This window comes from Pholcus phalangioides, unplaced genomic scaffold, assembly GCF_987345545.1.
Source record: "Pholcus phalangioides strain wild (caught in Gottingen) unplaced genomic scaffold, Ppha-v1.0 ptg000015l_1, whole genome shotgun sequence".
NCBI lineage: Eukaryota > Metazoa > Arthropoda > Arachnida > Araneae > Pholcidae > Pholcus > Pholcus phalangioides.
Window position 1 is genome coordinate 106,398,571 of NW_028301608.1, and position 138,489 is coordinate 106,537,059.

The 138,489-nt window shown below is 35.0% G+C and overlaps 5 protein-coding genes and 1 non-coding gene across 6 annotated transcripts in view; 5 read left to right on the forward strand and 1 right to left on the reverse strand.

Annotated features, from left to right (window-relative positions):
* The first annotated feature begins 60,500 nt into the window (after nt 1–60,500).
* LOC149077294 (ras-related protein Rap-2b-like) lies at nt 60,501–63,096 on the forward strand. Its single transcript, XM_089242779.1, has 2 exons — nt 60,501–60,656; nt 62,179–63,096. The coding sequence occupies exon 2, from the start codon at nt 62,354–62,356 to the stop codon at nt 63,041–63,043; it is 690 nt and encodes a 229-aa protein (XP_089098905.1). The 5' UTR covers nt 60,501–60,656; nt 62,179–62,353; the 3' UTR covers nt 63,044–63,096.
* A 7,933-nt stretch (nt 63,097–71,029) lies between these two features.
* On the reverse strand, nt 71,030–76,580 carry LOC149077295 (uncharacterized). Its single transcript, XM_089242780.1, has 6 exons — nt 76,209–76,580; nt 75,027–75,085; nt 73,909–74,013; nt 73,652–73,684; nt 71,470–71,508; nt 71,030–71,308 (listed from the first exon to the last, which is right to left on the reverse strand). The coding sequence occupies exons 1-6, from the start codon at nt 76,333–76,335 to the stop codon at nt 71,246–71,248; spliced, it is 426 nt and encodes a 141-aa protein (XP_089098906.1). The 5' UTR covers nt 76,336–76,580; the 3' UTR covers nt 71,030–71,245.
* A 942-nt stretch (nt 76,581–77,522) lies between these two features.
* On the forward strand, nt 77,523–77,596 carry TRNAN-GUU (transfer RNA asparagine (anticodon GUU)). The gene has a single exon. It is a non-coding gene; the product is annotated as a tRNA-Asn (tRNA).
* A 7,363-nt stretch (nt 77,597–84,959) lies between these two features.
* LOC149077297 (uncharacterized) lies at nt 84,960–92,069 on the forward strand. The gene is made up of 6 exons (XM_089242781.1): nt 84,960–85,126; nt 87,286–87,344; nt 88,659–88,763; nt 88,921–88,950; nt 89,877–89,915; nt 91,880–92,069. Exons 1-6 carry the CDS (start codon nt 84,991–84,993, stop codon nt 91,925–91,927), a joined length of 417 nt encoding a protein of 138 aa, XP_089098907.1. The 5' UTR covers nt 84,960–84,990; the 3' UTR covers nt 91,928–92,069.
* A 13,790-nt stretch (nt 92,070–105,859) lies between these two features.
* LOC149077298 (uncharacterized) lies at nt 105,860–120,903 on the forward strand. Its single transcript, XM_089242783.1, has 7 exons — nt 105,860–105,940; nt 114,157–114,252; nt 115,822–115,880; nt 119,132–119,221; nt 119,350–119,382; nt 120,484–120,522; nt 120,657–120,903. The coding sequence occupies exons 1-7, from the start codon at nt 105,880–105,882 to the stop codon at nt 120,744–120,746; spliced, it is 468 nt and encodes a 155-aa protein (XP_089098909.1). The 5' UTR covers nt 105,860–105,879; the 3' UTR covers nt 120,747–120,903.
* An 8,150-nt stretch (nt 120,904–129,053) lies between these two features.
* LOC149077299 (uncharacterized) overlaps nt 129,054–138,489 on the forward strand; it is a 12,884-nt gene continuing 3,448 nt past the window's right edge. Inside the window, exons 1-5 of the mRNA XM_089242784.1 lie at nt 129,054–129,157; nt 134,164–134,259; nt 135,300–135,358; nt 137,303–137,380; nt 137,510–137,542. Of these exons, the coding sequence (XP_089098910.1) occupies nt 129,097–129,157; nt 134,164–134,259; nt 135,300–135,358; nt 137,303–137,380; nt 137,510–137,542 (327 nt within the window). The 5' untranslated portion in view covers nt 129,054–129,096. The remainder of the gene's footprint in view (nt 129,158–134,163; nt 134,260–135,299; nt 135,359–137,302; nt 137,381–137,509; nt 137,543–138,489) is intronic.

The following is a 138,489-nucleotide window of genomic DNA, read 5'->3' on the forward strand; positions in this document are numbered from 1 at the left end:
CAGAAATACCCAATTTGTAACATGGAGAAATGTCCCAAACTGATTACACATCACTAATATGAGTAAGATAATGTCTTGACAAATTTTCTTCAACATCAAAAGCTTCTCCACATTGCAGACATTTGTGTGGTCTTTCTCCAACATGAATCAGTAGATGCTTAGTCATATTTGATTTGTAATATGAGCTATATGGACAAAATTTGCAGTAATACCATGAACGACTCAATGTCTTGCTCTTTTCATGTAGTGAATTTTTTGGCATCTGCAGAACACGTTCCTCAACAGAGCAATTAGAATGGTCTGTGAATGAAAAAAATGTCATCAGGAAAATATTACATATAAGTTGGGGTAAGTTTCTCCTCGAAAACATTATACAGTACATGCTTTGTATTCACACAAGAAAGGGATATTTGTTGAATAATATAGCATTTAGAGTGGTTAGGGAGACAATAAAACTTTTGCTATTTCATAAACTAAGATGCACATAAACAAAAAAAAATACTACACATAATTACATTCAAATTTCTGTGCTTTGCATGTTTATCTTTCAAGGCTAATGTTTTTTTCATTCTATTTTTGTGAAAAACAACCAAAAATACAAAATTTCTTCCTATCTAGCACACACCTTATTCTTCAGCTCAAGAAACTTACAGGCTTTTAAATATTGCTAATTCTAAAATCCACACAAAAAAGTTCGATTCTGAAGTAAAAAATAGTTGGATTCGAGTAAGCACAATGATTTTATTTGCTATGTTTATCATCAATGCTTCTACTTTTAACAAACTGCATAGAATACCAGCAACAGGTGTAAATTCTCTGTTCCAGAGAGCAACAGATTCATAGAAGTTTTGTAGGCCTATTAAAACTAGCATGAATTATATATCACATGGTTATGTTATATATGTATTACTGTTATCACATATTTAGCATTTATCAGAGCAGCACATTCCAAATGTATTTTCAATAGTAATTATGGATTTTGATTTTTAAACTACCCAGAGTCCTGGGTAGTTTACTTTCCAATCACTTTCCAATGAACTATGACGTACAGATCTACACTAATTTCAAAATAAAAAACCAAAGTGATCATACAGGTTTTCTTGATGATGTAAAGTAAGAGGAAGAAGAAAACTACAAAGATTGGCAAAAAAAAAAAAAAAAATTGGCAAGTGAAATCTTGTGAATTACTAATTACAGAGGAACTGCAGTATACAAGGGTTTTGACATTTGAGCAAAATTTGACCCAATAAACAAGCGATGATTAACATTATGAGCAAATATTTTGAGCTTTGTTTATGTCTCCACAAATGAACCGATGTTTTTTTGCTTTTGCAAACACACACATACTATGGGATTGAGTGTAATCCTCAGCAAACAGAAGAAACCTTACCTTCTGAGAGTTTAAAAAAACCATTTCTACATCAGGCACTGTCTCAAGATCATTGATAAAACTCTTGGGATTGGGTCACTAAAAAACTGGGTTGGTGAAAAAACCAAAAAAAACATGTTTTTTTGAGTGAAACCAAAAAAAACCTGGTTTAAATAGTATCAACATTAAAAACAATAAAATTTCTGAAAAATCATTCAAACTTCTAATAATTAATTAACACTATTTATTCCCATATTAATTAATGAATAAATATTTCTTACATTTTAACAAAAACCAACTTTTGCAATTTAACTATTTTTTGCTTAATGGATTACTGTGTGTTTGAAAATTCTTTTAATGTTATTATTAATCATATAATATATATAAAGGTTTTTTCTCCAGTTACTTTCAGTATACTTAATTAGGAAGATATTTTGCAAAAACTAATAGAAATTAGGTGAATACAATGTATTTAATGAAGCATAAATAATGCAGATTAATTAGCAATGATTTATGATACACAGGGTGATTATAACTAAGGTTCTGATTTCAAAACACTGTAAAAAAAGAACGATTGTGAGAATGACTTGAAAATCGACGTGAATATTACTGAAAAAATGCTATTTTATTTGGTAAAGGGGAAAAATATTCAAAAATATACAATTAATGACATCATCCAACATGTGGGAAATTTGCTCACAGAATGGAAATGATAGCCAGTCATGGCAAAATGATAACTTAATTATAGCATTTCACGATTTCATAATTTGTGGAAACATCACAAAAAACGAAGTAATTGAACAAATAATTACAACTTACTTAAGAAATGTTAAATATGTTGCCCACCGTGTTCTGGCTATGAGGTTAAAAGTACAAAAATTATTGTTCAACAACAGATCAGAGTATGCCATGGTCATGATGTGGATCCGTTTGCAATTCAGCTTTATTAAACCAAACGCGCCCCCATGTTAATATTCCTGAGGAACTTCTAACATATTGGGGATGTGCTGGAGATGGCAATTCACCAGTTTGCAATCTGACCACTGTTTATAACATTTTGAGATACCCCCCACAGCCAGAAGTTGCAAGGGTTAAGATGCATCCTGTCAAAATGGGTCTTCAGCAGCTGCTTTGCTGGTATTGCAATGTGTATCTTGATAGGAGTTCTATCCACACACTAATGCTGTGGAAGTGCCGAAATAATGTGGTTGCACAGAATATATTATACTGCTGGCCAAGTACAGCATCATCTACTTGCACATTTTTCACTTTTTTTTTTCCTTTAGCGAAAGAAACTTCCATTACTTCAGGAATATCTGTGCAAATTTTCAAGTCATTCTGACCAGTACTTATAGTATAGTTTATATATCAAAACTTAAATTAAATAATATATCAAAACTTAAATTAAATAATATATCAAAACTTAAATTAAATAATATATCAAAACTTAAATTAAATAATATATCAAAACTTAAATTATAATCACCCTGTATATAGCTGATTATTTTTCATAAATCTGTTACTACTATACAGTAGAACCTTGAGTAACTGGGCTTAACAGTGTGATAGTATAAAAAAACAACAACTATTGAATATTAAGACTGGGAGATATACAGTAGGAGATGTGCTACTTCTTATGGAAAATGAAAATGTATGTGAGGTAATGTAACTACTAGTACACTAATCTTTGTCCTTTAAGGACAGCTGGTGTCTTTATTGGATTATAGGACCACCTGCCCCTAGCATGATGGTATCACTACTGTTGCTGCTGCTTTGTGAAGGGGGGGGGGGGAAACCTTGTGAGATAATACACCACTACATTTAGATGTATGATACAATCCTTATTCATGAATTTGCTAAAGATAGAGCATCAGAATGTAGCCAAAGGTTAGAAAATGTTGTAAGAATGAGAAATTTTGGCTTTGGTATATAACTTTAAATAACTAAAGATGCTTCATATGAAAAAAAATATTTTTATATTCTGGAATATATATATAAAATATATATATATATTCTGGCCACTTTTATGAGACTTTTTGAAAAAAAAACCACTTGGTTAAAACCAAGGTTTAAACCAAACAACCCTGCTAAGAGAACCAAATTCTGCTTGGAGAAAACCGTGGACTGATTGCAATATTGAAAGTGGCTTTAGCTCAAGAATAGAAGCTAATATTTGTCAAAAAGATTGTGTCATCAAAAACTAATGGAGGAACACAGCCAGAGTTGACAACAGATGAACTGATGTATCTGTATTGTGTGCAACAAATCTCGCCTGAGAAGGATGAAGAGAAAACTGAGGAGAAATCTGTTTAAATGATATTACAGAAATATGGAGTCAAACAAAATTTTGTAGAAAAGGGTAACTCAAATAAAGCTATAGCAGTGCGAACAACGAATCTATCCAAAGACAACACAATTTCCAATTTCTGCAAAATCCTGAAAAAGAGACAAGAGAGAAAAGACATCATAAAAATGGTTCCATTTTTGAAGTCACACAAAATGAAAATGATAACAATCCTAAGTGATCCTAAACAATAGCCCTACTCTCTCATCATTTAGAGTAGACAAAAATTTGTAAAATTATTATATGTTTATATATATATTATGGCATTCTTATATTTATTATACTATTATTTAATTGTGTCATTTATTAAATGCTGTTTTTATTTAGTCATTTTACATGAATAAATAATTGTGAAACAAATCATGAGAGTTTACTTCCTACGGGGGAAGTTTGATACAATATATACAAGTGATTCCGATTAGAAGCATGTTCACAGAACAAATTAAGCTATTAAACAGAAGTTCCATCATATCAAAAATAATAAGGCATTACTAAACATAGAATTGAGAAAAAGATAATGAATTAATGATTGTGAAAAAGTTCATGAAATAATGACAAAGAAAAATTGTTCAACAGATAGTTATCGAAAATCATAGATATATACAATGGAACACCTGTAATAAAGATAGTCCAGGGACCAGAGAAATCTATGGTAATAAAGGAGTCATCATAATAGATAAAATATATTAACACCACGTAAAGTGCATCAGACTAGAGAATAGTATCAATATATGGGATATTATCAAATATAGATGGCATCAGATTTTTGCTATTACATTTTGCATCTGTCAAACTTTTTTATTTATATTTTCCCATGTACAAAAAAAATTCATTGCTGTGCTGGACTTCAACATTTTATTGCCTGAAGAAATGCAAAATAATAATGATGATTGCTGCCTCTGACAATATGTGTGTATGATAAAGCACATAATGTTTATTGATTATCAATGGTATAAATTTTTTAATCCGATAAAGATATTCAATAGTAAACGTATCATATATCAATGTGAAAAAAACTTTTTTTACATAAAAAATTAAGACTAGGAAGCAATGTTTTGCACATTTCAAACACATATTTCAAAATATTTTCCAACGATGAGCCATTCCTTGAAGAAAAGGGCAAGTTTCAATACCTCGAAAAATGACTTTTGTAATGTTTATTCAATAATGATTTCAGTGTAAACCCTTTCCCACACTGCGAACATACGTGAGGTTGTTTTCCGGAATGGGTTTGTTCATGATATTTCACACTATATCTTTTATATGAGCTATATAAACAAAACTTGCAGAAATACAACAAACCACTTTTATGACTCTTCTTTCTTGGTCTTGATGGCTTTTTTTTCTTTAGTGGAACATTTTCACAAATAAAGGAGTTTGGATATCCTACAAGGAAAGAAATACCATATTAGAACAGACATTGAATTTATCTTATCATGAAAAGCTTTTGTTTACAGACAAAACATTTGAAATATATTAACTTTACAAACAATGAAGCATGATTACATTTTTTACAGAAAAGCAGGCTAATACAGGATTAAGCTGATTATATATTTTGAATGATGTTGGAATATATCGGGCATGTGCAGTTTCTTTGAACCTTCCTCGTAGCTCCAATTCCACATAAACAAGATTAAAACCGTTTTTCATTTCAAAAATATTGTTCAAAATATGTGTTTTTTCAACAAAATAGATACAATAGGCATGGGGGGGGGGGGGGAAACAGCAAAATTAAAGCAGTAAAAACACAGTGATACAAAAATGGCTTCGTGAACAAAATAAAACTCACTGAATACAAATTCAAAGTTTCAAATGCAAGTTATTTTGTATTTTTAATAAATCAATCAAAACAAAAAATGTTGAAAAGTCATATGAATTAAATGTTGCTGAACATCCTATCTGCAACAGAAATATTTCAAACCAAATACAGTAGAACCCTGAATAACAGTCATTCCTCTTTCACACACGATTTTTCTCCTGTCCCACTGGTGTCTGCAAAAGAGGGGTTGTACATTACTAATACGAGTAGATAATATCACAACAAATTTTTGCCAACATCAACAGCTTTCTCTAATGTGAAATAATCATGGTCTTTCTCAGCATAAATCAGTATATGCTTGATAATATATGCTCATAATTGATATGTTGTACAAGCTATATGGAAAAAAAATTGTAGTAGTACCCCAAACAATTCAATGTCGTTCACTCGTTTCATCTGGTATATCTTGAGTCATTCGCAAAAGATATTATTCAGCAAAGCTATTGGAATGATTTGTGAATTTAAAAAAAGTCTTGTCAGAGGAAAATATAAGAATTGAATTAGAGTAAAATTTTTTGAGAATCTCCTTAAAAAAAGAGCATACACAGCATATATTTAAAGATATAATGCAACTTCTATACCTATCACAAATGATGTTTGTTCTATGACCTGGAACAAAATGTGATGTCAGTCCTGTGAATAACATAAGAATAAACCTTCAATTCAAATCATCCAAAATCATAGAAGCTGTATAATCATATACACACAACCTCTACGTGAAGACAATTAAATGACAGCTGAAGAGCTTTCAGTTCAAAGAATCTCAAAATTCTCTCAAGTATGAGTATCAATTTTACAAATTCCATGTTTGTTTAAATAATTTATGAATTTGTTATTTAAAAAAAAAAAAACAAGAAAAAAAGTGCAAAATGTTATCTAACTTTAATAGTAAAATAGACATTCAAAGTTTTAGTGAACAATTACTTAAAAGTGCAAAATCAAACTGAAAATACTTTATTCAAATTATAAAATAAAAACTGTGCAACAGTTAAAATTTGAAATTATTTTTCTATTTATTATGTAAAAACAAATTTTTCAAAAGTCAGCCACAGCATTCAATTGGAAGTTCCGGAGCAAAATATATCATATTAAAGTAATGTATAGGTAGTATTCATTTTATGAACCCGCAATTTATGAGCTAGTCCTCTGATCCCAAGCAATATATCATTTCTTTTTCCCATTCACTCACTATATATATAATTACCCAAGTTCTTAAAAATTAAAGTCGACTGTAGTTACATAGTGGGCAGGGTATTTTAAAAACCAACGAATGCAAAAATAAATTCTGGTAAACATATATGAAAACATTCAAAAAAGAGTAACTGTAACCAGGGCTTGACAAATCAAAAAAATATTTAGATGTAGTATTTTGCTCAAGAAAATTGTATTTCCTTTATGTTACCCATATTAAAAGATGTAGCATAATGAAATCAGATAATTTTTTGTCATCCTTAGACTCTAATTTAGCAATCATATTTACAAAACTTTAGACACAAATACTGATTTTCTAGTTGTCGTGGCAACCTGGTGCCTGAGATTTGTCCAGCTCTGATTAACTATTACTACAAAGCATCTAAAAATCATGTTTCCAAAAAAATAAAAAGTCAATAGATACAGTTAAAAGAAATTAACTCTGAATTCAAACTGGGAAATGGTATGGAAATCAGTTTCAAGCTTGGCGAGGTGAGTTGTAAAGTAATGAGATACCCATTTTTTATTTTTTCACGGATTCACTACACAGGCAAAACGTGAACTTGGAATGAATACCTAGTTAGTACCACATCCACAATTTCTAGGTAAATATTCATAGCAACTAACTCATGTGAACAAGACGATGTCTTAATAAACTTCTTTTCCATGCAAAAGTCTTTCCACATTCCTGGCATTTATGAGGTCTTCCTCCACTATGAGTCTGTTCATGGTTGTCAACGTGTGATTTGTAGCTTGAACTATATTGGCAAAACTTGCAGTAATGCAGAGAACGACTTTTGAACATCTTGTTTCTTTCCCTTTGTGAATTTTGAGTCACCGGTGAAATATATTCGTCTAAATGGTCAAAACCATCTGTAAATAACAATTTGTCTTGTCAGAAATATTGGTTGATTTAGTAAATTATGTTGAGCTTTTTTTCAAGAGATAGCAAATGTACTCTTCACACAAAGATAAAAAAAATTGTCCATAAACATATTGAAAGTGAATAAAATTATTACATGGTGATGACTACAGCTCAGATTTTTATGATCTAAAGATGAAACATTGTTGCTGATCGGTTTCATCAATGAAATTTCATCTTTAGGTCATAAAAATCTGAGCCCAAGTGACGACACACCACGCCGATTTCAAAACTATGCTTTGTTGTAAAATTATCTCTAAATATAATATATTTAGAGTAATAACTTTATATTTCTAATAATATTGCAGAGAAAAAAAATAATTTATCTCTAAATAAAATATTTTTGAACAAATCGAACACGAGAAACTAATACAGTAAAACCTCTACAAGTCGTCACCTCATATTATCGAAAAATTATGACGGCTTAAGCGGAGCGACGACTTAAGCGAAGTGCCGTTAGTTTCAATGTGCAATGTGAAAATCGTATAAATTAAAAAAAAAAAGGCATTTATTAAACTATTAATTAAAATTACAATATTAAGAACACATTTATAGATTTCAAAAGAAAAAATTGAATTTTTTTCTTTTTTTTAGAGCTCTTATTACTTATTGTGTTAAAATATACACAGGCACAATTTGATTAATACTAGTAATTTTTAATTTACACGAAGAATGTAAATTCATTATCAAAAAAAGTATCAGAGCAACTGTTAGAATTGTCACAACAGAACTACTGCACATTAATTTTACATATAGACGAAATTTAAGTTTAATGTTTTAATTCTTTATTATTCTCATTTCTTCATGAAACAATTACAAAGTAATCCTGGTAAAAATTATCGAGGTAATCTCTAACACAGGGTCCACTTTGAGGGACTTGTGGAGGGACTAGTGTGGGGAAAAGCACACATTAGAAGACCTCAACTTTGGGAAAAAATGTCTGGTTTTCAACAAGGATAATTTGTTTAAATTTGGAGCCCTAAATTAGTGGGGCCCATGCAGAAATCAGGTCTTGCTCAAACAGTCCTTAATATTTCAAAAACTTTAGTCAGCAAATGAACGACCCCAGCATAACTTTTGTTACTTGAAAACTGTTCCGTTTTGGTACATAAGGCTTTCAGTGACTTTTAAGCATATTTTTTTAAAGGAAGTCATAGAAATTATCTATTCCTCTCTCAAACTTTTTCATGATCACGAGCTAACCGAAATTACCGACGAGTAAATGAGGGTTTAATAACATTGCGGTCTATGCAAGCTGGACAAGCCTGAAGAAAAACGACTTATTAGGGTGACGACTTAACAAGGTTTTACTGTATTTTGATAGTTCAAATTGAAATAAAAAATTAAAATTTCAATATAGCCATTTTTTGCAGTGCAATTTAAAAAATTATATAAACACTGCTGCACACAAACACCTCTTCCACAAATTTTTTTGTCAATAAAAAAAGACCACCTTTTCTAAGAAGGAAAAAGAATGACCCCTCTCTCTCTTCCCTCCCCCGCGAGAAAATTTTGTATATATGCCTTAGATTACTTTTCTTTGTTCCACTATGAACCCAATTTAACAGTATAATAAGATTAGAATTGAAAGAGACTGAATTTTGTGTTCGTTTCATTTTTGAGTCATTTTAGTTTATCATTCTTAACCTTGTGTACAGAGCCATGGATATACGATGAAAGAGATTTAAATGGTAATTATAAAATACTTCATTTTTACCCTTTCATGCTGAGGCCGGGATTACACTTAAAACTATAATGAAATGTCTTTTGCAAAACTTAAAAAAAACAAACAAAACAATAAGCCTATCAGTTACATTCACTCGAATGTATCGCTTATTGGTTTTCAAGTTTTATAAAATAACTTTTATAGTGTAATCCCAGCCTCAATTAATCCAAGAACACTATTTCATTCAGCTGCGATATAAACAATAATGATTATGAATTTATTTACCAGTTTGAAGCTCCTCTCTTCCTATTTGATTTCATTCATTTCCATAAATTGATATTTCACAGTAACTTTTTTTTTGTAATGAAGAATGAAATACTAGATCCTCACAAACAATTTGCATTTTTTTAAAACTGTAAATTTTATTCTACAAAAATAATACTGGATCAAAAGAAGCAAAGGAAGTGAATTGCTGAAAAAAAGAAGCAAACAGCTGAAACAATATAGTGACGAGTCCCGTATACAGAGTGTTGAATCCCAATTTGGCATTTATCTCATTTATGTTCTTCATAAAAGTGCGGTTCCAGTTTAAAAAATGATCAAAATGTGTTCAGAAATCACCCTGTACCAATTTTAAGAGCGAAAATACAATGTATCACTGAAATAAAAATCTAAATTTTTAAAAGTCCCCGTTTTCTAACTTCCAGTTAGAAATATATTGCTCAGTCTCTCGAGGACGACAAAACAAAATCCACATTTTTAAGTGAAATATTTGCTCAGATAAATAAAAACATCTAGTATTCAAGAATCGGAGAAACGTTGGGAAAGAGCAATAAAAATTAAATGACTTCATCCCCCCCCCCCCATTTGCTGTTTATTTTCAACTTATCTTTGATTTTCGAATCTGAATATCTCTCAGTAAATATTACACTAAAAATCATAAGTTTTTGTTATTAGGCTCAGAAGAGACTGGGCAACCACTTTCTGATTGGAAGTTAGAGGACAATCGGACCATACAAAACTTTAGTTTTTATTTTATGACTCACTGTATTTTCACTCTTTTGGAGCTGGTACAAGGTGACTTCTGAATACATTTTGGGCATTTTTTCAAAATTGGAACCTTACCTCTACGATGAATGGTTGATGAAATAAAGGGCGAATTAGGACTTACACAATGCTCTGTATATATACACTAATGACTGTTCTTTCACGCATGAAACCAGCAACTATGAAACAATGTTAATTCTTAACATACTTTAAGCAACAAATACAAAAGCAACTGGCACCAACATTCACAATTATGAAACTAAATATCAGACTTATTCAACAAAAATGGAAGGAAATTGCTCTATGAAATTAAGAAAGGCCACACAGATACTTTAAAACTAAATAAATACAAAATTTAACAGAAGAAGAACAAAAATGACTCTTCTTTACTACAATATCCATCTCCAAGCTACAGTGCAAAATGTAAAACTAATTTGACCTTAGAGCCAATGTTTTGGAATGAAATTCGTGAGTTTTCTCAGGGAAAAAATTAACAAATCCCAAGACAGTTCCACCAATTTTTAATTACATCTGCGGAGCAAAACTTTCAGTCTGCAGGACAGATATGCTTAAGAATGTGTCCCTTGGGGCCAGATAGTGTGTATTATGTACATATTTGTCTATTTTCTTTAATTCTTTTCTTTTTGTACTTTTTCCATTATTAGCCTAATGTGCATGTGTTTCCTGCAATAGAAAAGAAGATAGCTAGTACCTGCAGACTACAAACAAATGTACTTGTCTGGCTATGTGCATTGATGCTTTCATTCTGTAACATTCTTGCAGGCTGGATGGAACACCTTTCGTAGGCTTTGTCTACTAACCCATGAGTCAGAGGCATTGAACCTGTGACTTTCATAAATGAACATTTGACAAGTCTTTACATACAAGTGTATGTAATTAAGCTTTTGATTTTGAAAAAAATCAAATGGAGCTGATGTTTTTATTCACTAAATTGAAAAAAACCCATCATTAAATCTGTCTGAAGATGAACACAAATATGCATATATACAGGAATTATGAAATTGAACGAACGTTCTTCGAAGGTGTGAACGTTTATAGCATGTTCTTCGTGCTGTAAATGATGCTGAGAGGGGGGGGGGGGGGGGCAGAGATAAATTATGAATGAGAAAATCATAAAAACACACTGGTATTAAAATAAAAATAAATAATAAGTAAAAATAATTAAAAAATTTTTACTGAATCAATCTGTTTTTCTGACAGCACATAACAGACAAGTAAAAATTCAGCTATTATATTTTACAACATAATTTTTGCTCCCATAAATTGATAGGAGGATATCTTATGAAAATTCAATTACTCTTAAAGTGACAGATAACATAATGTCTTTTTAAACTTTCTTTCTGGGTAAAGGACTTCTCACACAGGGTACACGAGTAAGGTTTCACTCCAAGATGAATCACTCTGTGCTTGGTCACAGCTGTTTTATAATATGAACCATATGAACAAAATTCACAGAAATGCTTCCAATGTCTTCCTTCAGTTTTGTTTTGTGACCTGGTTTGGTTTTGCGGCATCAGTGAAACATATTCATAATTCTCATAATCTGAAAATAAATTAAGCAGATGAATAAAAGGAGAACTTAAAATGGCATTAAAACACTCAGGAGCTTTACTATATTAAAATGTGCATATTTTATGGACATAATGCTAATTACCTTGCCATTCTCAAAAATAATGGCATTGCTGCAAACTACTCTCTGTGAACACTAATAGTACAAAATCGATGTTTGAATAAAATTTTGTTCTATTTACTTCTGTACCTCATGTCACAATGCATGAAATAAGGAAGGCAGGGTCATATCTTCAGTGGTGTAGATGGTAGAATGCTTGCCTGGTTTGCAAGAAGGCCTGGGCTCGAGTCCCGGCGGAGACAAGATGACTTTTCTTTCCGAGTTCACCTTGGCATAAAATCCTCAAAATACATATATTTGTTTCCTTAATATCTTTAATTTAAATCAAGTTTTCAAACAAAACTGGCGGTTCTTAACTTTTTCCTGTTGTGATAAAGGCCCAAAGGAATTTCAATTAATGTTCTCTCAACCCTACCATTATCACTGCCTTTGTAAAACATTTTGGTTCCATTATATTCCTACTGCTCAGGATATTCGTTTATCTGTTACTTGATAGAGCTGGACAGACTGTATCTGAAAAGTGTCACACGACTTGAAAAGTTTTCTTGTTTTTGCATAAAAAGTCTATAAAAAGATGTTCTTTTAGATACATAACAATTGAAAACCTTGCACATGCTATTTCAAAATAATGAATTAATTTCAAATAAAAATGCTTCTGAACTATACAGAACCCAATTTCATTGCAGAGTGACAATTTCAGAACAATACCCCCTTTAGGAAGACTGCATCAGAAGTTTTCATTTTGTTTCTGTCTGTTTCATTACAAAATCCTGATTAATCAATCAGACAATTAGCGTGTCAGACAAAAAAATTTTCTTCCCTTCAAAAATCAACTTTTTGTTACTATAAAAGCTTTATTCTAAATTTTATTTCAACCTGCAGATTGAAAGCCAGAAAGTTGCATGTAAACATGAAGAAAGTAATAAAGGATGAACAGCCAATGAATGAAGTTGTCTCCATCCCCTTTTCTATGTACGAATAACTCTCTAACTTTTTAAATCATGGTTTTCTATATTTTTGGCAGACTTTAATGCTGATGATTTCTCAATTATAGAATCTAATTTCATGTTTCGCTTCATACATTAGCAAAAATTTGAAACAATGTGAGTGAAACAGTGTTAAAGAGAGGGAAAATAAAGCAAGGAAAATATCTTTACAAATATTTTAATTATGTGTTTGACAAAACTTGAAAACAGAAGAGTAAATAAAGAACAGTGTGGAGTTTATTATCATTATTTTCAATTTTCCATATGGAAATTATGTGAGCACAGAAAGCCCTGCAAGAATATGATAATTGTAACAAAAAATACCACACTCATGATCTTCAAACATGCATTAGAACTATACAATTGTCATATGAACAAGACGATGTCTCAAAAAACTTCTTTTCCATGCAAAAGTCTTTCCACACTCTGGGCATTTGTGAGGCCGTTCTCCAGAATGAGCCAGTTCATGGTCATCCACAGCAGATTTCCTGTATGAGCTATATGAACAAAATTTGCAGTAATACCAACGCCTTTTGCATACCCTACTTTCTTCTCTTTGCAGATTTTGAGACGTGCGTAAATCATATTCATCATCAAAGCAAGGGGAATTATCTGGAAATAACAAGTAGTTTTGTCAGAAATGATAACTAGCAAAACACAGCAAGCCTCTTCTTGAATTACCAATTCACTATTTGATTATTTTTCCACACTCCAATACACTAAAAGCTATAAGCCTACTGCAAATTTTTTTTTTTTTTTTACTTTGGACAAAATAAGCTCACATGGGAAAACATAGATAAAGCATTATAGTGATGCGCGACTGGAATGATAACATAATAAATTTGTCTTTTATCACATCACCAGCATTTTTAATGTTTCTATTATCAACACATTCAAAGGCCTGTTTCAAGACAAGCTGGATAATTTTTAGGATGAGACACCAGCTGATCAATAATCATAGGAATATTATATCAAAGTTGGCATATGCTTTGAAAAACTTCCACATAGTCTACTTTTTTTTAATTGGTCCTGTTTTTGTGAAAATCATTTTTAAAAGTTTTCATTTAAAAAGTTTTATGGAAAGTAATCTTGTAAACAAAAAAACAATTTTTGCTTTGTAAGAAATGAAACATCAAATTTATGTGCTCTTTAATTTGTATTTTGAGAAAAGGTCTAGAAAATGGATTAGAATTTTGGTTGGACCAACCCCTGATTGTGCTATTATATACAGTTGATTCCTGTTTTCATTAATACTGTTATAGCAAAAACCTAATTTTAACAAAAACTTTTTTAATCCCCCAGAAAAGTTTGCAAAGGAACAATGTAAAAAAATCTGGAATTCCTTTATTATGAAATTTTGTCATTACAAAATTTTATTATTTTTCCGGTCTTCTTAAAGTTCCTTATAACAGGATATGACTGTATATACAGGGTACATAGGTAACAGGGTGCATGGTAAAACATTTTACTGCATTTAATGTCTTTTTTTTTTCAACTTCCCCATTTCTTTGAATTTGAATATCTCAAAGAATATTGCACTTACAAACATTTAATTTTTTTGGTTTGCATCAGGAGAGAAAATGGAACTTTCTAATTGAGTTTTTGAGCACAGGGTGTCCATATAAAAAGTTAATTTTTTTACTTTAATAACTATATAACCCCTTACACCATGAATGACACATTTGAGCACTACATGTTTGGATAATTTTCCTAATTGGAAGTATGCCTCTCTCTAAGATCAATGGTTTGCCAGTAAAATGTCATGTGCCCTATTACCTATGCACTCTGTATATAATTCAAATATGTTTTCCACTTAGCACAACTGATTCAAATAAGAATCATTACAATTTCAATGAATCTGAAGATGTTATAGTTCTTTACCAAAATTACAAAAGAGCTTTTAATATAGGTATAACCATAGAATTTGTCACAGAAAAAAAATCAAAAACTGAAACAATTTTTTTAACTAAATTATCCAGTCTAAGCAAATTTACAGCCATATAATAACACAACTAGCGCTCTCTGCTTCAAAATAACTTCAAAATAAATCATGAATAAGAATAGGATCAAATTTGAAAGCTTGAAGTTGATGCTCTTCCACCACTCCACACATATCAACAAATAATAAATTTGGTAATGCTACAGATCCACACTTTCTAATATGGTTCTAAAACAAAAGAATAATGCAAGGATATGAAGTATTACAGTGATGTTGAAATGAAATGACTAAATACCTATAATTTTTTTTAGTGATATCAGAAGCTTTAATACTTCCATTATTGCCAATTTATATTTCTAGTAATTGATAAGACAACCATAATATTTTTTATGGGCATTGTATCATGTGTATACATTGTTTATAATTTTTTGATTTTGTTTTTAATTGGGTTACTGTATTTCTGAACTATATGACATCCATATTTGTTATGGGCATCTTTTTCTCAGCCACCTCTTTGGGAATTTTGCCTGTTGTGGCATTGTATTTTTATAAGCATACAAGGATTAGATTCACAAACTATAAAACTTATTCAATATTTGGTAATATCACAGCACTGAGAGAAAAAAGTGGATGAACATATCAGTACAAATTATACACCAAATAAATGAGTAAAAAATCCAGAAAGATAAAAACTAGGGGAAAAAATAGTCCTTATATGGTCATTGAGAATTTTACAATGAAATAATAATTACTGATACAGCTTCATGAGTAAAGCTATCTGATTCTTGAACTATGTTAGAATTTTGAAATAGCACACTCATTTATCAAATAGTAACCAATTGTAAAATAAAAAAAATAATAAACTCATACAATTTGCTAAAATAAAAAAAATAAAATGTACCTTAGTAGAAAAAAAGAAAATAGCATTTAGTCAGTGATAAAATTAAGAAAAGAACACAGCACCATAGAATAACATTCAAATACCAAGACTAAAGATTACCATGTTTTTTTTTTTTTTTCCAGTTAATAAGCAGCTGTTTATTGATGAAATTCTTAGGATACAAAAAGAAATAGAATTTGTTTAAAAAAAGAAATTTAAATAGATCAGGTATGTAATACTCCAGAGTATAAATGCATAGAAGGAAAAGAAATTGATAAGAATAATCAACGAAGTAAATAAAATGCCTTAATGTAATTAATAACAATTTTTTAAAACTGCTCGAAATTCACAAAAATAAAATACAGCGGGACCTCAGATTATCCAAGCTAATGTGGATGAGAAATACCTAAGACAATCCGAAACTTGCAGAATTTTGATAATTAAATCAATAGCCATACATGGTATAAACTTTTTCGATACAAAAGTTATATTTAATTATTGTATAGTGCAATAAAACAATCAATTGAATGTTGTATAAAGTTGCAGTACATGAAATACTGTGGCATAACTGTTTGCATAATACTGTAAGCTTACAGTTAAGACCATAACACTTCAAGGATTTAAGTGCAGTAATTTTAAAAATAATTTATTTTGATGTCTTCTGTCATGAGCACTCTTAAATTATTTAGGGAGCAAGTCAAGTCAAAAAAATGCTATCACCCCTTGGCTGAGCCACCTCACAAGTTCTTGTACGATACCTATAGCTTCTATCATCCCCCAATTAGTTCCAGCCCCTTCCTCTACAGAGCGGCATGGCCTCGCCTGGGAAACACTACTCTGAACTTCACAACCTGTGAAGGCCTTTAATACACTGTGGCGTTTTATAAATGTGTTTTTCGTAACGCCGGCATTTAACCCGTTTCACTGCACCTAATTTTTTTCAATGATTTTATAAGAGGTACCTCAGGCAACCCAGTTAATTAACCTAGGATCGGATAATCACGGTACTGCTGTAATTCAAACCAAAAATGACAAAAAAAAAGAGAGTTGACAATGATTTGAAGGCGAAATGAAAAAAATTTGATGATTTTGGAGATGATTATGCATATGGTGCCTTTTCAAATGCCCCTTCTGTGTAAAGGCTTTCTTGCAAACTTTACATGAATAAGGCTTCACTTTAAAATGAATCAGTTTATGCTTGGTTACATCCTTTTTTATAACATGAACTATATGAACAAAGTTCACGATAATGTCTTGTGCTTTCACTTTTGTATTGCGGGCTCTGTTGGTTCATCAATGACACATGTTCAGAATTTTCATTACTTTCATAATCTGGAAATAAATAACATAGATGAATGTGAAGAAAGTTTACATGAATTTTTAAAAGAAAATATAGATTTAAAAAAATCTTAAAATATTTCTATCCAAATACTTTCATGAAGCTGGAAAAAACTTGAAACGGAAATCAATCAATACACATTTTTATTATTTGCAAGCAATGTATTATTCTGACAAGAAAGCCTTACAAATATTTTTAGGGTGCAACAGAAGTAAATACCAGACTCATGATTTTTCACATTGAGAGAAACTGCAGATCACTCATATGAATGAGAGTATGTTTCGACAAATTTTCTTTCAGTGTAAATGTCTTTCCACATTGCAGACACTTGTGAGGTCGCTCTCCAGTATGAATCCGTTCATGCTTGGTCACATCTTTTTTATAACGGGAGTTATATGAACAGAATTTGCACTGATGTACAAAGCCTCCACTGGGATTTCCTTTCTTTTGTCCCAACATACTTTTGAAACAATGGGAAACATTTACATTGCTGAAATGATTCAAATAACCTGCAAACAAGGATTAGCTGTTAAAAATAGATTTAAATGTTAGCATGAAATTTATACGCACACAAACTAAGATTACCCTATCCTATGCAACCAGCACATTTATCATTGGATTTACAGAAATAATGAATAATTATCATTTTAATGAGCAATGAAGTTAGAAATAAAACAAGTTTCTTATTTTCCAGAAGAGTGAAAAACCAAACGTTTTTCTTGACCCATGCCAATACCTGGACTAAAAATCTTGCACGTGTGCCAGACTCCAACATATAAATTTTTCTATTTTGCCTTGTATCATTACTTTTATTCAAGGCTGCCAAATTTCCTTGTGTTTGGAAAAAAAAATTTTTTTTTCACTTTCATTTCTAGCTCTTTACTGAGCATTGTAAATATTTTTAATGCCTCAGAATGGCCTAAAAATAAAGACAATTGAATGCTACAAACCTAGAATAAGCCTATGTATCCAACTGCTTTGTTATGCAAACTGTTGTTTCACCTATATACACAAAATATGCACCATAATTTAAAATGATGAATGTTAGTCACTGTCCAACACCATGAAGTAGTAAATACAAAATTATTTTTTCTCTCCAGACAGAAGTTTTTAATTACTCTACTTGGTGAACTAAGCAAAAGAAAAATTAATAAACCATATGGGTCCACAAACACCCTATCCCAAATAACCTGAAAAACAATACAATTTCTACATTAATTGCAATCTATTGCATTTGTATTATTTGGCAATATATCTATGATTCCCGCCTCAATTAAAATCAATTACACAAATTTTGTTGACAGGATTTAGTAAAAAAAGTATGACATTTATCAAAAAGTAGGAGCCCTGAATATTAAATATATATTCTGATTAATATAGTGCAGTCAACAGGGCCATAACTAGGATTTTATGGTTTTGGTGCTCCCACAACTTTAAAATTTGATTATAGTATAACATTGTGTTCTTTGTTCTCCCCTAAAAACGCTGCGTGGGACGGTTGTCCCCTCCGCCACAGTTCCAGCCCCACGATATAAGTAATACATTAAATGTGAAGGAAAAATACAATTTAAAAAAAAAAGAAATTCAATAGGACCTATATTCAATAGGATTTTAAATATTTGTAGGATAATGTCAAGGCAAAATATAAGAACTGTCCCTCTTGGTACTACAGTGTGCTATCTCTACAATGGCAGTTAGCAGCAGGTTGGTCACCCATCTTGAGTGTGTCTTTAAAAGCACATTTATTCTCAAATGCAGGAAGAGTGTAGGAATTTAGAATTTTTGTGTGTTAAGTTCACATTGATTAGATTGTTGCATATATTCTTTTTGCCTTGCAAACAAAAAGCCCTGAACTATGATTTGTCAATTATGATGTTATAAAATAGCAGATTATTTACAAAATCATGACAGTTCTTTCTTCAAAATGAAATGATAAAGAAAAAAAAATTAGCACAATGCCTTTACATCTGGTAATACATAAATGTGTGATTGATTACGTTCATAATAATCAACTTTGAAACATTAATCCTGAAGGGAAAAAAACACAAATAAAATTAATTACATCATAAACCACAAGAGCTTTTTGAGGAGAATACACGATACAAAGTTTGAAATAGAGTTGACAACAAAGTTGTGAACTTCATATGAATCTTAAGTAATTTAAATTTTATACGCATGATAATAGACAAAAACCCAGCCCTGCTACAAGAGATTTTATTTTAATGAAAATACATTTTTACTAACACTAGGAAAATACTGAGAAACTCTAGCTTCCACATAAGAAAATAGTATGACAAATTTTAGTTATGAAGTAAGTTTGACTATTTCAGCCAGTCTTTCTTATTCTGGGTATTCACGAGATCATTTATTGCCCAAAAAGCAATATATATATAGTTTACTGGGAGCAGTAGCAACGTGTGTGTGCAACATAGAACCCAATGAATTCACACAAGGATGAAGCAATGCACAATCAGATATTTTTTCTTCCCTAAATATTCTTATGAACATAAGCAATGTTGAAAATGAAATATGCTCTGAAGACACATCTAAATCACCTAAATAACATAATGATCATAAAAATAGTATTTGAATAAAACAAAATCATTAAACAGTATTAAAGAAATTTGGAACAAAGGTGAATGACTTGAAACTGAAAACTTAGACCATAAAGCTTATCGAAAATATTACACATTTGTATGTCAGCGTAACTCATGTACAGTATTATAACAGTTGTATTATTGCAAAGACATAAAAAGCAAGTATCTTCTTACAAGAAACAGCAACGGCATCCAAATATTTCTAGTAATTGTATAAAATGTTACATGCACATTTTGAAATTATTTATTCGTTTTAAAACAAATAAAACCAAAATAAAAAAATTTCAAAAAAAGCCCCATAAAATACATATATATTCCAAAAAACGATATCAGCTTCAAATTTTACAAATTTCACGTATGGCTGTGCATAAAAAGCAGGGTTGGTAAAAAAACCAAAAAATTGGGTTTTTTTGGTTTAAACCAGGTTTTTTTTGGTTTAAACCGGTTTTTTTTGTTTTAAATAGTATTAACATTAAAAACAATAAAATATCTGAAAAATCATTCAAACTTCCAATAATTAACTAAAATAAAATGTTTATTAATGTAATTAACACTATTCCCATGCTAATTAATCAATAAATGTTTATTACATTTTAACAAAAACCAACTTTTGCAATTTAATTATTTTTTGCTTAACTCAATGGATTACTGTGTTTGAAAACTCTTTTAATTTTATTATTAATCATATAGTATATGAAGGTTTTTCTCCAGTTACTTTCAGTATACTTAATTAGGAAGCTATTTTGCAAAAAGTAATAAAAATTAGGTGAATATAATGAGGCATAAATAATGCAGATTAATTAGCAATGGTTTACGATATACGGGGTGATTATAACTAAGGTTCTGATTTCAAAATACTGTAAAAAAAGAACGATTGTCAGAATGACTTGAAAATTGACATGAATATTCCTGAAAAAATTCAATTTTATTTGATAAAGGGGAAAAAATACTTAAAAATGTAAAATTAATGATATCATGCAACATGTGGGAAATTTGCCCGCAGAATGGAAACGATAGACAGTCATGGCAGAATGATACCTTAATTATAACATTTCACGATTTCATAATTCATGGAAACATCACAAAAAACGAAGTAATTGAACAAATAACTACAACTTACTTAAGAAATGTTAAATATGTTGTCCACTGTGTGTTCTGGCTATGAGGTTGAAAGCACAAAAATTCTTGTTCAACAACAGAATCAGAGTATGCCCCATGGTCATAATGTGGATGTGCTTGCAATTCAGCTTTATTAAACCACTTAATCTGACCACTGTTTATAACATTTTGAGGTATCCCCACAGCCAGAAGTTGCAAGGGTTAAGGTGCATCCTGTCAAAATGGGTCTTCAGCAGCTGGTATTGCAATGTGCATCTTGATAGAAGTTCTATCCACACACTGATGCTGTGGAAGTGCCGAAATGATGTGGTTGCACAAAATAGATTATACTGCTGGCCAAGTACAGCATCGTCTACTTGCACGTTTTACACTTTTTTCTTTTGCGAAAGAAACTTCCATTGCTTCAGGAGTATCCATGCAAATTTTCAAGTCATTCTGATCAGTACTTATTGTATAGTTTTTGAATCAAAACTTATTGAATTTTGAATCAAAGCAATTCAGCTTTATTAAACCAAACGCGCCCCCATGTTAATATTCCTGAGGAACTTCTAACATATTGGGGATGTGCTGGAGATGGCAATTCACCAGTTTGCAATCTGACCACTGTTTATAACATTTTGAGATACCCCCCACAGCCAGAAGTTGCAAGGGTTAAGATGCATCCTGTCAAAATGGGTCTTCAGCAGCTGCTTTGCTGGTATTGCAATGTGTATCTTGATAGGAGTTCTATCCACACACTAATGCTGTGGAAGTGCCGAAATAATGTGGTTGCACAGAATATATTATACTGCTGGCCAAGTACAGCATCATCTACTTGCACATTTTTCACTTTTTTTTTTCCTTTAGCGAAAGAAACTTCCATTACTTCAGGAATATCTGTGCAAATTTTCAAGTCATTCTGACCAGTACTTATAGTATAGTTTATATATCAAAACTTAAATTAAATAATATATCAAAACTTAAATTAAATAATATATCAAAACTTAAATTAAATAATATATCAAAACTTAAATTATAATCACCCTGTATATAGCTGATTATTTTTCATAAATCTGTTACTACTATACAGTAGAACCTTGAGTAACTGGGCTTAACAGTGTGATAGTATAAAAAAACAACTATTGAATATTAAGACTGGGAGATATACAGTAGGAGATGTGCTACTTCTTATGGAAAATGAAAATGTATGTGAGGTAATGTAACTACTAGTACACTAATCTTTGTCCTTTAAGGACAGCTGGTGTCTTTATTGGATTATAGGACCACCTGCCCCTAGCATGATGGTATCACTACTGTTGCTGCTGCTTTGTGAAGGGGGGGGGGGGAAACCCTGTGAGATAATACACCACTACATTTAGATGTATGATACAATCCTTATTCATGAATTTGCTAAAGATAGAGCATCAGAATGTAGCCAAAGGTTAGAAAATGTTGTAAGAATGAGAAATTTAGACTTTTATATATAACTTTAAATAACTAAGATACTTCATATGAAAAACATATATATATTCTGGCCACTTTTATGAGACTTATTGAAAAAAACCACTTATAAAATCTTATGTCATTTAAAGATATACCATCAGAATGTACCCCAAGGATATAAAATGTGGTAAAAATTAAACATTTTGGCTAATAATGAACCAATATGATATTTTCAAGGAAAAAAATTTATATTTAGGCAACTTTTATTTGATTTTTTGAAAAAAAACCACTTGGTTAAAACCATGGTTTAAACCAAACAACCCTGATAAAAAGTATAGATGAAGTTACTAATTATTTTTATTAGGTCAGTATTATGCTATAGAGACAGTTTATAAAACTTTTATTCAGATTTATTTTTTTATACTTTGTTCTTATTAAAGTTATCTTTGTAATTTATCAAAGTTGACCATTAAGCTGATATTACACTATAAAAGTTTTATAAAAAAAATTTATTAAAAAAAGCTAATGCAACCTATAAGCTTATTGGTTGCATTTGCTCAAATGTAATTAATAAGCCTACTGATTGCGTTTTTCAAGTTCTGTAGAAGTTCTTTTATAAAATTTTTAAAGTTTAATCTTGACTGTACACTATATTTTTTCACCAAAATTATTTTATAAAAGATCTTTTATATGAAATAACTTTTATAGTAACTTTTACAATGCAACACTGTATAGTTCTCATATTTATAAGCATATTTGTTGCTGACTGAAAGGAAAAAAACCTTCAGAAGTTTCACTCATAGTGCATAATGATTAGATTATAGGCATTTTATTTCAACCAACAATAAAAAAAGCCATAATTTATTTATAATGGAAATTATTGCACAAACAGGTGAGCTCTCTAATCACACTGGTTTGTAAATATTCTTCTAACTTGAAAAGATCAAGAAAAAATGTGCTCGACAATGATTTTTTTCATTTTTTCTGATCACTGTACTTCTTTTTATTCTGTAAGACATTTGAAAATAGCCAGAAGGATAGAAGTAATTAAATTTCATAACAATTATTTTTAACTATATTAAATCAGTGATAACACAAATTTACTAATTTTTATTTTCGAAGAATAATATGAAAAATAAATATTCACAATGAAAATGATGAGTCACCCTCCGCTATTCATACAAAGGTTTAGACAACTGGCTGATGCGAGAATGAATTCAGGAAAGAATATTCAACTACCTCAGCAGGAAATTGAACCACAGTCCCCTTGCCATCTGGGCGAGTGTGCTAGACCACTATGCTACAGAAGCAACAGGCATCTTATACACTGAAAGGGACCATAAATGGACAGTCGAACCGAACTCGGCTAATAGTTTATATATGCGGACCTTTCTCACCAGGTGGCAATTTATATTGTTAGTTGAATCAGCTCCGACTGTCAATGTAAAATCCCATTTAGTATATATATACCAGGGGTGGGAAGCGACTAAGTCCATTTTGGAGCAGCAAAATTCAGGATTCTGAGCAGTTTTGGAGCAGCAAAATATAGGAATCGGAGCAGATATTTATAAATTGGAGCAGTGAAATTAACAAGAATATTTTCGTTAACCCTCAACCCTTTTCAAAATAAAACTGCACTGTCTTTTGTTATCAAACATCTTATCATCAGCTTGATTTTTGTTTTTGGTGTTTTAGGCTTTTGACACCTTGTTTGAAAGAGCGGCTGTCATAAAATTTTTTGCACCAGTCTATTTAAGATGATTTTTGCTTACTGATTTTTGCTGCCTTGAACAGCACTTCTTCAAATGAGCTAAAAAAATTTTATAAGTTTTTAATTTTTTTATACTTGGAAAGAAATTGTTGTAAAATGGGAGAGAATTTCGGAAGAATCAACTCGATCTTTGGCGATTCAGCACACATTATCTGGCGAGATTGGCGATTTAACGCTCGTTATTCGGCAAAGTTTCTCAACTAACATTCGTAATTCGGCGGACATGCGCTTTTTACTCCCGGAATGGAAATTTTTTCACGAAACATCAGGATTTAACACAATGACGATCGACTAGAGTAATTTCTGCTGCTTCCAGTGGCGACTTTCTTTTTAAATGGAAACACACACATTTGCACTTTGAGGTGCTGATAGTTTAAGTATAGTGGAATAAAACACGCTCTTCTCGGAAAGAATCGTTTCGTGGCTAGCAGGAACAAAAAATTTTTGGCGTTCTTTCCGAAATTCTGGGCATACTGAAGCAAAATTCGCTATTTGGCGCAGAAAAATACGAAAATACGCTATTGGAGCAGGATGGCGCAAAATATTAGTTGCGGCGCAGAGTTCCCACCCGATATATGCTAAAACGAGAAATGGCCATCGCTTTTGTAGAGTAGTGGGCTGGCACACTCGCCCAGATTGCGAAAGGACAGTGGTTCAATTCCCCTTGGAGTCAGTTGAATTTTCTTTCCCAAATTCATTCCCTTATCAGTCAATTTCCAAAACTCTAGTTGTAAAATTCACAAATTCATTTTTACAAATAGATACAAACCACAAAAGCCGCAACAGGCAATTTTACTTACATAACATCAATTTATACTTCTATTTATACCCAACTCAACACAGACAAAAATGAGAAATAGGAAACTGGTGATGTGAAACACATAAATGACATTTTAATACAGTAGCCCTAAACATCAATTTGTTGGTTGATTAACTGAAAAGCAAGACAATTTTATACTTTCAAAACAAATTTTAAATGCAGAGAAAATATAGACGCAATTTCATTGTTTTGGCAAACAAGCAGTTTGTTGTTGGTAAATGCCATTCTTTGAAGGCATTACAAAGATAATATGAATAGAGCTTCATATGAAGAATATATGTGTGTGTGAGAAATATTTATGCAATACACACACTGCGGGAACAGAGATACAATAATACAGGGATAACCTAAGACAAAGCAGGTATTAAAGAACTTTAGTGGTAACAATTTAAAAGATATGCTTTGTTTTCAGGGGGTTTAGCGGTATTATGCAAAGTGTTGAACAGCTAGTTTGGGAGCCAGTGTTGAACATTTGAAAATAATGGCATAAATTATAAATAATTAAAAAAAAATTATTCAACTAATGATTTATTGTAATGAACTTCAAAAGCCCTTTCAAGTAAAAAGGAATAATGATTTACACTGTAAATCACAACCATTCAATTCATAATTCTTATACAATGAATTGAACACTATTATCATTCATTGATCTTTGTGGTAAGATACAAAATCATTGATTTCCAAAATGACAAAGAACATAATGTCTTTTCAAGTTTTCTTTCTGAGTGAATGTTTTATTGCATTGCGTACAAGAATGAGGCTTCATTTTGAAATGGATCAATTTATGTTTGGTCACAGCTGATTTGTAATATGAACTGTATGAACAAAATTCACAGTTATGCCTTGCATATTTGCCATCAGTTCTAACAGGTAGACTTGTTTGGTTTTGATTCATCATGGAAACATATTCAAGAGTTTTGTTAATTGCATAATCTGTAAATATAAATAGATTGATGAAAATAAAACACATTTCAAGACTTTGTACCAATTTCAAATTAAATGACACCTAAATAAAGAGCAAAAAACACAAACAAGAAAAATGCTCAGCCACATAATATTTCATCGTCAGCAATGTTTCCAAGTGCAACTATATAATACTTTCAAGTGGCACTACAACAGACGTGTGGATGATATGACCAATTTCTGTTATATCTACAAAAAACTATAGCATCAGAAGTGTAGATGAATAGCTCCACAGATGGCAACTAGAATGAGTGTACTCAATGACATGAAATTCAGCATGGTGATCATCCCAAACAAAAAAATAACAAAATGCTCCTTATAAACATGTAATGTTCATAAGGCAATATTTATTGCAGAGTGATTTAAAAACAAATCTGACATCTGGATATGCCAGACATCTCATTCAAATCACTAATATGTGTAATATTTGCTTTCTGTTTATGTGAAAAACATGACTGTAAACCTATGAGATGCACTCCTAACCCAGCCCTAAGGCCATACTAGATATAAAGTAAACCGGATGCTGCAATCTTGCCAGTAGGGCACTGTTAGAGCGAGACAGAGCACTAGTGTTTACCAGTTCAAGAGAAGGCAGCTGTGGGGGTTGAGTAGTCATAGCAACAGACTCCAATCGCAAGGTTCCATGTTCAAATCTCAATATCAACACAGTGGTGGTCAGCTGAAGTTGATTTTCAGTGGTTCTGAACTTCAAGGCATGAATGCAAGCCGATCTCCACAGAGAGTAACAGGCCTACAATGGTATAATTGTACAATCATTGCACTTCACTCATAGTTGGAAAAATTTATGGTAGATGGTAGCACACTACACATAACAAGCATTATGCAGAAACAAACTTCACATTAGGTTCACAACACATACGCGCACATTCGAACATGTACCAATTGTTAGAAATTCCACAGAGGAATGTGAACAAGGTGCATGTGTGATTTAGTAGTAGTAGTTCAAGAGATGTGTTCTCCCAGTCTGTCCTTGTCTATAATACAGATCATAGACCATTGGACGACCCTGGGTGTCACACAAGATTTTAAATAATACATTAAAAATGCTGCACAATATTATGCTGGATAAGAAAATAAATTTCATAAATTAATAACATAGTTGCCTATATTACAATTAATTTAATAATTCATTAATAATTTAATTTATCCCTCTATTTTGTTCAAGCTATTATGATCATCTTTTATCAAAAAAAAAAAAAATTGTTCTTCCATAAACAGAGCTACATAATATTTGCTATAGTTTTGATGTTAAAATATATAATATATATATTAATTCCTCAAATTAAGTAAAAAAAAAAGAAAAACGTAAAAGAGCTGGAAGCATTTCTGAAATGCTGGTCTCAAGTTTTCATCAGCTGAAATGATTTAAATAAAAATCACACATCAAAAAACTTAACTTACAGTATATACTCTAATATAAGGTAACTCCCCTTCCCCCTGATTTCACATCAAATTAAAAAAAAAAAACTTTACTTACACATGAATATATATAGTACATTATAAATTTGGCTACTTCAGTTGAACTGACAGTGTAATAGGAAATAAATTTTCATATACTCTTTTTACAAAACTACCTTTTCTATACAAACTTCCAATGCACAAACAGACACATTTTTATGAACTATTCCTCTGTTCCTAAAGAATATACAGTATAAGTTTGGTTACAACATACCCCTAAGCGATTCAAGAAGTGTGTGTTATAATGGATGTGCATGTTATAAGTGGTGTCTTGAAATTAGCTAATGTAGTGATAGCATATATGCATAAAATGCATTATTGAGATTGTCGCAGACGAAATAAGCTTATGCAGCACATAATAAATATATTAATTATACCATGAATATAGTATTTGATTGATACCTGGAAAGTTTTAAAATTTATCAGAAAACAATGAAAAGACAATTCAGTTATGAAAATAAGATCAAACACTTACAAAAATGCTTGAAGATGTATCTACGGATGAAAAATCTATAAATCAGATTGGTATATGATCTATGAACTATTGTAAAATCATTTTCAGAAGATCTTGGGAAGATTCTGTGGATGCTGCAAATGTGAAATGGGTGTTCCATATTCTACTGCTAAAATTTTGGATGGCCTATGATATTTTTTGCCTTACTCACCATTGCTGCAATCAATGCAAGGGTGCTATTGTTATTAATGAAGGAACTCCCAAATGATTTTAAGAAAAGAGTCTCTCTCTCATCATAAAGGCTCTAGCCTTTTAACTAATCAGATCCCAAATAGTCAAAGAGTCTGCACTACAACAGAAAGGGAGATTCAAAAAAAAATTTTCAGTGCTTCCAAACTATTTGCAAAAAAAGCTAAAGACTTCATATAAACGTTGTAATTTGTGTGCGCAAGAAAAAGACAAAAATCAAAACTAGCTGCTTCAAATACAACAAGTATATATATGGCAAGAACATACTGTCAGTCTTTGCACGGAGTGTGTGGAAAAATGCAAGTTTAAATGTCAAATAAAGGCAGGTATTTGCTAACAATTTCTTCCATTTTTATTGAATGTTGTTTCCAATACACGTTTCCGAAATATGAAAGGCATTACCCTTGTCAAATTTATACAGCATATTATGGCACTGAATTGAACAAAAATTGACCAGATTCGTGACCATACACAGCTAATCAATGTTTGGAAGCTTCAAATTTTTCTTTATTCCAGCAGCAATTTATATCATCAACACACATCTCATTACTAGATTTAAAGTAAACCAGATGCTGCAATCGTGCCAGTAGGGCACTGGTAGAGCGAGACCGGAAAAGATCCCTGATTCGAGCACCAGTGTTTAGCAGTTTGAGAGAGGTGTTTAATGTGTTATCCCAGCCTGTCCTTGTCTATAATACAGATCATATACCATTGGATGAACTGGGTGTCACACAAGACTAAAAATAATGCATTAATGCAACATTAGAAAATAAATCATTTCATAAATTGTTCAAGCTATTATGCTTATCTTTTTTATCAAAAAAAAATATTTCTTCCGTAAACAGTGAGCTACATAACCTTTTTTTGGCTAATGTGAAAATATATATATACACATATATATAAGAATATCACTGTTTTATTGAAATAAAATAAAACCAAACATATTTTCTCTTCAACTTGTTCTCTTGAATTTTGTGTCGCATCAGTCATAGATAGCTACCATGCAAGTTACATATATTTACCTCATTTCTACTACTTCCTCAACTTAAGTATAAAAAAAAGAATGTGAAAGAGAGCTGGAGGCATTATTGAAATGTTTCAAGTTTTTATCAGCTCTGAAATGATTTAAATAAAAATCACCAAAATGCAAACTAAAGTACATTCTCTCACATAAGGCAATCCCCCCCCCCCCCAATATCACAACAAAAAAAATGTGAAAAAACTACTTACACACCAATACATTAGTAGATTATAAAATTGTCTACTTCAATTGAACTGACAGTGAAATAGGAAATAAATTTTTATACTTTTATTTTCACAAAACTCTTTTCTATGCAGCACAACAACTACAGTTTTGTTGCAAGTAAACATTTTCCCCCCCCTTTTATTTTGATTCAATAAATTCCAATGCTTTCCACATTTCCTTATACCTAGCTACATGTGGTCTGCGTTTGATTTACAAACTTTAAATGCATGAACTGAAACATTTTTATGAGCTAGTTCTCTGGTCCCAAACGATATATGCTATTTTCCTTGAATGTGTTTCCATTTACTAATTTTCGATTTTACGAAAGAATTTTTCAAATCGGTAAGAATACATAAAAATGAGCTTCAATTGTATTTTACAAAATAAAAGTGATTTAATACATTTTCAATACATGATAGGTGAGGTTTTGGCAAAGTTTTAATGACTAATTTAAAAAAAAAAAGGAATGAACTTTCAAAAAGGAGGAATAAACTTCAAAAATATTTTATTCAATCATGGTAGAAAATTTTTAATAACAATAAAATAGCCAATATGAAAATTAATTTTTAAAAACACAAAACAAGTGTCAAAACAACTACATCTTTCATAGTATTCATACTTCCCATATTGCAGCTTTGCATTATATTGGCAGGACTTGCACATAAATATTGAATAAATTGCTGAAAGTCTGATAGAGAAAAATCTAAGAAATTCAGAAAGAATGAAGCTAAAGTGACCAACTCCAGCAACAGACCTATACAAAAAAACCTTCACTTTTCATTTTTTTTAATTTGAGGACAGAACAGGAGAGTTGCCCACTACTGCCACTCAACCACACATACATGCAAATCATAAACATTCATCTGAGGAATTTTGAATGTGAATTTTATTTCTGAAATTTCTTTTGCATCTCCACTTGGCATCTCTAGTTTTTTGTACTTTTTATAAACAGCAGGGAATGACTGTTTCTCGCTGAAATTGGTAAATGCCAAGCATGTGTTCTGAGCATGTTCGTGTGGCCCTAATGTATTCATGTTGCCAGAGTTAGGCATGTTTTGTGCTTTAACAGTGCGGTCATCTGTCTTCCATATTTTAAAATGGAAATGGCAAATTCCTGAATTTTCCTGTCATGTAATTATCATGTTGAAGGTCTGCCTGTTCTATTTTTTTGAATGGAGAGACTTTTTTGAATGGAAGACCAGCTTGCATTCACGTCTCAAAATAGTGGAATGGAATGTAGACATACTAAGTATGAGATACCCGTTTTGACAATTCAGAAAAATACCCCACATTATAAAGTTTTTATGATCCCAATGGAAGATTTTTATGGTTTTCTGCATTTTTTTCATCTCAGAAACTTTCTTCACAACCTGATCAATTAGAGATGTTTGAATTATCTCAAACACATTAAAAATTGTAATAAATAAGATAAAAACTGTTGCACAGCATCATACAAATTAGGAAGAAGGTATGCTAATAAGCATATTCTTTTCTATTATACATACACCAGGATATGCATATAAAATAATGATAACCCACCAACACGAGATAACAATTTCAAAGTAAATACAGTGAAACGTCCATAGGTGGTCATTTCTATTCCCCGACCAACTTCCCTATGCAGCCAATTCTCAGAACAGATACAGGTAATAGGCTCGAAAGACATAATACAAAAATCACCCCTATTCTGCGGCCACCGACCAACCTGTCCGTGGCTACTTCCTTACAGAAAAGAATTGAAAAATAAAAGAAGTTTTTGTGCTTTTTTTCTTCACAATGCATTCAGACCTGGTAGTTAGTTCTCTTTGTATAACCTTTCAATCTTTATACATCAGCAAAAATACCTTAGTTTATCATAGTGAAGGGTATCACTGTATCAAGAGAAGTTTAACATTATAGACTATAGGTTATTCCAAACAAGATTTGAAAAAATACCATTATGGAGGGATTTATCTTTATATTGAGTATCGTTGTAGCGAGGCTTCACTGCATATGCATCTGTTTTTTAGGCATTGTAAATAAATTAACCATAAGATTTCCCGTGACATTGAAACAGTTATTTTGACATCCCCTGAAATGTGTTTTTCCTGTCATTGGCTATCACCTCCACAGGCAACCACTTTTTTTGCGAAGCGCCGACTGGCCGTCTTAAAAGAGTTTCACTGTACTTATAGCAATTCATGATCACTAATATGAGTAAGGCGATGTCTTGACAAAGTCTCTTTTCGTGCAAAAGTCTTCCCACATTGTAGACACTTGTGAGGTCGTTCCCCAGTATGAATCAGTTCATGCTTAGTCACATCTTTTTTATACCACGAGTTATATGAACAAAACTTACACTGATGCATAGAGTATCGACCTTCAGGCCTTTTCTTTTGTCTTGATACAGTCTTAGGAATAAGAGAAACATTTAACTGGCTGGAACAATCTGCATAACCTGGAAGCAAAAATCAAGTTATTTTTCTTTACTTAAGCTACGAAAGCAAATTGAAATTAAATTTATGATACAATATTGTTTCAGTAGAGTTTTATATCTCATAAAAGCTAAAAAAAATTCAGAATTAAAAATTTTTACTCAACTTCCGTGGGTAATCATTAGATTGAAGTTACTCTTTCTTCTCCAATACATTGTACTAAACTTGAACTATATTTTGAAACATATTAGGCTTTCAAGGTCATCATTTATACCATAATAGAAAATATTTTGGGCTGTTTGCAAGATGAACAGCTTGAAATCTTCTCATTACGCTATGTTTCACAACCTCCTGATCTGTATAATTATACATAGCACAGCCGAAAGCACTAATTTTACTTGTTGATGAAGACTGGTTTAACATATAACTCGCATATCAATAATTACAACCCTACACCTGTTAGTCCTGAAAATGAATGAATACAAATTTAAAAAAAAAAATCACGACATAAAACAATAGCTTTTAAAGCAGTGTTCTTCAACCACTGGTCCCAAAAACAATTCACCCACTATACAATTTTGGATAACAAATAAAATACTCCCCATATTGATTTTCGCTCCCATAGCCATCAGGTCTGTAAATTACTTATCTTAGTTTGCTGGTTCGTGAAATTGCCTAATTATATTTTATCGGTTTACAGTTATAAAAAGGTTGGAGAACACTCTTCTGTAGAACATTTTCACACTACAGCGAGTATATTGAAATAAAAAAAAAAAAAAACTTTTAAGAAATATTTTATTACTTAATAAATCTCAAACCTAATATTTGTACATATAATGAGCAATTGGAAAAAACACTTATAAACACAGAAGTCTTATACATGTAAGGTGAGTAATTGCATGAAATTCTGTAATGAGAAATGTCATTTTAAACACATCAAGTAAGTTTGAAGTATCTATCTATAAAGATAGAATGCTGATAATACTAGGCCTATTTTGTTCCAAAAACTCACATTAACACAAAAAAATTAAAACACTTTTTTCGAGACCAAAGTTCCTAGTAAAAACAGTGTTAAATCATTCCAAACACGAAACATGAATGGTACCAGGGAAAAAATTCAATTTAACTAAAATACATAGAAACTATAGAAAAAAGTGAAAAAAGTTTTTATTTTTAATTATACAGACATGAACAAATATTTAGCAAATACCAGATAGGTAATTTTACAACCAAATACTCAAGAGTTGCTAATTATTAATGTGAGTAACATAATGTCGCGACAGATTTTGTTTTTGTGAAAAAGTCTTTCCACATTGCCTACATATGTGAGGTCGCTCTCCAGTATGAACCAGCTCGTGCTTGGTCACATCTTTTTTATAGCATGAGCTATATGGACAAAATTTACACTGATGTATCAAGCATCCACTTTCGTTTATTCTTTTTTGCCTTGACAGATTTTTAGAAACATGAGAAACATTAATGTGGCTGAAACAATTCGAATATCCTGCAAACAAGGATCAGGTTTTTAAAAATAAAACAAGATTAAGTTGTCAGTATAAAATATGTATATGAAATTAAAAATTTACCTATGAAAAACAAATTGTAGGCCTACTCAATAAAAGCCATGAAAAACTTCTAACTAGTAAAATCATCAACTATATATATATATATCAAATACTAGCAAGTTGACAATAAATTCAGCACACAACTTGCCTATTTTGTATATATTTATCATACTAATAGTAAGTATTTAACTATTCATAAATGAGTGATTGTTCAGAAAATCCAACAAGGTTATTTTAAACATGCACCCGTATTTTAATATGCGTAAGAAACCCCTTTCCGGCAAAAATGGGATCACAAAAATACAAGGGCTTCTTATACATGGATAGTATTATATATAAATATATTTTTAAACTTTTTTTCCAAATTTTAGGCCCAAAAAATCCGGGTGTTGCTTATACATGTTAAAATACAGTAAGTTTCTTAAAGACAGGTTCCTTTTAAAATACACAAATAATAGACCAGGGCTGACAAACTGCAAAAAAAATTGGCCCAAAAAATAAAGTCCAAAATAATATTTTTTTTACTTTTTTTTGAAAAAGTAAACTATCATGTTGGCAGAGATATGCTGCTATAAATTCGAAACATTTTGTGCTCCTCTCAGCCTGCAATTTAGTAACTACACGAAGAAAATTTAAAATATTCTTATTAATTATTGGATTCACGGCAATACAGAATTTTTAGTTGCCATGGCAACCTGGCGCAAGAGATTTGTCCAGCCCTGCAATAAACAGTTGAATCTAGAGATGTAAAATTCTCAAGAATATTGTCATCGAGGAGAATATTCTCTGCTAGGCCTACTACTATAAATAACTTCAGAATATTCTTATAAGTTCTTGATGAGAATATTCTCATTTATAATATAATTACATTCAGAGAATATTCTTGAGAATATTCTCTGTCCCTGTCTTTCTTCCTGTCAAGAAGATGGGTATATTGAAGTTTGTAGGCTACAATATTAAAGTCTGAAAGCAAGAAAATTAAACCAACAAAGCTGAATTGCGCAACTTTTAAAGAAATATGTGATACAGAATTTAAGTGTATGTGCATTGAAGAAAACACCAGTTCTGTATCTTAGAATGAAGGTGGTTGTATAATAGCTTCCTTTGTCAATCAACTTTGATTTAATTTCTTTTGTTGTAAACTTATTTCTGAAAATTTATCTAATTTTAAAATAATTTTTATAATAAGATTTTAGTGGAAAGGTTTCTAAAAATCTTTATAACCAAACTTTTAAAACCTCTCATCATGACCTGGAGACCTCAACTAAAAGTTGTCATTGGGGGAGGGGGTAATTATACATATAAACAAAATCAGTAAAAATTTTTAAATTATTTAAAAGAAAAATGAATATTCTTGATTATTCTCCAATTTTTACATCTGGGAGAATATTTTCAACTCAAATCTCTAGTTGAATCACTTTAAAAACAAAATCATTGAATGGTACCAGGGGAAAAAATGCAAAATAATTACAAAACATTAAAGAAACTGGAGGAAAAAGTGCAAAAAAAGGGATCCTATCTTATCTTTATTTTTTATTATGCATGCATGAAAACATATACCAGAAATACACGAAAACACCAAATAGGATATTTTCAACCAAGTACTCAAAGGTTACTACATATTATTGATATGGATAAGGCGATGTCTCGACAGACTTTGTTTTTGAGGTCGCTCTCCAGTATGAATCAGTTCATGCTTGGCTACATCTTTTTTATAATTTGAGCTATATGCACAAAATTTACACTGATGCATCAAGCATCTGCCTCCATTTCTTCTCTTTTGTCTTGGTACATTTATAGAAGCATGAGAAACATTAACGTGGCTGAAACAATTTGAATAACCTGCAAACAAGGATCAGGTTTTAAAAAATAAAACTTGGATTAAGTAATCAGTATGAAATATACGATATGTGTATTCATATGTATATGAAATGAAAAATTAATCTACTAGACAAATTAAAAAAAAAAACATTTGTATCCAGCAAAAGCCAAAAACCTATCAAAATCTTCAACTACATCATCAACTAGGTAATAAATTTATAACATATTATTCACATAAATTTATTTTCATTTTCCTATTGTACAGGCATGACCGCTAGAACATAAAAGAATGATGTTCAGTAAATACCAAATTGACCATTACGAAGAAAATACTTGGAGCAACGTCAGATTACTAATGTGGATAAGACGATGTCTTGACTAGCTCTTTCCAAGAGAAGTCATTCCACGGTCCAGACATTTGAGAAGTCGTTCTCCAGTATGAATTAGTTTCTTAGTCACACCTTTCTTATAACATGAGCTATATGGACAAAATTGACATTGATGCATTGAGCGCCCACCTTTATTTCATCGATAGATTTTTAAAAATATGAGTTATTAACGTAGTTGAAACAATTTGAATAACCTGCAAACAAGGATCATGTTTTTAAAAATAAAATAAATTATGGATTGAGGTATCAGTAAAAAATATGTATATGAAATGATAAATTAATCTATAAAACAAATGAAATTAAAAAATTGTTTGCAATAAAGCCAAAAACCTATTAAAATCTTCGACTATAGCAGCGAATTACAATAAATTCATTATAGCAGCTTGTCTATCTTTTTTACATTTGTCACATTTATAATAAATATTTATGAAATTCATATATTCATAAAAGTGCCTTCATGAAATCCAATATAATAAGTGAGGTTATTTTGAGCATGTAAATTGCTTCGAGATCAATTCCTCTGGAATCAAACAGGTTATAAGACAGTTAAATCATTTAAATACTACTATTATGATGATGGTACTTAAAGAAAAAAAAGTCAGAAATTTACCATGCAATATAAGAGAGATAAAAAAAAAAAATATGCAAATAATTATTTCTCATTTTATTTTCCCTGTAGTACAGACATGAAAGCTAGTAGAGCATAATCAAATGATATTCAGCAAATATCAAATAATTATAAGAAAGGAAATATTCAGAGCAACGGCAGATTACTAATGTGGATAAGACGATGTCTTGACAAATTCTCTTTCCGTGAAAAAGTCATGCCACAGTCCATACATTTGTGAGGTCGCTCTCCAGTATGAATCAGTTCATGCTTGGCCACATCTTTTTTATAACTTGAGCTGTATGGACAAAATTTACACTGATGCATTAAGCATCTACTTTTATTTCTTCTCTTTTGTCTCGATAGATTTTTAGAAATATGAGATATGTTAACGTGGCTGAAACAATCTGAATAACCTGCAAACAAGGATCAGGTTTAAAAAAAAACATGAATTGAGTTGTTAGCATAAAATATGTATATGAAATGAAAAGTTAATCCATATTTCATGAGAAACTATAGTATCCAACTTAATTGCAGGAAACATAAAATCGTATACATTGCACAGCAATGTTTATCAATGGACCCCCCATGGGTAAATTTTTATTTACTATTATTACATTTAGTGTTGTGACATTATAATTTACTACCTCGATTTTTTGATACACAAATTATAAAAAAAAACAGTTTGTATTTCATGGGGAGGCAGAGGGGACATTGAACTTCACTATAGGTGACTTCACTATAGACACTCTGCGGTGTCTTGTCCTTTACTAAAGGGGGGGGGGGCACTAAAAGGTTGAGAAACACTGCTGTATAGTACAAATACACACACAATGAGCAGAACATAACCGTAAAATGTAAGCTAAGTTTTCACAAAAAATTATTCAAACATATTTTACTATTCATTGATAAATGATTACACAAATGTGAAAAAATAGTATTGTAATTCATTAACGTATTATTGTTTTTAAACTAGGCTTATGTGATTTTATAAAATTGACTTACGAGTAAGATTATTTTAAACATGCAAGTTTATCTAAAACAGGTTCCTCTGGAAATATACAGGTGTGTTGATAGACTTAATCATTTAAGAAATTAATTGAATCATCCAGAAAATACTATTATGATGGTACTTCAAAGACACAGAGAAAAATGAAAATTCACTATGTGATATAAGAAAAAAAATTTAAATAATTATTTCTTGTTTATTTTTATTTTCCTATTGTACGTCATGAAAGCTAAAGCATAAAAAAAAATATTTAACACATATCAAATAAATTATAAGCAAGTAAATATTCAGAGCAATGACAGATTACTAATGTGAATAAGACGATGTCTTGACAAAGTTTCTTTCCTTGAAAAAGTCTTTCCACAGTCCATACATTTGTGTGGTCGCTCTCCGGTATGAATTAGTTCATGTTTTGTCACGTCATACTTGTTGTACGTGGAATATGAACAGAATCTGCAGCAATGTAATGAGCGACCACTTCTGCTTCGTTTTTGTTGGTTCGATTGCGTAGGAGAAATATACATCCTGTTGCTGTAACTAGCATAACCTGTGCAAACAAATATTTTATTAATGAAATGACTCTGGAGGAAAAACCGAAAACAAAATAAAAAAACTATCCGAAATATATATAAACAAAGAGAAATATCAAAAGAAATTAACATTGTCAAATGTACACAGCATTTCACGGCACTGAATTGAGCAAAAATTGATCACACCTTACACAGCTAATCAATGATTGGAAGCTTCAAATATTTATGTTTATTCCAGCAGCAATTTATATCATGAATGCACCTCATTTTAATGAAATTAATACATAAAACTTTCAAATGGATCATTTTATATCTGATCCCCTTACAATTTATAGCATTGCATACAAACTTTCAATATTTTATGACACCAGTGTAACAAATAAATGACCAGTAAGAATAGGAAAAACATGCAATGTCAGAAACTATATTATACACATTCATTGTTATAAATGAATTTTTTACAAAAAAAAACCAATTTATTGAAGAAATATAATTGAAACTAACCACAAAAAATTTTCAATAGAGAATGAAAATATAAAATTCTGCAAGGCAAAAACTGTTATCATCGAATGACTGGTGTTACACCTTCAATGTAACTAATTTTACTTTTCAACATAAGACACATTTTAAAATGCTGAATACAGGATATACTACATATCACTTAAAATATGTTTTTTTGAGCATAGCATTCTCTCGGAAACCAGAGTATAGACAAGAGTTCTGCCAAAAAATCAGTGAAGTCACAAGTACTAACTCACCATACAATCAACCAAAGACCTCCTGCTCTATGTCATAGTCCCTGGCTTCATTGTTTTATTCTATTGCCTGTCTAAACACATCCCACAGAATCCACAGTAACTTCTACACACATTCTCTGGATCTATGGATACCCTTTAGAAAACTGCTATTACGGAGTATAGCAGGAATAACAAGAAACAGTAATTGTAGTTTAGTATGACCACCAATTGGTGATGCAGAAAACAGTCATGTCTTACATGGGATTGTTTTGATGGTTAATAGAGTAAAGGTTGCTGCTTAAATTACAAGCATGAATAGGAATGTCAGATTATCATCAAAAGCATTCATGTCAACTTCAAAAAACTAAATAATTATGTCAACTTCAAAAGGTGTGTCAATGACGGTTTTGACAACACATGAGTGCCCAAGTAAGACTATAGAAATCATTTTTGAAGCTTTTTTAAAAGATAAATGTTGTGAAACAATGTATGACTGGTAGATTAAAAGATCTGAGCAGGCCATGTTCATGGATAACACAGAAAAATGTAACAAACATAAAAATTCACAAAAACGATTCTTCTACAATTTCAAAGCTAGAGGATCAAAAATCTCAGACAGTTATGAGTTATACACCCGTAACAAGAAACAATGTCTCAATAGGAAATAAAGAATTTCTATCAGTGAGCTCCTGAAATGAACAACATGAACATTGCACAGAAGAAAAATATTTTTAATATTACACATCAATTCACGATTATACCCCTTATAGATAATATTTTACTATTGTCAAAGGAAAAAGAAATACAATCTATCTGTGGCAATGAAATTCATGCATTCTTAGAGAAACTTTCTGTGTGTAAGCTTTTGAACATATCAAACACTTGAATGGGCGTAATCCATAATGTATTATGACATGCTTCTTCACATCTTTTCTGTAGATTGAGGTATATGAACAAACTGCACATCGATGAAACTTTTTTAGCATGCCAGTCTTTGCATCTTTTTCAATTACGTCATAATAGGATTCCTCTGGTAATTGTTCATCTAGATAAAAAAAATGGGAAATAACTAAAATTATATAAACCAACAAATCACTCATCTTATGCGTGATTGAACACCATGTCGAAGCAGCTTTTCATTTATAAAGTGCAAAAGACAAAACGAAGAAGTATGTTAGTGGAGGTGAAATATCAGTTTCTACCACTACATACAGAAACCTCGCGGGGGAAAAACATGCTGGAACGGAGAATTGATTCATTTTGCAGAATATCATGAACATACTCACAAAAAATAACCACATCATGATCTCACAACCACAGCGGCAGTAAATCTAAAAATTAGAAAGCCTGTAGCATCAAAAGTCTGAAACTTTATTTATGAACATAAATTTATCATGCATGCATACTGTCAGACCAAACAAGGCCCAGGCTCTGTCCCATTACGAACGTAAGCCCTTCACATCATACATACATACTGGTTACAGAAACATATCTGTAGGGTTTAAATTCAAACTCCATATGCCAGGAATTTTCAAAAATTGTGAAACACACCTCCCTGGAAAGCCACCGAAGTTCTCAATTTTCACAGCTAATTTACTTAGTGTGATTGCTAAGGCATTTTCTAACACGAGAAAGAAATAGGGAGAATAAATAAGGAACCGGGAGATGTGTATCAAGCGAACTCAACAGGAAGGAGCACGAGAGAGAGAGAAAAAAATCATGCTATAAGATATATATATCAACACCATACAGAATAAACCAATAAACAAAATGCAAACAGAATATAAAATTGAGAAAGCCAAATAGTATTATGACAATATACACTTCTCAATAAGTTTAATAAAAACTTACAATAATTGATGGCTCTATCAAGCAACAATTAACACCCGCAAAGCAGTGTCCAGAATGACAGTACAGCTGCATATCAAAACAAACAAAAACCAGTGTGACGAGTAGCTTAGCAGAGTGTGCGCAAATAAGCCAATTTCTTTGATGCACAGACACCAGGCAAATCTCATTTGTTACAGTTCAATTTACAATTGTGAATAGTTTGCTGCCAGCATTGCCTTTTATGTGAGCAACCACTCCTCTTTTTTAAACCAGTTTTTGTCTGGTTCATTGCTGCAGTACGCAATGAGTATAAACTCAGCTTAAAATGTTGCAAGTCTGAGAGTAAAAATTAATAGATAAAGTAACACTTTAACTGCCCATCTCAAAACTGCAACAGCACAGACAAGTTTTAACAGCTCTAAAAGTTCTCCCCTCCCCCTAATTTCACATTGCTAGAAAAGGCTCATACTCCAAGCATGAGATGCACATTGGCTAAGTCACATCAGGCAATTTTTTATTCTTTTCTTTTAAGTAAATTGACGGAGCATAGAGAACTGGGTCTTCCCTAAAAACAGAATATATATATATATAAGACGTACGTCATAGAACAATCTGGAAGAATTTTAAGAAGAGTGTTGAAAATACTATTAGTGATTTTTAGGTCCACTACCACTACTTAATCTAACATGCACCTCGTACACATTCCTCTGAGGAATTTCTAACGAATCTGTGCATGTTCCCCAAAGCAGAATGTTTTGCATTATTCTGCAATGAACCCTTGGCCGACTGGAAATGTTCTGCGGTAAAAATCCCCATAATAGTGTTTTCTTGCACTTTTTCTTGAAATACTTCCAGATTGTTCTGAAGTAGCACTAATTGTTCTGCGACGTACGTCACAGATTTTGACATATTCTGCTTTGGGGTACATGTTGAAACATGTTATGTCTTAGAGCCTGTGCTTGTTTCGTGTTATTGCTAGCGCTGCTATCTGTGCTCCATATTTCGAAGTAAATATGGTAAATGCTTGAATTTTCATGTTATGTATCATGTTGAAGGTCTGAGGGGAGAGACTTTTCCAAATGCGATTGTCTCGTATTCAAGCCAGGCTTAGCCTAAGTTGGAAAACTGCAGAACACCAACTTCAGCCAACCACAACTGTACGTCAGCAAAGTTCGGACCTGGATCCTTACAATGAGTCCATCGTGATGCCTACAGCATCCAATGATTTTTACTTTCAAACCGAGCACAACTCCAGTCTATCGCCACAGCAACTTACGTTGTACAATCCAGTTGTACCGGAAGTGTAAATGCGTGTATACTTAACAGTCTCAGTTTGATACAAATTGTTTTTTCGGGTTCGAAGACCGTCGTCCGTTTGAGTTTGTTCTCAACGTTTCCCCAACACTAGTGGTTGGCATCATCAGGAGAATTGATAAACTGGATCAAAGTCAAGTTTTCCGGAGTCTCAGGTTGTATTTATGCACATAAGTGGCTTGAACTACACTATTGTTTTGCGATTGGTCAGTTGATTCTATGGCTGGCAGCGTATTGTAAACAGTTGTTATGCTGGTAGAACCTGATTGGCCGAGAGATGCGGAGCCATCTGATTGGCTGTTGTCATCATTCTGTTGCTGGACCTTGAAGGGGAAGGTTCTTGTTCTTCTGAGAGCTGGTGTCCAGGATCTGCTCAATTTCAAAGTTTCTTCTCTTCTATTATAGCTGTTTTTGTGCTTGTATATTTCAATAGCCTCTCTGTAGATTCGTGGGAAGAAGTGGTCAACATTAGCTATTACCTGTGTTTTGCTGAACTGTACACTGTGGTTGTCGTAAAGCGCATGCTCTGCCACCGCCGACTTTTCTGTTTGGCCCATTCTGCAGCATCGTTCGCGCTCTTTTATTCTCGTGGCCACAGATCTTTTTGTGGTTCCAATATATACCTGACCACAGGTGCACGGTATTCTGTAGATCCCCGGTGTTGATAGAGGGTCACGGTGGTCTTTTGCTGATCGCAGCATTTCACATATTTTTCTGGTTGGTTTGAAAATGGTCTTTATACTATGTTTTTTCATGACCTTGCTGATTCTTGCCGTCACTCCAGGGATAAAAGGCAGCACAGCTTTTCCAATTGATTGTGACTGCTCATTTTCCGTTGGTGATTCCTTGATGGAGCGTAAGGCTTTCTTGATGTCGTCTTTCGTGTACCCATTAGAGCGGAAAACTGATTTTAAGTGCTCAATCTCTTTACCTAGATCTTTCCCTTCACATAGTCTTCTTGCCCTCTCGATCAAGGTTTTCAGTACGCCTCGTTTTTGGTGAGGATGATGATTGGAGAGCTTATGCACATATCTGTTGGTGTGAGTAGGCTTACGATAAATGCTGTGGCCTAAACGTTGACCTTGACGGCTGACCAGAACGTCCAAGAACGGGATCTGTCCTTCTTTCTCTATTTCCATAGTGAACTTGATGTTCGGATGGATTCCGTTGAGATGGTCCAAGAATTGGTGAAGATTTTCTTCACCATGCCCCCAAACAACGAATGTATCGTCAACGTAGCGGAGCCAAATTGTTGGTTTGAGAGGCGCTGTTGTTACTGCCTGCTCCTCGAATTTTTCCATAAAGAAGTTGGCAACTACCGGGCTCAAGGGGCTTCCCATAGCTACTCCATCCGTCTGTTCATAGATGACGTTGTTCCAGGTGAAATAGGTTGTAGTAAGGCAAAGCTGGAAAAGGCCTACTATATCTTTTTGGAATATTTCATCGAGTAGTGCTAAGACGTCTTTCAGTGGCACCTTGGTGAACAATGATACGATGTCGAAGCTCACCAGTACATCATCAGGTTGCAAGTTGATATTTCTTATTTTTTCGACAAAGTGACCAGAATCTTTCACAAATGTGCTTGTTTTTCCTATGTGTGGCTGCAAGATGGTGGTTAACACCTTGGCTAGATTGTAGGTGGGAGATCCAATGGAACTCACAATCGGCCGCAACGGAACCAGTTCTTTATGTATTTTCGGCAAACCATAAATGCGAGGAGAAAGTGCTTCTGTTCTGCAGATACCTTTTTTCTCATTCTCAGGTAAAGACGAGGATTTTACCAAACTGTTCATCTTCCTCAGGATCTTTTGTGTTGGGTCTTTTTTGAGCACTCTATACGTTGATGGATCCAAGAGTTCTGTCATTTTACGGCTGTATTCTTCTGTCTTCATTATTACCGTTGCATTTCCCTTGTCTGCTGACAGAATGAGAATATCTTTATCGGAGTTGAGGCTCCTAATCGCTCGTAGTTCGGCTGATTTTAGATTTTTCCGGGGTGGCTTGGCTCTTGTCAGAATTCTGGATGTTTCTACTCGTATTTCTTCTGCTTGCTCTTCTGGCATGTTTCTCATGGCTGCTTCAACATTTGCGATGATTTCTTCAGTGGGAATTTCACGTGGGGTGATGGCAAAATTTCCTCCCTTGGCGAGCACTGATACTTCGTTTTCTGTAAGCACTCGATCTGTCAAGTTCACCACAGTCTTTTTCATGTCCATGGGTGGGTGGTGGTGGTCCAAGAGATTGAGCACTTAAAATCAGTTTTCCGCTCTAATGGGTACACGAAAGACGACATCAAGAAAGCCTTACGCTCCATCAAGGAATCACTAACGGAAAATGAGCAGTCACAATCAATTGGAAAAGCTGTGCTGCCTTTTATCCCTGGAGTGACGGCAAGAATCAGCAAGGTCATGAAAAACCATCGTATAAAGACCATTTTCAAACCAACCAGAAAAATATGTGAAATGCTGCGATCAGCAAAAGACCACCGTGACCCTCTATCAACACCGGGGATCTACCGAATACCGTGCACCTGTGGTCAGGTATATATTGGAACCACAAAAAGATCTGTGGCCACGAGAATAAAAGAGCACGAACGATGCTGCAGAATGGGCCAAACAGAAAAGTCGGCGGTGGCAGAGCATGCGCTTTACGACAACCACAGTGTACAGTTCAGCAAAACACAGGTAATAGCTAATGTTGACCACTTCTTCCCACGAATCTACAGAGAGGCTATTGAAATATACAAGCACAAAAACAGCTATAATAGAAGAGAAGAAACTTTGAAATTGAGCAGATCCTGGACACCAGCTCTCAGAAGAACAAGAACCTTCCCCTTCAAGGTCCAGCAACAGAATGATGACAACAGCCAATCAGATGGCTCCGCATCTCTCGGCCAATCAGGTTCTACCAGCATAACAACTGTTTACAATACGCTGCCAGCCATAGAATCAACTGACCAATCGCAAAACAATAGTGTAGTTCAAGCCACTTATGTGCATAAATACAACCTGAGACTCCGGAAAACTTGACTTTGATCCAGTTTATCAATTCTCCTGATGATGCCAACCACTAGTGTTGGGGAAACGTTGAGAACAAACTCAAACGGACGACGGTCTTCGAACCCGAAAAAACAATTTGTATCAAATGATGGCCGCGAAAACCTTATAGACTAGTCTCAGTTTGTTCATCGTGTTGTGTGTGGATTTTTAGTGTTGCCATCTGTATTTGAAACTGTAAATGAAGTGTAATGATTGAGTATTTGCACCATTGTAGGCCTATTGCTCTCTGTGGTAAGACTTTTTAATGGGGAGATTGGCTCGCATTCGCACCTCAAAGTTGAGAACCACAAAAACCAACTTTAGCTGATCACCACTGTGGTAGCGGTGGGGTTTGAATCCAGGTCCTCGCAATACGAGTCTGTTACTATGACCACTTGACTACCACAGCGGCAATGATTTTTACTGCAGAACATTCCCAGTCAACTAAGGGCTCTTTGCAGAAAATTCTGCTTTGGGACATCTTCAGAGCTATTTAGGCTCCCCCTAACTATATAAATTTCAGTAAAATGCCACAACAGTGCACTAAATGACATCGTCATCATAGTGTTTTTGTTACGTAAAACATTGGATGATCAAGAGTATTCACAATATTCAGTAAAAGAGATAGAGCACTCCGGCATTTATTAAAAGATCTGATTTTTTCATGCATTGAGCTGAAGCCTAACACCCACAGACATAAAGCACTTCTGACGCCTGTAGCAGGGAAAAAACCTATACCAGGGCTTCCACTTGAAAAATTGGGAAAAAGTAGGACTAAAAAGTAGGACGATGGGGGTACACCCTTTAGACAACATATATGATCATGATCATAGCATATGCATGTGTATAACAAAATATTCAAAAAAAAATTTTTCTTTAAAAAAAATTTAAATTATTTTTTCTTTACAGCACTATTTCAGCCCGTAAGATTGACTCAAGGTAAAGCAAAATGACAGAGATGATTTGGTAACAAAACATTGTAGTAGCAACCACAGATAAATCTTTTCTGTCTCTCTCCTCACAACATAAATTACATTCTTTTTGAGTCAGTCCAGTCCTATCAACTCTCTTCGACAATGCATAGCAAATTATGAGAAGACATGTTTTTTTAAGAATGATGCTTCATCGAGATAACTTTAAAAAGCACAATTAAAAATGTATAAATCACAAGGTCCGATATAAATAAGTCAAGGTGAACTAGATGATTTTAATGCATTGTCCATCCCTTTTTTTAAAGGGACTTTTTACATTTTACTGTTCAATGCCAGAGTAATCACTTTTGACAAATGAAGAACATTCATTTCTAGCTCTTTGCTGAGCCATTGTAAATATTGTTTATGCCTCTGCATGCCCTAAAAATACAGAAGACAATTGAATGTTATTGGATAGCATTAAAATCACCAAACCTAGATTAGGCTTATGAATCCAACTGCTTTGTAATGCAAACTGTTACACACAAAATGTGTGTCATAATTTTGAATGAAGAATGTTAGTTAAACTGTCCAAGACCATGAAGTAGTATAAATAGAGAATTATTTTACATCCAAGACAGAAGTTGCTAATGACTACTCTACTTGATGAAGCGTGAAATATTCAGTGTCGAATACACGTGCGTGTGGGCAGAGCTGTGACAACGGAGGAGATGATAAGGGCACAAGGCATTTTCCACGATTCGTGTGCTCATACTCTTCTCCTTCAGAAAGCCGCAAATGTGGCCCTCGGAAATAGATTTTCTCTGCACATGCCTGCTTCTACTGGATTATACAGCCTTCTTTGTCTGTTAGGGCTTCAAACGTGCTTAGTGAAACAATAATTAAAAACAGGGACATTATATAAAAAATTCACATTTTCTTTGATTTAATCAAATGCAATTCAAATGCATTGACAATAATAACGGCTCGCAAAGTGAGGGTGGGCCCTACTATCATTTATTGATTCACAAATATTCCAATACATTAGCAATGAGGTAGCTGCAGAATTCCTTATTCATTTTTTTTAAATTATATATTCATATTTTATTATATTCGGGGGTGAAGGCTCATGACAAAGTAAAAGTAAAAGCAAAATCACATTCATGATTATAGCTGTAACAATTTTATTATATTTCCTCTTATTTCATTTGCATATTCGCATGCACGTACGTTAGCGATTGCACAAAACCTTTTCTGTACTATTGGTTGTTAATATTCTGCTTACAGCAGGGTTTAAGCAAGATAGAAAATTCTTTTTGCAAAAAAGCGAAAATAGGGGGAAAAGCTTTAGAAAAATGCTACAATGCTAATGTAATGATTGATGGTTGGATGTCTACTCGTTTTGTACCTCCTGTACGCATTTTTGTGAAAGTGACTACTACTTTTTGCACTCTATGACTTTCTGTTGCATTTTACGAAAAATGTGACCATAGCTCAAACCCTGTCGTACAGTCGTGTTTCAGCACAATTTCTTTTTTTCATTATTGATGGTGTTAAACTACTCTATTGGGATGAGTAATCGAACGCAGCAGTTAATTTTTTTGGCAATTGTGATTTTTTTTTTTCCAATTCAGTAGTATTCATACACTGTTCGTTGAATTCTGTATGGATTATTCTGATATATAACTTGGATTATTACGTGTGTGCGCGCAATAATCATTCTGTATGTAATAATTATTATTCTGAAGTAGTAATTAATAAATAATTATTATTATTTATTCCCTTCAGATTTCTTGAATTAGTGTTGTACCATGGAGGAAGGAAAATAAAGAAAGTGCGAGAAGAAAAATAAGAAATGCCTCAAGTTTCACTAGAATTAAAACCCGACATCTTGGCGCACGTGAGGGTAATTGAACTCCATTTTCACCACTAGATTCTGATTTAGCACACACCCCTCTTCACACAAATATTGCTCCACCTGATATTTCTCGGAAGAAAATAAACAAGCTTTCTTTAAACATTTGAAACTGCAACTCATAAAATTCACAGCAATCGTAATGCCTTAACTATTTAACGCCCAGATAGAAAACCTGGAAGGGTCCTGAAAATACCAAGTTTTATAGTACTCGTCCAAATTTCGGCAACTTTCCCTTTCACCACCCTTTCTCCATGAGTTTCTATTCATGCCACCCTTTGCATTTACATTCACCCTTTCATTTCAATGGATTTTCGGGAGATAATTTGTCTGCTGAAAACACCCCTTTCCTCACAGTATTATCTTTGTAAAATACATTGAGTACCCTTAGTCTATTCTCAAGGAACATTCTAGTACATCAGCTTTTAAAATCCCATTGATAGGGCGTTGCAGTTGTCTTTTCCGTTCCCGCCTCTGACAAGAGCTTTCATCTTCTTTCCCGTTGGTGACAAAAACCCACCAAAACATACCCATACCCCCTAGCTGGGCCGACTTGAGACGGTTATGGGCATTAACCTACTCAGCCGACTTCGGGCGATCTGGGCATTATAGAGTTAAAGAAAAAATTGTGCATGATTCCATTGCATTGGATTCCATTTGAATTTGACGAGATAATTTTAGAAAAACCTAATTGATGAATATTTCACTTTTCAACTTTAGATAAAAATCAGAGACGCAACAGCGGGGGAAATTATAAGGACACATAAATTTTAAGGTCATATTTACAAGATTTTTTTTTAGGTCAAAAATCCGAGCCCTATAGGTTTTATTCACCCTCGCTCTCCACCAAAACCAATTCTCAACAACCAAACACACATGCAATAGACAGTTTTCAACAGCGTAATAAACATGTAAACACGAACATTTTTTTTAGCGTAATTCTCAACAATGAATTCTAAATTGCACATGACTGAAAAAAAAATTTGCACAAAATCAAATTTCATCATCAACATTGGCATTTTAAGGCGGGCGAGGCTTATTGATAACAATAGACACACGCTAATTGACGCATAACTGGAGCCATTTCTCTTTCCCGAATAGTTCCAGTTTCTCTAATAAAGTCGAATGAAAACAAAACTGATACCGAAAAATCCCTTGTTGATATCATTACGCCAATTAACAACAACGCGGAAATAGCGTCACCGCCGCTCTGTAAACAGGACGCAAACTTCAACGAATCAACTCATAGTTTACACACACACGCGGCAACACACAAAACATACAAATATGTGCTAGTAACGTGCCGTAAACCACTCGTATTTCAATTCACGGTTCGCTGAAAACCGAATATGAGATCTAAACTGAACGAAAACGTCACATTTTTTTCAATAAAATTTGAAATAACAAGAATACACGTTTGACATAGAATCAACTCGAAAACTTTGGTCTGATCGCCTCGTCACACACTAGAACCTATATCAGTTAACTGACCATATTTTTCTTACAAAATACGGGACAAAATAAATTGTCGCTGAAGTTTTTAGTTCCTAGATACGTAAATTTAATAATCGAAATCATAGGCGGAGATAGACTTGGAAGTCTGGGGGGGGGGGGGCACGATGATGATGATGTCAATTCATACATAAATATATACATTAGATCAGTCAACTCCACCTTTGACGCTAAGGGGGGGGGGGGGGCGTATCACCGCCAAAGATCGAAATACGGCAAAATTAGTGGAACTTCCCATAACGAACACTTCCTGTTAGCGGACGCCAGTGCCACAATTAGATATTTGGTGAACCGGGAAAGGCATGGTATGACCCCACAAGAGTGGGGCTGACAGGGTGCTTGCCCTGGGGCCCGGGACGGCTCGCATAATTTTTTCCACGCAATAAATTCGCTATAGAGGGGCCCGTCAAAGTCCCAACCTGGGGGCCCTGCTCAAGGATGAGGGATCATGGGACATGCATTTCAACTCCTCCCCCCCCCCCCCCTCGCAGGACCGGTCCTAGAAATTCTGCCGCCTGAGGCGAATGATATTTTGCCGCCCTTGACATACGACTATTTGAAAAGAGTTTTATTTCTTTACCTCTATTACCTTGATGCACAGTGGTTCCCAAAGTGTTGGTCATAACCCCTCTTGAGGGGTTGATGATTTAAGATGTCGCGAGACAATTTTCTATATAAAAACGTCCCGATGAGAGTAATTATATCAAATCTCTTCTTTGAAAGAGAGGGGGAGGGGTCGCATAGTGCAGTGTTTCTCAACCTGGGGCCATATGGCCCCCTTGCGGTCCTGGGATATTTTAAGGGGGCCACGAGTGAAAATCAGATGAAGGGGGAGTCATGACAAGTGTTGAAGGGACCCGCAGAGAGATATGAAGAAATCAAATTTTGAAGTGAAATATGTTGAGGAAAAACGTAGTGTGACTAAACTTTCAGAATCCAGCAGGGCTGTTCATGAAGCAGGAGTTATCTAAACCTATGTGGGCATGGCTTAGGGTGCTCGTGGTGGCCCTTCATGGTCACATGGTACTATAATTTTTGAGTATAAATACGTATGGAAGCTGTTTCGATTACGTAAAGCGGCGCCCCAGAATATCATTTTGCCCAAGGAACCATTATAGTGAGACGACCATACATAAAACCCGCAAAAGAAGGAAGTTCACTGAACTCCTCAGTCCACAGTAAGGTGCAGACCCATAATGATGTGTCAGTAGGGCTATTTAATGTGTAGGTTCATTGGATCGTCTAGCATTTCGCACAGACCTATTATTCCCATATAAATTGCCCCTTAATAAAGGGGGCAATCTCCCCTCCCCTCCCTTTTTTTTTGATCGATCTTGTTTATAAAATTTTTGTTCATTATAAATTTAGTTTGGACTAAACTAAATTCAGTAAGTAGAAAGTGTTTCGCTCCTTCATGAGGGTATGGGGGCCCTAGGTAAAACGAGGGGGCCACGAGAAGAAAATGTGGTTCAAAAGCGGGCCATAAGCTAAAAAAGGTTGAGAACCACTGGCATAGTGGTTGCACCTGTTTACTTTTTACCAATGGGTTTTGGAAAAATGTCTGAAAAATCTTGTTCAATCAAGTATCACAAATGTGCTTTTTCGCATTTTTATGAGAAAACATGAAATTCATTAATATTTATTCTGAATCCAAAGAAACAAAATTTATTTATTGAACATCCAAGAATCACTGTCCTTCTTTCCTAGTTTTCCTAGTTTAGAAGGCATTAGATCGGGTCCAACATGGCAAACTCTTGAAGCGTTTACACGAGATTGGAATTGGGGGCAACTTGCTGAATTGGATAGAATCGTGGTTAAGAGATATGTCGCAACGAGTTATGGTGAACGGGGAATTCTCTGGTTGGACAGACGTCACAAGTGGAGTTCCTCAGGGAAGTGTCCTTGGCCCCATACTTTTTTCACTTTTTATCGATAAACTCGATCAGGGTATCGATGGGATTACTAGCAAATTCGCAGATGATGTGTGGGGTAATCGGGAATGAAAGCGATAGGGAGTTGCTCCAGACCAACTTAAACAGGATTGCAGCATGGGCAAATGAATGGAGCATGACGTTTAGCGTTGATAAGTGCATGGTCGCTCAATTTGGTTCGAACAACCCACGGTTCTCTTACGAGTTGAATGGTGTCACTATCCCGGATCCAACCAGGGTCACCGATTTGGGAATTCTCATTGACGAGCGACTTAGGTTTTCCGAACATGGTTCAGCGGTGGTCAAAAAATCGAATAGAATGCTTGGTCTCATTTTCAAAAAGGTCTCTTCGTGTTCTCCTAAAGTCATTCTTCCCTTTTTCGAGGCTTAGTTCGTCCTGGACTGGAATATGCTGTAAGTCTTTGGAGACCATACCTACAGAGGGACATAGACTTGGTTGAAGGGGTGCAGAGAAGTCCTTATTAACACACAGGGCTTGAGGTATGAAGAGAGACTTCATTTTTTGAATATGTTCACATTGGATGAACACAGGTGTCGAGGAGATATGATCGAAGTGTTCAAAATTTTTAATGGGATGGATAGGATGGACCATGAACTTTTAGTACACCGCCAATCGACTGCTTTTACAAGGGGACACCAGTATCGATTGGTGAGGGACAATGCAAGGTTATGGTGTCGCAGGGAATTTTTCTCTAATAGGGTTGTCAATAAGTGGAATAGCTTACCCTCGGAGGTAGTAAATTGTAACACAATTGACACGTTTAAAAAGAAATACGGTAAACATGTTGGGGTAAATCGAGAAGCTATCCATTCTTAGAATAAGACAACCATAAGTATTCTTAATGGGCGTTGTATAATATTTTATCATGTGTATATATTGCTTATAATTTGTGTTAATTGCATTTTTAATTGGGTTGCTGTATTTTTGAAATATATGACATCCATATTTTTATGGGCATCTTTTTATCTGCCACCTCGTTGGGCATTTTGCCTGTTGTGGCGTTGTATTTTTATTTGTATTTTTAAAATCGTGATTCTCCACGTTATGTTACTTATACGCTATGTTACGCTGGGCTCATATGCTACCTCATGTGACCAGAAGCGTAGCACGCAGGAGAGAACATAGAGCAGTGTTCCTCAACCGCCGGGCCACGGCCTGGTACCGGGCCTTAACATCATTCATACCGGGCCGGCCCCCATATATCGCCATATACCGGAACAAGGCCCCTAGGCAGGGATCTTTTGCGGGCCCACGGACCAGATTTTTCACGGGCCCTTCTATATAGTTGATTTATTGCGTAAAAAAGCAAAAACATTATGAGAATTGTCCAAGGCCCCAGGGCTAGATGCCTGTCAGTGCCACCCTTGTGGGAGGCCATGGCCGCGAGTGATTAACTGTTTCATTTTTCCTCATCCAATTTCCGTTGGCCGCGTATTTGACCTCGCCTACCAGTCACAAAAATGAATGAAACCGGGCCACGGGCTTGATAAGGTTTAGAACCACTGACATAAAGGGGCCCGTCCACTCTCCAAGACGATCAAAAATAAAAATATATTCATATATTTCAGTAAGAAATTAAAATATCGGAAAAAAACCTTTATACTGTATGTTATATTTATCAATTTCTGCTAATTTGAAATGCTTTTTGAAGCGTAATAGTTAAAAATTTCTCTGGGAGAAATTTCTTGTGCTCCCCCAAACCCAATGTGTCCCCTCTAGAGGTGGATCTTGTGTACGCCAATGCTCGTGAAAAGGGTGTAGGATATATTGTAATGTGGTAGACCTTCTCCTGGTGCAACCTGGTAACGCAAATTCTACCATGACCATGACCATATTTGGTGGGCCAAAATTCTACCACAAGTCATCAAACCGCTTAGTGATGTTTGACAGAGCATGATTTTGATGGTCCTTGCACCAATAAAAAAACACTTGAATATTTGATGGCACATTTCGCAGCAAATCCGTCGGAAAAATATGATATTTCTTTTTGGGGAAATGCTGTTGCACATCTCCAAAAACCCCCCTCTACCGCCTTTACTATTGCGATTCGACCGCGCATTCTATGATTAAAAATGCTTGTTTAGTTGTCTTATATCACCTCCTAAAGTTTGCCCTATGAATTTAGAATCACCCTGTATTACATATGGGAAATATCAATAAACTAGAACCCCTTCCGCCACCTATCAAATAAAACTGTTACAATCTTTTCAATTAAAATCAGTGACTGGATTTTTATTAATGAATCACATAAAAAACCAATATGATATGATATTAATTAACATTCTGAAAGCAATAATTTTAGTTAAATTATAGGTTTGCCTTGAAATTTTAACAGTTGTTATTGATGTGCAGTAAAAATATTAGTGAAACTGGCAAAAAGTCCAACACCTACTACAATTTAAATTAAAAATATTATAATAATTACGATAGTTACAGTTTGCGAGTAATACTAATGCTAAGTATATTAGCATTAGTATTACTCGCAAACATACAAATAACAACTGTTAAAATTTCAAAGTAAACTTGATAATTTAACTAATATTATTGCTTATAAAATATTAATTAATTTCATGTTGTATTGCATTTTTCATGCGGCACATTATTCAGAATCCGGTTACTGATTTCAATGAAAGAATTGTAACAGTTTTATTTGATAGGTGGCGGAAGGGGTTCTATATGCTTCATTGATGTTTTTTCTCTCATGTAATATAGTACTGCATAATTGTTCACAATGTTTTCTAGAAGGTTGCTGCGCCACTTTATGCAGCTGCAATCCAGGCAAAAAAGGTTTTCTCGAGTTTAGGGCATAGGTGAAGATAGACGCCTATGCCCTAAAGGGAAGTCTGGGGGGGGGGCACGATGTGATGATGATGTCAATTCATATATAAATATATACATTAGATCAGTCGACTCCACCTTTGACGCTGAGAATCCCGTGGTTTAAGGAGGACTTTAATTGTGTCTCCTCTAAAGTTTGAACACATGTTTGAACATTATGATTTTTTTTATCGCGTCAATTTCGAGACACATTTATGACTTACCATAAACGTTTTCATTGACGTCAGGCTACAACTTGGGATAGTAGTAATTTTAAATATATTTTTTTCGTATAGAATTCATTTAAACGTGACGCAATTCGCAATAGTTCGTTCTTCGGCCGAACGCTTCAATTGTTGGTGAAACTGCCTAAAAAATCACTGTAGGCGGAAATGAAATATCACCGTGAATCGCATGAGATTTGAATGAATTCCATACGTAAAGATATTTGAAATTATTTATATAGCTTGACGTCAATGAGACAGAGAGAGAACGTTTATGGTAAGTCATAGTATGTCTCGAAATTGACGTGATAAAAAAAGGTCATTACATTCATTTTAAAAACGTCAACTGGACATTTAAAGATGACCAAATGCAAATTCTTCGACTTTTGGAATATAGATGGTGTCATTCGAAAATAATAGCATTTATTATTTTGGAATGACAATCTATATTCCAAAAGTCGAGATTCAAAACTATATTCAAAAGTCCTAACAAAGACTTCCGTGGTTAGGATTTCAACATCTGACTCGAAGTTCTTGACCAGTCTAACTAATCCTTTACCAAACATGCTATCACAACAATGCTATAAATTCACAAATAATATATATGGTGTATTATTTCATTTCTTTTTAATTTTTAAATATTCCGATTTTTTTCTTTTGTTTTTTATCCTTGAAAAATTATAGGCCTAAATATCGCATATCTAATTGCTTGCATTATTTATAATTTGAAAAAAAAATGGGGGAAACTTTAATTTTTTTTTTAGTTTTCAACAAATCCATTGCGTTTTTTCAATCAGTGACTGATTTCATATACCCTATAGCCTATAATTAATTCGGTATAAAACAGTGATATGGATTCAATTATAATTGAAAAAAACCAATTAAAATTGAATTTTACACAAAAAAGCGTTCGTTGAAAAGCTTTTTGAACTCTCGACAAAACTACTTATATCCCCCCCCCCCCGCCTCCTCCACCGGTGGCACTACATTATAGGTAAAAGAAACCTTCCAGAACAATCCCCCGTGATTCCCGCGAGATCTTTAATACTTCTCTTGATGCTATGACATCGCCAAATCATCAGCCGAAAATCAGCACCAAATCATCGCCAAATCATAAACTATCATTTACAAGCTATCTACAGGGGAAAAATGACATAATAAATATAATAAATAAGCACTATTTATATAGTTTTCGTAACAATATTTATATTCGTATGTATTATAAATAGTTGGGAAAAAAATTTTAATCTTTGATTTCAAAAATATAGATAATAATTCAATTAGGCTTCCTCCAAAATACGGGAATAAACGGGAAATTTTTATGAGAACTTATGGATGGCAACAATTACGTGAGGATACGGGAATGTTCCGGGAAATACGGGCAATATGTTTACCCGCGAGCAAATGCAAAATCACAGAGAATTAAAACGATACCCATGGGAAAAACCGTTAAACATGACAAACGTACGAGATGAATACTCTGAGTATTTATATCTATAGTCATTATCATCACATTATAATTTGTAAGTTGGGAAAAACAATTTTGATTCTTGATTTAAATAAAGTTAAATAAAGGTCTATCAATCATTTTTGTCGCTCCGCGGTCATTTTCTGTACACGAGGGCTAATTAGACCGGGACCTACAATTCATTGCCATTAACATCCATTCGTACTGGAGGCGAGTATCTTATCGACCTGGGCTACCGCGCCCAAAAGAGGCCTAACGGGGCTCCGCCATAGAAATTATATACCAAAAGGGACTCCACGAGTCAAAAAAAGGTTGAGAACAGCTGCATAAATCACGTGATTTCACTCTTACTTTTTCCAAAGGAAAAACCCCCATAATTCTTTTTCCTTAAGCCTTCAAGTGGTTTTTAAAATTTTCCTGATCCGCATTATAACTGCCATGTTTGTACTTGAGAAACCTTCACAAACTGCCACCAATTTTAAAGAAGAATTATTTTTTTCCGATTGCGCCCGGAGCTTATAACTGCTTTTCCCCCCAACAAGAAAATATACTCCACCCATAGCTTTTATTTCCCTCACTACGATGCAAAAACACATGCCATGACGTGTGTAGCTTTCTGGGAAGAGAAATATTTATTTGGGGGAAATTTTTTTTTGTAGTATTTATACTGAGATCTTATATTTCGTTATAGTGCTGATAGAAATGGAAAGAACACACACAATCTTTTTTTCTTGTTCCTTCTCTTATCTAACCTTGAACAAGAGCTGACTCCGCCTACTGGCAGTTAATTGATTGGGGGGGGGGGGGAAGAAGGAAAGGAAAGCATGTTTTACTGTAAAAATAACTTCAACGTGCGTTTTTAGACGCTGAGAAATTTCGGGGTGGCTGAAATGAAGCAGATCAAGTTTGACAAGATATTTCGGGATTGTCACTGAAGGGTTAATAAATTGGCAGACAAAATTAATTAGCATATAAATTTCAATGCTATTTCGACACAATATTAGCATTTCTTACTAGGCGGAATCGAATCGTTTTCTTCGAATATCGCCATTGCTAATCAAAGATCCGCCGTAATCGTCAATGTTTTTTGTTTTTTCCTCGAAACTCCAGACGTACGTATGTCGGGGAGTATTCAAAGGCAGATTTATACTCGGGAGTGTGTGTTATGATGGTGGGGGGGGGGGGGGGGCATGGGCTAACAGCGGCCAAGAATAAGTCTAGAACTAGGATGACAAAACCCATCACTCCCCCATCAGGATGTAATTTTAATGAAAAATGAACATGCGTTGGATTTTATGGGAAAGTTCAATATTTATAGCTATATAAAAAAATAGATGGAAATGCTGCTGCGCTTCAGCTATATTTAAACGGTGTCTCCTTATTAGATAGAAACTCGAAATAGTATCATGACCGTATCCATATGCTTAAAACTTATGGTCTGTCGAAAATTCTACAGTGATCCCACACAAAAATGTATCTCCCTTTGAAATGTTCTATGACTGGATGGATATACGTATATATGTATATGAAATTGCAAATTGTTTTTTCTATTCACTGAAATTTCTCATAGAAATTTTTATGGAAATGAAATTGAGGAGGAAGAAAGGGATCTACTGCGTAAAAGGCAAAAATACATTTTTTTGTATAAAAATAGAATCTCAGATACTGAGTTATTGATAACTTAGATGACGATGTATTTCTAACAAACGCCATACCCAGATGCGGGGGAAAAGAATACTCAAGAACTAAAATCACGTGAAACACGTAGCACGTGTGTCTTCTCTTAAAGCTTTTTGTAGCACACAGAAATGTATAGAAATATACTTTTCTCAGTTATATGGGTTTTGAAGGATTTTTAATTTCTTTTATTCAGAAATTTCTTTCGAGTGAAAAATTGAGAAACAATGAGGCACGAATATTTTCCAGTACATTTAAAAGATAAAATAATACATTCGGATACACATACTCCTATAAGTACGATGAAACTATAACGTATTTTATGGGACATTTTTCCGTATATTTTCGTTCTTTCTTTTCTTTCTATGTATATAGCCATCTTTTTTAGAGGAAACTCTTCGTGTTTTTTTATCCTTTCTCCAACGTAGCTGGAGTGAATGTGTAATATTTTCTGAAACCATGGATAAAGATAATTCTCATGACTTATGAATTTATGTAACTCTAATTAACAATTGATGATAATGATAATTAATAATTGATGATAATGATAATTAACAATTGATGATAACGATAACTAATAGTTGATGATAATGACAATTAATAATTTATGATAATGATAATTAATAATTTATGATAATGATAATTAATAATTTATGATAATGATAATTAATAATTGTCTGTAATTTACACTTAGCCAACACTCATCCCGAATGAACTTGTTGAAAGCCCCTTGTGTTGAATGCGATTGCTTGATGCGGTACCACACATTCTTCAAATGACCATTATTTATTTACATAATTTGTGATTGGCACTTATATCACAAAGAGGAGGAAAAAGGAGCACACACAAAAAATAAACAAATAAACAGACAAAAAGTATAAAATAAAATAAACAAGCAAGTAAAGTAAAAGAAACAAAAATAAAATAAAAAATATTGCACAACTATTAAAAGAAGTGTATGTAAAATACTTTCATACTGTATGTAATTACTGTACATCATTATGTAACTGTCATCTAATTACTGTATTTTATGTTTTCTACTCAACATATTTTTTAAAATTAATTAATTTTTTTTATATTATTTTACTAAATTTACTTTTTTGATGATCTCATTTTCTGCTTTTTTTAAACGTTTTTATTCAATTTTTTTGTTGTTGTATTCAATGTATTTATTTGACGTATTTTTAATGCCTTCCATCACGAATGTATTTAATTCAAACTGCAAAATTATCATACTTATTTTATTTTTTTCTCTCAAATTGATGTATTGTCCTATTCCTTGGTGTTTGTTGTATATTCAATGACGAAATTGTAACAGGCTCAGGCCTCACAATAAAATTCTGTCTGTCTATTACCGTCATCCATTTACACGCATTTTCACACATTTTCTTTATAAAAAGAGATACTATATTACTACAGTAGAACCTGTCGATAACGGACACCCTTCGGACCGAAGATTTGGTCCGCTAACGAGGAGTGTCCGTTAACGGGTATTGAAGTGCATTGAGGCCCGTCGACGTAATTCAGAAAATGGTCCTTTATGGTAGGTTCCACTGTAGATTTTTGGTATATCCTCGCTGCTTCACATATGTTATTACACTTCTTCCTATGTCACATTTTTTTGTCCTCAATTGAGACTCAGGTTGGATGTCATCACCGTAAAATCTGAAATCATTACAACATTTTCATGATCACTGAACTATTTTTTGGCAATTGATTCTGTGAATAGACTCATTAGAATACTATTGAATTCCTCCCAGCTAGAGGTTTTTTAATCGGCAGCAAAGTGTTCACGGGAATCTTCATGCATGCATATTTTCACGTGCATCCAAAGGGGTTTTGGAGGTTTGACAATTAAAAGTAACTCCGATATTTCATGACATCACTTACCGAACACATTGACGTAGCGAGAGGGAGGGCGGGGGATACTCCAAAATGTTAGAAAAATGACTGATTTCTATGGAATATCATGATTTAGTTTATTACTCTGTCACGTTCCACCCCCCCCCCTTTCCGCCGAAAGAAATTTTTTGCTACGATAATATGGGTAGGGGAGGGTGGGACTAGGACCCATGGGCCGGATACAAGTTTACGTCTATACGTACAAACATAGGCGTACGCAGAATTTTCTTGCGGGGGGGGGGGTTACGTTTTTTCCTGAAAAATTACACTATAATGGCTTGGGGGAGATAGATCCCCTCCCCTTGCGTACGCCAATGCGTACAAAGGTACTCACGAAGTAGTTGAAAAATCAAGTGTCTGAATTTTTGAGACTTGCTGTACTAATAGGCATCTCCTTCTAACCAAATCATGGACCGCCGCTCTGTCTGTCTCAATTAAGAGATACAAGCAGGTGGTCGAAGAAGACCCGGACCATGCTGGGAAATGTGCGTGTATGTATTGTGAACCTAACGTGACGTTTGTTTCTGAGTGATGTTTGTAATAGTGCTGCCATGTGCCATCAATTTGTCTAACTATTAGTGAAATGTAATGATTGAATAAATGTACCGTTGTCTGCCTATTGTTCTCTGTGGCAAGACTTTTTTAACGGGGAGATAGACTCGCATTCGCGCCTCGAAGTTGGGAACCACAGAAAGCCAACTTCAGCCGACCACGACTGTGGTGACGGTGGAGTTCGAACCCGGGTCCTGGCGTTGCCAGTAAGTATAGACACCAGAAATTGACATTATTCATGGGAGGGGGGGGGGGCAAAGCATATACATCCCTCACACAATATTAATTCCAATTTTAAATTTCACGCTGGGAATGTGGAGAACTTAAATTTATTTTTAAGAAGCTTAAATAAAATCGTAATTAGCCAAAATTTCGATTATTTCATTTGCTTCGACATATAACTCTAATAAGTGTCCAATGTCAGTTTCAGTGATTACCCCTCCCCACGCAGCCTATGTTTTCTTCGTTTCGGGAGCCCTCCCCGACTGTATGGTTTGCATTTAATGTTTGTTTACTTCGTACCCGACGCACATATATGCGTGTATTGAACCGAAAACGACTTCAGCCATTGAAATGGATTGATGAAATCCTGTGTGAATGGTTTAGCCTATTCATAAATGAAAACTATTTTAAGGTCGTCGTTTCCCGGTTCTAAGGACGTAATCTATGTTTTTGTAAAGAATTCTCTTTGACTGCCTTCCATTTTTATTATTGCGGACAACTACTCCCCCTCCTACTTCTCCGCAGATATTCCCATTCCATTCAGTACATCGATTGGGAGCACACACAGGAGTTCCCAAAATAATTTCACGTGAGGATCGGGAACAACGCTCACGTGCGATATTGAAAGCGCATGTCTCCAGTGCTGACAAAAGATTTCTGGAAAACACGAAAGTAAAGGAGTAGGAGGAGGCACGCGGAGAGGAAAACCACATATAAAAGGAAGGAACCTCAGTGACAGAAGAATACACAGCTCTAGAGCTGCACTTGTTGGTCGAACTCAGTCAGCATTGCTGTCCTCACTGTGGTAAATATATTTCCACACGTTCTTGTATCTCTTTCTGAATTGATCCGAAGGATCCGATTTGGAAGGAGCTCTTCGTCCTGATCCTCGATGCCACGGAAAGTGAACTCTGCTCGCAAGTTGCTTTCTATGCTGCATAGGAATATAATTAGCGTCTGGAGAGGATTTCGAGAGGTGAGTGATTATGAAAAAAAAAATCATACATAAATTCTTCCGATACAGTTCCAATTACCATGCTAATGTCTTAAAACATTGGTTCTCAAAGAGTACGTCTCGGCTTCTAGGGACGCGATTCCTTTCTAGATTCTTCTGGGCAGTCCTTAGAGGAGTAATAAATATATATCTCCCTCTCTAAGGGGTAGTCGCAGATAAACGATGATAAGGCCGAGAGAGCCGTGGGTGGGAGAAGTGTGAGAATCACAGCCATAAAATATCGATTCATGACATGATATATACGTTCCCTACCTTATTGCCACCTCCTGTCCCTAATTCATCCATGCTGTTATATGTTAAGGTTCTTTACATGTTTTTTTTGCCAATATCCGGTATCTATTTTGCTTATCTGACGCTAGTCCTCCTCTTTGACTGCTATTTGGGAAATTACGCTTAAGAATCGGCTAGTGATTCTTTGCCCAAGGGCGACGCTCTATGTTTGGTTCCTGGATTTCTGAGGAAAACAAGTAGGATAGCAGCTAACCTAATCGATGCAAACCCCACATGCTCCTCAAATCAATCGAATATAATAAGGGATGTCTCATGACGTGCAGGTGTCATCGCCCTGACAGGACCGGTTAATTGCCATTAGCTACCCTGGTATTTCAAGGTCGCGCATCTTCGAAGCGCAAATGCAAGCTAATCTCCCCGTTAAAAAGTCTCGCTTCAGAGAGAAACAGGCCTACAAAGTTATATTTTCAATTAATCACTACACTTCACGCATAGTTAGAAAAATGGATGAAAGATGGCAGCACTACACATAACACGCGCGCACGCACACACACACACACAATTAGAAGTTCTGCAGAGGAATATGGACGGGGTGCATGTCCGGTTTAGTAGTAGTTAAAAAGTATTAAAGCATTGACGTCACGTACCTGACATAAGACACCCACTGAGCCAAGGTGGCAAGAGAAACTTCAAAAAGATGAGAGTGCCCTGCTCTTGCAGTTCTCTTCGTCCTCCCACCTGTCCTTTAGCACTGTTTGAGATCACAGCGTTTAGCGTAGTAGATAATATGGGATCATCTATTGATGAGCTGATAATTTCAACGTTAAAATAATTAGAAAAATCCGATCTAATTGGAAAGTCTGGAAGATGAGTTTGATGGACTTTATCTCTTCTTCATGATGAAGAGCTTGTGATACTGGTTCTTGGTCGGTATCCTCTATCCTATCCAACTGACGAGCTAGGGCGTAGTAATAACATGCTATACTCATTTAATCGTCACCAAAAATAGGGTTCGTTACTATAAATGCAAATTATCTTCTAAATACTGCGTATTACATACATTTCTTTAGCTAGTATATGCCACATTTTGGAAAGAGGATCTACTTTAAACGGTTGCCCGTATGCAATTTTTTGTAAAGATTATGTGCGTGGTCTCAAAACTCTATGAATGCTGTTCTTAAGTAATCAGTTTCATGTAAAGTAAGGCGTGAAAGAAGTCCTGAATTGAATTTGTTTTCATTTTGTTTTACAGAATATTGACCAAGATCTATTCTGTATCTGCCGGTGGGGGCGAGATCAAAGATAGAGCGAAAACTTAGAAGGCTCGACAGATACTTCACGTACATTCATTTCGGAGAAGTATCGTTTAACCAGATTTTCAATAACACCAACCGCAGAAGTAGATTTAGGGCTACAGCAAACCAAAAATGCCAAGTTCAAATACAACGTCAGTAGGCGTCTCCCAAGTGGGAGAAAGTGTCTGGAGAGGTGTGAAACACCAATACCGGGTAGTATTGATGGGAACAGCTGAAGTCGGCAAGACAGCCATAGTCCAGCGTTTCCTGTACGATTACTTCCCCGAAGATTATCAGGCTACAGTGGAGGAATTATACCGAGACGAGTTCAACATTGGTAGAAACGGATTGATTCTGGATATCCTAGACACCAGCGGCTCCTACGAGTTTCCGGCCATGAGAAATTTGGCCGTGAATACCGGAGACGCGTTCGTTTTGGTATACGCCATCGACGACTTGGATTCGTTCGAAGAAGTTAGGAAGCTACGAGACATGGTCGTGCTGAACAAGCCAAATACACCCGTCGTAATCGTTGGCAACAAGAGCGACTTGGAGAAAAACCGAGCCGTGAGGAAGGAGCTCGCTGAGATAATAGTCAACCTCGACTGGGAGAACAGCTTCTTGGAAGCCTCGGCCAAAGACGACGTCAACATCTTGAAAATCTTCAAGGAAGTGCTGTACCAGGCCAAGTTCCCGTACGACTTGAACCCAACGGTCCAGAGAAGAAGGTCATCACTGCCGGTCTGCCCAAATTTAAAAGCGAAAAACCCACCCAGCAAGGACAGACCTAAGCAGAAGAGGAACAGCTGTGCCGTGTCTTAACACGATTTCTCGTTCCTGGATAAATGAAATTTCAGGTTCCGTATCCTTTTTTATTTACAAGCACAAATTCTGAATTTATTTTTTATTTGATTTTCTGAGTATGAAATATTTTAGTTGCGTTTTCTGTTCTAGCAATGCGAGAAAAAAAAAAACGATTCCAATGAGAAAATTAATTTCTTAATTATGATGTTTTATCTAATTTAGTACAAATTACTATATATTACCAAACAAGGTACAATCATTTAGAAGGTACAAATTACCTTCTAAATGATGCTAAGAGGTGTAAAAACTATCTTAGCGAAAGATATCAGGGTATCTATAGCATTGAAATCACGTGTGTCTAATTTTCTACTTAGAAGGAAGATCTTGTTGTTTTTGATGCTCAAATTTTGTACAGAAAAAAAACAAACAAAATTCTTTCCTGGCTCACTGAGGGAGCTGAAATGAAAGATATATACAGGGTGGGTCCAGAAGTCTGGACCTGTTTTGAAAAAAATGAAAATATATAAAAAAAGATCTATTAATTATTGAAATAATAAGATAGAGAGAAATGGCTTGAACCCTTTAAGCGGCATTGATGAGATATATCACCTCATTGGATGTCTTTTATTCTAGCATTTTCCAGCCCAGATATTTTGTGAAGGTGATTTCTCAATGAAATACTTTTCCCCTGTACACCTTTACTTAGCACCTGCTGAAAATTGGAGGAAATCATTCTTTATTAAAAAAGATATGGAATTTTATAAAGTGTACAGTGATTTCTGTTATGCTGTTTGAAGGATTAAAACAACTGAAAGAGTTTTAATTTTTTTTTACCTCCATCCATTTTACTTATATTCGTTGTAACATGGATGTGACAAAGAATATGTCAAGAAATGCTATATAGGCTTGACATTTAAATATGAGATTGCCGCAGTTTTTTAGTAAGTTAAGAAAAAAACAAACTTTGAAACCTTTTCTTTCAAATGCTAATTTGCATGATGTTCGTCTCTATCTTTAACAGCTTTTCTCCTTAAATTTTTTTCATAACAGGTCCAGACTTCTGGACCACCCTGTATATCTGCTAAATCATAGTAGGTAATGCTACGATATACACGAAGCTTGTTCATAAAGTATTATACCCTGCATTGTTATCTGCGAGATGGGATCTTGAGAGAACTTTCATTCGGATTGGTGACTTATACCCGATGCTTCATAGAGAAAGAGGGCGTGTTTACTACCGTCATTTACTCGGAATAAATCCAATGCCACCTTCACTTTTTTTTTTGACGATAGTCATTACAGTAGCATTGCTCAGCTTTTCCGTCATTTCGAAAAGTGTGGAAATATTACGAGCGTCATATTGAGGTTTACGCTACTGTCAACAATAAATATCAGTTACGACTTTCCAACTTGAGAAATTCGTCACCAATCTCCATCAAGGTCCTCTCGATTCACAGGTGGGATCTCACCTAGATCTCGGCAGTTTTCGAGAGACCAAGAGACTTTTTAAAAGAGCTCGTACATTACGAAAACTCGTCACAAGTGATAGTTTTAATTACATTTTTTGCACAATGTTCCCCTTTTACGCTCTCAAATGAGTAATAATGTGAAATGTCTAAAAAATGAACTAAGAAAAAGTTAAGTTAATAAACGTAAGCGAATAAAAAATGCAGTTAAAATAATGAAGTCGAAACAAATTGTTTTGAAGCTTTGGGTAATTCATTTGGAATAAGGGAGTTCATCAGAGAATACACACCATGCCATTTATCATCAGTGTCAGTGTATGTTTTTTAAGATTGCTTTGCAATAATACCTGTAACGTTTTTTTTTGACTGAATATGGTTTTTGGTTTTGATTAGATAATGAGTATTTCCATGTCTGACTAGAAAGAACCTCTTCAATTATTTCTCTATGAGAGTAATTTTGATGTCTTTCCAGATTCATTTACAGATTAAAAAATTTTAATTTCAAATAGAGGAACGTATTTGCAATAGGTTATGTATGGAATAGTAAGGGAATTTTATTGGACATAAAATGCAGCAGAATGATTTTCAATAGTTCCTAGCGATACGGATAGAATGCTGCTGCTGCTCGTATCATGTTTCACTTAGATTCTCGAGGGTAGTTGTTTTTTAAAGAACTATTACTACACCGTATATGTACCTCGTAAACATTCCTCTGGGGAAATTTCTAACGAGTTTTTATGTGTGTTTGGGTATCATGTGTCCCGAGAAAATTCAAGATGTCAGAGTTTCAACAATTGGCAATGCCTTAGTGATTGGATCATTGTAAATTAATAAACGGGATTGGGCAGAACTTCCGTCCTAAATCCAAAGTTTCTTAACCCTTAAGCTGCGGGAATAGTCGGAGGAAGGCTTCTCTCAAAACAGCAGCGTAAGAAAATTCTCCCTTTTTTCAGTCATTGTTTGTGAAAGATAGAGGGCACTCAAACTCATCCGTTGCAAATACAGTGAAACCTATCTGACTAAAATGGACTACTATTTCAGTCTCTTGACGGTCCGTTTCGTACAGGCTTCACTGTATAATACAATCGATTTTTTTTTGATACAAACGGAGCATCTGATTTCGAATACATAATTACCGATGAAATAGGGATTGGTGGCCGGCAGGAAATCTCCCACTAAAATATAATATAATGCTTACGCCCTCTATACGTCATTTTAAGAACTTGATGTTAAAAAGAAAAAAAAATTCAGGTCATCACAAGTTGATTGAGCAGGCTGCTACGCTGATCATCTGCGGATGATGTGAGCATTCTCTGAGGATGAAGAACTTTCTTTCAAACCGAACACACATAATCTCTATTTTTCTTAGGATTACACTATAAAAGTTCTTTTATAAAACTTGAAAAATACAACTAATAAACGTATCGGTTACATTCGAATGATAAAAGATCTTTTACAAAACGGACTTGAGACCTGTTGGATTTCCATGAATTAATTTAAAATCTTGAGATTCGCGTTGCTCCGCCTCTAATAAATATTTAATCGACGTAAAACATGATACGAGCAGAAAGAAAACAAGGTTGATCGACCTCCAGTTTGACGAGAATTCATTTTACTGACCGCGAATTATCGATGTATCATATTTCTCAACACACGATGACGAATACTGGTCTCCAGTCGAGGAAAACAAATCTTCAACAATGAATTTTAAAACTAAATCAAGGTCGGAAGATTTTTTTTTCCGGCCTGTGGGGGTCTCGGCTTTATATTCATGTATTAGAGAGGTTTTGATTTCTGAATTAATTCTGAGTGTTTGCTGGAACTTATGCCAAAAATATTGTGGGTTCTCGAGCATCTGCAGCAACCCCAGCTCCGGCGTCACTGCTTCTAAATTATTTTATGATTTATTATGTGTTCTAGATTCCTCGAATATAAAGAGTATTTAGAACAGAAGTAAGAACCTTGATTAAGATGCTCATAGAAACTATCAATACTTTGTAATTATGTATGTAAGGTTATGATGAATTGATAAAAGTTATCCCTTATTTATTTGATAAATAAGGAACAACTTTGTGCTCAATATAAATACGAGAAAGCAAAGAACTTGGCTAAAAATACACGAAACTAATTATGTATATAGCAAAGATGACCTTTCGGATCACTATAACTTACATTGTAGTCTCTATAATGAGCGTTGCTAGAATTTTTAAACACTCTAAAGTATATCAAATGAGGAATATTAAATTCTAAAATCAATCTTCTGAATGGATGACATTCAAGATGCTAGATGATCAAGCAGAACATTAACATTATGAACGAAAAACTATATTTTGTGAAGCGAAATTTTTTGTTCCCTAAAACAATGTATAATTTGTTTTCAGTTTTTGATATTAGTAAAACATGCATTTATTGTTACCTGCTGTGACACTTCAGAACATAAAGTAGTCATGTCAGGTGTCGTCTCGAAATATTCTGTTCATTTATTCAGTCTTCACATTCGCGAAGAGAAGATTCAGGATTCACAACACGTTATGGATTCACGAGGAACATAAAATAAAATAAAAACATTTTTCGAACACTTCCAACGGACCGGAACATGGACAATGGACATATTGAATGGTTGGTTCATATTTTGAATTTACATATGTTGATGCTACTCCCAATTATTGAATCATATTTGTTTTCGAATTCATATATTGTCTTTATTATTATTTCATGATCGAATCTCGTAGTTCTCTTCGAGACTAGCTAGTGGTTTTGAATCTATTTTTTTTGTAATCTTGTCGTTTTTTTTTTTTTTTTTGAAGTGTGATTATTGTCGTTTATTTTACTGGAGATGTAATAATTTCCATGTTCATAATTTCTTTCCCGGGTTGGCATTGCATTTAATGAAAAAATAATAATAATTAACTCATCCATGTCATGTATCGTCTTGCAAACTTGTTGGACTGCGAAGCATTCAAAAACAATACCAGTGTCCAGAATTATTTAATTTCAATTCAATATTTGGATTGATGATTGTTGCATGTATTCATAAAGATAGAGATAGGGGGTCACACTCATATGTCTAGTCTAGTCCAATGACCATTCGTGAATATTTGCTTACACTGTTTGCCTCTCCCTTGCTGCGATGAAGCACCAGCGGCATAGGCTGACTATAAACTGACCCAGCCTGGACCAATGTTCCTTGGCGAATATATGCTTCCAGAACAATTTGATACGCCAACGCGTATTGTGACTGCTAGCGTTCTTCATCCAATTCATGGTCAGACGGATTGGAAGACCGGGAGAGAAGGCGGCTCCTTTGACTTAGGGTAAAAGCTGGAAGGTCCTGATTGTTCTCTTCAATCAGCCTTCCAATGACGTCCAGCCCAGCATCCAATATTTAACGATCATCTCCAATGGGGGAGCTGCCATGAGCAACCTTGAAAAGTATTGGGCCTGGCTGAACACGAGTGTGATCTCGGTATAATTGTGAAAATTATTCGAGGATGATGAATGAAGATGCCGGAATTCAAATTTCATTCATGTCGTAATTTCCAGTCACATTTGGAAATTTTCCATCTCATCATCATATATTTTTCATAAGTAATGGTGATCAGCAACGTAGATTGTCTTTTAGAAGTTATCTTAATATTTCAGAAATCTTTTTTACATAAGTATTGAAATTTTTAAACCAAATAAAATGCACAAAAGCGATAAATTACAGTAAGTTAGTCTCCATTCGAGTCATGGTAATTTTTTGTACGCTCACATTAGTGTTGAGAGTAAAATAGACGAGGTCATGGTTTCCCTAAACTCTTTTCCAATCACTAATAATTGTAACCATTGCAAATGCGAATCAAGAACTCAAACGTTTTTCCTTGAAATAATAACAAATGAAAACTTTCTCAAATTAATATTGAAGAAGAATTTCATGGCAAAAGCTTTTATTTGGTTTGAAGGAATATCTTTTCATATAACTTTGAATGCTTCGTTAGTTCACTAAACGTTTGGTCCTACCGCCATCTGTGTATATTGTATGTGTATGTATTGTCAGCTTCAACAACGCCAGATATTGTGGTCATTTAATCTTTCAATATACTATGATAGGGACATGGAAAGAGAATAAAAGGCCTTGCCTTCAGTTGTATCTGCGCCATCATGTAGTGTCAGTAATCATTGTCTTGCACCAAAAGTTTCATCATTGCAGTTTATTTTATCGCCAGTGTACGGTAGTAATTATAGCGAGATTGTGTGTGTATGTGTGTTTGGTTACATTTATATTTATATGATACTCTTGAGATTACTATGCAAACTTGAGATTCAAATTTCACGAATGGGCATCGCAAACACGTAAGTACGTAAATGAATATATTTATGTATGTAATTTAAACGCCCGCAGTGGCTTGGCTTGAAAAGGAAATTGTAAGATTTAATACTTGAGTTGGTGCGGTAAAGTTTATTTGAGCGTAAATCTCTCAGGCATGGAGTTGAGTGAATTCATAAGTTCTATGGAATCGACATGTTTTTTCTGAGATCATGCTCTTAAAAACTCATTTGTGATGCTCATTCGAGATTGAAACGATATTGGGTATAATGAGAGAATTTTTTTTTTTGCTTTTTTAGTCATGTGGTTTGATCATGTACAGAAATTTATATAAATAGACTATTTAATTTGATGGACTAACAAAAATTTAAATGGACTAAAACAAGAGAATATTGTTTTAGTCACAAGCATAACAATGCTTGTTTACACAGTAAAACCTCTCGATAACGGACATCCTTGGGACCAAAATTTCTTTCTCCGCTAACATACGCTTCCTTTCATAGGTAGTAAAATACATTTTAACCCATTGAACATAATTTTAAAAAAAAGCACGTTAACGCTAACGGGGAGTGTCCAAAAAAATTCACGATGTCCGCTAACGGAGAGTGCCTGTTATCGGAGGTTCCACTGAATAAGCATAATTTTCCAGGATAAGAGAGATGCAGTGTCCAAGATATTATCAAGTATTATAAAATATTAATAGAGTTGTTTGATATTTTTGTGGTCCACGTTATTGTTTTCCCTCAAATTTATGAATACTGAAGTTTAACATGAGGAAATATTTGAAACAGCAATTGTACTGAGAATGACTTGGAAAGAATATGAGACTGAGGTTCTGTAAAGGCGTTGCAGTTACAATGAAGGATGATAACAATGAAAAATTATCTGAAGCCTTTTTACAGTTCTTGAATAGATTTTAAGATGGTCAGATGCCCCCCCCCCTTCCCCCATCAGTGATTCTAGAGAGATTTAAGAAAATAAACGGATTATGATCATGATTCAATAGCGGAGACTGTATTTCGGTATGAAAAGTTAGAAATAACCAACACTATCAGAGAGAAAATGTTGCCTTGAGCTTATGCAGGAAATCCCCTCTTATCCGGATTCAACCGGTCCGAGTCCCAAACTTAGGTGTCTTTTTTGGTGATGCTCAAAGTCGGCTTTGAACTGTCCGTCCTAGTGTAGAAGCCAAAGGCATAAAATGATATGGTGCGCTAAAAAAGTCCCCACTATTTACAGCCACGGCTGGCGTTAAAGACAATGAAAGGCTGAACGTGACCATTACAGGCAACGAATCACGCAGAATTCAAATCAGTCTTCGACTCGAGAAACAGACATCAACCACTTTCAACTGGATCTCTCTCTCAGGGCTATATAGTAAGGGCTGTCTCATCCCTTTGAAGTTGCTCTTGCCGTCTTGGCTCAGTTGGCGTGGTCTCAGATCAGGTGTGTGCTTTAATACTTTTTAACTATAGCATGATCTTGAAATACCAGGGTAGCCAATGCCAATTCACTCGTTCTGTCAGGGCGAGGACGTCAGCTGGTGCCGACTCCGGCGCGTCATGAGACAACCCTTAATATATGGCCCTGTCTCTCTCTGGCTAGGCTTCAGATGTCTGACCAATGTTTTTTTTGGGAGGAAAACCAAGGAAATATAAGATAAAAATGTATCGGTCTCATTTCTTTCTTAGACAACCTCGCTACAAGTAAACTGAAATATTTATACCTTAGTCAAATACGAATTTTATTTCTGGATCAACGATTAATTAGTTTTATATTCAATATTCAATTCTTCATGTTATTTACATGATAGTTATCGGTGAATTATCGATGACACAAAACACATGCACTCTTAATTCACATGAAATGATCAATTTCGTCTTGTTATTTGATGCATAAACATGTTTAATATTTGTATCGTATTGCTTATGCACTCGTAGGTGCGCTTATGTTTTCATGGAAGAGAATCCTTCCGTGTAATCCATTAATTTCTATTTGTATCCTTGCTGATTAGAGCTTTGCAATGAATGCATAATATACTTTTATATATATATTGTAATGTGTGCAAAATGAATATATAAATGCCATCATCATCACCTCTTAGTGTTTCGTGTTCATTTATTTGCGGAAAATTTCATTTTCGGGGTTCATCGATCACCAAAAAAAATCAAACAAAAGAGGCGACTTACAACCCTTGCTGAAATTATAGATTTATTTCAGAACTAGACTTAATACAGATGAAAATATTACAAAACTGTGCTGAAGAAAATTTGGGACACTTCAATAAGTTGTGAACTAAAGGTGAATATTAATTACGATGAAATGAGTTGTACAAGGGAATGGATACTGTAGAAAAGATGAGGTAGAAATCATGAAACCAACAAGAAAGCCATCATATCAGTCTGATCAAAATGTTCTCTCTCATAACTCGAAAACTTCTATCGCTTAGAATGAACGCAATCGGCCGGTACGTCTGCATGTTTCCAGATATAACTTTCTAGAACATTCCTAATAAATAGGAAAAGAATGAGAATTAATTTTCTTTGCAGCATCAAATAAATACTTTCCATAATCATATTTGTAGTAATATCACTCAGCCATATCCACACAGTTAAAAACGACGTATGAAATCTATAATTTATTCAAAAGGAAAGCGAGAGCTTTCTTACCTCGAAAGCGACCATTTTCTTCTTCTCTTCAGGAGTATACTGTGAATTAAAATAGTTATTATATAAGTAGAAAAATTTCAACAATAAACTTAAAAATATGAATATTAACATGGATATAATAGATATGTTACGGTAAATATGATTAATACGGTTATTATACACAATAACAGGTTATTATGCATAATCAACGAATATTTGGTAAATTTGATAAATTTCCCTAAATTGATCACTTTTACCGGTGATTATTCGTAATACCCAAACGTCGCTGGTAAACATGATAAATAGCACTAACTGATGGTATATACGATAATTCATACATGTATTGTACCATTATATCAGGGTACGATAGTAAAATCTGTTATCATTATATCGGAGACCGACTATATTCATCACACACTTTTTCATATTTATCAAGTTTACCATAACGCATAATCATAGACAAACACGATAAATTTCAAGTATTTATCAAATTCATCAATGATATTTAGTTATCATGCATAATCACCACTAAAAGTGCTAATGCTTTCAACATTAATCACATTTACCAACGACTCTTGAGTATTACGCGTAATCACCGGTAAAAGTTATAAATTTATCAAACTTCCCAAGGCGATTGGTAAGTATGCACACAAAATAACTATCACATTTACCGTAACAGATACATTCAATGAAAAAAGTATTTATAATACTTTTCTATAATACACTGCTGGCCACCGTAAATGCAACACCCTGAAGGAAGCATGCAAATAATATGAAATTTACAACATGCATTAGCGGAGGTGAGGTATGCAAATGATTAGAATTTCAGCGCAGACGCACATCACGCGCGCCTGTGGCGCCACTTCAAAGCGCTATTTAAGGCTTGGAGATTTCGACGATTTGAAGTACGGCAATTGTGTTTTTCTTGTGGTTTTTTCAAAAAAAACGATCAATTATGCCTCGTAGAAAACAGCGATCATCTTTCGATCAAGTATCCGAGTTCGACAGAGGAAGGATAGTGGCCTACCGAGATTGTGGATTATCTTACAGGGAAATCGGTAGTCGTGTTGGACGAAACCAAACAACTGTAATGCGGATATGTGATCGTTGGATGCAGGAGGGTACGACGGACCGACGTGTTCGATCGCATCCACCACAGTGCACCACTTCACGTGATGACAGGCGTATTGTGCGTATGGCAGTGACGGATCGCTCAGCCACATCACGAACCATAGCACAGCACATTCAGTCTGTACCGCATCATCCAGTGTCTGCGCGTACCATTCGACGCCGTTTACAGCAGAGTGGTCTGTCCGTAAGACGTCCATTGCTTCGTCTACCCTTGACGCAGAACCACAGACGTCTCCGCCGCCAATGGTGCGATGAAAGAAGGATGTGGACGGCACAATGGAATGAAATTGTCTTTACTGACGAGTCACGCTTCTGTCTGCAACACCACGATGGTCGGATTCGAGTCTGGAGACACCGTGGAGAGAGGATGCTGAACAGCTGCGTTATGCACCGCCACACTGGTCCTGCACCGGGTATTATGGTATGGGGCGGTATTGGATATCACTCTCGCACTCCTCTAGTACGCATTGCCGGTACTTTAAAAAGCCAGCGCTACATCTCCGAGGTGTTGGAGCCAGTTGTGCTTCCTTACCTTCAGGGCTTGCCCACAGCCATATTTCAACAGGATAATGCGCGACCACACGTGGCACGCATTGTCCAAAGGTTCTTCGTCAATCGCCAGATTGAATTGCTTCCCTGGCCAGCTTGCTCTCCGGATCTTTCGCCGATAGAAAACATGTGGTCCATGGTTGCTCAACGATTGACCCAGATTACATCCCCAGCTGCCACACCAGATCAACTTTGGCAACGCGTGGAAGCTGCTTGGTCTGCTGTATCCCAAGAACACATCCAAAGTCTCTTTGAATCAATGCCGAGGCGTGTGGCAGCGGTGATCTCCAACAATGGCGGCTACTCTGGCTACTGATTTTGGCAGGAACCACACTTCACAGAAGTCTATAAATTTAATCATTTGATGCTTGGTCAACATGTTATCTACAAAATAAATATTGTTGCGATATCTCTTGTCTTTCTTGGTGTTGCAATTTGGGTGGCCAGCAGTGTACAATGAGTACTGTATTTATAACGAGAAAAATACGATGAGAAGAAAATTGATTATTGTAGCTGTTCATACCACGTGAGTTCCTTCTCTAATGCATTCATAGATCTACAAAAGAAAAATGAAAGGATGAGGTGATTGAAAACATATTTACTATCACTGAAACAAGTTCTTAAATTTTTCTTTACAAGTTTCACCTCTGAATCATTTTGTTATCATTATATTGATTTTTGTTATCATCATTTTAAATGAGAAACTTCTCCTTGTGAATTCTCAGAAGAAACGATTAATATTATGAAAAAATAGCGAAAAATACTTTTAAAAGTTTTTACCTTTGGCACGAATTCTGGTTTCTCCAAAAGCACTGAATAATAATTGCATTTCTTAAGTTCTTCTGGAATGATTGCTTTTTTGCATTTTCCCAGAAGTTCCAATACCTATAATAATGTAACGTACGTATTTATAATTCTGAAAATTTTTATTACAAGACGTTACATAAGACTGCTTACGAAATACGTAATTACATCATGTATCATCACCGACTTCAAATGCATGCGATAATTATTAATTACACATAATTTGATCAGAATTTCTTCGGAATCAGTGAATGCCATTATTTGAATAATAATTTTTTATATAAAATAATTGTTTAACTGAATGAGATGTACAATAAATAATATGAATGTATCTAAATATCATTTAATGCTATATAAATAGCAAGTAATCAATGAATATTAAAATAAATATTAATAAATAATTAAAATTAATTAATATTAATAAATTATTTACAATATTCAATGTCAATCAGCATTTTAATAGCTTGCGGCAGCTATGAATTATATGGTAAAATTAACATTATATATACTGTATTTCATGCACTACTCGGTTTTGAGTGTCATATTTCCACCTAAAAATACTTTTTTGAGCCGTATGGGAGTTGAATCATTACTTCCAGAGCCGAATAAAGATAAAAAAGATTGATAAGACTCAATTTAAGCATAGTTGTTTGCATAGATGTCTATATTGCATAGTCTGTATAAAAGTTAATCAGTAATCAGCATTTTATGTCCTATAAATATCACATATCGGTATCGGTATTCGTTATGCGTACTGCTTGAATGAAAACCCGATAGTAAGCAATTCCCGGAAAAATATAACTTGTGTGCATATATATTCACATGCAAACATTTAAATACAAAGGCCACGGCAGGCAAAATGCTCAACGAGATAGCTGAAAAAAATATGCCCATAAGAGACATGGATGCCAAATATATCTAAAATGTTACTATTCAGAAAAAGAGCAATTATCACGGAAAATCTAATAACTGTGATAAATTTAAGAACGCTGCCCCCCATAAAAAATTATGTTTGTCTTATCTAAGCATGTATAGTGTATGGAGTCATGTGGTGTAGAAAATAAGTAAACTTTGCTATTATGTAGCCTACATACCTGAGGCGGCATCTTCTTTTCGCATTCTTCGAATTTCAGGTGCACAGTGTGATCTTTACCTGTAACAGAACAAAACAAAAATCATATTTGTTATACAGAAAATCACAGGTAGAGAACCTTTGATTGAATTTACAAAATGAAAACATTGACTCTCTTTGATTGCATGTATTTAATTAATTAGTAATTGACCGAATTCAAAGAATGTTTAGATTTAGTCAATAACATAGAATAGCGTTTTTCAACCTACGGTCTGCGGACCAGAAGTGGTCCGTGAAGATGAGACAGTTGGTTCGGAAGAAGACAGTAATTTAATTTTAATTTAATGAAGAATTATTCACTTGTACATGCTACTGATATTAGTAATATCCTTATAGGTTCGAAAAAAAATTGGGCCCCCGCATAATTAGGGTGACCATATTTGATCCACAGAAAAACAACAACAGTAAATTACGATTTTAAACACAGAATATCAATAATTGTCACCAAAAAGTGCAATTTTCATTAAAATTATAGAACTACTGCATATCTCGGTGAACAAGAATGTATTTCAAGAGAGAAAAAAAAAAATCAACGTTCACCCTGAATAGTGACCATATTTTATTAAGAAAAATGTGGGAAATTGGTTGTTAAATACGGCAAAATACGGGACATCACAAAAAAAAAGTTACCGTGAGACAGAAAAAATCAATAATCTATTACTAAAACTGAAATGCACTAATGGGTGGGGAAAAAAATTGAGTGGGAAATCGCAATGAATTGCAATGTAGGTCACGGGAAAACCGTTGAACGTGACAAATATGTGAGATGAATATTTTTAGCAAACAATTATCACGATGTAACTTATAAATTATGGAAATGCACTATTTCAGTATAAATAACAAATCAAAATAACGGAGAAATTTTATGAAAAGAGTCGGTATGATCAAAAATACAAGAATGTCCCATAAAATACGGGCCATGTGATCGCTCTATTCAGACTGTAAGTTAATGGTCCATCGAATTGTTCCCGACATTTTACTGGTCCTTGGGTTCAGAAAAGTTGAGAAACGCTGTCATAGATTCAAACGATCTCTTCCAAGCCATTTTCAGCCATATTCTTTTTCAAGTCATATTCAGATCATTACTACTCAGAATACGTATAGCATCAATAATAAAACCAAAGCAGTAGTCAATAATACTTACAAGAAGCAATGCATTTGACTATAGAAAATAATTCATCCTTGTGCATCGATACCAACTGGTCTTCCTTACCAGCGACCGCGGCACCGAGGACCACCGCGAAAACCAATAAACTCGCAATATGAGCCATGGTGGTATGGAAAATAACTTGAGTCACTAGTCACAAGAAAAAGAGGTATAATTCTGATATGAGGTTCGAGTCCTGAAGTTAGAGCTTATATACTTACGCCATTTACACACTAACATCTATTTTCAATTGAGGAAGGCAATGTTTTTTTCCGTAGAAATTATGGTCTCGATTTTTCCTTCGACAAATCCTGGAAAAAATGAAATAATCAGTTCGAAAGAACCTTTCGTGTTGTGTTATAGAACTTTGGTTTCATCAAAGATGTCAAGGTTATGGTTTTCACTTTTTACTGTAATTATGGTGTTGAATCAGTGGATATGGGTCGTTTAACACTCACCGATGTCATCGATCTGGCGGAATCAGCCGAGCGAGAATGTCACTGTCTAAAGTCATTCTTCCCCGTTTTTTTTTTGTCCTTTGATGGCAATGGCTATGATTTCATCTTGTGTTAAATTGCTCAAAGTGCATGATTATTGAGAACAATCGAAAACTCGGGGGATCTTGCAGCTTTCAGACATGGCGGATCAAACAAATTTTCCACGAATCCCTCCGGCCACCAATCCCATGTAATTTACAGTAACATAATATATCTTAATAAAAGGGGCCAATGGCGTCCCCAAGTTTTGAACAAGACTTTTGATTATTCTGAAATTCTTTAGAAGTTTTTGGTTAATTACTGATTAAATTAATTTCTACATTAATTTTAATCTGAATGATTGAACTTTGAATGATTCTTTAATTATTTATTTCGCGGTATTTCCGAAATAATTTTCCTCCTAATGTATCTTGAAATCCTTTTCTTTCAATAATTATGCAATTGCTCTTTTACTGATTATGAAATAATTTCTATCAGAAATTACCAAATTATTTTTCTCCCATTGATTTATATGTTATATTTTCACGAATTCTCTGAAATCATTTGTGTTTCAAAAATTTCAAAATTATTTCTTTCAGCAAATTCCGAATTTTCATCAACTGTGGCATTATTTGTTTCATTAATTACGGAATTAAACATTTTTCCAATGTTTTCAACCATTTTCTGAAAATTATGGTCGGGCCATAATAAGAAGGCTCTGAGGGCCGATTGTATGGCTCGCGGGCCATGAATTGAAGACCCTTAATCTAATTCTATACTAATAAATACACGCAAAAGTTTTACGAGATGCCATTTGTGACGGAGCAGGACTTGAGCCTCCGTGGCGCAATCGGCTAGCGCGTTCGGCTGTTAACCGAAAGGTTGGTGGTTCGAGCCCACCCGGGGGCGAAGCATGAAACTTTTTAGCCCGAGTGGCGGCGTGGTTATAAAACACCACCGTGAAGGCTGCTATCAGGGTTCCAGGTTCAAACCAGAGGGAGGATATAGAAAATATATTTTTTCCCTAACGAGCTTGAAGCGACCACCGATAGATAAACGCCTTCATTTGCCACTCATCTCATTAATGGCAGTGAACTGCAATATAGTGATATGGCCAGAGTTGGTGTTTGGTGAAGTAGTAGTAGCATTATGGCTGATTTGGTAATTCTTTAGTGCGAAGACCAGAAAGATATAGAGAGAGAAACCTCAATTTATCTTCTTATTTTATTACTTTCGTATTTTTCTTCTTCTTTTAATAATAATAATAATATGTGAAGTAAATATATATAATTTTTGCCATAATTATCATAAAAAATTTATACATTTTGAAAATGCTGTATGTGTATTCACGACTTTGGTGAATATTGCAAATTCAAATGGGTATCGTTGAAAAAAAGAGGGCAAATGTGAAAAAACGAAAATTTTAGAAATGCCTCGTATTTCGAGATACAAGTGGTGCGTCAAAATGTTTCAGAAATTTTACTGGTCCTTGTTTTCAAGAGGCCTTGTTTGTCCTAGAGGCACACTTCCAATTAAAAAATTACCAAATAACGTGTAACATGCGTCGGTCATCTTGTAAGGGGTTGCGCAAATATTAAAATGAAAAAAAAACAAACTTTTTTTTATACCGAAACCCTGTGCATTGGGTTTAAAAAAACCAAATAAGAAAGTTGTTGCTTCGGCTCTCTTTAAGCCAAAAAAAAATTAAACGTTTTCAAGTGTAATATTTGCTGAGATATTTCAGTTTAAAAAATACACCAGAGAAAAGTTGGGAAAGACCAGCATAAATGGGAAAAAAACGTTTTCCGTCAGTTTTTGCTGATCTTCCCAAATTTTTCTCCACATTTCCAATTCAAATATCTCAAGGAATATTTGACTTAGAAACATGGCATATTTTTCGTTGGCCGCAGGAGAGACAGGGCAACAACTTTTCAATTGGGTTTTTAAGAATAGGCTGTCCATTTAAAAAGTAAATTTTTTTAATTCAATAACTGTACAACCCCTTGCAACATTAATGACGCATCTCAGTTCTACACGTTGTAATTTGGATAATTTTTCTAATTGGAGAAGTTATGATCAACGGTTCACCAGTAAAAATTTCGCCAATGGGAATCAAGTAATTATCCTGTATATATTGATTAAATTTTACTGAAATCGATCTTTAAACAAAAAACACACAAAAATGGGTTCTCCTCATGTCATCGCTGTTCTATTTTTCTACGAGTTATCAATGAACCAAGCGAACCACGTTCGTCAACAACAGTCAAGGACGGCGTCGATAGGATCAACCTTGTTGTATTCGGAAATGAAGTAAAGCGAATTTCAAATTTAATAAAGTCCCCGACAAAACGTATTCACGCCTGAATGATAATTTGCGGCTATTAACTCTTTCTACGTAAATGCAATTGTCCTATTCTCTCCCAATTTCCTATTGACATCAGATCAAGCAATTGTTTCCTGCATTTTGAGAGGCGCGTTTATGGTTTTGCCTCCCTTCTCCAATTCTAGTTTAATTTTCTTGATCACTCTTTCCTCGAACTGCTATAACCCACTTGGTCTCTTCCCACTCCTACAAGTATACTTGTGCCTCTAAGTCACTCTTTTAGCCATTCACATGCTTACACACATTCTAAGTCACTCTTTCGGTCACTCACTGACATGGTTCCTTGCTTTATTGGTAACTCTTTTTTTTTTTTTTTTTTGATCATTTACACGTTCACACATCGTCTGTCATTATTTTTGGTCATTTATATGCTTGCACGCGGTCTAGATCACTCTTTTGGTCCCCTCATATGCACGCTCTAAGTCACCCCTTTTGTTTACTCACGTGCTTGCGAACTTTCTGTATAGCCTTTCTTTCAAACTCTGGCAACATAAATTCATTAAAGACCACGCTTACAACTTAGATCACACATTCCAGCATGTATCGATTCCTTAGAAATTTCGCAGAGGAATGTATACGACATGCATGTGCGGTTAAGTAGTAGTAATAGTCAAATATTTAGAGTAGGGAGGGGTTACCAACTTCTGTCTGGTCTAGGGGCAACGTAATCGTTAGCTGCAACCGGAGGAGCACTCCGTGTATAAGCCGCACCAGCAAAAAAAAACTCGGAAGATTTTTCTCCGCCATATGTAATATAATATGGTGAAACACTGACAATGAAGTCATGAAACTTTTGCTCTGGGCCAAACAGGTCAAATAGACGCTCGCGAGGAGTTAATTTACTCACTGGTAGACTTCAAGAGTAATTGTATTATCGGGATGAAAAACAGTTCCAAAAGCCAGTCACGTGGATAGTGTTGACCACCGGGGAATGGGTAAACCACGTTATGATACCAAGATATGATAGATCAGGCAAACTATCAGTACATGGGGAAAAGATGTGCTCAAAGGCCATTACTTAGAGCTCCTGTACGTCAACAACATTGCACAAAATCAGACGCGTGTGGTTCTGATAGCGTGAGCTGTCTTCTTTAACCAGAATGTCAGTTGTTCAGTTTGAAATGTCAACGTCTGGTGCAGCGTTGAATGTCACCAACTTGCCACGTCAAATTTTAGAAATGAAGAAATGAACGCTTCTCTGTTTTCAGCGCAAATAATCATCGTGTTTGGGATTGGAGCTCCCTTCGTCAACGACACAATATGAATCTGACTGTAAAAATATGACACATGTTTTGCTATTCGGAATTATTAGGATCTACGTAGACTAGTCGGTTGAAGTTTTGAGCTGCCATCGTGAGTCGGGGCATCCACTTCAAAATTGTTTTTTCGCAGTGAGCAGAACACCAAATATACATTCTGCAACAAGAGGCCACAACAGGCAACTTGCCCATCGAGATGGCGGAAAAGAATAGAGAAAAAAATTCCGCATGCAGCCCGCAGTCCAAATGTCGGCCCACCCGCCCAAAGCTAAGCCAGTAAGAGAAGCTCTTGTCTAAGGGGCACTTAGCTTAAGAGGCTTTCTCTGAGGAAACTCTCTCTCGGGGTGGAGGAGGGGGGGGGGAAGGGCACACTCCCTCTCTTGTCTAGAGACAAGGCACTTGTCTAAAAGAGCCAGCGCAGCTTTATCATCCTTTTTTCCCCCCATGGTTATCGAACAATGCGTTTTTCAACATTTTTATCACATTACTATGTTCATGTTACTATGGTTCAATATTACTGCATTATCATGTTCCATTTTACTATGTTTGCCACTTTAATGCTTCGAGTTTAAAGAAAACCCGTGGCAACACCGTGCATGTCTGCTGTATATGTTACGGTGAATGTCATAGATCGGTTATTATACATACCAATCGTCGCGGTGAGTTTGATAAATTTATCACAAAATAATGCGAACATGCATAATACACGAGCGTCAGTGGTGAATTTAATAATTATTGAAAACATTATCACTTTTACGTGTGATTGTGCATGATTACAAATGTCGTTCATAAATTTGATAAATTCTTGAAATTTATCGCCTTCATCTATGATTATGCATAATACCCAAGTGTAATTGGTGAATTTGATAAGTATGGAAAAAATCCGAAATGAGTCTAGTATGTGTGATGAATATAGTCGGACCCTATCATTATGCATGTATAAGTATATCATATAAAATACAAATACAACGCCACAACAGGCAAAATGCCCAACGAGGTGGCTGAGAAAAAGATGCCCATAACAAATATGAATGTCCCATATTTCAAAAATACAGCAACCCAATGGCAAATGCAATTACAAACAATATATATACATGATGAAATATTATACAGTGCCCATAAGAATACTTATGGTTGTCTTATTCTAAGTATGGATAACTTTAGGAGTACTAAATAATCATAGAGTGTTCATCATATTTATCAACGACGCGACGTTTGGGTATTATGCAAAATCACCGGTAAAAAATAATAAATTTTTTTAGTACTTATTAAATTTACTAACGACTGTGCATAATCACCGGCAGAAGTTATAAATCTAGGGGAAATTGATCAAACCCACCAAAATGCTCGACTATTATGCATAATGAATGGCTATTATGTATAATAACCGGATTTATCACATTTACCGCGCGTAACATATATAAGCCTATCAGCAAATTACATTAAATTTTTAAAAAATATATTTAATTATGAGAATTATTACTAATATTCTCATGGAATATAATATAATACTTGGCTTTTGACATGGAATAATTGTCTAAAAGTATTTTAATTTACGTAAATACTGTGTTTCTCATACTTTTGTTAATTTTTTTAAATTTTCAGTGCTTTTGTTTTTTCTAAATTGGCTTTCTCGGAGGGTCTTTGATACTAGTTAAATAAATAAATTACAAACATATTTCTGAAGATGGCAACTTAGATAAATTTAATTCAGTTTTTTGACGTGTTAATCATAAACTAAAATCTCACCAGAAAATAGTGACTCAATATCACGTGGTGAATTGAAAATGTGATTTTATAAAGAAAACGAACTGGATCTATTATTAGAAACAGTGCGGAGAATCATGAGCATGAAATTTCACCACAAAGGGCTTTATTTTTATCGTTTCGAGAACTCATTCCCATAGAAAGCACAATTCCTTTTCTATTCTCTTCCACAGATGGAGTGCGTAGTCATATCATTCGCTGTGTGTGTGAAGCGTATTTTTTTAAAAACCCATCATCACACCGGGAACATGGATGGCATTTAGGATTTCATTTCATTTCGTGGCCGAACCCCCCCCCCCCCCCACCACACCCGCGATAATAGCGCTGACACTGAGATGGGTACAATACAGTTGGTGCAAGTGCGTGGTTATGAGCGGTCGCGTGGGTATCGTGATGACTTCACTTCGGGAAAAACCTGGGTTCGATCATCACGATCGCATGGGACGGTCGATGGAATTTGACTATGGGGGTCATTCAATTGATGGGAGGAGGGGTTTCGGCAGGTTTGCTGAATTTTAATTTAAAATGTGGGGGTGGGGGAGAGGCTGAATTATGCCTACGTCATCAATCACCATTTTTAAAAATATGAAATATTCATAATTTCATCTTAACGGTGTGATAAAAATGACAAAAACCTTTTCGCTAGAGTTTTTGTGGGCAGCTAAACTAAAATTCTCCCTATTGATAAGTCCTCTACAGAGCCACTTTAGCGATCTCTAAATGTTCCACGGATCCTTCAAGTGATATGGAAATGTGTCTGGGTCGCTCAAGTTCTCTTGAAATATGTCGCGCTTCACTCGAGTGATCATTAATTGTGCCACGGATCACACTTAAGTAATCTTGAATAGTGTCGCGGTCTGCTAAAATGCCATAGGTTTAGCTTATATGGCTTAGAGAGTGGGTCGCAATGAATTTTTCTTTAAGAAATTTTGAGTTCTTAGCCTTCAAATAACATTGAAATTAACAGAAATTGATTATAATAACATATATAAAGGTATTTTCTTCCGAAATTGTATTTTTTGCATAAAAAAATGAATTTTTTGATCGTCTGGGTGGAGGGGGAGGGTGGCGGCATGAGCCCCTACGCCCCCCCCCCGTAAGTCACTGATTCCAATATGCATTAGGAGGTAGGGGGCAGAACTGACGAAATTTTGCTGGCAAGGGAAGGGGGGGGGGGTAAGAGTTTTTCTGACATTTACTGACAAATGGTGTTGTCCCATAAATATAAAGTAAAGGATTTTGAAGAATGAAAAAAATCAACCAATTGACATATCGGCTTGCGCCACTGGACTTGTCGAAGGGTTGGATACAAGGAAATATAAAAGTTTAAATTCTCTTCGGTAGGCGGCTCTATTTGGCGCAACATTAACAAAATACAGTGAAACCTCGCTACAAAGATATCCGATATATAACGATATTTTTCATACCTTGTTTGGAATTACACATACTGATTCTGTAATTATATCGTTCATTAATTTCTAGAAATAACCATCGCCTTTCAATGTTTTCAATTCTGTTCTAAAAATGATCGGTAGGCCACGACAAAAAGCGCCGTGGGTCAATTACACATAGTGTGAGAGAATTACACATAGTGTAAAACTCTCCTCTCGATGCAACGATACCCTTTACTATACATGGATATTCAAATCCTTTATTACTGGGTCTGAGGGCCGTAATTGACCCACGGAGCTTTTTGTCGTGGCCTACCGATCATTTTTAGAACAGAATTGAAAACATTGAAAGACGATGGTTATTTCTAGAAATTAATGAACGATATAATTACAGAATCAGTGAAAGAAATAATTACGGAATTGATGAAAGAAATAATTTTAGATTTTTGGAATATTCTACCGAAACATTGTCGATAAATGGTGAAAAAATGACGTAACAATATTATTTTCACGACCTACATAAATGCTCAATTCACCATTTTCAAGTAAAAAAAAAATGGTAGTCTTGGAAAATTAGAGAAAACACAAAATTGAAAGTATAGTATACTGAGAAATTTCTTGTGATATAAAAAAAAATCAGGAGTAAACTTTGGAGGTCCATTTGGCTGGACTCTCTTATTGCCTAGCGGCCCCCGACGCATAAGGGGGGGGGGGCTTGTATTAATAAGACTAAAATTTAAAAATGTTTAATTTTTTTTTACAACAGCGTATAAGAGAGAGATTCTACATTATCGGTGACCCGCAATTACACATTAGTATACATGTGTATACACAAGAGTATACATGAACATGAAAATTGTGAGGTCTCTGTAGCAGGGCCTCTTTCTATCTTAGAGCCTATCTTGAGCCTCTAAAGAGGTCATACTATATTTTTCTCTCGTGACAAAAAATTAGATTCTGACAAGTCTAAGGTCGCAAATCCCATCCTAGTAAATCAATTTGCAGATTTTTTCTGTAAAATCCGTACAACTTATTTGGACATCCCGTATTTGTACAAGGGGTTAACAAAAGTATGGTACTCATTAAGCAATTAATTGCTGATATCATCACTTGCTGGTGATAGTTGAGTTTTACTTTGAAAGAGCGAACACTGTAAATTATATAGTAAGAGAATTCTCCTTAAAACTATAACTAATTATTTCTTCAGGGTAGAATGAACTTTGAGGAATAGTTAAGTATCTCGTTGAACGCATGAGTAACCGACTTACGGACTTTGTTGCATAATTTATAATGAAAAAAATAAAAACACGAAACCACCTTCTCGCAAGTCTTTTCCTCGTCCTATAGTGACTATTCGCGAAAGTCCTTGGAATAGAATTTCTCCGTAAGACCTCTTGATGGGAAATAAGAGATATATAAATAGGGGAATCAAAAAATGACTTGTTCAAATACTACTAAACCTCATCAAAAGTCAATTGAACGTTTTGATACTACAAACATATCATGTACAAAGTTTTGGTTGGATTTCTATTCCTCGCTTGTATCGTTGGATCTGGAGCGGGTCCATCGCCGGCTCATAATGTTTTCATCAAGATGAGCGTCGATGAATACATCAAGATTTTCGAATGCGTTGCGAAGTGTAAGTTGATTTTATTAATTTAAAAAAAAAATTGATTTTCTTACTCAACCTGATTTCTGACAACCATATTTTTATGCTCTTCAATATTATGTCTTTTATTTTTTTATATTGATATTATTTAATTTAATAATATCAATATTATGAAATAAATATTTAATTTATGTTTTATTTTCTTTCTTTATTTTTTTCTCAGTAGCCTTGTTGGGTAATTCACCTGTTATGGCTTCTGATTTTGTATTTGTATTAATTGAATTTCATAATTAGAGACTGGAAGTTTAGGCAGTAAAAATTGTGAAAATAGGCAGACAAAAAGGCACTAAAAATGCTTAAAATTGGTACTAAAAAGGCACTAAAAATGCTTAAAATTGGTACTAAAAAGGCACTAAAAATGCTTAAAATTGGTACTAAAAAGGCACTAAAAATGCTTAAAATTGGTACTAAAAAGGCACTAAAAATGCTTAAAATTGGTACTAAAAAGGCACTAAAAATGCTTAAAATTGGTACTAAAAAGGCACTAAAAATGCTTAATTGGTACTAAAAAGGCACAAAAAGCTTAAAATAGGCGCTAAAAAGGCATTTACAATTAATGGACAAAAAGAAAGATAACTACAAATTAAGATAAGGTTCAAAAATTGGTTGCCGTTACACAGTCTATTGCTTTTTATTAGTTTCTAGCTATAATACCCGGCGCTGCCCGGGTTTTCATCAATGAGGCTTTTTTGGATCACGTGATATCCCCCTCTTTGAGGGACATGCAAACCGTGTCTAAGGAAACCAATATTAGGACTTGCACGACTCATGAAAGAACCAATCTAGATTTAAAGAAACGAATGAATTAAGTAGAAATGAATGAATTAAAAGACAATAAGGAGACATTAATTTTCATGGTTGAGAAGATGTGAATAAAAAGTTGAAATCAATGTTATTGCATGAATATCCAACTCAAAAGTAGGTCCGGCTAATTACTTCATATTTGATTTTCTGGGCTTCTTATCTCTAAGCGAGCTCAGTATTTCAAAAATCGAGAATTCAATACAATTTTTTAAATTATGTATGAGGCAGAAAACCCCACCAAAGTTCCGCATTTATACAGTGAAATCGACAATTTTAACACTGATTTCTATGGGGAATCATTCTTTGCCTGTCCCTCAAAGTGATGGTGATAATGATTATGGCATCTATTCAAAAAGTCTCATTACTGGGAGGATTGAAAAAGTGGCAAACCATTGTAAAGGTATAAACTATTATACATACACTGGCAGCGTTAAAGAAGTGACAAACCACTGTAAAGGCTTATACACGTCTGAAACGCATTGCTAGGGACAAAATGGCAACCAAAGTAAACGTTCCGAAATTGATTGTTGAGGCCCAAAAAACCTTTGTTGCCCGACAGTTTTTGCCCATTTGGGCATTTGCCCTGCTCTGACGAAATTTTAAAGTACCCTAGCGTTTACATCGGGTCCCATTTGGTATATACGCAAAATTTGGCGACGATCGATCTAAAATTGTAGATTTGTATAGACAACACACACACACACACACAGAAAATCAATTTTAAATATATAGATAATGCCTATATTATATAAGTCAAGAGAAGTTGATACGATCATGCCAAAAAGAAATGTTTGTGATCCTTCAAGCTTAAGTCGTTGCCCATGCAGGTGTCTGAGTCTCCGGAGTGTGATGGAAGCCTTTTTACGCTTCAACCCACCCCCCTCGGGGGGTAGCAGGCAGTAAGCCATCCTTTGACAGGCCTGGATTGAAGGCGGACGAAACTGTAACTGTCTATCTCTCAGGCACTTACGCCTATTTGCATTCAAAAGAGGCTGGGACGCGAATGAGGCTTTCTGGTAAGAATTTATATTAAGAATTAAAACTTTTAAAAATGAGCAATTTTTTTGAAAATTTTAGTGCCTAAAATATCCAAGTCATACAGAATATGGCATCTGAAATTTATTGACAAACATAGAGCAATGTCGAAATAGGCAGTTACGACAGAAAAAAAAAAAAAAAAAAAGACATTTTTACAAAAAAATTTTAAAAGTAGGCAATAAAAGGCATTCATGACATTTTGCCTAAACTTCCGGGCTCTATTCATAATGACAGCGTGTAGCAATTCATATTTTTTAATAATCTATTTTCTTTTTTTCATGTTTTAGCGAAAGATCTTTCAGTCCATAAGAAATTCGAAACGTGCCAAACTGTTGAATCTCCTCAGGTAAGAGATATTTTCTCTCGCATATCTTTTTTTCATAGAAACAATAGGCTTTTTACACATCGTAGCTTCGCTTAAACATCACGTAATTTTGATTCAAGAATAAGAAAAACATAAATGTTTGAATAAAAGTATAAATTTTGGACTTATAACTTAGGTCCTGCTTTTTTTGAGAATTCAACAACATTACTGATCGGGGTTGGAGTAAAAAATTATCATAAAAATTCATTAGAATCTCTTGAAGTTAGAATGAAAGGGGAAAAAAATGTTAATGAATCTGCTAATGGCTTTGGATTTGCTGCAAGATTTAAAATTGAACTTTTAGAAAATTAATAACCGATTTATCACGGTAAATGTGATAAATTAGTTATTATGGTTACTTACGAATTGTCTGGATATATTTGCTAAATTTATCACTTTTACTGATGAATATGCATGATACCCAAGCGTCGTTGGTAAATTTGTTAAATACCGAAAACAATATCACTTTTACCAGAGTGTCGTTGGTAAATTTGATAAATAGTTTAAATTCATCGCCTTTATCTGTAATTATGCAAAATATCTACTGCAATTAGTGAATTTGATAAATATGAAAAAAAATCCAAATAACTGTAGTATGTGTGTTGAATATAGTCGGATCCCGATATAATGATAAAATGCATGTATCAATCACGGTAAATAGTATGTATAACTACAGTACGATTTGCCATGTTTACCAACGACATTGGGTACTACATAATCGTCGGTAATAGTGGAATTTTTTTAGTATTTATTAAATTTACCAACGATGCTTGTAGGAACTATGCATAATCACCGGTAAAAGTGATGAATTTTGAGAAATTTATAATTATCTAATTGATCACATTTACCGTAACGTATTAATAGAATGCGTAGGAAAAACAAAAAACGTGAAGCCAACCAACTACAGAATACACAATGTGGATTGCGAAGGGTTTCTACAACGATAGTAGAGATAAATAATCGAAATTTATTGAAATTAATATGAAAATCAATCTAAACAGAGAGAAGGGTAGAGATGTTTTTCCCCTCCCTTTCTTTTAATTTATAAGCTATTTTTTTGTTTAGTGTAGCATGGCTTTATAGTTTCTTGAACCATTACCAGCAGGAATTGATATCTGTTCATAAATTTCATTTACAGTAGTTGAATGGCTGAGTATTTTTGCTATTACAATTATTTGCATTATTAGTTTGGTTAATTGCTAATGCATATGTTTTGATATCTTGTAGTAATTGGTTGGTTCGAACTGAAAAATCTTACGCGAATTAATTATTATACTTTTTCTTTTTATGTGGCAGACGTTGACATTTTTAAAGAAATGCGAAGAGGGTATCGTACCTCCTCATGCTAAGGCATGCAGTTATTATGATTTCTACGCCGAGAAGCCTGATGCAAGATTGAAGGTACGTTGACATATTTGTATAGGGTTATGACATGTGGCGTACAACTTTAAGAGATGAAATACTGTACTACGCATATTAAATCATTCATTGAAGTTATAATCGTATAGGATAGACTATGCAGTATGATGAATAATTAGTTTTTTTATGTCAATTCCAGGTTCTTGATTGCATAGGAAAACAAGTCAAGGTAAGCAAGTTTTTATGGAAAACTGGTCTTTAAGTGACTTGATAAAGGCTGGCTATTTGCAAATTGAAGGGGGAAAAACGCTGTAAACATTTATGACTTTAAAAAGTTATATCAATTGAACAATGAATTACTTTAATTCATTGACGTTCCTGATTTTCACTTTGTAAACACATCTGCCAACATAGTTCACATGGTCACACCAATTTATCCATCCATGATGAATGAATTAATCTATTGTCGTGGTAGATAATGGCTATAACATAATGACCTAAAGGTAATTTTACGCAAACGAGGACTAACTAGATCGCCACATCACATTTTTAAGATTGCTATGTACAGAATATTCTGCTCTAAGAATTTTGAATTATTTAATCGCAGCAATTGTGTGTAGTTATTATGATTAATTGTATACATTTGAGGAGCTTATTTTCGAAAGGGAGCATTTCCACAGTTACTAAATTCATACTAGAATTAAGAGACCTTTTCCTTCCAGAATGGATGGATTTACAAAAGTGGGAAATAGCCCTACTAGTAGCATACGGAAGTGGTATAAAAATATTAGAATATCATGTTTCCTTGATCATCATTCAAGGGAGTTATCTACATTTAAGTTTTGGAAATGTTCCGTTTTGAATAAAAATTACAGGAAATGTTGCCTTTTGATCAAAATTGGTTTAAGTTTGAAAAATTGGAAATTTCCACGCTCTACTGATTGTAGAAGGCTTCACCTAACCAAGGAAAGTACCCTTATTACTCTCTCGTGAGTAACATGTTAGTGGAACCACCCATAACGGACACTTCTGTTGCGAACAACTCCACTAACGGACACTGTTCGTGTGTGGAACCAATAAATTTCTTTTCAATGATTCCCAATACAATTATTGAATGAACTAAAACTTAAATATCCTACTTTTTTATTTTTTTAGTACGCAGAAGAAGATAAGAAGAAAATGATTGAGTTCGAAGTAAGTTAATGCTTCTTTTATAAAACAAATACATTTGCATTTCCATTTTTGGGAAGCTCCGGGCAGGCCAGTCGTAAGAGCATCATGGGCCCCCGGACCAAGTGGTTTTCCTGAGGCCCTACCTGGTAAATTCTAGAAAACTTCAACCGAATCTCATTTTTGTGAGGCCCCCCTCTTCTCTTGAGGCCCCCGGGCCGTGTCTGGGTGGGCCCATTTGTTAAGACGGCACTGGCTCCGGGTATTAAAGGAAGAATGGTTTGTTGGAACTGTCTGATTATAAAGCTGTAATAAAACTTTTAACCCGTTCTGCTACATATTTCAATAAAAGCTGTGAAAATTGAGAGTAGACCATTTCTTGGCGCTCAGTTAGTGTGCTAAGTTGTTGTTGCCCTTGTAATAATAATAATTATAGTAATAATAATAACAAGCAGAAACCATTTTTTCTCGGTTTTTCGCCCCCTCCCCCAATTTTGTCATCAGACAAAAAAGAACCCGTATTAGCTTCTGAAAACCTGAAAACCCTAACTGGTGATACTGAGGTTCCAACGAGTAGCTATAACTCGTCGAACCCTCTCCGTCATCACCCTGCCGATTCCACGACGAGCAGTAGTCAATGTGCAATGGCTAAATAAGTTCAATATATTGGTAGCACCTTGGGATCACCTAACACCATAAAAGGCCACAAGAGGAAGACGATGTACATACAATAACAGCGATTTCACAGGACTACCCAACATAATTAAAACTCTAAAAATTTCACTACTGTAATCCATTTGATCATTTTTGTCGCATCACGGTCATTTTCTACACACGTCGGTATGGATAGCGGAGAGTGACATCATCCTCGGAGAAGTCGCCATCTGGTGGCAGTGCCAATTGTGAGCTCTGGCCTGAGTTAGGTCCGCCCGTCCATGCACTGTCCCGTTCAGTGCACACGAGCTCCAAGGAAACATTGGGATATTCGTTACCTTTGTGGTCCAGGGCGATCACTCAGAAAGTGAAGTGGTTCAATTCCCCGCAGTTGTTGCGAGGTTTCCAGTTGTTAAAAACCTTCATAAACTGTAATGTTTTTAATTTTGGATTCTCTTCTGATATTGCGGTTGCGAACAAACCATGGTATGCCTCTATACTTTCTGACCGTTTTGTTCTGGAACCGCTCGAAGCGAATCAGGCGGTATCTATCCGGCAAGCTGCCATACTGGCTCCGCATATAAAAGTCGAATTGTCATCTTACATAGAATCATCTTATTTTTGGTATAAAGGCGAAACTGCTTTCTGCATATTCTGCTGAGCACGACCGAGGCCTGAGATGCTTTGCGAATGACTTCATCGCACTGGTAGGAGAAAGAGAACGTCTTGTCCACCTGAGTGATACCAAGGTACCTTGGTACCTAGTGTGTAGCTTGTCATTTCTGCATGTTCATTTATCCTTCAGCTGATAAGGTTGGGGTTTTCGGTCATACATAAAAAACAGGTTTTACAGATAATGTACAGATGCAAGAATAAATCGGCATTTTTTTCAAAAAAGTTTTTGGAATGTCTGCGAAATGTAGATAGAAAATTTTTACGTTATATCTGGAAACTTGAGAATTCAGTCGAATCCCGTTATAACGAACTCCAAGAGACCGGAGAAATCACTTTGTTTCATCAAAATTTCGTTATAAAGGGATTCCAAGTCTTTGCATTGTTCCTACGTAAACTCTGGGGGATTATAAAAGTATTTGTACAAACGAGATTTTCGCTATAACGGTATTCGTTGAAACGGGGTTCAACTGTATTTAAAAATAACAAAAACGTAACCATAACGAGATTTAATGTTATATTTTGCGTCATAACCATGATTTATTACAATTTTATTTGGATAAATCCAAAAAAAATCCAAGTTATAGATTTTGGTGATAATTTTTTTGTTTCAACGACTTTCGAACTGATGGAATTTCTAACATGATTTTTAATTTTCTTAGGGTTGCATCAGACGTCTGTACCACCATACTTGCCATGTACATCATTGAAGATGGAAATCATGATAACGTGCCACATCCTACCTCGACGAATGTTTTAGTTTATCATTTTGTTTGAAAAATCACGTATTCATTTTGACTCACTACACATTTTTTGATTACACGAAAATAAAGTTTATTACATTGATTGATACATTGGCATCGATTTCAATTTTTCTGAATTATATAACTAGTAATCTAAATAAGTACTACGCGAAACAGAAGTTTTTTTTCCAATGTAAACATACTTTCCCTTTAACACGAGGATGTTCTTTATGGAGCAGCAATTATGATAAAAATCATAGATTCTATTCTTGAAAAATTCTTTGAATAGTACAATACGAAAGATTGCAGGACAGCAGTTTGAATTTCAGTTCTGCCTTTCCGAATTTCACACAAAGTAGGCTGCGTGATTCCCAATGTTGAGGCAGCCTCTCTCTGGTTGCACGAAGGAAGAGAATCATGTTTTTTTTAAGCAACTTCTTGCTTTTCGAGTGAACTTAAAGATTTTCGCTTAGACGTCGTTTGCAAAATGTCTAAGTGGACTGACTAATGTCTAAATAAGATAGAAGATATATAATCTAGAAGAATTGCACCCAAAACCGTGCAATTCTTCTAGATTATCAGTAACTTCTTGTATCTTCTGAGACGTCTGACGTTTTGAACAAAAGACGTCTGACCAGTTCTTTTTAAAAGATTCCTCGAAAGACTGGTTAGGAGCCATTCAAGTATTACGTAAGCAGATTTTCGACCAGCCATTTTTGACCCCCCGTCAGCAAACGTTTCGTCAGTAGCTTAGAATATTTCATATCTTCAAAAAGGGTGGTTGATGACGTAATCAACCTTCAACCCTCCCCCCCCCCCCGTCATCAAAAGTCAGCAAATCCGAAACCCCCTCCCCTCCTTCGATGCTGACGTAATACTTGAATGACCCCTTACATTTACAGTTTTGGAGATGATGGTCCCACACGAGAAATCGAACCCCGCTCTCTCTCGTTTGCCGAACGAGTGCTTTATAAACAAAAGAAACATAAAATATTTCTCCCTTGGAGCGTATATATATGTTGAAAGGCTCCGTACATGTGCACAGCGGCAAAAATCAACTAATAGCTCGTGAAGGACAGGCCACTAGATGGCGACACGTACGTAGAAATGTCCTCTCCACTTGTTAATAGAAGATTCCTCGAAAGAAATAATATTTTTTTGGAGATGATGATTACAAGGAAGAAATTCATCTCTGCCCCTACGGGGACTCGAACCCCGGTTTCTCGTTTTGCCTGACGGATGCTCTATCATAAAGTTCTTTTTATTTTTTTTAACTTGAACCATTGTGGATAACATCTCTGTCATTCTTTGAAGCTCACGTTACTACAAAGCTGCAATTCTCACTATTCGGGGGGGGGGGGGGGGGAAGATAACGCAACAGCCAATATGGGAAGTTATTGTGAAAATAAAAGTAAAAATAAGTAGCCCCCCAATAACACCTTGTGAATAATAAAATTTTTCTACAAGTTTTTACCATCGAAATGGACGGTGGCAGTTTTTGAAAAAAGAAAATAATAATAATTCTTATAAGCGGAAATCTGATTCTTATAACCGATCATTTTCCTATGTTAAAACAGCGTTTGGTTTTCACTTTGCAGATTTGATTCTTATAACCAGTGATTCATATAAGCTGTAATATTTGGCAATTTCACCAACAATTAGCAACATTTAGGCAATGTTAAGTATCATCCTCGATCAAATATGGGCACCCCTAATCATTATGAAAATTGGTTTTCTGTGGTTCCCAACTTCAAGGCGCAAATGCGAGCCTATCTCCCCGTTAAAAAGTCTCGCCACAGAGAGCAACAGTCCTACAACGATAAATCATTCAATCATAACACTTCACTCATAGTTAGAAAAACTGGTGGCAGATGGCAGCACTACACATAACAAGCATTACAGAGAAACAAAAAAAAACTTCACGTCAGGTTTCACTACACGTACACGCACATTCCCGCATGTACCGATTCGTTGGGGGATCCGCGAGGGGGGTGTGTGGGCGCGGTGCATGTGTGGTGTAGCAGTAGTAGGTAGGGCCTCCAAAAAATGGCTCGGGGATCCATGATGTTCTTAAGTCAGCCACCTCGTTGGGCAATTTGCCTGTTGTGGCGTTGTATTTGTATGGGAATCGAATCCAGTCCTCTTGCAATCCGGGAAAGCGAGCTATCCATACGCACCTCTGGAGACAGGACCACTCTTTCCTTACAATTTACGCATAGTGGCGTAATGCGTTGAAGTAGAGGCATAGTAGCTCCTCTTAACGTCAGCAATTGCCGCCAGGACAGGGCAGTAGCGACAGTTCGATAATTTCTTTTCTCAGCTCGATGGGGATGAAGGAAAGACATTTATTTTTAACCAGTAAAAAAAATGTCTTTCCTCCATCCTCCATTGGACTGAGAAAAAAATCATCTCAGTTTCGTAACCATTTCCCTAAGTTAGGCTTTGAGTATGGTCAATGAAATTCAACAGTGATACTGATTCGGGAATGGGGGAGTAACGTTACAATTACGAACTCCTGTTAATCCAATGTGGATATTTTGAAGATTAGTTGTAATCTGTAGTCGTTTTACGGATCCAATATAGATTAATTGGTTAATTCGATTTTTTTTCTGTCCCCTTCGGCTTCGCATTAACCAAGTTTGACTGTACTAACTCAATTTTGAAACCTTTTTTTTCAATTGATCAGCTAAAGACAAGGAATTACAGAAAAGGGGTGTTGAATGCGAAGATCACCAGCCAAAGCGGGTAAATATAAGCATTTCTACGTCCTGCATTCAATTAATATTAAAACATAAGACATGCCATAACAATTACGGTGATTAAAAAAATTACAGGGCCAGTGAAAAAATTACGATTTGAAAAAAAAAAAAATTATTACAATTTTTCCACTTTTTTTTTCCGTAGTTGATGACTATGATGAAAAATAATGCATTGAAAACTTATTCAAAAAATTCGCAATAATTGTTCATTAATTTTTTTTCTCTTATCACTACAATGCAAATGGAAAAACAAACAGACTATTAGACCGTTCACCTAATTCGACGTCATAAATTATTCCATGACAAAAATAGTAATCCCAAGTTGAAAAATAATTAACATTTTATTAAATTAGCTCAATAGAGCAAAATTCTTGGTGACTGACGGTTACAACAACAATAGGGGTATTACACAGGCAATAACGCCTCTTCCTGCGTATAATCCGTGGTGCCACATAATCCGCAAGATTAAAATAAATAAACTTACTTTGTGTTTCAATAATCAATTTATTGGTAGGATATTTACATACAAAACAAAACTGTTATAAAAATATATCAAGTTTAAAATTTATGAACACATTATGATGCATGTGCTCAGCTTTAATACGTTCGATATGAATTCTGAGAAACCGAATCGAACATTTCAAATTAAAATTCAGTGGATCAATTAGTAAGAAGGAACACAAGTGAAGATGTCGATTGAAATCTGTTTCAAAATGATTTTCTAATTGCCGCTTTAAATATTGTTATAGATGAGAATATTTTATTTAATATCACTGAAGAAGTAAAAAAAAAATGCATTTGAGCCGAATTTGATGAGATTTAAACCATTGAAATATCCAGAGGAGAAAAATTTTCAGGGGCTCATTTTTCTGTGCTCAGATGGCAAAATGTTTTGTCATTTTTCAAAAAAAAAAATTGAGTTCGCATTCCAATCTCGTTTGTTAAAATTTTGTCTTTCTCTTTCAGTTTATGAGGAAACAACGGAGGCAAATTGCAATAAGTCAAAAAGCCACAGATTCGCATTTTGGCAAAATATTATTCACAAATCTGCCATCATGAAGTTTTATTATTAATGACATCACTTATTTAAACATTTTATTAAACCGTATATAAGCTTTGTAAGGTATACAAACAACATAATGCCGTTGCTAGTTGGTGTGAAGTACCGAGCACTGAGCTCTCGTCTTCGTCTCTCTACTTAGGTAGAGATATTGATCAGTCAATGTGGCAAAATGGTTGCTTAAAAACAACCATCGGAGATTTTTTTTTTTCAGACTAACCGACCTGCACACACACACGCTGATCTTCAAATTCCCGCCATCCATCTACAAATATATAAACTGCCAAAAAGTACTTTGAGAAGCAAGATGCTTCAGAAGTGGATGTTATCAGCTCAACATCCAACTACCCAGCTGAACAGAAATTAGCACAACTAAGACCAAAGGATATCTTGATTACAAATTTTAGGAAAACATTTTAATTGTCATAGAACAAGCAATATTGGTTAATCATACTGAAGTTATGATTTGAAAAGACCTTGTATTTTTTTTATTAATAATGTACCACAGCATAATATAGATAAATATTACTTTATTAAATAAATTTCATCAAATTTTTGTAAAATGCTGGAAATGTTAATCACTACCAATCAATTCCATTTTTAACATGGTAGAGTGAGAATATTTTATGTGAATACAGTCATTCATAAAATTAATTATTGTAATAATTGAAAAGTATATGATATGAACGCTTCGTGAATTATATAACCACCACTTATTATGTGACCTAATCAGCATATATGTTTTAGTTTAATATAACTGTCAGAAGTTCAAATGTTACATCAAATGATTCTGAGTACAGTGATATTATTTTTATGTACAAATACAAACATTAATATTAACATTAATATTAACAAACATACACATTTTATGATATTATTTATGTACAAATTAAAATTTATGCAATTCCAATAGATATAAAAAAGATAATTATGTATAATTTTCATTATTTATTAAAAAATAATTTTATTTGCGATATTCAAACGTAGCTATTGATTAAAAAAACATTTATTTATGTTTTTTCATTCTCAAGTTGATTATTCAAGTCATCGTAATCTCGTTATTAAGTAAATAGTTTCCGAACACTGGGTACAGATGGCAGCACTTCTCAATCACGAAACATATATATATATATATAATTCTGACATTATATAAATACGTTAAATTAAAACCACATGTTTTAATTACGTTACATTAAATACACACAAAATGCGGCGGTGTTGTAGTATACTTCAGATTTCCTGCTGTGATTATCTTTATCCTTACACATACGGGGAGCCGGGGGTGCTGTGGGTGCTCGAGCACCCACGGAAGTATGTAGAACGGGTCCGAGCACCTACAGAATTGATTCGAAAATCGAAATTTCCTACATGAATATCAAGACGGGCACCCACAGGTTCGAAACACTTCCGACGCCCCTGCCAAGGATATTAATTTTGTTTTATATGAATGCAAATTTTCAGGTATTTCTCTGGTGGTATGGATCAAAGCAACCTTTTAGCTACTTGCGGGCCGGTGAAATTTGAGTGTTCAATTTCGTGAACTGGCATAAATGGGAGAAGTAATTTGCCACCAGCTTATAAAAGAAAATAACACGAAAATTTCCTAACCTTATGTCCTATTATTAGGGGATACGTAAATTTCGTATTTACGAAATAACCGCGATAAATGCGAAATTTACGAAATAACCGCGATAAATGCGAAATTTACGAAATAAATGCGATAAATGCTAAATTTGCCAACTTTGACGAACAAATGCTGAAATTTCTTTTACTACTTTTTCGTGAAATCTAGGTAATTTACACTTTTTGAAATGGAAAGTTGTAATTTTGCTCAGTACTTGTGAGCGTGCTTGAAAGGGAAACCACAAGCATCACTTTTTCCCTCTTTGGCGTTGTGTTAGATGTAAATACAGTCGAATTCGGTTACAACATAGCCCTAGGTGATTCGAGAAGTGTATGTAATAACCGACGTGTATAAGGGACGTTATAAGGGAGGTGTTGAAATTAGATTACGTAGCAATGATATATATGCATTATTGAGATTGTCGTGGAAAAAATGAGCTTATGCCTCACATAGTTGAAATATAATATAGCATGAATATATATAATAGTTTCTGATTGGTACCTGGAAATTTTGGAAATTTATTTACAAAACGAGATAATATATATACACATACAAAATGCAGATATTTTTTGAAATGTTAATGAGAGAGAGATTTTTTGAGTTTCCGCTAATAAGTTTTTGAAGCTAATTTTCCGCTAATAATTTCCTTTGAAGTTGACAGTATTGTACATTTAAAAAATTCAGAAAAAATGTGATATTCATGAATTCACCAATTAATAATACACTTGAATTGGCCTCCAATTTCAACTTGAATTGAGACCACGAATGAAAAAAAGATTACAAAGTTATAAAAACAAGTAATAAAAATCTATAAAATTGATTTTCTGTCTGTCTGTGTGTCTGTGTGTGTGTATGTTCTCTATACAAATCTACAATTTTAGATCGATCGTCGCCAAATTTTGCATATATACCAAATGGGACCCGACTTGAACGATAGGCTACTTTAAAATTTCGTCAGATCAGGGCAAATGCCCCAAATGGGCAAAAAACTGTCCGGCAACAATGGTTTTTGGGCCTCAACAATCACTTTCCGAACGTTTACTTTGGTTACCGTGGTTCCCTAGCAATGCGTTTCTGACGTGTATATGCCTTTACAACGGTTTGTCACTTCTTTAATCCTGTTAGTATATGTATAATAGTTTATGCCTTTATAATGGTTTGCCACATTTTCAATATACTCTCATTAATGAGGCTTTTTCAATAGACGTCATAATCATCATCAGCATCGCTTTGAGAGTCAGGTGATCCTCATAGAAATCAGTGCTAAAATTGTCGATTTTACTGTAGAAATGCGGAAATTAGTGGGATTTTCCGCCCCATCAATAATTTTAAAAATTGTATTGAATTCTCGATTTTTGAAATATTCAGTTCGCTTAAAGATATACGAAGCCCAGGAGATTAAATACGAAGTAATTAGCCAAACCTATACTTTTGAGTTGGATATTCGAGCAATATCATTGATTTCATTTATATCTTCTCAAGTATGAAAATTAATGTCTCCATATTGTCTCTTTTGATATTTATTTGCATAAATTCATGTGGGTTAGGATATTTTAAAATTAGTTATGAGTCCGTGAAGAGTGCATCGAAAAAATTCCACAGCTTTAACTAAGGATTTTTGGAAGCTGGAACAGACAGATGGATAACTTGAAGTTCGGGGGGGGGGGGGGATCGAAATACCTAGCGCCCCTTAAAGAAAAATATATATTCATTTCTACGTTTCTGTGTAAATCTAGATTTGATTATTTCATGAATCGCGCTGGTCGCCATATTGGTTAACTTGGACACGGTTTGTATGTCCCTCAAGAAAAAGAGAGGGAGATATCACGTGATCCAAAAAAGCCTCATTGAAGAAAACCCGTGCAGCGCCGGGTATTATAGCTAGTCTATCTATCTATATATATAAAATTGATTTTCTGTCTGTCTGTCTGTGTGTATGTTCCCTATACAAATCTACAATTTTAGATCGATCGTCGCCAAAGTTTGCGTATATACCAAATGAGACCCGACTTAAAACGATAGGCTACTTTAAAATTTCGTCAGAGTAGGGCAAATGCCCCAAATGGGCAAAAAACTGTCCGGCAACAATGGTTTTTGGGCCTCAACAATCACTTTCCGAACGTTTACTTTGGTTACCGTGGTTCCCTAGCAATGCGTTTCAGACGAGTGTATGCCTTTACAACGGTTTGTCACTTCTTTAGTTCTGTTAGTATATGCATATGTATAATAATTTATGCTTTTATAATGGTTTGATACATTTTCAATCCTGCCAGTAACGAGGCTTTTTGAATAGACGTCATAATCATCATCAGCATCGCTTTGAGGGTCAAGAAAAGGGTGATCCTCATAGAAATCATTGTTAAAATTGTCGATTTTACTGTAGAAATGCTGAAAAAATGCTGAGTTTTCTGTCACATCAATTTTTTTAAAAAATTGTATTGAATTCTTGATTTCTGAAATATTGAGTTCGATGAGAGGTATACGAAGTCCGGGAGATTATTAAGTAATTAGCTGGACCTACTTTAGAGTTGGAGATTAATGCAATAACATTGATTTCAACTTTTTATTTATATCTTCTCAAGCATGAAAACTAATGTCTCCGTATTGTCTTTTGATATTCAACTGCATAAATTCATATAGTTTAGGATGTTTTAAAATTAATTATGGGCCCGTAAAGTACATCGAAGAAATTCCACAGCTTCAATTAAGCATTTTTGAAAGCTGAAACAGGCAGATGGATAAATTAAAGTTCAGGGGGGGGGGGGGGTCGAAATACCTAGCGCCCCTTAAAAAAGGGGAAAAATATTCGTTTCTATGTTTCTTTAAATCTAGATTTGCTTATTTCATGAAGTCGCGCAGGAAGTCGCCATATTGGTTAACACGGTTTGCATGTCCCTCAAAGAAAGAGGGAGATATCACGTGATCCAAACAGCCTCATTGAAGAAATCCCGGGCAGCGCCGGGTATTATAACTAGTTCCATATAATTCGAAAAGCATAGACGATACAGTTCTGCACAAGAAGACAGGATTTCATTAAATGTCAAAAATTTTATTGCCAAAATAGTTATATTTCTTATCGACAGATGGCGATTATAATATTTAGTGCTATCTGTTGATTAGGAAGTGTAACTATTCCATCCATGTATTTTCGCGTTTATTGAAAAAATTTAGGTCTAGGATATCACCCGTATACAAGGAATGTTGTCCATAAAAGGCTGTGTTTTTGACTATATAATTTTGGTTTTTTTTTTTGCAGTATTATATCTGGATTATATATACGTATCCCTGCCTATTATATTAATGATTGTTTTTAAGCAACCATTTTGCCATTGACTGATCAATATCTCTACCTAAGTAGAGAAACCAAGACGAAGAAGACGAGAGATTAGTGCTCGGTACTTCGTATCAACTAGCAACAGCAACCTATTATATTTCATATTTCTACTATTAGTAAGCGAAAACAGGAATGCGATGGGACCCCCCCCCCCCCCGTGTTGCAAATCATATAAAAAACAAACTAAAATAGTAGTAAAAATTGTTCTATGGTGTGCAGCAGGAAAATGAACAAAATATGCGGTATGATGTTTTAATATAAATTATTTACGTTTAGTACTAGTTTAGTTTCCAAGATCATCGCAGAATTTAAAAAATTGTTCTTGGCGTGGAGAAATTTTTAATTTTTTTCTTTAACCGACACGCAATAGAATATTTCACGGCAGGCAACCCAATGCGATGTGTAATTTGATTAATATTTCTCAGATGGCAGCAAGAGTTCCGGAGTGACATCAATATGCTCTCTATTACGCAGGCAAAAAACAGCGTTAGAATAGAAGCCCCACCCCCCTCTCTCTGTCACAGTGCCGTCTTAACGCATGGGCCTATCCGGGGCCCCAAGAAAAAAGGGGCCTCACAAAAATTAGAACCGGTTTCGAATTTTCGAGAATTCGCTAAGTAGGGCCTCAGAAAATCCCTTGGCCCGGGTGCCCATGATGCTCTTAAGACGGCCCTGCTCCTTATGTATTTGTTATAATTCTGCAAGTCAAGTTGGTTACTGGTTTCAAACCTGTGAGCGGCATGGGAATGAAAAATATGTTCCACGATATCGGTATAAATTTTATTTGCCATAATACCGGTTATGTTTTTGTGTTGCGGCATAATTCCAGCAACTGTTTTTCGTGTACCGAATATGAATTTATAGTTTAAACCAGTTTTCCAAACTTTTTGTTCCATTGACTCCCTTCATCAGAAATTTTTTTCCTCTCACCGCCAAAGCAGCGAACCCATAGTCTCCTATGCTATTTATATGCTGTTATAAATTCTCCCCACAGAGAGCAACAGGTCTACAACGAAAAAATAATTCAGTCACTACACTTCAGTTATAGTGAGAAAAATTGGTGGCAGATGGCAGCACCACACATAACAATCATTACGCAGAAACAAACTTCACGTCAGGTTCCCAACACGTGCACACACATTCCAACATGCACCAATTCGTTAGAAGTTCTGCAGAGGAATATGGACGAGGTGCAGGTGTGGTTTAGTAGTAGTCTCCTATGCTATACCCATAGAGTAAGAATAAAAATACTAATCTATGTCTATGGCTACACCCGTAGCTTCTATCGTCCCCTGAACCATTCCATCACCCACCAGGGGGGAGGGGTGATATTGCCCACTTGAAAAACGCTGGTTTAAACTGAAGAGAAATATCTTCTGTAGTAGGAAATAGCAGTTGAAGAACAAAAGTAAGTATTTGCATTTATCTTTGAAGGAGAAGTTCCATTACATTTTTGAACCACTTACCTTACATCTGTCAGTCCTACACGCGCATTCACAATTTTCATTCATTGTAATAAAAAAAAATATCGAAATTTTGGACGTATGTATATTCGCGTCGCGATAAATGTATATTTAATTAAATATTTTCGAAAGAGATTTTTAACGTTCCGGAGGTGACTTTATTTGGCATAATTTCTTAGAATAGGACCAGGAAGTATTTTTGTCGTCAGTTTCCACTGAGTAAATGGACTCAAAACTGATCAAGTATGGCTGTTCAAACACAGATACAAGTTATAGATTTGGTCATAACTTCGAGAGCACGCTTAGACACTCATATACACTGGTGTAAAAAAATTAAAAGAATGTGCAGACTTGGTCGATTGTCTCTAGAACTACAGCACCGATTTTAATGAAATTTGATATGTGCATACATTGATACAATACAAAACAAATAACCATTCAATAATTGTAATACACAGCCATGATCGTGCGTAATACTCGTTGGAGTCGGAAGGTATGAAACAGCGGTTGCAGAATAAACAAAAAAATGGGTTAATAGATGGGTTAATAGGGGGGTATGGTCCCCCTCTTACAGATATACAGGTCTCGCAGCGTGATTTCATACTTGAAATAAGGCAGTTTATCATTTCCTGTGGCAATTTGTCCCAATCGTTCAGCAACGTTGTTTTCATTCCCTGGATGGTTCCCGGAGGGTGGAGGGGGGGGGGGTTGCGAGTTGCAATTGTCCTCCCCAGAGCGTCCCAGACATGTTCTATAGGGTTAAGGTCTGGAGATCTGGCTGGCCAATCCATCCGGCGAATATCCTCACTCTCTAGAAAATCGTCGAGCAGAAGAGCTCTATGTGGCCTCGCGTTTATCGTCCATTAAAATGAACTCAGGGCCAACTGCATCCCTGAAAAGGCGAACGTAGGGCTCCAAGACCTCATCCCTATACCTCACACCAGCCACAGTGCCTCTTTCAAAGACATGGAGAGGTGTGCGGCTATCCAACATGATGCCTGCCCAGACCATTAAACCTCCTCCGCCATAATGGTCGATTTCGCGGACATTGGAGGGTAGGTAGCGGGTCCCTGGTTCTCTCCATATGAACGTACGGCAAGAATCGGTGCTTAGGCTGAACCGGGACTCATCAGTGAAGAGAACGGTCGCCCATTGATCCAAACTCCAATCTCTATGCTTTCTGCACCATGATAAACGGATTCTCCTGTCCGTAGAAGTGAGCGGGACGCAAACAGCAGGTCTCCTTGCAAACAACCCTCTCTCATGAAGTCTTTTGGAAACAGTCACCCTTGATACACGGGTTCCTGTGGCTGCATACAAGTCACGAGAGAGCTGAGAAGCTGTAGCACTCCTGTTACGCCTCGCTATAATCGACAAATGGCGATCTTCTCTGGCCGTCGTGGCTCTTGGACGACCTTGCCCAGGCTTTCTCTCGATGGATCCGGTATCCTGGAACTGTTTCCATAAGTTACACACGACGCTGGGCGTTAAATTGAACTCTCTACAAATCTGGACTTGAGATTGGCCTGCTTCTAGCCTCCCCACAATTCGCCACCTCATTCCATCATCTAAACGTTGGTGGTTACTCATTTTTACTGTTACAATTTGAAATTAACTGATTGCTACAAAATAAATCGCCGAGGTGTGCTAGCGAACGAAATGCGTCTTCACTTACGCGCGCTTATAAAGCCTGTTTCTCTACTGGCTCCGCCTACACACACGTGTACGCTTACGTATTTGACGTACAAGATTTACATTTTTGTCTAGAAGCAGTGGTTTTACATTCATTTCAGTTCTTTTCAAGAAATTCGATAAAATATGCAAATTTATGCTTAATTTATTTCACCAGTGTATAATGCATGTAACAAAGATTCTTTATAACTGCTACAGCAGTATTTGAGCATTTTAACTAGTAAACACTTCCATACGGTGAATTTTTGTTGGTCGATCCTCGTTACAGCGATGTTCTTTTTCATTGGAGACCCGAAAGGTAAAATACATTTACAGTTTGGAATCCGTACAATTACCAATTATGTACAAGGTGCCACAAAAAACAACAACATTGGAGTTAATTTAAAAAATGAATAAATGTAACTCATAGACCTGTTGACGGCCTAGACCAGTGATTCCCAACGTGGGCGTTAACGCCCTCTTGGGGGCGATGGAAAGTTCCAGGGGGGCGGTAGAAGGTACGGATATAACATAAGATCCTATGGGTTAGTTAGCGTTAGGGGGCGATGGGCGAAAAGAGGTGGCCGATGGGACAAAGAAAGTTGGGAAACTATGGCCTATAGACAAAAATAAAAACCAATATAGAGACGGTATAGGGTTTAAAATTGCTGATACTTTGCCAATATAAAAGCCCCTGGCAGTCACAAAAACCAATGAATTTGGATGAAATTCGAGATATAGATGTTTCAGAGAATGCGCTCGAGAATGAAAAGAAAAGCAAAAACCTGTAGCTCTTGCGGTTATCATTATAGCAACAAAATTTGAAAAAAAAAATTCAAATGACTACACTTCTTTTTATGCGTTGCAAAGTGATCGGAGCAGCGAAAAAACCATGAATGAAGTTGGAATTATACCTGCAGCACCATAAACGCAGACAAAGAAAGGATATTTCAACAAGAAAAGGGCTGCTGAACTAACTCCTCGGCGAGGAAATTCCTGCGGCCTTATTGTGATCTTCTGCATAGGCTATTTCCCCATGTTTCTTTTTCCACGTCAAGGGCCGACGTTTTCGGTGCCACAGGTACCGTGAAATGTCGTTTACGGTTTTCTTCTGCGCCGATCACTTTGAAATGCATAAAAGTGACTATCACCCTTTAATTTTTGAAAAATTTGTTGCTGTAACCGTAACCACGAGAGTTAAATTTTTGTTTTTCTTCTCATTCTCGATGGCATACTCTGAAACACCTGCATCTCCAATTTCATTCTCATTTGTCCGTTTTTGCGGTCTCTAGGCGCTCTTACACCGGAAAAATTATTTCATGATCACCCTGTACATGCGGAAAAACTGACGATGAATACCTCATTTTTCAATTTCGAAACCCGGATAACAAGCTTATTTGTGAATGAATTTATGAATGTCATGAAAACTTAATTACCTCAAACATATAAATGATACGTGAATGAATGATATCGCGTTCAAAAGCAGCCTATATTAAAAAAAAGTATATTACATATCAAATACTTTCACTGGACTTTTTGTGCTATCGTCATTGGCTGATGCAGCAGCAGCGCTGTTATTTCAAGGCATTAAAATCGAGGTACCACGTGGAGAGTAGATTTGGGTCTCTGTCGCAGTATCACGTCGTGATACCCTTTACGTTAGAGGTTCCGTAAGGAATATTAACGTGGATATCTGTCTGGTAGTTCAAGTTCAAGTATCACGTCGTGTGAGGTGTCGTTCGATTATTTGTTTGTTCAGAAAGTTCTTCAGGTACATGACAGAGTAAAAAAACCAATAGTGGATAATTATATCAAAAAGAAGTGTGGAAATCTCGTGTTTTCCATGAAATGTTGAAACGTGTGACTGATAGATGGTTTCAAAATAATCGAAACCGCAACGCAATAATCGTTCTCAAAAAATGCTTTGCACGTATGTTGAGATATACGAGATGTATATAAGTTCAGATGACAGAGTAACTCATTCAGTTCGTTATTTGAAAAAACCGTGATGGCTGTCATTTCTTTGATATATGTTGCTCAAGGACTTTTGATTTTCACGTTTGTGAAGGGTAAGGTTGTCTTTTAATCCAATTATGACTGATGTTTCGCTTAAAAAAAATGTTTTTTAATTCTTTAAGTGGCATTGACGAGATATCTCGCCTCCTTTAAAGCCTCTGCTTTCAGCATTGAAAATCGGAAGAAATTATTCTTCATTCGAAATGACATTTTAAAGGGTGTTTAGTGATTTCTGTTGTGCCCCTTAAACGGTTAAGTAATGATTTTCAAACAAATTTTTTAAAAGAAACGGTCATGGAAATTATAAGGTTTAGTGAGCGTCATGGTTTGTTTTTTTAATTTCACATAGAAATTTAGTTTTTTTATGATTTTTCGAGAAAGATTACATTTTCAGAAATTTTAGCCTGATTTTTTGATATAAATTACTTTTTTTTCCTGATCACAAACAGAAATAATTTTTTCGTTAAATTAAAAAGCAAAAAAAAACCAGTTTTTTCCTAATTTTTTATTCGTTATAGTGAATGAGGTTCCCGTAGTAATAATCACTATAGTCCGTTTCAGGTTAACTTTGCAGTACAGAGAAAGGTAGAGAGCGTATTCTTTCGCCCCAAAATATAGTTCCAATATATCGGAGGCTTACGATGATCATTTATGCAGAATATTTCAATTTTTTGAATGATTGAAAAGAAATACTGAAAAAATAGATTTTTATTCGTTTAAGAATTTTAAATTAGAAAAAAAATGATCACCATTTTTTTACGTGAAAAAAAATTTTCTCAGTGAGATTGGCGTGAATCAGCTATACCTTACCGCCACCGCGCATCGATACATTGGTTGAAAGGCTTTCGTTGTCATAGCAACGTGTGATGCGGTTCCCTCATAGCTTCCCTTTCACTGCAAAGTTAACCTGAAACAAACTATAATTAATTTAATTTTGTAAATCAAGAAGCTGATTAATTGAAAATAAAAACATACTAAATGAATGTCCAAATTTTTTGAATCTTCTCAAATATGTTATGGTTACTGGTCATTTCTCAAGCCACCGATAATCACATATTAAAAAATTCTGTGCAATTTGGTTTTGAATCCGGAGAGCAGTCTTAAATGATTCTATGATAATAAGGAAGATCATAAAGAACAAGGTGGGGGAAAAACAGCATTAATTGCGGGAGAACCATTTTATCCGCACTTAATGCTGTTTTTTTCCCAACTTTCCTCCGTTTTTCAAATTCGAATATATCAGCAAATATTGTACTTACGTAGAAACGTGGAATTTTCTAGGTGACATCAGGAGAGACAAAACAACACCTTTTTAATTGGAATTTGGGACACACTGGAGTCTGTATATAAAAAGTTAATTTTTTTATTTTAATAACTACTAGCTGATACCCGGCGACGTTGCTCGCCCCGTAAAAAATTTATATATATATAGCTTATTAATTACTTCTTAATCAAAAAAATTTCTGCATCAAGTAAGAAAAAATTACTTTTATATTTAAATATTTTAATTAAAATCTTCAGGCAATCGCTTGTGGATACACAATATTTTTTCTTTTTCCATCTGGTGTGTAGTTGTACAAATTTTTGCTATTACCAACACGCGAACAGGTGACGAAAAGGTGTGAAAAACAGGGCTCAAGTAAGTTGATACCTGCCACTGCTAACGGCTGGCCTTGCGCTTTGTTGATTGCTAAACGAATCGGGAACTGTAATCGCTTGAAAGTGAATGGCATTTCTTCGGTGATGATTGGGATACGTGGAATGAAGACTTCTTTTTCTTTGTAACATCCAGTTAGAATCGTTGCTTCAATGATGCAATTGTGCAATTTCTTCACGCAGAGTCTGTTGCCATAGCAGAGTATCGGTGTCTCCAAATTTCTTAAAAGCATTACAGGTGCTCCGACTTTGAGGGTCAAATTGTGTGGTGGCACACCCGGAATATCCAAAGAGTTCAGAAATTCTGCAGGATACAGAACTGTCTGCGCTGTGTCTGTGACAGTGTGAACCGATTTGTAAGATGTGGAGTCTCCCGGAATAATTTTTAGGATTTTTCCGTTGATCTTGTTCACACTCATTTTTCGGTGCCAGAATCGCACTCTCACAAAGTCACTCATGGTTTCGGTGATTTCGTTGAATTTTTGGGAAGACTTTGTCTGCAAGTTCTTGAACTGAGTTTATATATATAATAACTGGCAAAATCCATTTGGGAACGTTATCAGTCCAGTGCTTGGGTCTACGGGAATTCTTCCATTGCCAAGTTTGATCAACTGATGTGAAAAGCAGTGCTGAGTCATTTTGCAGTTGAACTCGCATGTTGGTGGATAATGATAATTTTTTAGCTTCGTGCCAGAGTGTTGATGTCCTAACAAACTCGAGGCGACCACCGATAGACAGAACCTTCACTTCCAACCCATCTCACTAATGGCAGTAAATTGCAATGTAACGATATGGCCAGAGTTGGTGTTTGGTGAAGTAGAGTGCTGATGATTTGAGGCAAGCATTGAGTTCATCAGCTGGCGTAGAACATTTTTATTCCCTGTTTTATCGTCGTAGTTGTTGTTCTCTGTTGTTAGTGACGTCAGATGTCCAGCTTCTGCAGCGAATATTATTGAAACTCCTTTTAAGCATTTTTTAAATTGAAACTATACCTCAACGATGGGTGGTTGATGAGATAAAGGTCACATTAGCACTTACAGGACACCCTGTATACATGCAAGCAGAAATACCCGGCGCTCTTCCCGGGTTTTCTTCAATTACTGGGAGGATTGGAAAAGAGTGACAAACCGTTGTAAAGGAATAAACTGTTGTAATAACAGAATTGAAGGTGTGACAAACCATTGTAAAGGCATATATTCCCGTCCGAAACGCATTGTTGGAAACCACGGCAACCAAAGTAAACGTCCCGAAAGTGATTGTTGAGACCCCAAAACCATTGTTGCCCGACAGTTTTTCGCCCATTTCGGGCATTTGCCCAGCTCTGACGAACTTTTAAAGTAGCCTACGGTTCAATCCCGGACCTGTTTGGTATATAAGCAAAATCTGGCGACGATCGGTCTAAAACTGTAGATTTGTATAAAGAGCATACATACATACATACATACTTTCACATTTATATATAAAACTAGCTGATACCCGGCGACGTTGCCCGCCCCGTAAAAAATTTATATATGTATAGCTTATTAATTATTTCTTACTCAAAAAAAATTCTGCATCAAGTAAGAAAAAATTACTTTTATTTTTAAATATTTTAATTAAAATCTTCAGGCAATCGCTTGTGGATACACAATATTTTTGTTTGTCCATCTGTGGTGTAGATGCCAAATTTTTGGGATTACCAACACGCGACGTAAAGCTGTCCGTGTGAAAAACAGGGCTCAAGTAAATTGATACCTGCCACTGCTAACGACTGGCCTTGCGCTTTGTTGATTGTCATTGTGATATGATGATTGAAAGTGAATGGCATTTCTTCGGCGATAATAGGGATACGTGGAACGAAGACTTCTTTTTCTTTGTCACATCCAGTTAGAATCGTTGCTTCAATGATGCAATTGTGCAATTTCTTCACGCAGAGTCTGGTGCCATTGCAGAGTCTCGGTGTGTCCAAATTTCTTAAAAGCCTTATAGGTGCTCCGACTTTGAGGGTCAAATTGTGTGGTGGCACACCCGGAATATCCAAAGAGTTCAGAAATTCTGCAGGATACAGAACTGTCTGCGCTGTGTCTGTGACAGTGTCAACCGATTTGTAAGATGTGGAGTCTCCTGGAATAATTTTTAGGATTTTTTCGTTGATCTTGTTCACACTGTCATTTTTCGGTGCCAGAATCGCTCTCAGAAAGTAACTCATGGTTTTGGTCATTTTGTTGAATGTTTGGGAAGACTTTGCAAGTGCTTGAGCTGAGTTTAACAACTGGCAAAATCCATTTGGGAACGCAATCGGTCCAGTGGTTGGGTCTACTGGTTGGTCAACTGATGTGAAAATGATAGCAGTGCTGAGTCATTTTGCAGTTGAATTCGCATGTTAGTGGATAATGATAATTTTTTAACTTCGTGCCAGAGTGTTGATGATTTGAGGCAAGCATTGAGTTCATCAGCTGGCGTTGAACATTTTTATTCCCAGTTTTGTCGTCGTAGTTGTTGTTCTCTGTTGTTAGTGACGTCATACGTCCAGCTTGTGCAGCGAATATTATTCAAACGCCTTTACGCATTTTTTTAAATAGAAACTATACCTATACGATGGGCGGTTGATGAGATGAAGGCCGCATTATCAGTTACAGGACACCCTGTATATAGGCTAGCAGAAATGCCCGGCGCTTCTCGGGTTTTCTGGAATTAAATTGGAAAAGTGACAAACCGTTATAGAAGAATAAACTGTTATAATAACAGAATTAAAGGTGTGACAAACCATTGTAAAGACACGTCTGAAACGCATTGTTGGGAACCACGGTAACCAAAGTAAACGTTCCGAAAGTGATTGTTGAGGCCCCCAAAACCATTGTTGCCCGACAGTTTTTCGCCCATTTCGGGCATTTGCCCAGCTCTGACGAACTTTTAAAGTAGCCTACGGCTCAATCCCGGTCCTGTTTGGTATATATGCAAAATCTGGCGACGATCGGTCTAAAACTGTAGATTTGTATAAAGAGCATACATACATACATACATACATACTTTCACATTTATATATAAGATTCAATCCCTTAAAATATGAATGACATATCTGAGTATTACACGTTATTTGGATACTTCTTCTGATTGGAAGTGCACTTCTAAGATCAACGGTTCGGCAGTAAAAATGTCATACACCTTGTTTCCTATTCACCCTGTATAGTGTGAAACCTGGATATATAACGATTCTTCAAATAATAATAATATATTTCAGATGGATTATCGTTGTATCGAAAGGCAGAAGTTAACATTAGATTATAGACAATTCCAAACAAGACTTGAATGAAAAATTCCTGTAGAGGGATTTATCGTTATATCGAGTATCGTTGTTGCAAGTTTTCACTGTACTCGTATTTTACAGGGCATTTGCGTATTTTCCCGTAATTATGGCCATTCCAACTTTTTTATCCATATATGTCCCGTTTTTTCCCCGGCATTTTAAATTGAAGTTTATTCGAACTTTTATTTTTTATGTTTATTATTTTTACATCAGTATATATTATGACAATTTACAAATAATATCGTGATTAATTATGACAAAAATACACATATTCATCATGGATATTATTGAATTTTCATCTTCAACGTTTTTTTATTCAATTGAAAAAAAAATTGATGAGCTGTAATTTGATTCTATCTAATTCTAATTTGAATTCTATCTCGCTCATCGGTAATTTTTCCAGCAATTATTCTCATCTTCGCAAGTTTATAGCGAGAATCGTAGATGTCCTGTGTATTTAAGAGGTCTTATATTCAAGATTTTCGCTATTCAAGAGATTTCCTGTACTTTTCTCGATGAGATATAGTTAGTCTAACGAATTAAATTTTTTTTAGTATGCTAACATAATTCGCAATAATTACACAGTTGTCCAAATTGTGGTATTTTAGGATTGACAGTCAGCGAGTATTTGTTATGGTAGTCCATAATTCGAAAACATACTGGAAAACTTTTATAGAAAAACGAGCGAAATTTCAATATTTTTCCACATTCTAAGCATCAACAGCATGAAAAGAACTTAAATTTTAATTGAAATTTTAATTATAATATGCGACGCAAAGTATAAAACTGGAAGTGGTTACGACTTTCGCTATTCTTTGGTTGACTATACGTTCCGTGTCAATACTAAAGTATGTACACATTACGGTAAATGTGATAAATTCGTCATAATAAAGAGGCATAATTAGGCTGACCATATTTCTTCGAGAGAAATACGGGACATCGGGATTCCAAATACAGGGAAATACGGGACATCGCCAATTATCGCCAAAAATGACGCCAAAATCAAACAAAGTTGCCAAATACTGTTGAAATTACGGAAAATCACAATGGCAGGAAATGATGCATTACTACAAATAGCAGTGGATTAAAATGTATTCCACGAAAAAAAAACGTTCACATGGCAAATGTGGGAGATTAATATTCTCATATATAGTTGTAATTATCATAAAATAATTTCTGAGTTGAAAAATAATGCAAATCTTTGACTTCAATAAAGAATAAAAATTCAAGTAGGCTTCGTGTAAAATACGGGAAAAACCGGGACACTTTTGCCAAAAAGTCGGGACGGCCAAAAAAACAGAAAATACCGGGACTGTCCCGGGAAATACGGGACGTATGGTCACCCTAGGCATAATAAGACGTACCAATCGTCTTAGTATGTTTGACAAATTTATCATTTTTACAGGTGAATATGCGTAATATCCAAGCGTCATTGGTAAATTTGATAAACAAAAAAAAAATTATCACTTTTACGAAAGATTATGCGGTAACCAAGTGTCGTTGGTACATTTGATAAATACTTGACATTTATCGTCTTTATCTGTGATTATGCATATTACCCCACACCACAACGCATGTGTGTACCACAACGCCTCCAAAAAATGGCTCGGGGAATCCATGATGTTCTTAAGTCAGCCACCTCGTTGGGCAATTTGCCTGTTGTGGCGTTGTATTTGTATTTGCATTGAAGTATACAGGACACTCTGTCACCCTTGACATTCTTCAATACTCATCGAACTTCAAGAAACGGACAAATCATAGATTCCAGTACGACTTCATCTCCATTGAGTTCAAAATTTTTTACGCAACTTTTCTAGCAGCATTACTTGCATTTAAAAACAATTATAATGACGATGATGGTAATAAGAGGGGAAAAAATTCAATTTTTGATAACCCATGTGAAATTTTGATTCGATCATATTCAAAACACACCGATCAAGATAAAAGCCAAATTATTGACACTTTCGTAACCACACCGTCTTGCCATGAAATGCTTATTTCAATGTAATGTAAAGAGACAGGAGTTTGTACTGGATCAACATTTGGAGGGGGTTTAAAAAATGGAAGCGCACAAAATGAATTTCCGTCTCTTCCAGAGAATTTTGAGTCATTAACCTTCAAAAAAATTTTTAAATAAATTCACAGACGCTAATTAAGATAGCATTTAATCTCTTCACTCCGGTTTTTAATTTAACGTTTTTAAATGGTTTTTATAATGATTTTGTTTTTAAGTTAAGACCTGAGGTACCCATGAGCGACATTCATGTCATATATATAGCCATCTGGTGGCTCGTCGTCCTTCAGCTGCTGGCTGATCGGTTCACCGTTCAATGCGCGGTTCCGTTCGGCACATATATACGCTCTAGCGAAGGAAAATGTCTATCTCCTCTGTAGCTTAGTGGTCAGAGCGCTCGTCCGGCAATCCAGGGACCCGGTAGAGGCAGAGATGAGTTTTTCCTTCCTTAAAACAATTAACATCTCAAATAATAAATATCTTCACAACATCCAGTCTTCCGTATATCTCGTATTAACAAGCGAAGAGCGGCATTTATGTCATACACATATGTGTGCATAACTAAAATGGTCCTAGTGACGATATCAACCCTAATTAATTAATAAAATTTTTTTTTCGAAGGACATTTTGGCATGCAATATAAACACATATCAATCAATTTTATTTTTCTTATTAGTCAGTTTTGGCTCGGGTATGAATAGGTTAAAAAGGCATTTTGTTTAGATATTTCATTTCTTTTTTGCAAAATATTAAAAAATATTTTTATTTGTTTATTCTTTTAGGGAGAGTAAAAGCCCCTAATGCCCTTTCCTACGCACGTCTCTGAAAAGAGACATCAGAAGTTCATACATGCGGCTTCTGAAAAACGCTTATAACTTTTGAAATAATCAAATACTGTGCTATGCTTCAGTTCTACTGTTTATAATATTGAAATGAAATATTTAAAATAAATAATCAAATCCCAAATGAAATTATTTTTGACTAATTAGGGAGTCTCAAGAAAGATTTTCGTCGCTCGTCTCTATAATGAATTTACAGTATGAAAGAGACAAAAATGATAACAATAGTCTCGGACCTACGGGCTGGAGCCCTATCAGCCCAACCCTATAACACGTAAACCACCGTCAACAACGTTAGCTCCAAGTTCAAACATAGATATATGATTAAATTTTGTTGAAAAATATGCATAAAGAATACAGAAGTGGAAGAATTATATCAAATGACTTATTTTATGAATTAATTCGTTACGAATATAAGCGAATGTAAATTAAATGTTAAGCTCTGATCACTGAATTTGCATCTTCCTTTGACAGGCATTGCGGCAGACCACACTCAAGAATGTGAAGGATATCACTTGCCCACGCTTTCCAACGAGCAATACTTCGGAATTGTTCGATGCGTTTCCGAATGTAAGTTTCATTTTGGTTTGTGGGTTTTCTTCGACTTGTAAAAATGCAACTCATATGCATAAAAATTTCATAAATGCAAAAGAGAGATTAAGAAATCAGTTACATGACAAGTGAGGCATACCTAATGTTTACTGCTGTATTTGATAGATTCAAATGTCCCGAGAAAGGAGGAAAGGTACGGATGGACTCACTTAATTACAAACATGACGTAACGAAATTTTTCCACATTTCAAAAATTTTCTATGGCCACGATTATCCTGTAAAAGTTTGATAAAAGTTATTTTATAAAACTTGAAATGTAGCCAATAAGCGTAGCGGTTGCATTTGAACGAATGTAACCAATGTTTTTCAAGTTTTGTAAAAGAATTAAACAAGTTTGTTCGTGAATCTGGTATCTTCGAAAGGGTACGCCGATCACTTGCTAGACGCTGCCAGACCTGCATCGATGTGGTTGGTGATGGCACATTTGAGTAGTTATTAATGTAAATAAGAAACTTTTTTTTTTTCATTTCCTCAGCATTTCGTGGATTTTTCCGCCAACACTTTTCATTTCCGACCCCACTTTGCTATACTCGTACAAATGCTTCTTTATGTGCATTTTACCTTCCCGTAAATGAGTTGATGGACAACTTGTATAGACATGGGCATATTGGAGAATTTTTTTAGAGCATATTTTTATTTTGTGCCTATTCCGGCGTTTTTAGTACATATTTCAGCTTTTTTTACTACACATTTAGCGTTTTTTAGTGCATATTTTGTAGCTCGTATAATCCGGGCTCTAATGATAAGAAAATTTTTTAATGAGGCTGGAAATTTGTGAATGAGGTTCCCGTAGTAATAATCACTAATTATTTTAATTTTGTAAATCAAAAAAGTCAACTAATTGATATTAAAAACATTAAATGACGTCCCAATTTTTTGAAACTTCTCAAATATGTTATGGTTACTGGTTACTTCTGAAGTCACAGATAATCACATATTAAAAAATCCTGTGCAATTTGGTTTTTTAAATCTGGAGAGCAGCAGTCTTAAATGATTCATGATAATAAGGAAGATCTCATAAAGAAGAAAGGGAGTGGGGGGGGGGGAACAGCATTAATTGCGGGAGAACCGTTTTACCCGCATTTAATGCTGTTTTTTCCCCCCTACTTTCCTCTGTTTATCGAATTCGAATATATCAGTAATTCATAAGGCCGGGATTACATTATGAAAAATTGATAAAATATCTTTTACATAAAAAACCTGAAAAAAAAAACTTAAAAACCTATTAGTTACATTCGCTCGAATGTAACCGATAAGCTTATTTATTGCAATTTCCAAGTTTTATAAAACACCTTTTCTAAATCTATTATAATTTAATCCCAGCTTAATGCATGCATATATTCTGACAGTCCATGATTGATGTAACTTTGAATGATGATTGATGTGACTTTAAATGATGATTGATGTGACTTTAAATGATGATTGATGTGACTTTAAATGATGATTGATGTGACTTTAAATGATGATTGATGTGACTTCAATTGGTGATTTCAGCTAATTTTTGAAAATGTATACTATCCGTTTTAGCTAAAAATGAAACAATTCTGAAAGATTTCACTGATTGCGAGGATCTACAAACAGAAAGGGTAAAGCATATTTCTTTCTCCACACATTTCTAAACGTCGCTAACGATTATCATTATTTTTAGATCATGCATTGATCATGCAGCAGAGAAGTCACATCAAATTTAAAAACGACTTCTAGAATTTCTATTATCTATTATAGAGTAACTAGTAAAAACTGTATAAGGCTGGGATTACACTATAAAAGTTTCATAAAAGTTCATTGATAAAACTTGAAAAATGCAACCAATAAGGACATCGGTTGCATTTGCTCGAATGTAACCTATGGGCTTTATTGGTTGGATTTTTTGAGTTTTATAAAAGGGATTTTATCAAACTTTTATAGTTTAATACCGGCCTAACTCAGGTTAAAACGAAATTTCGCTTGGAATGAACAATCCTAAGAACTATATTTTCACAACACATAGTATTTGCGGTCGGTCGCGTGGTCACCACTACTGCCGCGGAAAATGGATATTACTAGATTCAATTTCATTGAATGCTTTCGAAAAAAATCGAAACCACATTTTCGACAAAACTAAATTTAGTTGGTCGTCGTGTTCCAGGTACTGACAGACATTGCGTTGTTGAATCGTGTTTAGTCAGTCACTTCACGGTGCACACAAGCATGACCTCTATATTCACGGTGGACATTTTAGGAACCTCCTCATGTGAAAATATTCCCTGTAAAGGTTTTCCATGCTTTTATATACAGCTGTTTATCTGTACCCTGTCTGTGACGTCATAATTTTCTCGTTCCACTTCTAAAAACGTTGATCGTGAGCAGGGTCGGTGTCCTAGAAATTCTGCCATCTGAGGCGGATAATATTTTGCCGCCCTTATGATACGACTATCTGAAAAGAGTTTTCTTCCTTCCCCTCTATTACTTTGATACAGTGGTTCTCTAAATGTTGGTCGCGTCCCCCTTGATGAGAGTAAACATATTGAATCAATAAATTGCCGACGGCCATACCATACTGAAAATACCGGTTCTCGTCCGAAGTTAAGCAACATCGGGCGCGGTTAGTACTTTGGAGGATGACCACCCGGGAACACCACGTTCTGCTGGTATCAATTTTTTTTCGACTTACGTTGTTTATGTCCAGGGTTGTGAGCGGTTCTATCTATGTATCACACACACAAGTGAATATGATAACTCTTCTTTGAAAGTGGTCCCACAGTGGATGCATTTGATTAAATTTTTTCCAATTGGTTCTGGAAAAATGTCTGCACTTCAAAGAATAATTTTTTGAGCTTTTTGTACTTATATATCATATAACGCATTGAAATTCTACATAAAAGTAACTAAAAATAATTTGAAGACAAATCTTATTCAATCAAGTATCACGAATGTGCTTTTTGCGCACTTCCATGTGAAAATGAATAAATTAATATTTATTGTGTATCCAGAGGCAAAATTTATTTATTGAAAATTCAAGAATCGCTCTCCTCATTCTCTAGTTTTAAAAATCGTGATTCTCCGCTTTATTTTTTGCTTACATCGGAGATCCCCACATGTGGGGAGCACGCCCCACAAGGAGGCAATTTTATTTTTAAGGGGGGGGGGCAATTCGAGAATGAGTTTTGCTATTAAGTCTTATAAAGAACTTTTCAGAATTCCGCCATTTTTATATCAGTTCAAAATGTTTTTGTTAACAATGTCTTGATGATTTCTTTCCTTCATTTTTCTGTTTCATTGGTTTCTTTGGAAGTGGTTTGAATCCAGACGTTTTGTGTTTCACGGATAATTTGTGCCAGTAAGACAGTAAGATGAAGTTCACGAACCCCCCCCCCCCCCCGCCGTCTCAATAAAATGAAGAAAAATGAAGGCCACAGTCCTTTTTACAAATATTCTTTATATAGCAATGCAAAAACAATGATTAAGAGTATCCATAATTTTCGGACTCTTATGCTGTGTTCGAGGCTTTTCACATCAGCAGACGTTTCGCCTACTATCGCTCGCGGTGACATCATCGATGCAAGTGACGGTAAGCAAGATGAAACAATCTCTTTTGAAGAGTGATCTACTGGCGTTTCGGCTGAAGCGTTGCGAAATCGGTACCGTTGTTGTGACGTGGAACAAGGAACGTATCTGCGATATCGATAGTCGACGGTCTTCCGAGGACCAAATTTGTGAGAGACAGTCGACTGGTTTTTACGTCATAACTAGAGTCCGGACGTTCAGGCAAAATAACAAAAATGCCCCTTTTCTGCCGATTTTCAAAATACTTTTATTTGCAAAAACGCTTTCTTTTTTAAATTTTTTCTGCCGTAAATGTCTATTTTCATATTGCTTCATATTTGTTCGTGAATTTTAGAGACCTTAATAGGTAGAACTTGATATTTTTAGAATTGAGAACTTCAAAAGAATTTTTATGTGTTTAAAATATTCATCCTTTTCCACGAATTAATTACGGGTGCTCGGTCGATTGCTATCAAAATGAAAGGGTTTGAATTTTCGTGTTCCCGCAGTCAAGTCGATTGCCCTCAGTCTGATTTTCATGATTATAGTTGATGGGGGGGGGGGGGATTTCAAAACTTATGTGACACTTGTGGATCAGAAAGTGGAAGAGCACTATCAATGCGTTGATGGGTATGCCAGAGAAGATATGTTTTTACTGGCGCCCTCTTTGGTCGACTTTAAACATTAATTTCTGATTTCATGTATATTATTGGAACGTGTTTATCTCTCTCTCTCTCTCTATTTTGTTTGGGAAAATTTATGTTGTAAATTATTATTTTAATAAAATTCAGTACAGTTGAGCTCAATCGTAGAGAAATTTGATGTAGTCAAATATTGATTGATACATTTTTATTTTATTTTGTTGCGGTGAAAAGATTTTATTCCACTTCGAGACAGTTTAAGTTTCGATTTTGTGCGTGTCGAAGTTAATTAGTTTCGTTTTTGGTGTAATTTATCTTTGATTTTAAATATCACTTTCAAATTTTGCGCGAAAAACACTTGGCCATAATTTTTCAATTTATATCGTTTCAGAAGAAATCAATTTTTCAACAATTTTCAAAAATTCATCGGCAGTAGACGCACCGTATTTACCTAATGTATTGTTATCATTCACCTAGCATATTAATAAATTGAAATTAAAAAAAAAATGCAAATGCAACACATTCGTTCCAGTCCTCTTTGATTTTTTTTGAACCTCTTTTCTATTCACCACGAAGCTTTAAACTAATCCTATAAGCGAAAATTGTTTTTCTTTCCCCTCCACGTTCTTTCTACTTCATTATTGAATAATGGTTCTTATGCCGTTTTATAGGTAATCAATGCGGCTGAGAAATGTGAAAGGGTAAAACGAGCTATTTCCAGACCTTCTATAGACCCAGAAAACCCGGAACATTTCAGTAAGGTAATATAAATTGTTTCATCCGTCAATAAAATAATTTGTGATGTATGATTTATTGGATAATCGCTTTCTATACGGTATGCGTCAGATGTCTGATAACTCTTTAATCGCCATTTTTCTTTCTGCTTTAGGTTTACGAATGCGTTGCCGAAAGAGTCGGAAGTGTAAGTTGATTTTAGAACTTTTTTTTTCCTGTAACCATCGGGAATTTGTCATACCTTATGTTTATATCGTCGAATAACTTTGTGAATTCGTTTACATAGTTTGATTGAATATTTATACTTTTTGGATTTTCTGCGTCTTAATATAAGATTTGAATATGTTCTGAGTGTTCCAAAAAAGGGTATTTTGTAACCCTTCATTTGGCACGGAATGTTGCTCTCAAGCGCAACGTGGTTTTTTTATATGTTTCAAGTAAACACATTTTATATTTTAAACTCTTATTAATGCTTTCAAGCAACTAAACTCGGGCAACTTGAATTTTGCTTGTGAAATGTTCATAAAATTTCTATAATTACCAGTAGAATAGCTCAGAGGTGCACATGTCTTCTATTTCTTGACAAGCCAAGCAAGAACGATTTTTAACCATTGCATTTTCAAGGGAAATACCGTGTGTGGAAGGTATGTATATGTGCTGTGCATGCTTCAACAATGATAGAAAAGACAGTTGGAAAACAATAAATAACATTTTTCAACCATCAAATTCATGTAAATCACGTGAAATGAATACAGTGTGCTCTCCTAAAGTGTAACATCACATGTTTTAAATATTGACAATAATTTTTATTATTATTATTTAATAGTATTCAGGATACTTCATTTGCTTAATATAACCCCTTGAAAATTCTCTGAATATTTTTATGCTTGCCAGTTACACGGTTAATGTAGTTGTGTTATAGAGTTCAGTTCGAATACCCAATACGGTCCACTGGAAGTAATCGACAATTATGGCACACAACATTCTTAATTCGGCATCATTCCATTTTTATGAAAAACCTCTTTAATACAGGAACTGAGCCCTCGTTCGTTTCTCATGCTCACGAGAATGCCACTAGGATAAAAATAGCTGGAGCTATCTTGGCAATTTCGATTTACACGAAAGTGGACTTGGACTATAAGTCAAATCGAAATTGCCAAGGTAGCTCTAGCTATCCTTATCCTAGTAATTTTTAAAAAACAGTTAGGGTTAGGACGTTTACTATAAGTTCTCACCCCCATTATTTTTTTGCGATACCAATTACCTGGAATATAATTTGTTTTTCCAGCTCTCAAGCCTAGAAGCAAGACAGACAGTGTATTTTGAAGTGAGTGTAAAAGTTAGACTGCTAAATATGTTATAATAATTCTCACCAGTCTCTCATATTTGATAACAATGTATTAGTAGAAATGTAAGGGTATTATCTGCGATGAAATATCTTCTCTTTTTCCCATGGTTTAGGACTGTATACGAGCTGTAGGCGCTGACGTTCAAGGATGTCTTGGAGATTTGTGGCCAACCATTGATCTGAGCAAATACAAAGATGTATAACGAATGATCTACACACTAACAAAGCATACTACAGTGTAACACTTCACTTGGATCTGTAACGGCAGAATATGAATTTTTAATAGCGAATTATACGCATTTTCAATAAAGTTCACCAATTATTCTTGCTCACAAATAAAGCGTTTTCGATGAACATTTCAATTTCTTGAATTTTTGATTATTACCTTCATTGCTGCATGTTTTTTGCTGAAAAAATACGATTGTTTTTACGAGTAGATATGTTTATGTACTTATATTCTGCAACAATTATTTTTTCTACGTATATGTTGCTGGCAAAGCCCCAAATTGCCCAAATTGCCTATTCGCGAAGTGGATGGCCATATTACCAAATTTGTTGTAAATTGACTTGGTCAAGTTCCGAATTTCGTACTTTAGCCAGCCAGTTCACGAAGTGGCCGGAATCCCTGGTCAAAGTCCGATAACAAAAGACATGATTCGTTTTAATTGAAAAGTTTGAGTATTTTTTCGTGACAATTATGGCCGCGTTAGCTATATTGAACCATCATATCGCTTTACCATCATATATCATTTTTTTTCTCCAAAATTTGACAGAAAATACTAAAATCTTACGGTGATGCTGCTATAGATAAAACTTCAGTGTACGCGGATAGTTTCTCAGTTTCTAAGAAGGTAAAATGTCGACTGACGACCAAGCTAGCTGCTAAGAAGATTGCACGAAAGTGCGCGCGGAAAAGACCAAAGTTGTGAGAGACAGTCGACTGGTTTTTACGTCATAACTAGAGTCCGGACGTTCAGGCAAAATAACAAAAATGCCCCTTTTCTCCCGATTTTGAAACTACTTTTATTTGCAAAAACGCTTTCTTTTTTAAATTTTTTCTGCCGTAAATGTCTATTTCCATATTGCTTCATATGTATTCGTGAATTTTAGAGACCTTAATCGGTAGAACTTGATATTTTTAGAATCGAGAACTTCAAAAGAATTTTTATGTGTTTAAAATATTCATCCTTTTCTACGAATTAATTAAGGGTGCTCAGTCGATTGCTATCAAAATGAAAGGGTTTGAATTTTCGTGTTCCCGCAGTCAAGTCGATTGCCCTCAGTCTGATTTTCATGATTGTAGTTGATGGGGGGGGGGGGGGGGAGGAATTTCGAAAATTCTCAAACGTCATTTAAGTCGTCATGTGTAAAAATTATGTGACATTTGTGGTTCAGAAATTTGAAAAGCACTGTCAATGAGTTGATGCGTATGCCAGAGAAGATATGTTTTCACTGACGCCGTCTTTGGTCGACTTTAAACATTAATTTCTGATTTCATGGATATTATAGAAACATGTCTATTTATTTTTTTTGGAAAAATTATGTTGTATGTTTCTATGTTTGTAAGTGTTCTATTATTTTAATGAAATTCATTACAGTTGAGCTCAATCATAGAGAAATTCGATGCAGTGAAATATTGGTTTATATATTTTATTTCATTTTGTGTTGTGGTGAACAGATTTTACTTTGACAATAAAAAAAGCACTCAAGTCTTTCAATTCGAAATAAAATTATTCTGTATAAGATGACAATTAGACCGATTCTTCTGTATCCTGCGCCTGTCTGGTTGTTCTCGAAGAAAATGAATATCATCGCTCTGGAGAGATTTTAGAACAAGACTCTGAGGGGATACATCGGACTACCTTGGTACGTTAGAAACGTTAATATCAGACGCGATTCCGGAGTAGCTGATGTAACTTCATATGCAAAGAACTTATTTGATAAATTGAACAATTCTGAATTTCCACACCTTGCGGAGATTTCATCATACGACAGTAGACACAAAGCACGATTAAAAAGACCAAAAAATTTTCTACACATGCCTCGACCTGTGTTGCCAGGTCTATGAACATTTGAAAACTACGAAATTATAAGAGCCGAGCTTGAAAAAAAAAACAACACCCTTGGGTCTCAGGTGAACCTACGTCTTCACCCACCTTATTAGAATCTAACTATCATTGCAAAGCGCACTACTGCACAGGAATTGGCAGAGTCGTGATGAAGGGGGTTTGATGGATTATAACTATCCCCATTGGAATCCCGATTCAGAGCTAACAACTATGGAGGAGGTTAGAGAACTTACTAACAAGATCGAGAAAACCTCTGGCCTGGACGGGATCTCCAATCTTGCTCTCAAAAATCTGCCCCTATCTGCCCTTATGACCAACATTTTTAATAGCTTGTTAAAAACTTGTCACTTCACGAAAATTTGGAAACTTTCAGTAATCAAACCTATCCGAAAATCTGGCTCTAACCATCTCATAGCCAAAAATGTCCGACCGATCAGCATTCTGAGCAATATATCTAAGCTGTTTGAACGTATCCTTCTTATACGATTCAATAACTATCTCGAATCTTCTAATTTTCTTCGTCCTGAGCAGCATGGATTCAGAAGAAATAACTCCTGTGTCACACAGCTGCATCGAGTTGTAGAATTCGCAATACAAGCCTTCAACCACAAGGAATTCAACTGCGCAATGTGCTTGGACAACTAGCAAGGCGTTTGACAAAACGAATCACCAGGGCCGTCATTTCAACTTTTTCCGGGGGGGGGGGGGGGAACAAACCTTTTCCGGTGGGGGGGGGGCAAAGCACATGTACTCAATGTATGTATATATATATTTGTATGTATATATACCATTTTTAGTGTATTTTCGAAAACCAGGGGGGACGGACGGCCCCCCCCCCTAAATGACGGGCTTGCGAATCACTTAACTCTGTTTGCCAAGCATGTTAAATACGGTTTTCTTGAACACTACGTGTTGTTCTTCAACAGCTATCTTAAAGACAGGCATTTTCTGGTAAAAAATGGAAATGCTTGTTCTTCTGTTCGTCCAATAAGAGCCTCGGTTCCCCAAGAATCAGTTCTTGGACCACAGCTCTTCTCCATCTACATCAATGCCCCCCCCCCCCCCCAAATGGGCATACTTGGACTCTTTGCGGATGATGCAATTATTATCACCAACAACAGAAAATCTGATAAATGCAGAGAGAAAATCTTCAGGAGACTCTGGAGGAGGTTGAAGACTGGTGTGAGGATAATGCTGTTGTGCTTAATCATGCCAAGTGTCAGTTCATCTGGCTAACAAGAAGAACCAAATTCACTAGAGAACCAATCTACCTGGGAAGAGAAGCCATAAGACCAGTGAAGGAAGTGAAATATTTGGGATTTATTCTAAACCAATCATTATCCTTCGTTCCTCAAATAAATTATGTAAGAACTAAAGCTACCCAAACCATGGAAATGATGTAACGCATTACATTTCCAAGTGCAAGACTAACTCTTAAAACAAAGTCATATTGTTTAAAACAATCATTAGACCTATCATAACCTATGTCGCCCCAGTATGGGCTCATGTTTCAAAAACCAACATGCAGCGTCTGCAAATTCAACATAATAAAATACTAAGAACCCTTGCGCGCGCCCCAAAGTACATCAGAGGGGCTGACATTAGAAAAGACCTGAAGATTCCAACCATCCTCAGCTACATCCAACAAATCTCAGAGGATCACTTTGAAAGGAAGAGGAACTCAGAATACGAGCATCTGAGAGAGCTGGTCTATTACAACCCACGTTAAAGACTAAAATTTCTCAGGCCTCAAAACGTGCTGCACGTGCAATGGTCGGTGCGTTAGTGTCTGAATTACTGAGCTGTATAATCTTTGTCAATATATCATAATATTTTTGTACTTTTATCTTGCTATCGAAATTATCGATCAACTCTATTGCATAGAGTAACATTGTGGTTAAATGCACATGAGAGATCTTACATTGCACTAATTTGTATAATTTCGGCTAACACACTTGTTTTTCTATTACTTCTTTTATTTTTTATTATTATTGTTTTCTCATTAATGCATTATGTAGAATTTTGGTGAATTGTACATAAGTGATTTCATTTTTGTATCTATTATAATACTTGTATTTATCGCATAATTTTTTTTTCTATTAACTTACAAGCACTTCACATCTACACAAACTTGTCTATAACCCCTTTCATAGCTAGCAAGAGCAATCTGTAAGTCGCCAGGCAGCCCCTTCGTGCTGGGCAGCGACGAGAAAAATTAAATTCTGTCTGTCTGTCACTTCGAGACAATTTAAGGTTCGATTTTGTGCGTGTCAAAATTAATTAGTTTCGTTTTGGAGTCACCTACCTTTGATTTTAAATATCACTTTCAAATTTTACGCGAAAAACTTTTGATCATAATTTTTCCATTTCTATCGTTTCAGAAAAAATGAATTTCTCAACAATTTTCAAAACAATTGATTATTTTGATGAATTGTGCCCACTTATAAAATAATCGGATACAGTGAAATATCGGTTAATACGATGTTTCTTCTGCCTCGATGAACCAGAACCATTAAAAAAATTTAAAAAAAAACTGGATGCCTATTACAACTTTCTCGTATTTAGCAGTGCTTATTTGTTATGTTTTGAATGTAGGAACCAGTGGAAGGGAGGGGGAGGGGATATATTGCCTGTGAGGCGTGTAAAAATTTTGATCGGGCATCTATTAGCTCATGTATTGCGGTGCAAAGGAAATATGTGTAAATATCCAATACTGTAAGTTATGTATGTAATAATACATAAGTTGATCCAAATATAACTTAGAATAAATGATGAATATCTAATACGAATATATTTTGAGAAATGTACCACAATTTTTTTCAATTTCGCGGAATGTTAGGTGACTAACGGACTAATTTGCTTCTCTATATTTCAGTTGACCCGATATTTATAGGTTTCTTTTTTTATGTTAAAAGATTAAATGATTGTTGGACTGATAAGAGGATATGATATGTTTTAGCCGACTTTATATTCTATCTTATTCCTGCATCGAAATACAAATTATGAAAATAAGACATAGTAATAATGTTGTAGGAAATGTCGAAGAATCTTGAGAATGTATATTGGAGTGTGATATACAGGGTGATTCAGAAAAGATGGGAAAAACTTTAAGAGATGATATTACACAGCAATACTAACAATTGTCATTAAAGAATGCATGGTCTAACATGAAACACAATCGCGCGTGAGCGTTTCGAAACGGCCGTTCCGCGAACGTTAAAACGGCATTCCTGCTGAAATTTATCGGGAGAAAAAGAACACCCTGCATGAAAGGTAACCTGAGTAAGAAGAAGAAACCGTATGCAAATCTGCGTCATAACCTGTTCGACCTGCATCAGAACGGGAAGCAAGAAAGGATACCGTTTCGCACAACTGCCGATGCAAGCGGTCAAATGTTTTTGGATTGGGCAACCACCTGTGGGGAAAACGCGCACCGTACATTCGTGCTGCCTCTGTGGTACTTCCGTTTGCAGCTCCGTCAAAGAAATGCATGTCTGTTTTTTCAGTGTGCCATTACCCCGTACGTTACAACTGTTAGAACGGTTGTACGCTGGAATAACTTCACAGGGCTGGTGTCCGCGCCTTTGATTCACGGTGACACAGATTTGCATACGGGTTCTTTTTACACAGGTTACATTTGCAAGCATGGTGTTATTTTTCTCCAGATAAATTTCAACAGGAATGTCGTTTTAACGTTGGCGGGGCGGCCGTTTCGGAACGTGCTAGTGCGTTTGCGTTTTTAGACCATGCATTCTTTGATGACAATTGTTTGTATTGGTGTGTACTATCACCTCTTAAAGTTTTCCCATCTTTTCTGAATCACCCTGTATACAGTGCTAATTATTAGGTAAAATACAATTACGTAAATTAATAATTTTAAACCCCAGGGGCACTAAATTGCTGCTCGCGAGACTTTAATGGTGTTCCCTGGTGTGGAATGTAAAGTTCACTTTTGTTTTTTGTAGAGAAAATGAATGCTCCATCCGGCAAACTTTTATAGTGTAATACCATATGTCCTGACTTTTTAATGCCAAAGAAATGCAGCTGTCTTTTGATGAATAAAGGATATTCACTTGGCGAACGTCATTTGCCAGGCCGGGGGTTTGTACCTCTTTAATGCTAAAACTTCCAGACTCTAATAATCACAATGCTCCCCGTTTCAAACTTCCTTCACAATACGCCAATGTTAACAAGAAACAGTATGATTCCTGTGTCCCACCCGAGCGGCGTGGTGGTAAAACGCTCGTCTACCACCGTGAAGGTACCATCAGATTCGAACCAACGGAAGAATATAGAAAACAAGATAATCTCCTAACCAGATTGAGGTGACCACCGGAACATGGTGCCAACATTTCCAACCCCTTATTGTAAATTTATATACTTTCACCAACCGTATAGTACATTGCAGTATAGCGATATAGCCGGAGTGGCATGGTGGTAAGGTGCTCGTCTGTCACCGTGAAGGTTCCCGCTATGTACCAAGTTCGAACCGGCTGAAAAATATAGACACTATTCTGTAACGATCTTGAGACACACCCCGATAGATGGTGCCTTAATTTTCAACCCAACTCGTTGATGGCAGTGAATTACATAGCGATATGGCCGGAGTTGGGATTCAATCAACCTAAAATGGGCGCGTTCTGCCAACATGATTGAAGTGAAAACATACGATGGAGTCGTCCCAATGGTCGAATTCAAAAATGTTTTGAACAATGTAAGAAAAGATTCGACAATGTGTCTTTAAGCTCTAATGAAGGTTTCTTCATTGAGAAGGTGAAGAAAGAACATAATTTTTATTTAAAAAAAAAATTCTGGTTAGTTTTAGGTTCCCCCTCATACGTTAACTTGCACCATAATCGATAATGTTATGCTCAAATTAGTACTATAGTTCGTATTTGTTACTCACGTGTATATATGTATATATAAATAGATAATGCATGTAACAAAGATTCCTCATAACTGCTACAGCAGTATTTGAATATTTTAACAAGTAAAAGTTCGATCGAAAATATGGTGAGTTTTTGTTGGTCGACATTCGTTGCAACGATGTTCTTTTTCATTGGAGATCCGAAAGGTAAATTAGATTTTCAGTTTGAAATTTGTACAATTACCAATTATGTACAAGGTGCCACATAAAAAAAACCATTGGATTTAAAAAATAAATAAATGTAACTCATAGACCTGTTGATGGCCTAGACAAAAATAAAAACCAATATAGAGACGGTATAGGGTTTAAAATTGCCAATACTTTGCCAATATAAAAGCCCCTGGCAGCCGCAAAAATCAATGAATTTTGTTCAAATTCGTGATATAGATGTTTCACAGAATGCGTTCGAGAATGAGAAGAAAAACAAAACCTAGCTCTCGCGGTTACGTTTAGAGCAACAAAATTTGTAAAAAAAATTCAAATGACAACACTTAATGGTTCTTAACGTTACTTAATGTTCCACACTGAAAAACCATGAATGGAGTTGGAATTAAACCTGTAGCTCGATAAATGCAGACAAAGAAATAATATTCAACCAAGGGGACTGCTGCGCTAACTCCTCGGTGAGGAAATTACTGCGGCCGTGTTGTGATCTTCTGCATAGGTTATTTCCCCATGTTTCTTTTTCCACGTCAAGGGTAGGCGTTTGCGGTGCTACAGGTACCGTGAAATGTCGTTTACGGTTTTTTTCCGTGCCGATCACTTTGAAATGCATAAAAGTGACTATCGCCATTTAATTTTTGAAAAATTTGTTGCTGTAACCGTAACCACGAGAGTTAAATTTTTGTTTTTCTTCTCATTCTAGATGGCATACTCTGAAGCGACCTGCATCTCCAATTTCATTCTCATTTGTCCGTTTTTGCGGTCTCTAGGCGCTCTTATATCGGCAAAATTATTTTATTATCACCCTGTACATGCCGAAAAATTGACGATGAAAACCTTATTTTTCCTTTCGAAACCCGGATAACACGCTTATTTATGAATGTCATGAAAACTTAATAACCTCAAACATATAAATGATACGTGAATGAATGATATTGCGTTCAATAGCAGCTTATATCAAAAAAAAAGTATATTACATATCAAATACTCTCACATTGGACTTTTTGTGCTAACGTCATTGGCTGATGCAGCAGCAACGCTGTTATTTCGAGGCATTAAAATCGAGGTACCATGTGGCGAGTAGCCTTGGGTCTCTGTCGCGGTATCACGTCGTGTGAGGTGTCGTTCGGCTATTTGTTTGTTCAGAAAGTTCTTCAGGTACATGTCAGAGTAAAAAAACCAATAGTGGATAATTATATCAAAACGAAGTGTGGAAATCTCGTGTTTTCCATGAAATGTTGAAACGTTTGACTGATAGATGGTTTCAAAATAATCGAAACCGCAATGCAATAATCGTTCTCAAAAAATGCTTTTCACGTATGTTGAGATATACGAGATGTATATAAGTTCGGATGACAGAGTAACTCATTCAGTTCGTTATTTGAAAAAACCGTGATGGCTGTCATTTCTTTGATATATGTTGCTCAAGGACTTTTCATTTTCACGTTTGTGAAGGGTAAGGTTGTCTTTTAACCCAATTCTGACTGATGTTTCGTTTAAAAAAATGTTTTTCAGCACTTTAAGCGGCATTGACGAGATATTTCGCCTCCTTTAAAGCCTCTTCTTTAAGCATTGACAAGCCTTGACATTTCGTAAAGTTGATTTCTAAATATAACATTATTATCTATACCCCTTCTGCTGAAAATCGGAAGAAATTCTTCTTCATTCAAAATGACATTTTATAGATGGGGGGGGGGGGGGTTTAGTGATTTCTGTTGTGCTACTTAAACGGTTAAGTAATGATTTTCAAACAAATTTTTTAAAAGAAACGGTCATGGAAATTATAAGGTTTAGTGAGCGTCATGGTTTGTTTTTTTAATTTCACATAGAAATTTAGTTTTTTTATGATTTTTCGAGAAAGATTACATTTTCAGAAATTTTAGCCTGATTTTTTGATATAAATTACTTTTTTTTCCTGATCACAAACAGAAATAATTTTTTCGTTAAATTAAAAAGCAAAAAAAACCAGTTTTTTTCTAATTTTTTATTCGTTATAGTGAATGAAGTTCCCGTAGATAAATAATCACTAATTAGTTTAGTTTTGTAAATCAAGAAGCTGATTAATAGAAAATAAAAACATACTAAATGAATGTCCAAATTTTTTGAATCTTCTCAAATATGTTATGGTTACTGGTCATTTCTCAAGCCACCGATAATCACATATTAAAAAATTCTGTGCAATTTGGTTTTGAATCTGGAGAGCAGTCTTAAATGATTCTACGATAATAAGGAAGAACATAAAGAACAAGGTGGGGGAAAAACAGCATTTATTGCGGGAGAACCATTTTACCTTCATTTAATGCTGTTTTTTCCTAACTTTCCTCCGTTTTTCAAATTTGAATATATCAGTAAATATTGCACTTACGTAGAAACGTGGAATTTTTTAGTTGACATCAGGAGAGACAAAACAACACCTTTTTAATTGGAATTTGGGACACACGGAGGACTGTCTAAAAATTTAATTTGTTTATTTTAATAACTATCCATCCCCTTGAAACATGAATGGCATATCTCAGTACTACATGTTATTTGGATACTTCTAATTGGAAATGTACTTCTAAGATCAACGGTTCACCAGTTAAAATGTCATTTGCCCTGCTACCAATTCACCCTGTATAGTGTGAAACCTGGATATAACGATTCTCTGCGGACCAAACAAAAACAGATTTCAGATGGATTATCGTTGTATCGAAAGGCAGGAGTTTAACATTACGGCATAGACATTTCCAAAGAAGACTTGAAAGAAAAATTGTAGAGGGATTTATCATTACATCGCAGGGGTGGCCAACAGCTGGACCTTGAAGTGATCTTGTGCGGCCTGCGAAAAGGTAAAAGTATCGTGAAAAAATTAAATTTGTGATCATTATTTGGACTATCGGTTCCAACAGCAGATTTCTTGATTAACAAACAGCTTACAAACATCTTATTTCTACTGACGAAATTAATTTAATAACTACCTAATTGATTCTATTAATAATGGTGCGGCTTATACGCCATTGAGCGGCCCGCGACGCTATAGCTGACCATTATGTTGGTCTGCTAACAGAAAGCAGTTGGCCATCCTTGTTATATCGAGTATCGTTGTTGCGAGTTTCCACTGTACTCGTATATTACAGAGCACTTCCGTATTTTCCCGTATTTATGGCCATTCCAACTTTTTTTATTCATATGTCCTTTTTTTCCCGGCATTTTCCATTGAAGCTTATTCAAATTTTTATTTTTTATATTTATTATTTTTATATCAATGTATGTTATGATAATTTATAAATAATATCGTGATTAATTATGACAAAATTATTCATCATTATTGAATTTTCATCTTCAACGTTTTTTATTCAATCGAAAAAAAATTGATACACTGTAATTTTCGCCGTAGATCTTTCTATCTCACTCATCGGTAATTTTTCAGCAATTAACAATTATTTTCATCTTTGCAAGTTTTTTGCGAGAATCGTCGATTGATTTCCTCTGTATTTAAGAGATCTTGCATTCAAGAGATTTCCCGTACTTTTCTCGATGAAATATAGTCAGTCTAACAAATTACATTTTTTTTAGTATGTTAACACAATTTGCAATAATTGCAAAATTGTCCAAATTGTGGTATTTTAGGATTGGATGACGTACATGTCTGGTTTAGTCGTTTTAGGATTGACAAACAGCCCGTATTTGTTACTGGTTGTCCATAATTCGAAAACGTACTTGAAAAACTTTTATACGAAAACGAGCGAAATTTCAATATTTTTCCACATTCTAAGCATCAGCAATATAAAAAGAACTTAAATTCTAATTGAAAGTTTAATAATATACGACACAAAGAAAAACTAGAAGTTATGACTTTCGATATTCTTCGGTTGACTATACGTCCCGTGTTAATACTGCATCTATACGTTACGGTGAATGTGATACATAAATCCGTCATTATGCATAATAACAGGTTAAAATGCATACTTACCAAGCGTCTTAGTAAGTTTGATAAATTTATCATTTTTACAGGTGAATATGCGTAATATCCAAGTGTTGTTGATAAATTTGATAAATGCTTGAAATTTATTGTCTTTATATGTGATTATGCATAATACCCCTAGTGTGATTGGTAATTTTTATATATATATGGAAAATATTCCAAATGAGCCTAGTACGTGTGATCAATATAGTCGGTTCCCGATATAATGATAACACATTTACGATTGTACCCCGATATAATTATAACCAATTTTACGATCGTACCCAGATATAATAATACATTACATGTATGAATCATCATGTATCGTATATCATATAGTACGATTTATCATGTTCACCAACGACGCTTGGGCATTATGCATAATCAACGGTAAAAGTTACTATTTTTTAGTACTTATTAAACTTACTAACGACGCCTGAATACTATGCATAATCGACTGTAATAGTGATTAATTTAGGATAAGTTATCAAACTTGTCAACTTATTAAAATGCTCAGCGATTATGCATAATAACCGGAATTATCGCATTTACCGTAACATATATGTATTGATTCCTTTTTTGCCTGATGCGATTTTGTTTAGATTGTGTTAATGACATGCGATTAAATTGATGACAAATGACGAGGGTTATCTTGATTTGCCCAATTTTTCGTTAAGGTAAAATGATCAAACAGTTAATACATCTCTTGCAAACGGCAAAGTCATTAGCCAACATGATCCTTCCAATTCTTCCATGACTCTTCCTTTGTAGAATCATTAAAATGTATCTTTTGTCTGCTTCATGTTTCACGCGCTGTAAAAAGGGGGAAAAACATGAATTCGCAGTTAAACAAATACAAAATAAATTTCCGTCAACATATAGTGATGCTTCAGTTTTTATCAATGTCCTATATCAGTGATCTCTGCCGATAATTCTCCGTGAAATCATGTCATAAAGTTGTGTATCTGCTCTTTTTTTACTTGCATCATTCTATATTTGTTATGTTTATATCGGTTAGTTTTTGCTGTTCTTTCATAAATTTTCTCAGATTTTTGAATTAAAATATCTTGGTGAATATTACACTTAGAAACATAGTTTTTCCTGTTGGCCTCTAGAGATACAGGGCAATTACTTTCTAATTGGAAGTTAAAGGGGAGGTGTACTTACACAATGAAGTATACAGGACACCCTGTCACCCTTGACATTCTTCAATACTCATCGAACTTCAAGAAACGGATAAACCGTATAGATTACAGTAAGACTTCATCTCCATTGACTTCAAAATTATTCACACAACTTTTCTAGCAGCATTACTTGCAAATAAACAATTATAATGATGATGATGATGATGGTAATAAGAGGGAAAAAATTCAATTTTTGATAACCCATGTAAAATTTTGATTCGATCATATTCAAAACACACCGATCAAGATAAAAACCAAACTATTGACACTTTCTTAACCACACCGTCTTGTTATAAAATGCTTATTTCAATGTGATGTAAGAGACAGAGATTGCACTGGATCAATATTCGGAGGGGGGTTTAAAAAAATGGAAGCGCACAAAATGAATCTCCGTCTCTTCCAGAGAGTTTTGAGTCATTAACCTTCAAAAAAATTTTTAAATAAATTCACAGACGCTAATTAAGATAGCATTTAACCTCTTCACTTCGGTTTTTAATTTAACGTTTTTAAATGTTTTTTATAATGATTTTGTTTTTAAGTTAGGACCTGAGGTACACATATGTGTGCTTAACTCAAATGGTCTTAGTAAAGATATCAACCCAAATTAGTTAATTAATTAATAAAATTTTTTTCAATTTTAAAGGACATTTTGGCATGCTATATAAACACAAATCAATCAATTTGTTTTCTTATTAGTCAGTTTTGGCTCGGGTATGAATAGGTTAAAAAGGCATTTTATTTCGATATTTTATTTCTTTTACAAAATATTAAAAAAATGTTTTTATTTGTTTATTCTTTTGGGGAGCGCAAAAAGGCCCCTTATACCCTTTCCTACGCACGTCTCTGAAAAGAGACATCAACAGTTCATATATGAGGCCTCTGAAAAGCACTTAGAACTTTTAAAATAATCAAATACTGTGCTATGCCTCAGTTCTACTGTTTATAATATTGAAATGAAATATTTAAAATAAATAATCAAAACCCAAATAAAAATTATTTTTGACTAATTAGGGAGTCTCAACAAAGATTTTCGTCGTGCGTCTCTATAGTGAATTTACAGTGTGAAAAGAGACAAAAATGATAACAATAGTCTCGGACCTACGGGCTGGAGCCCTATCAGCCCACCCCTATAACACGTGAACGACCGTCAACAACGTTAGCTCCAAGTTCAAACATAGATATATGATTAAATTCTGTAGAAAAATATGCATAGATAATACAGAGTGGAAGAAATATATCAAATGGCTTATTTTATGAATTAATTCGTTACGCACATAAGCGAGTGTAAATTAGTAGTTAAGCTCTGATCACTGAATTTGCATCTTCCTTTGACAGGCATTGCGGCAGACCACACTCAAGAATGTGAAGGATATCACTTGCCCACGCTTTCCAACGAGCAATACTTCGGAATTGTTCGATGCGTTATCGAATGTAAGTTTCAGTTTGGTTTGTGAGTTTTCTTCGACTTGTAAAAATGTAACTCATATGCATAAAAATTTCATAAATGCAAAAAAAAAGATTAAAAAATGAGTTACATGATAAATGAGGCGTACCTAATGTTTGATTCAAATGTCCCGAGAAAAGGAGGAAAGGTACGGACGGACTCACTTAATAGCGTAACGATACTTTCCACATTTCAAATGGCCATGATTACCCTATAAAAGTTTGGTAAAAGTTCTTTTATAAAACTTGCCAATAAACTTGCCTTGAGATATTTAGCCAATAAGCGTAGTGGTTGCATTTGAACGAATGTAACCAATATAACGCCTTATCGGTGTTTTTTTTTCTAGGTTTGTAAAATAATTAAACAATTTTGAATCTGGTATCTTCGAAAGGGTACGCCAATCAATTGCTAGATGCTGCCAGACCTGTATCGATGTTGGTGATGGCACATTTGAGTACTTACTGCAATTATTAATGTAAATAAGAAGCTTTTTTTCATTTCCTCAGGATTTCGTGGGTTTTCCACCAACACTTTTCATTTCCGACCCCACATTGCTGTACAAGAAATGATTCTTTACGTGCATTTTGCCTTCCCTTAAATGAGTTGACGGACAACTTGTATAGACACTCGAATATATCAGTAATTCATAAGGCCGGGATTACATTATGAAAAATTGATAAAATATCTTTTACATAAAAAACCTGAAAAAAAAACTTAAAAACCTATTAGTTACATTCGCTCGAATGTAACCGATAAGCTTATTTATTGCAATTTCCAAGTTTTATAAAACACCTTTTCTAAATCTATTATAGTTTAATCCCAGCTTAATGCATGCATATATTCTGACAGTCCATGATTGATGTAACTTTGAATGATGATTGATGTGACTTTAAATGATGATTGATGTGACTTTAAATGATGATTGATGTGACTTTAAATGATGATTGATGTGACTTTAAATGATGATTGATGTGACTTCAATTAGTGATTTCAGCTAATTTTTGAAAATGTATACTATCCCTTTTAGCTAAAAATGAAACAATCCTGAAAGATTTCGCTGATTGCGAGGATCTACAAACAGAAAGGGTAAAACATATTTCTTTCTCCACACATTTCTAAACGTCACTGACGATCATCATTATTTTTATAGATCATGAATTATACATCAAATGTTACATTTAAAAACGAGCTTCTGGAATTTTTATTATCTATTATACACTACCTGTAAAAACTGTACAACTCAGGCAAAAACGAAATTTCGCTTGGAATGACCAACCCTAAGACCTACATTTTCACAACCCATAATTTCGAGTGGTCACCACTACCACCGGAACGGATATTACTAGATTCCATATCATCGAATGCTTTCGAAAGAATCGAAACCACATTTTCGACAAAACTAAATTTAGTTGGTGTTGTTGAATCGTGTTTAGTCAGTCACTTCACGGCGCACACAAGCATGACCTCGAGATTCACGGTGGGAGTTTTGGGAACCTCCTCGTGTGAAAATATTGCCCTGCAAAGGTTTTTCATGCTTTTAAATACATCTATTTATCTACCCTGTCTGTGACGTCATAATTTTCTCGTTCCACTCGTAAAAACGTTGGTTGTGAGCTGGGCCGGTCCTAGAAATTCTGCCACTTGAGGCCAGGGCCGCAACTAGATGCTTGGTCACCCAGGGCAAGCGCGCATTTTGAAGCCCCAGGCCCGAGGGGCAAAGTGTGTTTCTCTCTAGAGTTTCTTTCGTTTAAAACTGCATTCTCTCCGCTTTCTTCAGCTGTCTGTCACGTTGTAGAGTGCGAGTCAGTGTTATGGTCACTGGAAAATACTTCATCACTTAGTTTGTACGTTGCTTTCAAGAATTTCTTAATCTGTGCTTTTTTGAACCCAAAATGCGAAATTTCACCGCCATATTTTGTCTTCACAGAGACCAGTAATTGGTTTTTTGGCGCCCGATTGGTGCAATGCTCGTTTTCCACTATCAAAGTTACCGTCACGGTCCATGGGTTCGAATCCTGGCATAGAACATTAGCGACAAGTCCTTTACCTAAGCCTGGGGCAACGACCGATAGATGGCGTCTTCATTTCCCACCTAACTCCACTGGTCGGAAATTGTCGCATGGCGGTATATGGCCGGTGTTGATATGCGATAATTAGTATTGAGTCAGTCATTCTGAAAAGCGCGAAAACGTGATTTTCCTTAAAAACTGCCAGACACAAAACCGTTTCCCTTATAAAACGGAATTTATTATAAAAATGATGCGCATAAAGATAATAACCGCCAACTCAGCTGCTGAAGAAATAGAGAAGCTCAAGCATATGAATCGGTTGAGAGAACGAGTCCACTGTCTAAGCCCCAGCGGTTCTCAACTTTTTCTGACCCGCGTAGCCCTTTTCAGTGAATAATTTGTATGGCGGAGCCCTGTTTAACTCGAGAAGCCCTTCTTAGTACATTATTTATGTGTCGGTACTCTTTTTAGGCCTTTTTTTTTTTTGTTTAACAAATGTATTGATTTATTTTATTATTCTCGAGTGGCCGCGGAGCCCCTGGGAGTGCACACAGCCCCAAGGGCTCCGAGGAGCACCGGTTGAGAACCACTGATCTAGGCTAAGGAATGTGATCTCTTGAACCCCAAGTCTGTGCTGTCACATTAAAGTTAAGAGTAAGTTCAGTTTACAGTATTGGTGATTTCCGTTTTCGGAAATATTTCAGGGTAAATTATCATCCATTTTTGACTGCAATTCTGAACCCTTTTACGATCACGTACGAAATGTCTCGTCCAAACGCAAATGCAACAAATTCATTCCAGATCTCTTTGATTTTTTTCTTCAATCTCTTATCAATTCACCGCGAAGCTTTATTGTTTTCTCCTTCTATTTTTAACATGCGAACAAGAAAACAAAAAAAAACAGTTTTCTGAAAGTGTTCGCCGATACTTCAAATGCAGATCGTCCAAATTTGTTGTCGAAAGTCTGTACGTGAAGTAGTTAACTTCGTTATTGAATAATGGTTCTTATGCCGTGTTACAGGTAATCGATGTGACTGATAATTGTGAAAAGGAAATACGTGCTGGGACAGACCCAAAAGACCCGGAATTTTTCAATAAGGTAACTTAAGGCTATTTAATCTATCGTTGAAATAATCTATGATGTATGATTTATCGGATAATCACTTTCTGTATGGTAAGTGCCAGATGTCTGAAAAGTCTTTAATCGCTATTTTTCTCTCTGCTTTAGGTTTACGAATGCGTTGTCGAAAGAGTCGGAAGTGTAAGTTGATTTTAGGACGTACTTTTTTTTTGTAACCATCAGCAATTTGTCATACCTTATGTCTATTTAGTCGAATAATTTTGCGAATTCGTTTACATAATTTGATCGAATATTAATACCTTTTTTGAATTTTGCATCTTGATATAAGATTCGAATATGTTGTCATTGTTCCAAAAAAGATTATTTTGTAATAACCCTTTATTTGGCACGGAATGTTGCTCTCAAGCACAATGTGGTTTTTTAATTTATATTTTTAAATATTTTTCAAATAAAACGCATTTTATATTTTGAGCTCGTATTAATGCTTTCAAGCAACTCCTAAACTCAAGCAACTCGATTTTTGCTTGTGAAATGCTCATGAAGTTTCTATAATTACCAGTAGAACAGCTCAAAGGTGCACATGACTATTTCTTCACAAGCCAAGCAAGAACGATTTTCAACCCTTGCATTTTGGGGGGAAATACCATGTGTGGAAGGGATATTTATACAGTATATGTGCTGTGCATGCTTCAACATTGATAGAAAAGAAAGTTGGAAAAAAATAAATAACATTTTTCAACCATTCAAATTCATGTAAATCATATGAATACAGCGTGTTCCTTTGAAGTGTAACCAGGGCCGTCTTAAGAGCATCATGGGCTCCACCTGGTTAATTCTAGAAAATTTCAACCACATATAATTTTTGTGGGGCTCCTCTTCTCTTGAGGCCCCCGGGCCGTGCGCATGCGTTAAGACGGCACTGAGTGTAACACCCCATATTTTTTAAATATTGACAATAATTTTTATTATTATTATATAATGACATTCAGGTATTTCATTTGCTTAATATAGCCCTTTTGAAAATACTTCTCTGGATATTTCTATGCGTGCCAATTAAACGGTAAATGTAGTAGTGTTGTATAAAGTTTAGTTCTCTCTCTCGAATACCCAATACTGTCCCTTGGAAG

Excerpts from the sequence above, each read along its gene's own strand:
- LOC149077295 (XM_089242780.1), bottom strand. The coding sequence starts at position 76,335 with ATGGCTCATATTGCGAGTTTATTGGTTTTCGCGGTGGTCCTCGGTGCC. Across the intron at positions 73,685-73,908 it reads AACCAGAATTCGTGCCAAAG|ATCTATGAATGCATTAGAGA; the intron begins GTAAAAACTTTT and ends TTTCTTTTGTAG. Across the intron at positions 71,509-73,651 it reads TTAGAGAAGGAACTCACGTG|TATACTCCTGAAGAGAAGAA; the intron begins GTATGAACAGCT and ends TTTAATTCACAG.
- LOC149077298 (XM_089242783.1), top strand. The coding sequence starts at position 105,880 with ATGGCTGTCATTTCTTTGATATATGTTGCTCAAGGACTTTTGATTTTC. Across the intron at positions 114,253-115,821 it reads TGTTCGATGCGTTTCCGAAT|CTAAAAATGAAACAATTCTG; the intron begins GTAAGTTTCATT and ends TATCCGTTTTAG. Across the intron at positions 119,222-119,349 it reads ACCCGGAACATTTCAGTAAG|GTTTACGAATGCGTTGCCGA; the intron begins GTAATATAAATT and ends TTTCTGCTTTAG.
- LOC149077294 (XM_089242779.1), top strand. The coding sequence starts at position 62,354 with ATGCCAAGTTCAAATACAACGTCAGTAGGCGTCTCCCAAGTGGGAGAA.
- LOC149077297 (XM_089242781.1), top strand. The coding sequence starts at position 84,991 with ATGTACAAAGTTTTGGTTGGATTTCTATTCCTCGCTTGTATCGTTGGA. Across the intron at positions 88,951-89,876 it reads GCATAGGAAAACAAGTCAAG|TACGCAGAAGAAGATAAGAA; the intron begins GTAAGCAAGTTT and ends TTATTTTTTTAG. Across the intron at positions 89,916-91,879 it reads AGAAAATGATTGAGTTCGAA|GGTTGCATCAGACGTCTGTA; the intron begins GTAAGTTAATGC and ends TAATTTTCTTAG.